The following is a 128,184-nucleotide window of genomic DNA, read 5'->3' as shown; positions in this document are numbered from 1 at the left end:
CCCCTCACTTTGATACCAGATAAGGCAATCTTCTGTTGCATATCCAGCTGGAGCCATGGGTCTCCCCATGTGTACTGTTGGTTGGTAGTTTAGTCCCTGGGTGTTTTGTGGGGGGGGGTCACTGGCTGATCTATATTGTTGTTCTTCCTTTGGGGTTGCAAACTCATTGAGCTCCTTCAGTTCTTTTTCTAACTTCTCCATTGAGGTCACAAAACTCAATCTGATGTTTGGCTGTGTGCATCTGCATCTGTATTGTTCAGATACTGGGAGAGCCTCTCAGGCGGCAGCTATAGCAGGCTCCTGTCAGCACATGCTTGGCATCAGCAATAGTGTTTGGGTTTGGTGTCTGTAGATCAGATGCTGATGTATAAAAATTGAGCTTTGAGTTATCAGGGAAATGCAAATCAAAACATCACTGAGATTCCACCCTACACCATTCAGAATGGCTAAGATAAAAAACTCAAGAGACAGCAGATGCTGGAGAGGATGTGGGGAAAGAGGAACACTTTTCCATTTTTGGTGGGATTGCAAACTTGTAAAACCACTCTGGAAATCAGTTTGGTGGTTCCTCAGAAATTTAGACATAGTACCACCTGAGGAACCAGCTATACCACTCCTGGGCATAAACGCAGAAGATGTTCCAACATATAATAAGGACAAATGTTCCACTATGTTCATAGCTGCCTTATTTATAATAGCCAGGATCTGGAAAGAATCCAGATGTCCTTCAACAGAGGAATGGATACAGAAATTGTAGTATATATACAAATGGATTACTATTCAGCTATTAAAGACAATGAATTCATGAAATTCTTAGGCAAATGAATGGAACTAGAAAGTGTCATCCTGAGTGTGGTAACACAATCACAAAAGAACACACATGGTATGCACTCACTGATAAGTTGATGTTAGGCCAAACACTCAAAATAAACAAGTTACACTTCACAGTAAACAAGAAGCTAAAGAAGAAGGAGGACTGAAGTGGAGATGCTTGGGTTTCTCTGAGAAAGGAACCAAAATACACACATGAGTAATAATGGAGACAAAGTGTGGAGCAGAGACTGAAGGAAAGGCTACCCAGAGACTGCCCTACCTGGGGATTCATCCTATAAACAGTTACCAAACCCTGCCACTATTACGGATGACAAGAAGTGCATACCAAAAGGAGCCTGTTATGATTGTCTCAGGGGTGCCAGAGCCTTACACATACAGACGAAGATATTATCAACCAACCATTGGATAAGCTTTGGGTCACCAATGGAGGAGTTGGAGGGCAGACTGGAGGAACTGAAGGGTTTTACAGTCCCACAGGAAGAACAATGAGGTCAGCAACCCAGATGCCCCAGGACTCCCAGGGTCTAAACCATCAATCAAGGGGTACACATGGTTCCAGCCAAAACTGTGGCAAAGGAATGGCTTGTTGGGCATCAGTGGGAAGAGAGGTTCTTGGTCCTGTGAAGGCTCAATAGATGCCCAAACAAAGGGAAATTGTATGTGTGTGTGAGTGGGTCAGGAGGAGAGGTACATACTTGGAGGCAAGGGGTGGGAGCAGGGGTTGAGGGTTTTTGGGGAGGGGAAACCTGGAAAGGTTTTACCGTTTGAAATGTAAATGGAGATTATATTCAATAAAAAAGAGCTTTGGAGAGGACTCAACAGTTAAGAGCTCTTGCAAAGGACCTGGATTTGGTTCCTAGCACCCACTTCTCTGCTTATAATTCCCTGTAATGCTAATTCCAAGGAATCCCACACACTTTTATGGCCTCTGAAGGTACTAAATGTATGTGGTAAGCATATAGACAAGCAGGCAAACACACACACATACACACATATAAATAAAACAAATTAAAATATCCGTCTTAAACACTTAGCATTTATTTATAGTTGAACACTTAAAATGTTTCTTCTAGTTTTGTAACTATACAGCACATTTGACCACAAAAACACATGAGAATCTCTTATTCATCTGTAATTTATGAACTTTTCCCTCAGCACTCTCCCCTCTATTGTCTTAAAATCCAACTAACTACCCATTAACTCTAAATTTTTATTAATATCAACTTGTAAAAAGAAATAAGCTAGTCTCTTCCATATACTTATGCTAATCTCTGTGGTTGCAACAGAATTTGTATTGCTGACCATTAAAATAGCTCCTGTTTTAATTTTTGAGGACTTTTCAATCTACTTTCCATTTTGACAATACTAATTATCATTACTTTAATAGTGTATCCTCATTCTCCATATCCTCACTGACACTTGTTTGTCATTGTCTTTTAAATAATAGACAACAGTACTATGAGGAGTTGTTATCTCTCTGTGGTTTTGACTAGCATTTTCCTAAAGACTTTCATCACATACTATCTTAGAACTCCATAGTACATATCTTATATCCATATTTGTCGACACCTTTATTGTGTGCCTTTGCTATTTCAATAGTAGAGGATAGTACTAGCACAAGATTATCTAAATCCACAAGTAGTTTGTGGTTTAGTATGTCCAGGAAGTGTATATACAAAGGTTGGGTTTGTCTTCTGGGGTGTGGTACTCCTACACACTTTTTCTATATCCCACAGCTTGTGTCCAGGTACTGTAGGACTCATTGTGTGTTTTGGCATGATAACCATGACGGAATCACTGCAAAGCTTTAATAAAACAACTATTGCCAACTGCTATTTCTTTCTCCAGAAATGATAGTTGTAATAAATTGTGCTTCCTGGCTTTGGGGGCTAAATGCTTGGGGATGTTTTGTGGAGTCTTTGCATACCAAGGCATAGTTAAGACAAATTGTGGTTTTTGTAACTACAAGTACTTATGAAACTGCCAAGGATGCAAGGCATGTCTTTTCTATAGCTATACATATTTCCACTTGGCTTTTTGTTAGTACTCCAGGCTGTCTACAGGCTCCAATGTAGGCACAGGGCACATTTATCCTTGTCTGCTATGTCTTAGTGAATTGTACCAAACACTCAGACCAAAGCAAGATTCTGTGCTACCTTCACCCAACTGGTTAAGTCTAACTCTCTCCTGTCAGATTACAAGGGATGGGGGAGGGTGATGGTGACAATTTGTATCTGGCAGGTTAATGTAGTTCCAGAATGGCAATATGCAGACATACAAAGGGAATGGGGAAATAGAGTGTTAGCACAGTTGATATAGTTCTGGTTTAGAGTCCAAGGCCCTGACATCCCTCTTCTTCCAAATGTATCTACTGCTCATGACTAACCATATGGAAGTAGATATGGCAGAGACAAGCACTGAATCTTATGTTCTTGATTGTAAGCTTTAAAATTATTTTTATTATACTAAGATAAGGCCTTATAGATTCTTACATGATTTCTTAGCTCTTGAACTTGGTCTCAGAACATTTACTCAAATATTTTGTCTGTGGGAATATGATCACTGAGGAACTTTATCCATCGTTCATTGAAAGCTCAAAATATCACAAGAACAACCAATCATTGTAGCACAGATTAATAAACTGATAAAAGTATTAACTAAAAGAAAAAACATTCAACTCATACATTCATATAAAATATTCATTCAAGTCTTTGCATTCCTTCTACTCTTTCTTCTTCTCTTAATTCTTCATATGCTGAATTTAAAGTGCTCTATAGGGTTAAGCAAGCTAGCTGCTGTCAGTACAACTTTTTGTTAATGCTAGTTGTTAGAGCCCACTATATAAAAAATGTACTTCTCTAGAGGGTTCTTCTGAGGAATGATACTTTGCTGAAAGAATGTTTCCATAAAATCTGCCTTATGAACCTCACAGCCTTAAATCCAACCATATACTCTCATTTGGGGAGAAGGTGTCCCTGTTATGTTATACATGCCTTACCTATGTGACTTAGAGGAAGTGAGCAGGAACCTTTCTGGTGCTTCTGGTCCTCACTCATCAGACACAAACCCATTCTTCTCAGAGTGTGAAAACAAACCATAACACATCCTTTGTTACAAGTACTATGTGCAGGTTGCTGGTGCCCCCCAATTCCCACTGATGATCCCCTGTCAGCTGGCCTGAAATTATCACATGGGATTAAAACTCTCTTTTCTCCCTTATTTTCTAATTATTTTATATAGTAAAAATCGCTCTGGTATATGTATATACTTATTTATCTCACTCTACATATTTGGCCCGGGAAAAACTTTATGTTGTCTAATTTAAAAAATAATATTGAGTCCAGAATTGTTAAATAAATATTGGTTCATTTGAAAGAAGAACTTTAATATTGTGAAGATGTTAGAACATTGCAAGCCTAAAACCAAATGACCGTAGTCTATTTTATCCCCTTGTTTGCACTTGCTCCAAACTCTGATGTAAATTATCTTCTTCATGTTTATTAGAGTACCTTTTTGGATATATAATAGACCACTAGTTTCTACCACACAAAATGCTATGAATGTCAGGAAGCATCTGATGCATATCCCTGAGATTTCTCCTCATTTTATATCCACTTTACTTAACTTTATCATCCAATGATAAATTTGACTAAGGTCTTGATTTATGGATTTCTTTTTCCTTTTATTATAATTCTATGATACTTTAATTCTTAATGAAATTGTTCCCACATTTGAACAAGCTATTGGAGGAAATATGATTCCAAATTTCTAGGCTATGGTCCATATATTTGGCTCCAGAATAAACCACTTCTTTTCATTCATTTTTTCATTGGTTAATTTATTTCTTTATTTTATATCCTAATATCATCCTCCCTCTTCTTCCAGTTCCTCCTCACAGAGCTCTGTACCTCATTCATTCTTCTCTTCTCTTCTCTTCTCTTCTCTTCTCTTCTCTTCTCTTCTCTTCTCTTTGAAGAGGAAGCCATCCCCCTGCTAGGAGATCACCTCACCATAGCAAATCAAGTAACTGCAGGACTAGGAATAACCTCATCCACTGAGTTTAAACAAAACAGCACAATTAGGAGAATGGGTTCACAGGCAGGGAACAGGTTTGGGAACAGCCTCTTCTCTAGTTGTTGTGGGACCTACATAAAGACCAAGATGCATGTCTGCTGCATATGTGTAACAGTAGAAATATGGTCAGCCCATGCTTGCTCTTAGGTTGGCAGTTCAGTCTCTGGGAATCCCCAAGGATCCAAGTTAGTTGATTCTGTTGGAGTCCTTATCATCTTGGGACTCCATCCCTATCATCAATACTTTCCCTAACATTTTTACAAGACGTTCCATGCTCTATTCAATGTTCGGCTGTAGGTCTCTGTATCTGTTTCCATTGGCAGCTTGGTAGAGCCTCTCAGAAGACAGTTATGCTAGGCTCTACAAGAGATCATTCATCTTTGATAGAGTTACAGTAATTGCTGGCACCCCATGCATCATCAACAGCTCCTTCCTTAAAATCGAAGCAAAATGTAGACTAGTTGAGCTCAGAGGTCCATCTGTCTTTAATTGTTCTATAATCCTTATATTTTATAAAGAAAAAGATAATCCAAGGCCTCAAAATAACTTATATCTAAATGAAATTGCACTAGAACAAATATCTTTCTAGGCACAAAATGATATCTGAGATTGTTTCATACAAGAGTGATTTGGGGGGATTTTAGAGCAATATGATATGGAAATAACAAACTGCTTCTTTCTCTGCTGTAAAAAATGAGGATAACCATGACATTGGGTCATTGAAGTTCTGAACATTACAAAATGAGTAAACTTTGATTTCTAGGTTAAAACAATGATATAATTATTAACTAGGTTCATGTTTACTGTTAGTGATAGTGGTTATCATCAAATAGTAATATAGTACATAGTCAAGTAATTGTGGATATAATTGTTCTGAATTCTTTTGTGCAGAGAAGGGCACAAAATACAAGAGATGTACTTTAAGCTAAAAATGTCCCCTCTTAACCTCATGCATTTGAACACTAGGTACCCAGTTGATGCTGCTTTTTGGGGAAGCTTAGCTGGTATCAATTATTGTTATTTTCTCTGTACAAACTGTGCTTAACCAGTTTCATATTTGTATTAGTGGAAACTGAAGAATTCTAAGAAAATCAGGGTAGTAAATATGCTCATTAGATAGTCACAGTGGATTTAAAATTCTTCAAATTATAAACTGTTAGACACTGACAATTCTTTTTATTTCACCACTTTTACTAAAAGAAATCTGGTCTCTCTGATGCTTAAGTAAAGATAGGTGACTGATGTGTATATTTTCTTAGTTTTTTATTGGTCAAGCATAAAATAAGGAGCTATAAAGCATGCATTATTGAACAAAATATGTTGGAATGCTAAATATAGAAAATAAATACTTTAAGTGTGCATGATCATTGTGTTACATAAATATATTTCTATCTATTGGGGCAATGCAACAGAAGAATTGTCAATTTGAAGACAACCCATGTTATACAGTATGAATTTGTTAAAAATAAACATGTTTCATAAAGTATGCATATATTCATAAGTTATAAGTGACATAAGTCATAAATGACTACCTGGCTGTTAACCCAAGTATGTAAAGGTTGAGGAGTTTTTTAAATCTCAGAATTAATGTATTACTTCTGGAGAATAACTGCACATAAGAAACATGTTTGTTGGTTTTTTTATGCAGTTCTTAGACACCAATCTGTACTATTAACCAGAAATTCAAATGGGCAACCTATAAAGGTCAAGGTTAAATAACATCTTACTTTATCTCTATCAAAGGGACAAAGTTTACTTGAGAGAGATTAAATATTTCCTAATTCATTAATCAATGATGCTCAAAGTGGATCATATTTTTTCAGTGTTATAAAAGCTCTGTACTGCCTGATTACAACTGTGTCAGTACAGAGGATCTCTATGGATCTGGTAACGTTCTTGGTACTCACTCTCTCTTCTCTCATTCTCCTCTCACTATGGAGACAGAGCCCTCAGAGAGGGAGCCTCCCTCCTGGCCCCAATCCTCTGCCAATTATTGGCAATTTACTCCAGATAGATGTGAAGAAATTCAGCCAATCCTTATCCAATGTAAGTATTCTTTATGCTCCTCTAATAACTTGATAAGGAAGATAAATTAGAAGTTGTTTTAAATGAAAATGAAGTACTAGAGGTATTAAAGTTATAAATAATTATAAAGTCGTACTGCTTGCCAAGTATTGTATACCTTATATCTTTTTCAGCTGGCACTTGTCAGAAATTGAGTAATGAGCAAGGTTTAATTTTGAAGAAATTTAGGTCATTGCATTTATTTCATTGATAAATTTAGTTACTTATTTCCTGACTGTGGCTTCCCCTCTCTTCCAACTTGTTCCCCCTTTCCATTTAACCTATCCCTTTTTCTTTCTAGAAGTGAAGTCCATGCCTGTATATCACCCACCCTTGGCATATCAAGGTCCAGTAGACTAGAAACATCTTTTCCTATTGAGGCTAGGCAAGGTCACTTGGTTAGGGGAAATGTATCCAAAGATAGGCAGCCAAGTCAGAGGCATCCCCCTGCTTCTCCTGTTAGATATACCAATGAAGACAAAACTGTACAACTCTTACATATGTGCTAAGGGCATAGGTCCATCCCAGGCATGTTCTCTGGTTTGTGATTCAGTTTCTGTGAGCCACTTTTCACCCAGGTTATTTGATTTTGTAGGTTTTCAAATGGTGTCCTCAACTTCTCTGTCTCCTTCAAGCCTTCCTCAGTCTCTTCTCCAAGATGCTCTTTGCTCTGCCTAGTTTGTGGCTGTGAGTTTTCAACTCTTTCCATCAGCTGTTTGGGGAAGCCTATCAGATGTGAGTTATGCTAATCTTCTGTCTGCAAGTATAGCAAAATATCATTAATAGTGTCAGGGGTGCTCTCTCTCTCTCTCTCTCTCTCTCTCTCTCTCTCTCTCTCTCTCATAGCATGGATCTCAAGTTGGACCAGGCCTTGTTTGCTCATTTCCTCAAATTTTGCTCCAGTTTCATTTCTGCACATCTTGTAGATATGACAAATTGTGACTTGAAGGTTTAGTTCCTGGGTTGGTGTCCTGTCTGCCCACTGGAATTCTTGCCTGGTCATAGCATGTGGCCAATCCCGTTTCTTTCTTTTTTCTTTTTTTCTTTTCTCATGAAAACTTCTTTTTTTTTACATATGATATATTTTTTATTTACATTTCAAATGATTTCCCCTCTTCTGGCCCCCCACTCAACGAAAATCACATAAGTCCCCTTCCCTCCCCCTATTCTCCCATCCACCCATTCCCACTTCCCTGTTGTGGTTTTGCCCTATACTGCTACAATGAGTCTTTCCAGAACCAGGGACCACTCCTCTGTTCTTCTTGTACCTCGTTTGATGTGTGGATTATGTCTTGGGTATTCCAGTTTTCTAGGCTAATATCCACTTATTAGTGAGTGCATAACATGATTGATCTTTTGAGACTGGGTTACCTCACTTAGTATGAAGTTCTCCAGCTCCATCCATTTGTCTAAGAACTTCATGAATTCATTACTTCTGTTTCATCTTTGATCCTCTGGCCAAGATGGCCTGTCATTGAGTAGAAGATCTTCACCCAAGTTATTGGCTGGATTTCTGTAGATGAGTGTGTCCTCTGGTTGAGTAGAGCATTTCTGCTCAAGTTAGGATCTTGGATAAGGTGGGGGAGAAGTAGAGGTAGTGATTGTAGTTTGAATAGATAGGCACTAAGAAAGTTGGAGCAGATGCTGCTAAGGGGGTAGCCTATCTGGAGCTCTGGTGGCCAGTGTCCTGCTGAATATTGTGCTACAAAAATTCATTGTAATCTTTGTGTAACAACTGCCTGAACCCTGAGCCACTGCATGTCCACTGCAGGCATTAATAACTGGTAATCTCTATAATACAATGTAAATAAACTTCAGAACCATTTAAAGGTGCATTTTCCTAAACAAAAAATTCAAGTACAGAGATTAATATCAACATGAATGAGGTTTATGCTATGTTGATTAAGGTTTCATATATTTGCTAGTATTTGCATTTTCTTTTCTATTGACAGTTCTCAAAAACCTATGGCCCTGTGTTCACTCTGTATTTGGGCTCAAAGCCCACTGTCATATTGTATGGGTATGAAGCGGTGAAGGAAGCTCTGATTGATCATGGGGAGGAGTTTGCTGGTAGAGGAAGCTTTCCAATCGCTGAAAAAATTATTAAAGGTCTTGGTAAGTAAATGTACATAATTCATATGTGTGGTGCATAGTGTTTAAGGTGAGATATAAGATTGAAAAAAGGGATGGGATTCCTTCTTAGATATAGTTGGACCTCTCTATTGCTTCCACTTTCACCTGTTCCTAGCATCTATTTCTAGTATTTTGTCATTCTTTAGGAGTTGTTTTTAGCAATGGAAACAGATGGAAAGAGACAAGAAGATTCACACTCATGACTCTGAGGAATTTGGGCATGGGGAAAAGAAATATTGAGGACCGTGTTCAAGAGGAAGCACAGTGCCTTGTGGAGGAACTGAGGAAAACCAAAGGTAAGTACAAATTTGTACATTTGCATCTTAGTTTTATATATGAATGCTCAAGTCACGTAGATAATGTTCTATCTAAAATGTTCTCATTGTTTTTTTCAGAAAGAATAATATAGGTTTTATGTTAATTTTCTGCTGAGTTGTAGAACTATGCATTCTCATTAGCACAAATGTAGTTTCCCCATTATGGATAATTTCACTAGAGAGTAAATGTTATTGATAAAGATGACAGGATATTTGTTTTCATTTTCTTGAACTCCACACATTCATGGAGTATTCCAGATAATTTTCTGGGTCCATGTTTACAGTTCTGTGTAACAATGATGTGGATCATGGTTTTCATTTCATAGTTTAGGATACAAATTTTCATTAATTATTGTATCTGCTCTATCATGATGTAAACTGTAGTGTTATTTATTTAATTATTACAACTTTGGCAATCTTGTATATGTTTTAATCATGATACCCTATTCTACTATTCACCCAACTTTATGTTCCAAATTCATTTTGTGCTGATATCAATGACATATTAGCCAGATTTTTATCAGTGCTTTCAGAATTTTGTACTTGCTTTAAACATGTTTTAATTAAAATAGAATCATTTCACTTCCCCCCTCCATTTCTTCCCAGATATCTTCTTTAATTCATAGCCCGTGCCTCTCCCATTCTCAAGTTTATAGCCTCTTTTTCTTTATCATTGTGTACATATATGTACATGCACACATACACAGCCTCTTGAATATGTCTTTTTTTGTTGCATACAAAAATTTATGGCTGATCTTTCTCTGCCAAGTGCTGTGCAGGAGGAATGACAAATGACTTTAGAATGTATAAAATGCATCCCATGGGTTATCACAACCATATAGGTGAGCATTGGTGCGGCATGGCCCTGAGGACTATGTGTCCTGAGGACTTTATGCTGTTATGGAGTTCTGCTCTGCTTGCTGCCCTATTAATCTAAGATTTATATGAAAACTTTAAGGGAGCTTCTAGTCCCTCACTGGGAAGTATTGGTGGCATTCACAATATTGGGGTTCGATGTCTTTTGGACATTGCTGCTGGAGCAGGTTATGATTCTATCACAACCTTAGAGAAGAACTTTAGATTTTCAACAATGACTCGAGAAGAACTTTAGATGACAACCACCCTTAGAAAACTTTGGGAAAGATAAATTTCTTAGTTAAGCTTGATTGAGATTTTATTTTTTTACTACTGGCTCTGATGTAAACAAATTTAGTGAACCTTATGAAGTTCAGAAGGGCCCATTCTTATTAGTTAAGCTAGGAACCCTTTATTGTCAGAGAACAAGAACAGTGGGTGTATTGTCTGATGTGACTTTCACTGAGGCTGGATTGGTGATAATTGATTTACTATACCCATTTTGCCTTCAGCTTCCTGATATGATTTATTAAGAATTTTTGATGAGTAGATGTGCAGTTTGAGAATTTAACATGGATATGACTGAATTTTATATAAAACTGTGAATTTGCGATTAAGATTTTTATAAGATTATTTTAAAAGATAAATAATATTGTAATTACTTTTTTCTTTGTAACAGTAAATTGCTGAATAGCAATAAGAGAAACAGGCTGAGAAAACTATCTTGCTTGATTATACTTTGTTAATGTAGAGAAATTCTTTGTTTATGAATGCATGTGGGTTATTTTTAGAATAATTTGTTTACCTGTGCTATGAAATATTATTTTTTGTAAAGATATGGGAAACACACAGTTTCTAAATAATCAATCACTAGAAGAAAACTAACATGTAATCATATTATGATTGTATACTGCATTTGATGGGATGTATAAGCTGTGGAAGACAGAACAATGTATATGGTGTGGCTGGAACATTGTTTTTCCCATCAGTAAACTATGTGTGTGTTCCCATCAGCCAACTATGAATGGTTTGCCTGGGACATAGGCTTTCCCATCTATCAACTGTGTGTGTGTGTGTGTGTGTGTGTAGTTTGTACAAATGGGGGTTGGAAGATTATTCCTTCCATCTACCAGTTCTGTGTATTTATGCATGGAATACATGGCACCTGCTTGCTAGTGCTTTGCTTTAACTATTCTATGGGTGAGTATGTATATGTCTGTCTGTATATCTGTATACGTGTGTGTGTGTGTGTGTACATTTTCTCTTTCCTTCTCTTCTCACTGGCCCCAAAGAGTTAAAAGAGTTTATAGGTTTTTTGTTTGTTTGTTTGTTTTTTGTGGGTTTTTTTTTAAATTTTTTGTGGTTTTTTTTTTTTTTTGCCTTTTTTTGATGGCCACAGAGAATGCCAGTCCCAGTAAATTGAGGTACCTTCACTCAGAAAAAAATTTCTGCTGATCAACCTGCCTAATCTGCATTTAGCAGCAGCCAAAAAAGGTATCTGGATCTTCCCTGATCAGCAACTCTAAGGGCTGACCACAAATGACTGTCTGTCTCAGTTTACTCACTATGTGGGTGTTAAAGCTACTCATTGGCAATTAACCACTTATAAAACCAATAAGTGGCCTCATCATTTGGAGGGAATAATTGTCCTCACCCCAGCAGTCATATGTAACTCCCTGTCTAGGGTTAGGTTTCTGAACTTTTTATCTTTCCACATTAGCACTTCTACTGATTCAGTAGAAGTTGTTTTTATAATCTTTTATTTTTGCAGCCATTTCCAGGACAGAATTTTTCACAATAGATTTCTCTCCCCTTCTTCATATTTCCTAAGTTTTGCACACAGAAGTTATGATTTAGATGTGCTTGTTGAGGCTGATATCCCCACAATCTGTTGGTATCTCCTCTGTATCCGATTGTGACTTTCTGTGATGACACCCCATTTTCTGTAAGAAAATTTAGTACTTCTTTAATAAGGAATGGCAGCTGTATTTACTTTTAGTAAAAATTGACCCTTCCTCTTCCACAAGTTATTAATTGCAAATAATTCCTTCACTAGATGTGGTATATCATACTCAACTTCCATGTTAGAATGCTTTTCTGTCTTTGTCTTACACAGGTCTTGTTCATCCTGTCACATGTGCTGTGAGTTCATATTAGGAGGTGTCATGTTGTGCCTAAAAGACATTGTTTTCTTGTAGTCATCCACCACTTTTCTGATACTTCTCCCTCAATGATCCCTGAATTTTCCAAAGATGAGGGACATAAGCTATATCTAGGGCTGAACATTTTGCAGTCACTTATTTTCTGCAACCTGTCCTTTTGTAGCCTCTGTGTTGATTATCATCTACTGTAAGCAGAAGCTTCTCTGAGAGTGGTTGAGAAATGTCTTGTATATGTGGTGTTCTTCTGTAATATGGTTGGCATATTATAGGCTATACTCTTAAGAAAAACCAAATCATATTGTCTTATGAACTAAGAACTTCCAGTAACTTCTTGAGGATTGGTGGGACTTTGTAGCCATCTCCCCTCTCCAGATTGGTATTAGGTTTGGTTTAAGCTTCTGTGGGTCTCATGAATGTCGTCATAGCCGCTGTAAGTTGGTAAGTGCAGCTACCTTGCTATGTCCAGGAGACACTTTTCTTTGTCTAGGAGACACTGTTTCCTCATAGTCATCCACCTCTGACTACCAGACTCTTTCTCTGTTCTTCCATAATGACTTCTAAGCCTTAAGAAGCCCTGAGATATTAATGTCCCACTTAGTGTGGACTATAGCATAGTTTCTTTGTGATCTGTGTCTTGAGATCCTGAATTTTTCTGTCTTAATTATCATGTACTACAAGTAGAAAGTTCTATGATGTGGGTTTTGATATGCATTAAGAAATGGATATTATGAAAAGGTTTTTGGAGTTGATTAACACTAAGCACACTTAGAGTGATAATATTAGATTCTGTCTCAGGGTCCATGATATGTCTAGCCACAAAGTCTTGGGCCAATAACAATTTCAAATATGTGTTTTATCCCATAGAACAGACCTTAAACCAAAAGAGGAAATTGTAATTTCCATCATCTGCATGTTACTATGACAGTTGATATGCCTTGTCAGGCAAGTTGCTACTATAAGTCACTGTCTTTGTCTGGGTAAACTTGATCATTATATTCTTCTAGTAGCTCACATAGCACCTTCAAGCACTATGATAGTTAGCCTATATCAACAATTTGAAAAATATAAAATTTGTAACTTAATAATGCACCTGAAAACCTTCAAAAATACAAAACAAATTAAATTTTTAAAAAAGTTGACAAACAGAAGGTTTGGTGTGTCTGTACATAGTTTTAAATCTAGCACTCAAGAGTTATTCACAGGTGGATCTATAGAAAGGAAAGGAAAGTAATGGAAAGGAAAAGAGAAAGGGAAGGAGTAAGGAAGGAAGGGAGGAAGAAAATTATAGAATAACATCTCTGAAGATTATAGAAATGTTTTCAATAAAATATTTGTAACAAAGTCCCCAATTGAATCAAATAGAGTATTCTCCATGATCTAGTTAGATTCATTGCAGAGTTTCAAGGATGTTTTAATAAATATAAATCAATAGATACAACCAAGTTAATTATTTCTTCTACTATGGTACTCAGCATTTTGACTTATATTCTAGTAAAACACACATGATGGCACAGATCTTTAAAATGTGCAGAGAAATGTGAGCAAATTTTCTAATGAAATCATTTTTTATATTAAATCTGAAGTATTTCCTCTAACTCTCCTGGCTGTCAGTTCTGCCTATCATTTCTGCATGTTAACTCTTTGTGTGTGTTTGTCTAGAAAAGGACTTTTCTTTTGCTACTACAGTGAATAGTACTACTCAAGAAGTTTCTGTAGTGAAAATTTTATTAGCTACTTTATTTCTAAGGATTTTCAATTATTCTTTTAAATAAAGTTAGAGACTGAAAAATGAAATTTAATCTGTGAGTGGTATATATACACACACAAAAAGTTCCAAATATTTACCCTCCACTCCTCTTTGGTAAATTAAAACATTTCTTGACAGTATATAATACAATTATGTTTTAAAAGCCTGGTATAGCCACAGCTATTTCAAGGAGTTTCTTTTTATTTAAATGTTTACTAATTTATTCAGAACACTGCTAATTTAAGTGATCCATAAGTGAGCTCTACAGATTTAACCTGGAATATAAAGAATGTGTTTTGATTATTTGATATAAGCAAATTCACTGTAGAATGGGCATCAAAAGAAACTTCCCTGAGAGTTGGAGAAATGGCTTATCACTTGAGAAACTATGTTTCTTCAGAGGAGCAGAAATGGTTTCCCAGCAACCATATTAGGTACCTCCATGAAGTATGACATGCTTTCCTGAGCTCCCTAGTTATAGGCATTCAGATAGACAGACCAGACAGACCAGACAGACAGACAGACACACACGCACACACACACACACACACACACACACACACACACACACACACACACATACCTGTGCTTGTAGGCACACAAATAAAAATTTAAAAAAAGAATTTCCTCTTGAGTTTTATACCTGTAAGCTCAGACACATAAATGCGATGCACTATTCTAATCACTTTATCAGCAAAGAAATTTAATAATGGTGATTTTGGAAAATGTTTACAAATCTATGAATATCAGTATTCCCCGGACATTTTTTCGTAGAGTGCAATTGAGCATACTTATTATATAGTTCTTTAAAAAAACATGTTTCTGGTAATGTATGTAGTGCTGATTTTATAAAGACATTTATGTACCAGGTGCTATGAACATGTTCACATACCATCACCTTTCTGAACATTCCATTTCCATCTTTCCTATTCCCTTCTCGCCCAGTATTGTTATACTTAAAAAGATGTGTTTATTTTTATTTTCTTTGTATAAACACCTGCAGATATGAGAAAAGTGTGTCTGACCCCCCTTACTATGCAGTTTTGAAGCTGATTCTCCATTTTTCTAATATCTTTTCCTGGGTTCTCAGATGTCTGATGTGATCTTCCTGTTTATCTTTCAGGAGAACACCCATGACTGAGATAAAGACCTAATAGAGTTCCTTCTCTTGTGTATAACTTGAGTACCATTAGCTAAAATTTTATACCCCTGGACTGTCTTATCTTCTAGCATGTTGTTCTGGAGTTCTTCCTTGAAGTCTTGTAATCTTTGCTCACAGCTCTGTGAAACTTTGCCTTATGGTCCCAAATAGTACCTGTAAGACATGACATTTAGAGGGCATGAGAGATGGCTCAGTGGTTAAGAGCACTGACTTAGTTCTTCCGAAGGTTCTGAGTTCAAATACTAGCAACCACATGGTGGATCACAACCATCTGTAATGAGATCTGACACCCTCTTCTCAGATGGTGTGTCTGAAGATAGCTACAGTGTACTTATATAATAATAATAAATACATCTTTATAAAAAGACATGACACTTAGCAGAATGCATTGCTTTCAATGATAAAATTAAAAAGGGAAGTCTTTAATACTTCCTTCATGTTGGTTTCCACTCCTAGAATAATATGTAAGATAAAACTTTTCATTTTATTTGGTAATATTAACAAATGCATAGAGAACTTGCTGTTCTAGATTTTGCACACTATTCTTGTGTATCAAGGAGGAATTCTCATCATGTTTTTCCCTCTCATATGTAAATTAATTGGCAGTATTGCCCTTTCCTCTTTAGTTGTGGCTCAATAGTTGCTATTATGATTTATTGATTGTGGATACTGAGCTTCCAACATTCACATTTCTATTTCCTTCTAAGTATCATACAGCGAATAGACATTGCAATAAATTATAATTTCTGCTCTGAATATCTAAAATTTTCTTACTATAATTTTTTTGTTTTCTTTCAGTATAGAAGAGAGCTAAAAATGTTTAGGTGGTATAACAGATATGGTCCTTATGGGTTTTAAGCCCATAAGATCATACACACAAATGTGATGTAAAATTTTAAGCATTATATCAGCATAGAAATTTGATAATTATGATTTTAGAAAATATTTGTCAACCTATAAATCTTGGTTTTCCCCAGAAAACCACCTCAAGTTTAATATCAAAGCGATTTGTCAATTTTATGTATAACAAATGCTTAACTATTTGGAAAATTGTAGGTGAGATATGGTTTAAAATTCCTAAAATTCTTTTACCTGTTAACAGAAGCAACATATCTTTTTTGTCTATTTTAATAGTGTTTTTATAAATGTTTTCTCAATCTTCAGGCTCACCCTGTGACCCCACCTTCATCTTGAGCTGTGCTCCATGCAATGTTATCTGCTCCATTATTTTCCAGAATCGTTTTGATTATAAGGATAAGGATTTTCTTATACTCATGGGAAAAATAAATGAGAACGTCAAGATTTTGAGCTCCCCATGGTTACAGGTGAAGTTGAGATGTTTTATTCTTTTGTGAAAACACATATGTTGCTTTATTTTCACAGATCAAATGACATGAAATGTGGATGAAAAAGTGAGGTGACAAGACACCTTGGCTCTGACCAATATATTATGGAAAGAATATCTGGAAGGGGGTTTTAAGCCCTTTGCTATGTCAATAGAAAAACTGAATGACAAAGACTAGGTTGTCTTAATCATTCTAGTTTCCAATTCGTTGCTTTTCCCATTGATGTACACAGAACTGTTGGTATCAAGTACATATATCTAGAAGTATGCCCAATCTATAGGACATTCTTCTATGCTGTATTCTTGTCCTCTCTAAACTACTAAGCAATGTTCATCATATTTCTAGGCAGGATTATCTTAGTTTAGAAAGAATATCCTCTTAATGGAGAAAGAATATTATTGGTAATGAAATCTTCCAGGAAACCCTGAGTATTTTCAATGGTTTGATATTTGAGCCAGAATCCTAGTGATGAAGTGACAGGTAGGACGGAGAATATGAGTAGTTCAACGCTGTGTCAACCATAAATGTCCTTACATAATTGTCATGGGCTGAATTACCATCTCCTGAACTCTGCATAATAATTGTGTGATCATAGAAAACCTGAAAGGGGTATGATATACATTTGCATTCAAGGCTCTTTGGAGTTCCTTCCACTTCTGAATATTTATTCCATGCCGAGTTTGGTTTACAGGAGTTAAATATACCTTTTTGATGTAAATCAAGTCATCCAACTCTTCTCTTCTGCTATCATCTGAAAACTGTAAATGATACTAATTTACATCATATCATATTTCATACTTATAGTGAAGAAATGCTATAAGTCTTTAATGAATTGTCATAAATATGCTTTATACTAAAACAGATTCATTAATGTGGAAACTTATGATATTTGATCTATAGGTCAGGAATTTTTCAAACAATTCTTTCTACTATCACAGAGCATTACATTACTCCATGCGTAAAATGAAACACATTTCTTTATGTTAGGCAACATTTTTATTCATACCTGAATCTATAAACCCAAGTTGGACCATCTATGTATTTTAGACATGTGTATTTCTTCGCAGTTTTCATTTAAAAAGGTTCTTTGGGGTAGATAATGAATATTAATACATGTGAATATTGTAAATTAATAGAGAAGTTGTTTTTCTTTATCTTAGCTAATTGCCCAATAATGACACAGAGGGACCAAGATAATTTCCAAGTTAAAACACAATATCTAGGTATTATAATTCTGTTCTAATTCTCTTATCTAATCTGGCTGCCTACCAGCAAATCCCCAAACACTTGCATTTTTGGATTGGTCTGGCTCTCTGGACTTCTGATGTATACTGCCTTTATGTGTCTCTGGATCCCTTCCTCATGCTGAAACCTCTCTTCCTCTCTTTATCTTTCTTATTCCCTGCCTATTGGAAATCCTGCCCAATTCTTTCTATTACCTAGTTGTTGGCTTTTAAGCTTTTATGGAGAAGTCACAGAATAAATGGTGATCCTTGTTTACACAAATCTCATACAAGGAATTCTTAACATAAGCATTATAATGCTGTCTCAGAGAGTGGAATAGGGAAATCAACATTTCAAAGATAGAAGGATGCATTTTACACAGTACACAATACATTATACCTACAGTAAGGGACTGGAGAGGTACAGAAGTGGTTAAGGGTGTTTTATCTTCTAAAGGACCTGAGTCCAATCTTTAGCACCCAGGTCAGGTGGCTCACAACTGCTAGCTTCAGAGAATCTTACACATCTGGCCTTCAAAGGCACCCATAAATATATCATAAACATCCATGTGTATGTATAGACACACACATAGAGACTCATAAACACAGAAAATGACACACAGAGAAAGATACACACATTCATACACACACATAACTAAAATTAATAAAAACACACCTCAACAAAATAAATTCTTCATTTTATTTTATAGGTCTGCAACAGTTTTCCTTCACTTATTGACTATTGCCCTGGAAGTCATCAAAAAATAATAAAAAATGTTAAGTATATAAAAAGTTATGTGGTGGAGAAAATAAAAGAACACCAGGAATCATTGGATGTTACAAACCCTCGTGACTTTATTGACTATTACCTGATTAAACAAAAACAGGTAAAATGTTAATATAAGATGATTTTATTTTTCAAGCATTTTGTGGTTTGTTGAATACTGAAATTATTGTCAGAGATGACTTAAGTCAGGATCATTTGAAAAACAGTTTAGTATATATTATGTGTTGGAATGTAACACACAGATACTGGAAACATAAAGAGAACTTGTAATCAGCGCACATTGACTTCATTGTAATTATCCAAATGGCAGGTAAGATGGGAAAAATCTTCTAATCAAGTAAAATGTAACCAATTAACATGGAAGTGTGAATATTTGCACCATAAATGCATATATTGTATTGTGAGATTTCCTGCATGTCTAGTGGATTAAACTTGATCTAGTTATACTGTTTATTTTAAAATGATAAATATGAGTTAATTTCTGAAGGCATGAATGGCATAGGGACAGAGGTATGTGGTGGAAAAAGAGGGTGTGTCAAAGAGCGAGGCTTTCCATATAACCTCAAGTTAATTTTCATCAGTAGTGATTAAAGGTTGGTAGCCATTGGTTTTCCTGGCAGCATGGACCACATTGGTACTGTGTAGTTTATTCAAAAGACAGTTATCTATTTAATTTTCTTGGGACTTAGTAAACATCAGTTGATTATAATGTTTGGTGTTGATTATGCACTTTGATTCTGCTCCACTGATCTTGATTATCCGTTGCTAGAAGTTCAAAGCTATGAGTTCTTCACTCCTGCAAGGATAGCAATATGCAAAACCCAGGTGTCTGATTTCTTTGATTTTACTGTAACTTTTATTTCTTTTGACTGACTATTTTGTCCCATCTGTGTCATTTAAATTCGTATTTTTGTAAGATTATAGTACAGAAAGTCATCTGAGTATGTTTATGTGGTACCTCAGGTCAGTAACTGTGTTTCACTTATTTTATGGAGGTATTTTATGTACCTACAAACCACTACCACTTCCAATTTCCTCTAGTTGGAAAGCATCTTATCACTATGAAAAAACATACCATGGCCACTAATGTTCACTGTGGCACTTACATATATTGATGATTTTCTTTCATAAAAGTTCTTACCTACTTTAAGAATTTTATGCTTAGAAGTAAAAATTCAACACAATTATGCATAAAATATTTTCACCAGGAAAACACAATTTATATTAAAATGAGATTTAATGCTAGCACAGTGATTCTGGCAGCTTAAAAAAAAACTACTGTAATGTGATAGATACTGATATAATGTTGATGGAATTATCAATTATTATAGTCATTGTGGGGAACAATCTCAGAGGTCCTCTATAATCTTTCTATATGTTTATCATAGGATACAAGTACTTTACTTCTGAGCCTCTATCCAAAGAATATCAACATGTAGAAATAACACCTACAGATTCAGGTTTCTTTCTCTCCGTGATTCTCAAAGTAGTTGAGATAATCAACCTAGAACTAATCAAAGAATGGATATATAAGAAATGTGGTATGCACAAACAATATGTTACTTTCTAAAAACGAGAGGAAATCTTAGTTATTAATGCACTAAGAAAGAATGTATTTATTTAACTCAAGGGTAAAGATTCTTATTAAGGACCTGACTTAGTTGAGCAAAGAGCTCCAAGGAGTTAGAATCACATGCCTTACACTGTTCTTCACTACAGTGAGAGAATGAGTAATTTTTATGGATGACTCTGCTTATACAAAGATCAGACCTCACTGACATATGATTTTAATAGGAGAAAATTGATAATGAATAAAATGTTTTCCAGGAATGAAACTACAAAAGTATACATACTTATATGCAAATAATCTTATCAATGGAAGAGTCAGGCTAGTAAAAATTTTGGCTGAAATTGAAAATAATAAAAATTTGGACCACAGTCTCTGAAATATTATAATTTGTGCTCTACTCTACATTTCAGAATCTTTGCTAGAAACACCATAAAACTTCAAAAATTTTTATAAGGTTTATTTACAAAGTAACCTTGCAAATTAATAACTATATCATGTGAAAAACTAGACCAAAAGTCGATATAACTCAGTGACTTTCTATACAGTAAGAATAGCCATTTGAAATGTAAGTTATATAGTTTCTCCTTAAATTTTACAATTTTATTTTCACATATTCAACTGTATAACTTGTCCAAATATACAAATGTACAACTGTAGATTCACTGAAATATGATGTACTGGTAAATAATTCATCAAGTTTTTGTATCAAATTATTTATAGGCAAACCACATCGAACAATCAGAGTTTTCACTTGAAAATCTTGCAAGCACTATCAATGATCTCTTTGGAGCAGGGACAGAGACAACAAGCACAACACTGAGATATGCTCTACTGCTCCTGTTGAGGTACCCACATGTCACAGGTGAGAGCATAGTTGGTGAACCACAGTAGTCCTGTAAGATTCTGGAAAGATGATATCAGTGTCCTACATATTGTTATTCTTAGAACAATCTCAGACTTTCATCTTCTGTGCTACTGTATGTAATGAACAGCATGACTGAGATAAATGGACTCTGGCCATATGAAAAGCAATCAAATGCTGGTCAGTGTCTGGGTTCCATAGAAGGAATAATTTGGCAGGTATGGTCAGCATATATTTGCCCTGTAGATCTTTTTTCTATTTTTCATTCGTAAAAGTTTCTTTAAAAATCTGTAGATCAGCTAAAATTATAGATCTTCTGTCCTTATTTTTTTTTCTTGAGTATTTTTTTAATTTTTTTTATTCGATATAATTTATTTACATTTCAAATGATTTCCCCTTTTCTAGCCCCCCACTCCCCGAAAGTCCCATAAGCCCCCTTCTCTTCCCCTGTCCTCCCACCCACCCCTTCCCACTTCCCCATTCTGGTTTTGCCGAATACTGCTTCACTGAGTCTTTCCAGAACAAGGGGCTACTCCTCCTTTCTTCTTGTACCTCATTTGATGTGTGGATTATGTTTTGGGTATTCCAGTTTTCTAGGTTAATATCCACTTATTAGTGAGTGCATACCATGATTCACCTTTTGAGTCTGGGTTACCTCACTTAGTATGATGTTCTCTAGCTCCATCCATTTGCCTAAGAATTTCATGAATTCTGTCCTTATTTTGATGAATCTAATTTTAGGGTAGTGTTGCATGAAATAATTAAAAAAATAGTACCTCAAGTTTCTGTGCTTGTGCCTCTAACTCTCTGCCTCAGTGGCCTGGTCGGACATGCACTGGAGAAAAATGGCCAACCTAGTTTTTATCTTGTGGAGATTCACTCTTTCCCTACCCAGTTCACTAGGTACTCAGTGGAAGGTTGCTACTACACCAACCCCTTGCTTCAAATCCCCCAAGGCCTTTGTTTAGCACCTCAGGCAAACTCACACTTGGCTGCCATACTTTTCTCTTTTGAATACTTTTGAATGCAGAGAAGCCACCACATGAAGGAAAAACACAATACAATTGTAACTCAATCTCTGGGCACAAGAACTGAAACCTAATCTTATAAGCCTTATTAAATAAAATCTTATCCTTCATGTGGTGGATGCACAAGGATCTGCCATGACATTAGGAAACTCTCACAGTTACCTCTTACCCCTCTGCTGTCCTGCTTCCAAAAGAAAGTCCTTCTCTCCCACTTCCTCTCTTCTTCTGTCCAACCTGGAAGTCCCTCCTACTTGTCTAGTAGTTGGCTCTATTCATTAGGGGATTGGTTCACAAGAATGGCACCAGGCCTATCCACAAAATGTACCCTATTCTGTTCTAATAAAAAACAAAACCTTTCTCTCAATATAGAGCACAACTATTACCATTTCATAGTTTATATGTATAGATAAACCTAACACCCAGTCCATCAATTTTGTTCTTAAGGCTGACATTGTCATCTATCCTAAATTAAAAGACTTATCATTCTACTCCTGACTCGTGTCCTGGCTTTAGATTTAAAACCACTTGAAAATCATCCTCTGAAATATATTCTCTCAATGTAAATAGCCTGGGTTGGCTGTAGGAATATATAACCCTATCAGAAATCCAAGAACAATGGATATTAACTGAAAATATATAGGAAGCCTAAAACAGCTTTCAAAACTTAGCCAATTTATGGAGACCAGTGATCACATGGACAATACCTTATTTGAAAACATTGGAGCATTGGTCTTCAGCCTTCTGGCCAGGATCATCTAATAGACCTTAGAGATATTGGAATATTAAAGACTAGTCTATTCTGTCTTGGCTACCAAGCTGCCCTAAACCTGTAATTGTGTCAATTTTCTGCACAGTATAATGTCTGTAGACAAAAAATAGACAATCCTTGACTAGTGGCTGTCTTGACACAACAGGAGTAACACATAGATGCTCAATTTCTTCTTTGAATCCAAAACAGGGAAAACAGTCAGGAATAGGCTAGTCTTAACAGGTGAATAAATAACATTAAATGTTATATTCTCTGGATTTCTGATGTTTTTGAAAACCAAATAATTATGTAAGGTAATCTTGATTGTTGTCTGTTAAATGCTCTCAGGTTGGCCATTGGGTAGAGAAAAGAAAACTTACCTCACTGAAGCATAAGTTGAAAGCCCTAGAATTTACTATGATTGAGATAATGTACACATTAAGAAGTATTCAAAATATTTAGATCATCTAGTGATATGTTTTCATTCATGCAAAATAAAGTAGATAAGTAATTGCATCACACTATAAGTCAATTTCCTTAACCTTGTGTTGGACATTGATTTTTTTCAATTCTACCAATAATGTTTTCTTTTATAGTGTCCTTTAAAACAGATCCAGTGTTTCAGCATAAATGAAACCAGCATTCACTCCTGTGCCCAGTACCTCCTACACAAAAAAGTACAAATGTGATCAAAATTAATATTTTTAATATATGAGGAGATAACAGTAAGGCTTCTCAAATTTACTAAAGAAAGATATGATGTTCAAGAAAAAAAGATTAGAAAAGTTCATATTGAAACTTAAAGCTTAGATGTATTAATAAAAACAAGTTTTGGTTCTATATTTATAGACCCGTAAAGAGTACCGTTCAACAGTAATAAAGGTTTAAGTAGAGAACTGAGTTATATATCACATGCTTATCTTGCTGATGTTTCCTTCCTATGATGATTCCTTCCTACTCCCATTCATTACAGGACTTACTTTCCAAATAAACTGAATTCTTAAATATGAATTCTTTGGTGATGTCTAAGAAACCTTTTACATGGAACATTAATGGTTAACAGAAAATAAGCAGTGAATAGTTATGAAAGGGGAGACTGGCAACATTTGATTCCTACATTCTCCCTCTCTGTACCCCTTCTCTGCTTTGTTCCATGAATGTAAGCATTAGGGTCAATCCTAACACAAAGAGTTAATAGTGCTCCATATTTTACTCCCTTAATAAAAAATAATTTCCAAGTATTCATCACAATGGAGTAAAAAATCCACCGAAGACTCAGACTCACGGTTTCATTTTTTTTTCTTTATGTAGACTCATGAACTAAAGTGTGAAACCCTTCAGAAAGATCACTGAGTCACATGTATATTATTCTCATTGAGATTACACCAGAATTCTCAAGAGCAACTGATTTCTGATAAGTTTATAAATTAAGATGCAGATCAAACCTCCATGTTTGCTTCTTCCATTTTTCAGTTTCTTATGAATCTGTGAGATGTTTTTTATCCTATTATCTAAACTAACATCACAGGTAATTATTATATCCAGGAGTCTGACTAACTCAAGAGAGGATAAGGGTATCAAAGAGGTTCCTGGATCCCAGGTCTTTGAAACCCCAAATTCAGCATTTACATTATCAGTGCTGCAGGAGTGAATGAAAAAAAAGGGATGAGAGACAAACATTCTGGAGCCTAAACTTCCAAACTTGAGTATAATTTCCAGCATCTTAAAACATTTTCCTCAATATTAAGTATAATTCTAACTCAAAAATCAAAAATTACAAATAAAAATGTATTCATTTATCAAAATGTGTTAATGGAAGGTAATCATAATTTATTTTCATGACAATAAATAGTTTATTATCATGAATAATATTTATGTGATTATATTTAGTCTAATAATGAATATTGGTATAACAAAGTATTATAATCCAATTTTCTATTTTTTCCATATTTTGAAAATTATTTTTCCTCACATACTATATTATGATTGTGGTTTCTCCTCTTTCTAGTCTCCCATACTCCTCTTTACCTCCCTCAGCATTACTTCCTTTGTGTCTTTCATTAGAACACAGACTTCTAAGAAATAATAATAATAAAATAATATATACTGAAATGAAATATACTTAGATACAACAAAATGTAAAACATCTGAATTCACCAAAACAAACAAAGGAAATGAGCCCAACAGAAGGCCCAAGAAGCAGAGCCCATTCATTTTCACACTGAGGAATTCCATAAGAACACTAAACTTTATAATACATATCCAAAGGACTTAGCATAGACCTTCACATGCTGTGTCACTCTGTCAGAGTTCATATATCCTTTGGTTATATTGATTTCATTCAGCCTTGTTTTCTTGGTGCTCTCTATCACCTTTAGCTCTTACCTGGGTTGTTCAGAGATTCTCCTCGGACTTCTTTGGCTACTAACTCAATTAGATGTACCCTAGCCCTGGCACTTGAGGTTTCATTTAGTGACAAGAGATTTACAGCTGGATCTCTGCCTCCCCATTATTTGGAGGTTTTATTTAGTTCACCTTCTTATATATGCTTCATGCATATTAAAGAAGTTTTTACTATACCTCAATTCCATATTATTCTTCAAATGGCCCTTAATTTTCACTGTCTCTCTCCATATTCCCTCCCTTATCCCTTTCTTTTCTCCTTACTCGATGCCTCTTTTTCTGTCCTTAACACATCTATAACTGTCTATACTGTCTGTTTATCTCTATTGCTTTAATTTCTAAATAATCTTCGTAGTTCTACAGATTTTAGCTTTGTTATTGTTGATTTAACTGCTAATATCCACATATAGAAGCATGTTTGCCTTTCTAGGTCTGGATTACATGGTGATGCTTTTCTAGTTTCATCCATTTACCACCCATGCTATTTCATGATTTCATTATCTTTTTAATGGCTCAATATTACTCCATTGTGTAAATGTTTCACTTTGTAAAATCTATACTCAGTTTAGGGAATTCTACTTTCTTTCTAGATTCTGATATTATCTATGAAGCAGTAATGACCATATGGGCAGGACATATGGGCAGGACATATGGGCAGGACAAAGCAACCACTATATGTATGCCCAAGAGTAGTAACGCTGAATCTTGAAATAGATAGACTCTCATCTCTTCCACCTTACTAAAGTACTATCATATTGATATCCATAGAGGATTTAGAGGTCTGCATTCCCACTGGCAATGGATAAATGTTTCCCTTGATCCAATCTTAAGCAGCATGGGGTGTCACTTTTTTATTGACCTTCACTGTTCTGTTAGGTGTAAGATGATATCTCAATGTAGTTTTGATTTGCAATGTTGTCCTGATGACTATAGACTTTGAAGATTTTTCTTAAATGCTTCTCTGCCATTTGAATTTCTTCCTTTGAGAATTCTCTGCTTAGATCTGTAAGCCAATTATTACCTGAGAATCATGTTTTCTTGATATCTTTTTTTTTGAAATACATACAAATTCTGGAATGTGCTATTGGTAAAGATCTTTTCCTACTCTGTAGCTTGTTATTTTGTTCTAATGCTGGTGTACTTTGCCATGCAGAAGCTTTTCAGTTTCATGAGGTACCAATATGCTCCATTTATGAAGTGAGGAGGAAAAGGAAATGTGCGTGTGTGTGTGTGTGTGTGTGTGTGTGTGTGTGTGTGTGTGTGTGCATGCACGCATGTGCATGTATGTTTAGCATGAATTTCTTTACAGGTGTTCATATAGATGATGTAAATTTAACTGCAAAGTTTATTTCTCATATCTGAAAGTCATAAATGGTGTGCATATGTGGGCATATGAGAAGCAGTCAGTTTACAAATATAGATCCATTTTAGAAGCAGCTGAAAAAAAGATTGAATATGATTATTACAGAGTTGTGGGAAAACAAAGACCCTTTCAAATTGTGAATGTGAAGCACATGCAGATTAATAAGTACACATCCATTAGAATTTAATCATGAAATAATATTGTATCTGGATACATTTAGTATCTGATTTGTAATTAATAGGCTTTCTCTGATGATGAAATAAGCCAATTCAGGGCGAAGTAAAAGTGTATAAAAGTAGGTGTATTGGGGCCTGCTCTTGGGTGCTCACTGGTATCCAATAGCAAGTCCAGAGAAATCACAGTGTGGAATACAGTGGGGCCAGAGAGGGAGAAAAAGAGAGAAAGAAATGTGCAGAGAAGATGGAGTATGCTTGTTAATATAGGTTGTTGTCAACCTACCATAGGAAAAACCTGCTGTCACAGACTTGGCCTGGTAAACTTTGATAACCAGTACCTAAAATGTACTGCTTTGAGATCACTTTGAGCTTTTTGAAAGAAATGAAAATTGATAAGCTAGATATATGTTTCATATTAGACATATGTACACAATATCCTGTTGTAATTTTCTTTTGTGTAACAATTTTGTTCTATTTTTGAAGTATATTTTATGGTGATTGTTTCTGGAACATTTGTCACTTGTGATTATTACACATTTTTTTCCCTAACTGGAAAAAATGTCTCTAAGAGTATAAAAAGCAGTTAAGAGAAGATATAAGACACTGAAGTTTGTCCTTGTTTCAAGCATTCTCTGTGTGTGTATTCGATTTCCCTAATTGTTAGAGCCCCCATAGATATCTAGATCCATGCACATCAGTTGCTGCCAACACTGACCCCTCATCATCAGCCCCATCAGTTTACCCTCTGGTATCAAAGCTGGTGTTTGGCAAGACAAAGACTGAGAGAGAGAGCGAGGGATAGAGAAAGAGGGGCAAGACAGAGAAAGACATAGACAGAGAAAGGCAGAGTCAGGCAGCCAAACACACACACACACACACACACACACACACACAGAGAGAGAGAGAGAGAGAGAGAGAGAGAGAGAGAGAGAGAGAGAGAGAGAGAGAGAGAGAGAGAGATCTGGAGTGACTGGATGGTCTTTTTTGAAGTCTTTTTATCTCAAACATACACCTGGACCATTTGGAGGTGGCAGGTCCTGATATAGCAGTTGCTAAGTCTTTGAGAGCAGGGCAGATGGAATGGGTCTTGATTTTAAATCCTAACACTAATGACTTTAAACAAGGACTAAAATATGTTGACTGTTTTTACACTTTTATTTGATACGTTTTAGTTACATACACTGTATTTGCTGATATAGCTACTTAATAATAAGTATATGGTGATCTATCATAATATCTATGTAGAAGAAATGTGATTTAAATCATAACACATCATTTGTGTATAAATGTATGTATATATACTTTTATGTGTGAATATAAAATTCACATTTATAATTCTTTTGGAATACCTGTATTGAACTGTGTATGGCCTGACATTATGACAAGCATGTCACTTCTTCCCCATTTACTCACTTTTTACTCTTACCAACCAGCTAAAGTCCAGGAAGAGATTGAAAGTGTGATTGGCAGACACCGCAGCCCCTGCATGCAGGACAGGAGCCACATGCCCTACACTGATGCCATGATCCATGAGGTCCAGAGATTTATTGACCTCATCCCCAACAGCCTGCCACATGCAGTGACCTGTGACATTAAATTCAGGAACTATCTCATCCCCAAGGTAAGTTTCTTTCTTTGCTGCACCTCTGTTCTCTTGATGCTTCCATGTTCACAGTGTGGTGCCACTCCTCTGATATACCTATCTGCACCTGCCTTCATGACCCAGAGGGCAGCTCTACTGGCACAGATATACCTTGTATTGACACTTTCACATTTCCTCAGCTATCCAAATACTGTTTTGCAAAGCTTAGGAATTTCTGTCTTAATGTTCAAAATTTTGTCAATTTTCCAAATGTCTTTTCTCAAATTTTTAGTATTGTGAGGAAAAGACATCTCCAAATTTCAAAAAAAACCCCTGGTATCCTGAAGTTTTCAATTTATCAGTGTCATTTATTTATTGGGGATGTTCATTTCCTCTATTCCATGTTTCTTTTTCATAAAGCAGCCTGTCTATACACATCTTCTTAGAGTTTGCATGAATAGTGAATATCCTTCTGATATTTCTCTAGTGCCTCAGATATGTTTTTTATGTATTTTGCAAAACAGGGTTTCTCTGTGTAGGTCTGGCTGTCCTGGAACTCACTCTCTAGACCAGGATGGCCTCAAGCTCAGAAATCACCTGCCTCTGCCTCTGAAGTACTGGGAATAAAGGTGTGTGCTGTCACTGTCCAGTTTCTCTGACATTCTTTCTATCTGCTTAATGGAGAGATTTATTCATTCTGTTGATTTTATATTTATCTCAATGTAAATTTATTTGCTTCTAATGATATGTATACAATTGTATGTGGAATTTGAAGGTGTTATGTGAGCTACTACTTTTCTGTATACTTTTTTTATCCTGTGTTATTAGCTGACCCTGTTGCAATGGGCATGACTTGTCTCATTTCTCATTGGGATGAAGGATCATAATTCTAGCATCTCTCTATCAAATCTGATGTTTTAGGAATACACAGTCATGTTGATCAGATGAACAGTTTTAGTCTGTTTTACTTAAAGGTATAAGGGACCTTTATTTTGGAACTAATTATATGTGAGTATGACTAGAAAAGCATACTTTTACTTTGAGATGATATGTTTATTCAGAAGTCTGTACATTCTATTAAAAATTGTTCTCTGCACCATTTTAAATGGATCTATGCATTGCTTACTCTTTTTTAACATTGACTACCTATGATAGAAACATGTGTGTACATTGTGTATTTTCTGCCACACATAGTTTCCATGTTAAGAAATTTCTGTCCATATTTTTTCTTCCTCAAACTTGTTAAAATTTGATACTTAAACTTAGCTGTCTGCTTAAAACTAAGTTGATAATGTTCCCTGATGTGATTCTGGCTTTACTTATTTAATATTTGTGGGTACTTAGTCTTACTTTCAAGACACTGAAAAACTTCTGATTGAGTACATGGTAGTACAGATGAAAATGCCAATTATTATAGTGATAAGTTCATTCAGTAGGAATTCAATTCTATCTCCTATTTTTCAAAAGTTGAGGCAAAAAGATTCTGGTAGAGTTCCAGTTACTAACATCATGTAGTGAATGATGGAACTAACTTTGCCAGGTGTCAATGGGTCTGGCTGTGTAATGAAAGTCTTGTTATAAGTGTAAGTATATCTGTTTGCTCTCTTTACCCAAATGATATTCTTGAGATATTATTTTAACTTCTTACAGTTGAGATCTATTACTAATATCCAAAACCTGTTTATGTCCTTTGACCTATCTAATGGTAATTAGAATAAAGGACAAGGTAGGAATGACTTACCTCCTAATAGATTCCTTGAATTTGTAGACTAGTTTGAGGCTAGTGCTGCAGCAGCTAAACTTCCCACCCTTCATACTGCTGGCTCATAATATGATTGGTCTCTTTGGACTCCAGTTGAGTAAAATATTCTATTATTTTCTTTTATGAAATGATCTGGTTTAAAAATAAGAATAACTTCACAGCTGAAAAATAAGGTAAGTGATTTCTGTGATCAAACTCTAGACACTAATATTAGTACAACTAATAGAATAAAAAGGAAGCAGTTATATTTGTTATAATTAGCATCGTAGATTTCAGGTTTTCTTGGCCATGAGGATTGTGCTGACCCTTCAGAAACTTTGTCATAAATAGCAGAGGAGCCACAGATAGTGTGAAAACATGATTATGAATATAATATGTTCTATGCCTATTGAGACCAGAACTTAATTTTCACATAATTTACATATGCCAGAAATATTCTTCTTAGTTTTTAAAATTTAAATATATTTAGTAAAGCTGAATTCTAATATATGTGACAGGCTTGCCAAACCTTTCAAAAGAACATTCCTAGAAAGTTTCCAATGATATGAGACTAATTTATATTTTAGTTGAAGAGAATTTGTCAGTACCAGCTCTCCAAAGTTTTTGTGTATCTTCAGATGTTTTATGATTTAGCTTCCATCATGTCATGACTATTAGAACTTATACTTTGTTTTCTTTTCTTTCATTTTATTTTTTTCTTTTTCTACTCTTTATATTCCTTCCTTTCATTTTCCCAAATATTCCACATCCTACTTTTCAGCACATATTTATATATCTATATCTATCTATATCTATGTCTATGTCTATATTTATATCAATCAATCAATCTATCTATCTATTTATCTACCTATATTTTGTATGTTTGTGTCTGTGCATAAATATAGATTTATAAATTGCATATATGATAGCATACCTCTACTCTGGCACATAGCCCTGCATTTATATTCTTATCATATAAATATGGAGATAGATAGATGAGTAAATAGACTGTGCACATGAGGAAAAATGTAGTTTTTAGTCTTTCCATATACTCCCTAATATGTTAATGATTTAGAACTCTTAATAAATTATTCTTCTTGGCATAGAATTCATGTGAGGTGGATAGAGTAAGATGTGATTATCTAGAACAGTCAATGATAAGAAAAGCAAGATTCCAATCTGTAGGAAAGGGAGAAGATACTCAGAAATTTTAAAGTACTCATATGAAATATCACTGGAAAGCACTTTGACCAAATCAATATGGCTGGCTTAAGACTCTTTCCTACCCCCTCCCCTCTTTGTATATTTAAATGTTTCTGCTGTTCTTTGTACTTATCTACTTTTATGGAGCAGGAAGTGAATTAAGCTATTTTCCTGGCATGCTTTAGCTCAATGATTTCTTTGTAACTTGGTGTCTCTATGTGTTGTTCCAGGGAACAACAGTAGTAACATCACTGTCATCAGTGCTACATGACAGCAAGGAGTTCCCTAACCCAGAGATGTTTGACCCTGGACACTTTCTAGATGGCAATGGAAACTTTAAGAAAAGTGACTACTTCATGCCTTTCTCAACAGGTAATAGAAACTCCATGGTTTCAGTGACATGACGATCTGTGGGAGCTCTGTGGAGCTCCCAGTTGCTGGTAGACTTGAAATTTGTACATGATCAGCAGCATGGTTAGACATGTCTCAGTGTCCATCCTAGAAAACAAACTTCATTTACACTTTATCACTACAGAAATGATGGCATCAGAATTTAAGTTTATGCTTTTTTTGCTGTGTCACTCACTTCCATGCACAGTTAGGTAATTACAAGTCTCAAAAATAGAGAAACTCACCAAAGACCCTCAAGTACACTTGGTAATCACATGAATGAACACTATTTGTTAAAGTACCGCTGGACAAGACAATGAGAATGCCTCCCAGATCTCTGGATTATTGAGAAGATATTAGCAAATTTCTTGCTCAAATTTTAATTTTTATAATGGCAAAATATAGTTGGCTTCCTAGTTGCTTCAGAACATGGGTAATGGGGAATTATAAGAAGAAACTAGATATCAATGAGGAACCATTAGATCAGGACCTTTCTATGCAATTCAAATGCCAGAAACTTCAAGATCATTATGAGATGATGGAGATATTGTATTTGTAGCAAGGCGTCTTGCAGGGATCACTGGGAACCCTGTTCTTCTCCATTCAAGCAGAAAGTAATGGATTTTGTGTCTGAACTTGCAGAGAGTGGACTGCCTTTGGATATACAGCTTCTTTCCCTGGGTTTGATTTTTGGTAGTAAACACAGAATCCATTGTCCTGAGTCTCCCAGGCAGCTTGATTATAAATGTGAACCACCATACCTTGCTTAAAAGTATTTTTGGCAACACAATTCTGAAGATTACATGTTAGATAGATAAAAAAAAAAAATTGTTCTATCTTTGACTATCTAGTTATCCATTTACTCAACCATCCATCTAACCACCTACCTATATACAACAACTTACCACTCAATCATCAATCCTTGTGTCAGTTACAAGTAAAGTACTTCATGCATTTATGAATAAGTGATAGTAATCTTTTTTGACCTTTTTTTTTTGTAGGAAAACGGATTTGTGCTGGAGAGGGCCTGGCCCGCATGGAGCTCTTTCTATTCCTGACAACCATTTTACAGAACTTTAAACTGAAATCTCTGGTTCACCCAAAAGACATTGATACAACCCCAGTGATGAATGGATTTGCCTCTCTGCCACCCCCTTACCAGCTCTGCTTCATTCCTCTCTAAAGACATCAGACTTTCTTGCCCCTGCTGTGTTGCCTTCTGCAATCCCCTTCAGGACTTAACCACTTCCATCCCTATCAGGGATAAGGTAGCCTTCATCCTGGCTCACAGAACCCTCTTCTCCCAAGAGCCAGCGAGCACATGCAGTTTCTGGAGTTATAACACAAATTCACTTGTATTTTCTCTTTTGTATAACAGTTTTCTGATCCCCTGTGCTTATGTATATCCATTCCTGTGTTAAAATAAAGCTTCACTGTAAAATAATAATTATAATTTCTAGTCATTTTTTCTTTTGCATATTTTCAATAATAGTTATATAAGATTTGGGTACCTGTTCTCAGACTTGCTTAAAATTTAGGTAAGAAAGTAGTATTCTGGTCCACATCAAAAGAAGCATAAAAATGCAAGAGGATATTTTAGGAATATGTGTGTGTGTGTGTGTGTGTGTGTGTGTGTGTATGTGTGTTTATGTATTTCACTAAAGTTCTTTTGTCCAAACATGAAAGATGAAGACCTGGATACAATCTCTAACATATATATATATATATATATATATATATAGATATAGATATAGATATAGATATAGATATAGATATAGATATAGATATAGATATAGATATAGATATATATAGATATAGATATAGATATAGATATAGATATAGATATAGATATAGATATAGATATAGATATAGATATAGATATAGATAGATAGATAGATAGATAGATATAGATATAGATATAGATATAGATATAGATATAGATATAGATATAGATGATATAGAGATAGAGATAGATAGAGATAGATAGATATAGATATAGATATAGATATAGATATAGATAGAGATAGAGATAGAGATAGAGATAGAGATAGAGATAGATAGATATGTATATATGTATATATATGCAACCAAGCAGGGTGTTGTATGCTTATTATAGCAGCATTGGAGGGCAGAGAGTCCTGTTGCTTTCCAAACACTCTGACAAGCTAAATTAGTGAGCCTCAGGTTTCAGAGAGACATCCTCTCTCGTAAAACAAGCTTGTAAACTCCTAGTAAACAATGCCCCAATTTTACTTCTTACTTACACTTGTTTGTATATACATGTACATGTATTCTTTCATACCCATGCACCTAATTATGCACACCCATCTATACACCCATATTCATACATGTAAAACAGCATGTGAAGAGGAAGGTGGTATCAAAGCTCTTTGGCTAAGTTCAGTGACATTATAGTCACTGGAAACTTTGAAACCATAAACAATAACAAGGAGCAGCTCCATTCTGTAGAGGACCAATTATAGGAGTAATACATATGTATGGTGGAGGTCAAGTCTTCTTTTCCTATCATTGTCATCAAAAGGTAAAATTTTAAATGTTATTTTGACTATATTCACACATTAGAACTGAGCATACATTTTGATTTTCTATTGCTAGCCATATGCCCTATGTGCCTTTGTTCTTTTCCAGTAAGAATATTAGTCCCAGGATTTCACATTTCTATTATTTCTAGAAGCCCCATTTCTTTCCCACTGTGTTAAAGATAGTCAAATGAGCACTGACATCACTCATTACCCATTCATGTCTCAGTATTAAAGGAAGCAACTGTGTCTCTTATTGTTATGTTCCTACTTAGGAGTTTAGAACAGAGCTTACTTCACAAATGTTAGTGTAGAGTCATACATTCACATCTCTTATGTGATCTATACAAGAATGTGGCACTTAATGTGACTCTTTGTAAAATTTGACTAAATACTTACATTTTGTACAATTATGTATTTTGTCCTAGTAAAAATATGCTACACACTTTACTTCAGTCCTTTACCCTTGGATTCTCAGTCCTAAGACAATGTGAATCGACAGTTTTTCAAACCAAATTTTATCTGTCTGTCAGGCTATCTATCTATCTATCTATCTATCTATCTATCCATCTGTCATCTATCTATATCTTTATTCTTTCCCTTTCCTGTGCCTCTCTATCAATACATGTTTCTACCTATCTGTCATATTTGACAATTAATTTTGAGGAAATGTAAATATTATTTTCCAGATGGCTGAGGATTGAACTCAAGACCTTTAGAAGGGCAGCCAGTCCTCTTCCACACTGAGCCATCTCTCCAGCCTATCTGTCATTTCTGGAAAAGATCTTCACTTACCCTGTATCTGACAGAGGCCTGTATCTGTGTATGTATCCTGTACCCTGTATCGTGTGTGTGTGTGTGTGTGTGTGTGTGTGTGTGTGTGTGTGTGTGTAAGGAAAGAATGCTCAACAGGAGAATCTCAAATGGCTAAAAAGCACTTAAAGAAATGTTCAATATCTTTAGTCTTCAAGGAAATGCAAATCAAAATGACCCTGAGCTTCCACCTTACACCAATAAGAATGACTTAGAAGAGGGAATACAATTCTCACAGAGGTAGAGTGTGGGAGGGACTTTGGAGGAACAGAGGAGGGGGAAGGGAATTGGATGGCAGGATGAGGTATGGGAGGTCATGGGGATAATATACAGAGGATCAGAAATTTGTTGTTTTTTTAAATTTTTTTTATTCGATATACTTTATTTACATTTCAAATGATTTTCCCCTTTTCTAGCCCCCCACTCCCCAGAAGTCCCGTAAGCCCCCTTCTCTTCCCCTGTCCTGCCACCCACCCCTTCCCACTTCCCCGTTCTGGTTTTGCGGAATACTGCTTCACTGAGTCTTTCCAGAACCAGGGGCCACTCCTCCTTTCTTCTTGTACCTTATTTGATGTGTGGATTATGTTTTGGGTATTCCAGTTTTCTAGGTTAATATCCACTTATTAGTGAGTGCATACCATGATTCACCTTTTGAGTCTGGGTTACCTCACTTAGTATGATGTTCTCTAGCTCCATCCATTTGCCTAAGAATTTCATGAATTCATTGTTTCTAATGGTTGAATAGTACTCCATTGTGTAGATATACCACATTTTTTGCATCCACTCTTCTATTGAGGGATACCTGGGTTCTTTCCAGCATCTGGCAATTATAAATAGGGCTGCTATGAACATAGTAGAGCATGTATCCTTATTACATGCTGGGGAATCCTCTGGGTATATGCCCAGGAGTGGTATAGCAGGATCTTCTGGAAGTGAGGTGCCTAGTTTTCGGAGGAACCACCAGACTGATTTCCAGAGTGGTTGTACCAATTTGCAACCCCACCAGCAGTGGAGGAGTGTGAGGATCAGAAATTTGAATACAGGTGTATAGTAATGAGGGATGGGGAATTTGTGGGTAGCCACCAGCAAGTCCCAGATGGCAAGAAATCAATAGGTGCCCATGACACAACAGGGATGAGATTAGCTGAAATAGCAGCCTTATTTATAATAGCCAGAAGCTGGAAAGAACCCAGATGTCCCTCAATGAATCAATATTATTAACCAGAAATTCAAATGGGCACCCTGTGAAGGTCAGAGTAAATAACATCTTGTTTTTATCTCTATCAAATGGACAAAGTACAGGTGAAAGAGAGATTAGAGATTTCCTAATGGATTACTCAATGATGCTCAGGGTGTCTCGTTATAAAAGCTCAATGATGCCTGATCACAACGCAGTGAATAAGGAGATTTTCCATGGATCTTGTCACATTCCTGGTGCTCACTTTCTCCTCTCTCATTCTCTTCTCACTATGGAGACAGAGCTCTGGGAGAGGGAAGCTGCCTCCTGGCCCCACTCCTTTCCCGATTATTGGTAATTTCCTACAGATAGATGTGAAGAACTTCAGCCAATCCTTAACCAGTGTAAGTATTCTTTGTGCTCCACTAATACCTTAATAACAAAGATAATTGAAAGTTGTTTTAAATGAACATGTAGTGCTAGAGGCAGTTATGTTATAAACAATCATAAAGTCATACCTCTTGTCAGGTATTGTGTACTTAATGCCTTTTAGAGCCGACACTTGTCAGGAAGAGAGTAATGAGCAAAGTTTCAGGTCGAAGAAGTTTAGGCCATTGCATTTATTTCATTAATAAATTTACTCACATCCTGACTGAAGCTCTCCCTCCTCCTAGTTTTCCCCCACCCACTTAATTTACTATCCCTTTCTTTTCTGAGAAGGGAAGTCCATGCCTGGATATCACTCAGATTCAGCCTATCAAGTTGCAATAGGAGTGGGAACATCTTTTCCTATTGGGGATATAAATGGCCTCCAATTAGGGGAAATGTTTCCAAAGATAGGCAGCCAAGTCAGAGCCATCCCCTGCTTCAACTGTCAGGTTTCCCAATGAAGACAAAGTTTCATAACTCTTACATTAGTACTATTGGCCTAGGTCTATCCCATGCATGCAGCCTGGTTTGTGGTTCTGTCTCTGCGAGCCATTTTTTGCCCAGGTTATTGGATTATTTTTTAGGTTTTCTTATAGTGTCCTCAACTTCTCTGTCCTTCCTCTCCCACTTCCACCAGATCCTCTGAGCTCTTCCTAATGTTTGCCTGTGTTTCTGTTTCCATCAGCTGATTATTGAAGCTTATCTGATGACATTTTTGCCAGTCTCCTGTCTGCAAGTGTAGCAGAATATAATTAATAGTATCAGGTGTGGGCTCCCTCTCATGGCATTGTCTCAGGTTGGGCTTCTCATTATTTGGCCATTCTTTCAAATTCTGCAGTATCTTTAGCCATGCACATCTTGGAGACATGACAAATTGTGACTAGAAGGTTTGGGGGCTGGTTTGGTGTTCCAATCCATTTACCATGGAAAGTCTTTCCTGGTCATAAGAGATAGCCATTTCAGGTTCTATAAACTGTATTGTGAGTAGTTTTGTCTGGGTTCACCCTCAGATTCTTGGGAGTTTTTATTTTGCTAGCTTTCTAGTTGTCCTAGAAGGATTTTCTTTTCTGTTTCAATTTAATTGGTGTTCTTTTTATATGTTTATAGGCATCTCTTTGCTTCGATTGGGGAAATTTTCTTCTATGATTTTTTTTTTTTGAAAATATTTTCTGGGCCCTGGAGCTGATAATTTAACTCTCTCTTGCTCTCTGATTCTAATGCAGAAAGCTTCTGGTAATTGACTCCTGCTGATAGCAGCAGGGGATAAAGAAAGGAAACTTTATTACTTGGGTTACTTACACTTTGACTAGGGCACATTTTCTTAGAAAGGTGAGAGGCTGGGAGTTCATTAACTCTTCCTGAGCATGAGATAAAGGAAAAGAAAACCAGGCACACACACACAAACACATTAGATGAAGCAGATAAGGGCTACACTGAACCTTTATTTTTGCTTTCAGGTTTTTATATCTTTTTACACTTAAACATTTCCATGCTTTAAAAAAAATCCCTCTTAAAAGGAAGTTACAACAGAATGTCAATTTTAAGTTCAAAACAGTTATTCATTTAACAAACTTATTCTAAGTTCAAAGCAATAGGTTTGCATGGCCCTGCTTTACCATAGTGCACAGTTGTGGCCTCATCCTTGGACCTGACCTAGAATACATGCTTTTCTTCATCATTTCTGTGTTCCAAGCCTGCCTTCTTGCTTTTACAATCACATGCTTATAATGTACAGTGCTCACTCTACTCTTTTCTTTTAGTCATGCAGCTTTTGCCAGTCTCTGACAAGGGGGCATATTTTATTCTTGATTCTAGCTTTAACCTTTCTATCAACTAACCTAATTACTCAAAATTAATTAAGCCAAATCAGGTACTCTGTAAAATCATTAATTCATCTAAACAGCATCGTCTCAAGAATTTTCGCCCTCCTGTTATCCTTCGCAACTTGCCCAACAGATTGGGTTATCACCTACAAAGTAATTATACTAGGCGATTGGCAGTGAGAGTCTTCCAGTTCCCACTCACACTAAGCCAAATAAATGAGTAGTTTGTTAATGACAAACATGAGACAGCAAATGCACATATCTTAGCAGAGCAAGATAGAGAGCTTTCTCCTTGGAGCTCACCATATTATTAGCCTGTGTCTTTTATCAGGAATTTAAATCCATTTATGTTGAGTGATATCAATGACCAATGATTATGAATTCTTGTTATTTTGATGATTGAGGATAGTGTGTGTTTATTTTTCCCCTCTTGTTTTTCCTGGTGAGGAATGCTTTATTTCTTGTGTTTTCTTGGGAATAATTAACTTCCTTAAGTTGAAGTTTTACTTCCAGAATCTTCTGTAAGGCTGGATTTGTGGAAACATATTCTTTTAAATTTGGTTTTGTCATGGATTATCTTGTTTTCTCCTTCTATGGTGATATTGAATTCTGTAGAGTATAATAGTGTATATAGTTCTGTGGTATCATAGATTCTATAAGACAATTGTCTAGACCCATCTAACATTTAGAGTCTCTATTGAAAATTAAATATATCTCTGTTAGGTCTTCTTGTGCATGTTACTTGGTTTTTTTTTTCTTGCATGTTTTAATATTTTTTGTTCTTTAGGTTTTAGGTTTTGATTAACATAGGGCAGGAGGATTTACTTTTCTGGCCCAACTAGTTGGCATTCTGTAAGCTTCTTGTGTGTGTGTAGTCATCTCTTTCTTTAGCTTGGGGAATTTTTCTTCTATGATTTAGTTGATAATAGTTTCTGGGCATAAAGCTGTCAATCTTCTTCTTCTATGCCAATTATTCTTAGGTTTGATCTTTTTATAGTGTCCCAGATTTTCTGGAAATTTGTGTCATAAAATTTTCAGATGTATATTCTTTGAAAGATGTATTGATTTATTCCTCCATACCTTTTTATGTCTGAGGTTTTTTTCTTGGATCCCTCTTGTATTCTATAGCTCTTGTTCACTTATATAGGGTTTTTCAACTCCAGAATTCTTTCTGCTTGTGGGTTTTTTTTTAAATTTGTTTGTGGTTTGCTTTTATTTCCATTTTCAGGTCTTGAACAGTTTTATTCACTTCCTTCATCTGTTTGATCATATTTTCTTATATTTCTTTAATAGATATATTCAGTTCCTCTTTAATGGCCTCTATCTGCTTTATAATATTGAATTTAGGGTGATTTTTTTGTGGTTTAACTATTTTAGTATATCCAGGGCTTACTGTAGTAGGATTTCTAGGCTCTGGTGGTACCATATTGCCCAGGCTTTTGTTGATTGTATTCTTAAGCTGCCTGTTAGCCATGTGGGTGACCCAGGTACTGGTAGGCTACCAGGAATGGAGGTAGAGTTCTGGGCTAGAAAATGGAACACAGAAGACCAGGTGAAGTTTAGGAGTCTTTTGTGTGGGATTTAGAAGGATGTGGTCTGCAGGGAATTTGGGGGGGAGCCTTTTTACCCGACTGTCTATTGTGCCTGCAGCCTCAGAGAAGTGAGGCACAGGGGGAAATGGAGCACAGGGTACAGGGTACAGTTTGCTTTAGCTGGGTGACCCCAGGAGGACTGGCAGGCAAGCAGTCAGGGGCAGAGTCCTACAGTGTTATCCTGGTGCCTGGAGGCCTTCAGAATTGCTGTCAGAGTTGTGGGCCAGAAGATGGAGCTTGAAGACAGGGCATACATAGCTCATCAGTGATGTGCATATACCAAGGTGACATGGAAGGCACAGGTTGAGGGGGAGGGGCCCAACTAGTTGTTCCTAGTGACTCCAGGCCTCCAGGAACGAATCTTAACTATAGATTGGGAACTGGTGCACCAGATCATTGCATTTTCTAAAAAGAGAATACCACCTCCCCATACAGAAATGCACAATATCCTTAGACATCAGGGAAATACAAATCAAAACAACCCTGAGATTCCACATCACACTAGTCAGAATGCTTAAAATCAAAATCTCAGGTGACAGCAGATGCTATCCAGGAAGAACAGAAATAGGAACACTCCTCAATTGCTGATGGGATTGCAAGCTGATACAATTAATCTGGAAATCAGTCTGGCAGAACCTCAGAAAATTGGACATAGTACCACTTGAGGATTCAGTTACACTACTCCTGGGCATATACCCAGAAGATGCTCCAGCATATAACTCGGACACATGCTCCACTTTCTTCACAGCCTTATTTTTTTAATATTTTTATTTTCTATAGTCTTTGTTTACATTCCAAATGATTTCCCCTTTCCCGGATCCCCCCTCCCCATATGTCCTATAAACCTTCTTCTCTCCATCCATTATCCAATCACCTCCCTCCTTTTTCTATGTCCTTATATTCCCCTCCAATGCTAGATCAGTCCTTTCCAGGATCAGGATCCTCTCCATACTTCTACATGGGAGTCATTTGTTATGTGATTTGTGCCTTGGGTATTCAGGGCTTCTGGGCTAATTAATATCCACTTATCAGAGTTGCATTCCATGTGTATTCTTTTGTGATTGGGTTACCTCTCTTAGGATGATATTTTCCAGATCAAACCATTTGCCTAAAAATTTTGTGAATTCATTGTTTCTAATTGCTGAGTAGTACTCCATTGTGTAAATATACCAAATTTTCTGTATCCATTCCTCCATTGAGGGGCATCTGGGTTCTTTCCAGCTTCTGGCTATTATAAATAAGGCCACTATGAACATGATGGAGCATGTGTCTTTATTGCATGCTGGGGAATCCTTTGGGTATATGCCCAGGAGAGGTATAGCAGGGTCCTCCGGAAGTGTCATGTCCACTTTTCTGGGGAACCGCCAGACTGATTTCCACAGTGGTTGTACCATCTTACAGCCCCACCAGCAGTGGAGGAGTGTTTCTCTTTCTCCACATCCTCGCCAACACCTGCTGTCTCCTGAGTTTTTGACCTTAGCCATTCTGACTGGTGTAAGGTGAAACCTCAGGGTTGTTTTGATCTGCATTTCCCTAATGACTAAGGATGTTGAGCACTTCTTAAGGTGCCTCTTGGCCATCCAAATTTCTTCAGGTGAAAATTCTTTGTTTGGATCTGTACCCCTATTTGATTAACAAACTTAGAAATGAAAAGGGAGATATAACAACAGAAACTGAGGAAATTCAAAAAATCATTAGATCCTACTACAAAAGCCTATACTCAATGCAACTGGAGAATCTGGAGGAAATGGACAGTTTCCTAGACAGATATCTGACACCAAAACTAAATCAGGATCAAATAGATCATCTAAACACTCCCATAACACCTGAAGAAATAAAAAGGGTCATAGAAAGTCTCCCAGCCAAAAAAAGCACGGGACCAGATGGCTTCAGTGCAGAATTCTATCAGACCTTCATAGAAGACCTAACACCAATACTCTTCAAACTATTCCACAAAATAGAAACAGAAGGAACTCTACCCAAGTCGTTCTATGAAGCCACAATTACGCTGATACCGAAACCACACAAAGATCCAACAAAGAAAGAGAACTTCAGGCCAATTTCTCTTATGAATATTGATGCAAAAATACTTAATAAAATTCTTGCCAACCGAATCCAAGAACACATCAAAACGATCATCCACCATGATCAAGTAGGCTTCATCCCAGGGATGCAGGGATGGTTCAATATAAGGAAATCCATCAATGCTATCCACTACATAAACAAACTCAAAGAAATTAACCATATGATCATCTCATTAGATGAAGAAAAAGGATTTGACAAAATTCAGCATCCTTTCATGCTAAAAGTCTTGGAAAGAACAGGAATTCAAGGCCCATACCTAAACATCGTTAAAGAAATATACACCAAACCGGTACCCAACATCAAACTAAATGGAGAGAAACTTGAAGCAATCCCACTAAAATCAGGGACTAGACAAGGCTGTCCTCTCTCTCCATATCTTTTCAATATAGTACTTGAAGTTCTAGCTAGAGCAATTAGACAACATAAAGAGGTCGAGGGGATACAAATTGGAAAGGAAGAAGTCAAATTATCACTATTTGCAGATGACATGATAGTCTACTTAAGTGACCCAAAAATCTCCACCAGAGAACTCCTACAGCTGATAAACAACTTCAGCAAAGTGGCTGGTTATAAAATCAACTCAAGCAAATCAGTTGCCTTCCTATACTCAAAGGATAAGCAGGCTGAGAAAGAAGTTAGGGAAATGACACCCTTCACAATAGCCACAAACAATATAAAGTATCTTGGTGTGACTCTAACCAAACAAATGAAAGATCTATATGACAAGAACTTCAGGTCTCTGAAGAAGGAAATCGAAGAAGACCTCAGAAAATGGAAAAATCTGCCATGCTCATGGATCGGCAGGATTAATATAGTTAAAATGGCTATCTTGCCAAAAACAATCTACAAATTCAATGCAATCCCCATCAAAATCCCAACTCAATTCTTCGCTGAGTTAGAAAAAGCAATTCTCAAATTCATCTGGGATAACAAAAAACCCAGGATAGCTAAAACTATTCTCAACAACAAAAGAAATTCTGGGGGAATCAGTATCCTTGACTTCAAGCAATACTACAGAGCAATAGTGTTAAAAACTGCATGGTATTGGCACAATGACAGACAAGTGGACCAATGGAATAGAATTGAAGATCCTGAAATGAATCCACACACCGCCTTATTTGTAATAGTCAGAAGCTAGAAGGAATCTAGATGTCCTTCAACATCAGAATGGATACAGAAAATGTGATACATTTACACAAAAGAGTGCTTACTTAGCTATTAAAACAGAATTTCATGAAACTCTTCATCAAATGGATGGAACTAGAAAATATCATCCTGTGTGAGATAACCCAATCACAAAAGTACACACATGGCATGTACTCACTGATGAGTAGATTTCAGCCCAAAAGCTCAGAATATACAACATACAATTCACAGACCACATAAAGCTCAAGAAGAAGGAAGACCAAAGTGTTGATGCTTCAGTCCTTCTTAGAAGAAGGAGCAAAATACCCATGCAAGGAAATATGGAGACAAAATTTGGAGGAGAGACTGAAGGGAAGGCCACCTGCAGATTGTGCCGCCTGTGGATCCATCCCATATATGGTCACCAAACCAAGACACTATTGTGGATGCCAAGAAGTGCTTGCTGACAGGAGCCTCATATAGCTGTTTCCTGATAGGCTTTGCCGGAACCTGACAAATGCAGAGGCAGATGTTAACAGCCAACTATTGGACAGTGCACTGCATTCATGAGTTAAAGAAAGGGTTGAGAAGGTGAAGGAGTTTGCAACTCCATAGGAAGAACAACAATATCAACCAACCAGCACCCCCACAGAGCATCCAGGGACTAGACCACCAACCAAAGACTACACATGAAGGAACCTGTAGTGGCTATTCCTGGTTGTCAACTTGACTATATCTGGAATGAACTACAATCTAGAATTGGAAGACTCACCTATGATCCTAATCTGGAGGCTCAGAGATATAAGTTTCTGACCTGGATCTTGGCATGGAGATCTTGAAACACAGTGGCTATGAATTTCAGAAGATTAAGACAAGGAGATCGCGAGTTCAAGATCATCTGGGATTAAAGGCATGGAGGCACATGCCTTTAATCTGGGCCACACCCTCTGCTGGAGATCCACAGGCCTGTAATCTGGGCCACAACCTCTGTTGGAGACCTACAGCCTTTAATCTGGGACACACCTTCTGCTGGAGACCTACAGCCTTTAATCTAGGCTACACCCTCTGCTGGAGATATATACGGACATTGGAAAAAGGAAGATTTACTCACTCTTCCTTGCCTGCTTGCCTCGTGGGACTGAGCAACTGCTAGATCCTTGGACTTCCATCCACAACTGCTGCTGACCATTGTTGGGGAGTTGGACTATAGACTGCAAGTCATCGACAAATTCCCTAACTATATAAAGACTATCCATACGTTCTGTGACTCTAGAGAACCCAAACTAATACAGGACCCATGGTTCCAGCCACATATGTAGCAGAGGATGACTTTGTATGGCATCACTGGGAGAGGGGGCCTTGGTCCTGTGAAGGATTGATGTCCCACTGTAGGGGAATACTAGGGTATTAAGGCAGGAGTGGGTGTGGGGGTGGAAGAGTAGCCTTGTAGAAGCAGGGGGAGGAGAGGTGCCCTAAGGGGTTTCTGGAGGGGAAACTGGGAAAGGGTATAAAATTTGAAATGTAAATTAGAAAAATATCCAATAAAAGAAAGGAGGAAAAAAGGAAAATTTGTGAAAATTTCCTATCTTTTAAAATACCAGTTTTCTCATTATCTTTGGTTGAAGGTCAATAGAAAGTAGTATTTTTTTCTTCTTTTTGTAGTTTATTTTATTTTTTGGATGTAACCTGAGGCCTCACATATACCAGGCAAATGCTCTATTTGCAAAGATATTCTTCAAGTCTCATTTTCATTTCTTTAATCTGCACGATTCTTAGGTATTACAAATATGTGTTCATATCTCTGTGAAATCTCATGTTTTTCTATGGAAAGGTGAAATATACTTGAATCTTACCCCATGTGATATACTAGAGAGTACTCTCTATTCTGCTGATATCCAAGGACCCCTGGACAAATCTAGAAGGACTGTAGACAAGTTCAATGTCATCATTAAGCAAGTGGTTTGAAAACTATGGACCGTGGTCATTACGTATGAGAAAATTCAGTATGGTAAGAAGGGCACAGGCATTCTTAACATTTATGTCAGGGAGACTGGGACAATTGCATTCCGTGGGGTTTTTTTGTTTTGTTTTGTTTTGTTTTGTTTTGTTTTGTTTGTTATTTTTATGGTCCCATATGGATATCCTTTCTGTAAATATTATATTGGAAGTTTGATATATAACATTAAATCTGTAAATTAAATTCTATAGCATGAGCATTTTGTTCCTTGACTTCTGGTTCATGTTTGCCTTCTGGTTTCAGTGGCCTGTAGTTGAGTAGAAGGTCTCCACCCAAGTTGTGGTCTGGACTTCTGCAGATAAAGGTGGCCTCTGCTTGCACAGGACATTTTTTTCTTCAAATTATGATGTTGGACAAGATGGGAAGGGTGAGAGGCATGATTTCAGTTCGAGTGGTTAGGCACTGAGAAAGTGAGGACAGTGTGCAGCCAAGTTATAGCCTACCTGAAGTTCTGGTAGCTGGTATCCTGCTGAATGTTTTGATGTAAAAAGTCATTGTAATCTTTGTGTGCCAACTGCTTTAATCCTAAGCCATTACATGGTTGACTGCAGGCAAGTGATAACTGACAATTACCATAATGTTATATAAATAAGCTTCAGAACCATTTGAAGATGAGTTTGCTAAAATAAAAACAATATTCAGACACAGTGTGAATGAGGTTTACACTATATATTAAAACTACATGTTTGGTATTATTTGCTTTTTCTTCTCTATGCCCAGTTCTCAAAAGTCTATGGTCCTGTGTTCACTCTGTATTTGGGCTCACGGCCCACTGTCATATTGCATGGGTATGAAGCAATAAAGGAAGCTCTGATTGATCATGGCGAGGAGTTTGCTGGTAGAGGACACATTCCAGTGGCTGAAAAAATGAATAAGGGCCTTGGTAAGTAAGTGTATATGTTTTTGTGTTCACTGCACAGTGTTTATGGTGAGATATAAAATTGAAAGAATGGTATGGGACTCCTTTTAAGGTACAATGGAAACTCTATGGTTTCTACTCTCACCTGTTCCTAGCATCTATTTCTAGTACCTTCTCATTTCTTTTAGGCATTGTTTTTAGCAATGGAAATAGATGGAAAGAGAGAAGAAGATTCACACTCATGACCCTGCGGAATTTGGGTATGGGGAAAAGGAACATTGAGGACCGTGTTCAAATGGAAGCACAGTGTCTTGTGGAGGAACTGAGGAAAACCGAGGGTAAATACAAATTTATACAGTTGCATCTTAGTTTTGATATATGTGCTTAAGTCATGTTGAAAACATTCTATCTAAAACATTTTGTTTTTAATCAGAAATAATAATACATGTTTCATGTCAATTTTCTGCTGAGTTGTAGAACTATGCATTCTCATAAACACAAATGTAGTTTCCCCATTGTGGATCATTTCAACAGAGAGTAAATGCTATTGATAAAGATGACAGAGGATATTTGTTTACATTTTCTTGAACTACATAGGTTCGCTAATATTCACTGAGCACTATAGAGTGTCTTCTAGGCCCATGTTTACAGCTCTGGGTATCCATGATGTGATCAATGTTTTCCATTTCATCACTGAAGATTTCAGTAATTATTGTGTCTGCTATAGTATGGTATCAAAAATTTGTTGTTACTTATTAAAAATTATTACAATTTTGAGAATCTGGCATGCGGTTTTATGATGATCACCCCTAATTTCCAATCTACCCAGTTTTATGTTCATCAACTCCAGTTTCTGACTGCCATAAATGATATTTTAGACAAATTTTATTAGTGCTTTCAGAGTTTTATAGTTGCTTTTGAAATATTTTAATTGAAATGAAATAATATAATTCATCCCCTTTCCTCCGCCCACATCTTCCCAGATGTTTTTATCTTGTCCCCATTACATGCCTCTCCCATTCACAAGATGATATCCTATCTTCTTCTTCTTCTTCTTCTTCTTCTTCTTCTTCTTCTTCTTCTTCTTCTTCTTCTTCTCTTCTTCTTCTTCTTCTTCTTCTTCTTCTTCTCCTTCTCCTTCTCCTTCTCCTTCTCCTTCTCCTTCTCCTTCTCCTTCTCCTTCTCCTTCTCCTTCTCCTTCTCCTTCTCCTTCTCCTTCTCCTTCTCCTTCTCCTTCTCCTTCTCCTTCTCCTCCTCCTTCTCCTTCTCCTTCTCCTCCTCCTCCTCCTACCTCCTCCTCCTCCTCCTCCTCCTCCTCCTCCTCCTCCTCCTCCTCCTCCTCCTCCTCCTCCTCCTCCCTCCTCCTTCTTCTTCTTCTTCTTCTTCTTCTTCTTCTTCTTCTTCTTCTTCTTCTTCTTCTTCTTCTTCTTCTTCTTCTTCTTTTCTTCTTCTTCTTCATCATCATCATCATCATATCATTGTGTACATGTATGTACATCCATAAAAGACACACGAGTATATCTTTCTTGTTGAATGTGGTCTATATAATTTCATGGCTGACCATTCTCCATTTATAAAACCAATTAGTAGAGTCATCATTTGCAGAGGATAATTGTCATATGTAGCTTCCTTACTAAGGGTAGGCCTCTGAAATGTTTCTTTTCCCACTTGAGCATTTCTACTAATTTGGTCATTTTTCCAATCTTCTTTGTAGCCACTTCTCTGAGAGACTTTTACGATAGATTGCTTGATATCCTCATTCTTAAAAAATTTTGCTTTCTCTTCTGTATGCTCCCTGTGCTGTACATGCAGAAGTTGTTATTTAAATGTATCTGTTGACGCTGTTATCCCCACAATATGATGGTATTTTCATTGTATCCAATTATGGCTCTCTGTGATGGTCACCCATTTGCTGTAAAAAGGGACCTCATTTTTAAGGGTATTTTATTTTATTTTATTTTATTTTATTTTTACTATTATCTTTGTTTAATTTTTACAGTACAGTCATTATCCTATTCCTGGTCCACTATCTGACAGTTTCCCATTCCATTCTTTCTGCCGCATTTCCCAGAGGATGCGTTCCCATCCTCCCTCCCCCCACATTCTGCCAGATATCCACACCCCTTGAGTCCTCAAGTCTCTCCAGGCTTAGGTGCTTCTTCTTTCACTGAGGCAAGATTAGGCAGTCCTCTTCTGTATATATATCGGGGCCTTGGACCAAATAGTATATGCTACCTGGCTGTGGCTCAGTGTTTGAGAGATATCGGGGTTCCAGATTTGTTGAGACCAATGATCTTCTTATGGGGTTTCCCTCCTCCTCAACTTCTTCCATCCTTTCCCTAATTCAACCACAAGGGCCCTTAACATCAAACCATTGGTTGGATGTAAGTATCTGCTTCTTAGTCACCTGATTACTAGACCTCTTGGAGGGTAGCCATGCTATGTTTCTGTCTCTAAGTATATCATAGCTTCAGTAAAAGTGACAGGCCCTAGAGCCTCCCTTGAGATAGGTCCCAATTTTGGCCTGTCACTAGACCTCCTTTCTGTCTCATCTCCATTTTTGTCACTGTAGTTCTTTAGACAGGAACAGTTCTCTTTTATAATTTTGACTGTGGGATGGCAAGCCCATTCCTCCTCTTGATACTGTGACTTTCTATGGAGGTGGATTCTACAAGTTCCCTTTCCCCACTGTTGTGCATTTCATCTAAGGTGCCTCACTTAGAGTCCTGAGGTTCACTGTCCTCCCAGGATTCTAGTACATTCTAGAGAGTTACCCCACCTCCCATCTCCCAAAATTTTGTATTTCCATTAATTCTACTGGCTCTTGGGACTTTATTCCTGATCCTCCCTCAATACCTGACCATGTTTTCCTTTTTATCTGCCTATCCCTCTCCCCTCTACCATCCAATTCCCTTCCCACTTGTGCCCTCTGCTTTCCTATCTCTCCCAAGTGGGTATGAGGCATAATTACTTGGGCCCTTTGGCTTATTCACCTATCGTGGATTGTGTTCTGGGTATTCTGTACATTTTTTTACTAGTATCCACTTATTAGTAAGTACATATTGTGCATGTCCTTTTGTGTCTGAGCTGCCTTACTCAGGCTGATATTTTCTAGTTCCATCCATTTGCCTGCAAAACTTTCTCATTTTAAATTAATTTAATTCCCCGGCATGCAATAAAGACACATGCTCCATTATGTTCATGGCAGCCTTATTTATAATAGCCAGAAGCTGGAAAGAACCCAAATGCCCCTCAAATGAGAAATGGATACAGAAAATGTGGCATATTTACACAATGGAATACTACTCAGCAATTAGAAACAATGAATTCACAAAATTTTTAGGCAAATGGTTTGATCTGGAAAATTTCATCCTAAGTGAGGTAACCCAATCACAAAAGAATACACATGGAATACAATCTCTGATAAGTGGATATTAATTAGCCCAGAAGCCCTGAATATCCAAGGCACAAATCGCATAACAAATGACTACCATGAGGAAGTATGGAGAAGGTCCTGATCCTGGAAAGGACTGATCTAGCATTGGAGGGGAATATAAGGACAGAGAAAAAAAGGAGGGAGGTGATTGGAGAATGAATGGAGAGAAGAAGGTTTATGGGACATATGGGGAGGGGGGAATCCAGGAAAGGAGAAATCATTTGGAATGTAAACAAAGAATATAGAAAATAAAAATATTAAAAAAAAAAAAGAATCTCAGGGTCGTTTTGATTTGCATTTCCCTGATCACTAAGAACATTAATCGTTTCTTTAAGTGCTTCTTGGCCATTCAAGATTCATCTGTTATAAATTCTTTGTTTAGCTTTATATCCCATTTTTGATTGCATTGTTTGTGTTTTTGGAGGTTAGCTTCTTGAGTTCTTTATATATTTTGTGTATTAGCCCTCTGTCTGATGTCGGGTTAGTGAATATCTTTTTCCCAATCTGTAGGTTGCTGGTTTGTCCTATTGACTATGCCCTTTGCTTCACAGAAGCTTTCAAGTTTCATGAGGTCCCAATTTTCAACTCTTTATCTTGGAGTTCTACTTAGCAAATTTTCCCCAGTGCCCATTCATTCAAGGCTCTTCCCCACTTTCTCTTCTATTAGATTCAGTATATCTGGTTTTATGTTGAGGTCCTTGATCCACATGGACTTGAGCTTTTTGTAAGGTAACAAATAAAGATCTACTCCATTTTTCTACATAACAACTGTCGTTTAGACAAGCACCATTTATTAACGATGCTTTCTTTTTTCCTTTGTATATTTTTGCTTGTTAGTCAAAGATCAAGTGTCCACAGGTGTTTTTATTTCTTGGTCTTTGATTCTGTTCCATTGATTGGCCTGTCTATCTGTACCAATACCATGCTATTTTTATCACTATTGCTCTGTAGTATAGCTTGAGGTAAGGGATATAGAGTCACCCAGAAGTTCTTTTATTGATAAGAATTGTTTTCACTATCTTGGGTTTTTGTTTGTTTTGTTTTGTTTTGTTTTGTTTTTCCAAATGGAATTAAGAATAGCTCTTTCCATGTCTTTGAAGAATTGTGTTGGAATTTTGATGAAGATTGCATTGAATTTGTGGATCGGTTTGTGTAGGATGGCCATTTTTACTATGTTAATTCTGTCAATTTATGAGCATGGGAGATCTCTCTGTTCTGAGGTCTTCTTTGATTTCCTTCTTGGGAAACTTGAAGTTCTTGTAATACATATCTTTCGTTTGCTTTGTTAGAGTTACCACAATGTATTTTATATTATTTGTGACTATTGTGAAGGGTATTGTTTCTCTACTTGCTTTCTCAGCCTGCTTATCATTTGTATAAAGGAAGGCCACTGCTTTGTTTGAGTTAATTTTATATCTGTCTACTTTGCTGAAGTTGTTTATCAGATGTAGAAGTTCTCTGGTAGAATTTTGGGGGTTGGATATGAATGCTATCATATCATTTGCAAATAGTGATTCCTTGACTTCTTCCTTTCCAGTTTCTATTCCTTTGTCCTCCTTTTGTTGTCTTAATGGTCTAGCTATTACTTTGAGTAATATATTGAATAGAAAGGGGGAGAGTGCACATCCTTATTTTGTCCCCAATATTACTGGGTTTGCTTCAAGTATCTCTCTATTTAATTTGTTTTAATTTGGCTGTTGGATGTGTAAGTATGGGGCTTGGTTTTCTGATCTCTCCAACAGTTTTACTATGAAGGGGTGTGGGTGTTGTATGTGATCAAATGCCCTCTCAGCATCTAATGAGATGGTTGTGTGATTTTTTTTAAAAATAATTGGAGTCTATTTATATAGTGGATTACCTTAATGGTTTTTGGTATATTTAATCAACATTGCATTCCTGGAATGAAGCCTACCTGATCATGATGAATGATCATTTTGATGTGTTCTTGAATTCAGTTTCCTAGAACTTTGTTGAATATTTTTGTATTGATATTCATAAGTGAAATTGGTCTGGAGTTCTGTTTCTTTGTTGGGTCTTTGTGTGGTTTAGGTATCAGAGTAATTGTGACACCATAAAATGAATTAGGTTGTGTTTCTACTGTTTCATTTTATGGAATATTTAGAGGAGTGTTGGTATTATCTATTCTTTGAAGGTCTGTTAGAATTCGGCACTAAGGCCACCTGGTCCTGGAATTTTTTTGGTTAGAAGGTTTTTAATGACTTCCTTTAGTTCCTTAGGGGATATGGGCCTGTTTAGATAGTTTTCCTGCTCTTGATTTCACTTTGGTACATGACATCTATCTAGAAAAATGACTCATTTTATCTAGATGTTCTAGGGTGTTTTTTTTTTTTTTTTTGAGTATAGGCTTTTGTAGTAGAATCTGATGGTATTTTGAATTTCCTCAGTATCTGTTGTTATGTCTCCCATTTCATTTCTGAGTTTTGTTTTGTTTTCTTTTTAAATTTGGATGATACTGTCATTGGGTACATTAGTTTGTTTGGTTCTGAGTTTTTGCATATTGTTGATTTTCAGAAAAAAAACAGCTTTTGTTTATTCTTTGAATCATTCTCTTTACTTCTATTTGGTTTATTTCTATCCTGAATTTGACTATTTTCTGCCTTCTACTCCTCTTGGGTATGTTTTCTTATTTTTGTTCTAGGGCTTTCAGGTGTGCTGTTAGTTTTTTAGTGTAGGATTTCTCCAATTTTTTTTATAAGAGCACTTAGTGCCATGATTTTCCTCTTAGCACTGCTTTTATTTTGTCCTATAAGTTTGGTATGTTGCACCTTTATTTTCATTGAAATAAAAATAATCCTCAATTTCTTTCTTTCTTTCTTCCCTGACAAAGTTATCATTGAGTAGAGAGTTTTTCAGTTTCCATGGGTATATGGGTTTTTTGTTGTCTGGGTTGTTACTGAAGTCTAGTGTTAGTCCCTGGTCATCTGATAGGATTCATAAGATTATTTCAATCTTCTTGTATCTGTTAAGCTTGTTTTGTGACCAGTTATATGGTCAGTTTTGCGAAAGCTACCATGAGGTGTTGAGAAGAAGGTATATATTTTTTTGTTTTAGGGTGAAATATTCTGTAGATACTTGTAAATTTATTTGGTTCTTAACCTCTATTAGTTCCACTGTGTCTCTGTTTAGTTTCTGTTTCCCACTATTATTTCTTGTGTTTCAATGTGTGTTTTGAGCTTTAGTAATATTTCTTTTATGAATGTGGGTACACTTGCAAAGGTGTTCAAATTGAGGCTTTCTCTTGGTTGAGTTTTCCTTTGATGAATATGAAGTGTTCATTCTCATATTCTTGATAACATTTGGTTGGAATTCAATTTTATTTGATATTAAGATGGTAACTCCTGCTTTTTCTTGGGACTGTTTGCTTGGAATAGTTTTTTTCCAGCTTTTAACTCTGAAGACTTTAAGTCTTTGTCATTGAGGTGTGTTTTTTTGTATGCAGCAAAATATTGAATCCTGATTTCATATCCAGTCTCTTATCTTAAGTCTTTTTATCGGGGTCTTGAATCCATTGATATTGAGAGGTAGTAGAGATGGAGATTATTCATTTCTGTTAGGTTTATTGTTGTAGCTGGCATTATTTGTATGTGACCTCATTTTAGTTTTGTTTTGAGATGATTAATATCTTCCCCCCCCTTTGTGTAGGTACCCTCCTTGTGTTGGAGTTTTTCTTCTAGAATCCTCTGTAGGGTTGTATTGGTAGATAGATATTGTTTAAATTTGGATTTGTCATAGAACAGTTTGTTTTCTCTGTGTATGGTGATTGAGAGTTTTGCAGAATATTTAGCCTTTATTGACATTTGTCTTCTCTCAGTGTCCACATGATCCTGCCCAGTGTTTTCTGTCTTTTAATGTCTGTGTTAAGAAGACTGATGTAAGTTTGATAGGTCTGCCTTCATATATTACTTGTTTTTATCCCCTTACAGCCTTTAATTTTCTTTCTTTGTTCTGTGCATTTAGTGTTTTGATTCTCATGTGATGAGAGGATTTTCTTCTCTGATCAAATCTACTTGGTGTTCTATTGTCTTCTCGGATATTTATAGCCATCTCTTTAGGTTGGAGGATGTTTTCTTCTCTGATTTTGTTAAAGATGTTTTTGTGTCTTTTGAGCTGGGAATCTTCATTCTCTTCTGTTCCTATTATTCTTAGATTTGGTATTTTCAGTGGGTCCTGGATTTCCTGGATGTTATGAAATAGGAGTTTTTGCTGTTTTCATTTTCTTTGGACTGTTTGTTGATATTTTCTAAGGTATTTTCTATGCCTGATATTCTCTCTTCTATTTCTTGTATTCTGTTGTCGATATTTGCATCTGTAGTTTCTGACCTCTTTTTCTAGGCTTTCCATTTCCAGGGTTGCCTCCATTTGTGTTTTCTTCATTGATTCTACTTCTGTTTTTTGGTCTTGCACCACTTTGTTGAATTCCTGCATCTGTTTGATATTTGTTTTCATGTATTTCTTTAAGGGATTCATTTGTTTCAACTTTAAGGGTTTCTGTCTGTTTACCCGTGTTTTCCTGTTTTTCTTTCCGTGAGTTACTAATATCCTCCTTAAAGGACTCTATTATCTTCATGAGATAGGACTTTAGGTCAGCATCTTGGTTTTAAGGAGTTTTGGTGTGTCTGGAGCTTGCTGTGGTGGAAGAACTGGGTTCTGATTGTGCCAGAATATATTGGCTTCTATTACTTATGGTATTGCATTTGTCTCTCACCATCTAGTTATCTCTGGTGATAACTGGTTTGGGTGTCTCTGTCCAGATCTTGCCTCCTGTGTCCCTGGGTTGCTTCAGGTTTCCTGGGAGGCCTATGGTCCTGGCTGTAGCAGACATTCTGTGAAGTTTTCTGACTGTGGTGTCTGTAACTCTGTGTTTAGCAGATCTCCTGGGGGGCTTTCAGACTGTTGGGTCTCCACACTTATGGTCTGTGTAGGTGGAAGGTACAGACAGGATTGTGGGCAGAGTTTGCACAGGGGATGCTTTATCTGTGGTCCTAGCTGTAGCATACCCTTGGCATGCCTTCACAATGTGGGGTCTTCAGAGGAGCAGAGAAACTGATGATCTACACAGTCAGGATTGTGGGCATAGTTCACCAAGACCTCTTTAATAAGGGCTGCCAGCTACAATTCTTTTTAAAGCAATGTGACCCTCTTCTATAATTAAATTATTACAAATAATTCCTTCACTAGATATGCAACAACATGTCCAACTACTGTGTTAGCATTTTTTCTGGCTTTGGCTTGTACAGGTCTTATTCATCCTTCCACATTTGCTGTGACTTCATATAAGTAGCTGTCCTGCAGTGTCCAGAAAACACTGATTTCTTTTCTTTCTTTTTTACTGGATATTTTATTTATTTACATTTTGAATGCTATCCCCTTTCCCAGTTTCCCTCCAGAAAGCTTCTATCCCATCCTCCTCCCTCTGCTTCTATGCGGGTGCTCCTCTATCCACCCAACCACCCACTCCAACCTCACTGCCATGGCATTCCCTTACAGTGAGGCATCGAGCCTTCACAGGACCAAGAGCCTCTGACACTGTTTTCTTGTAGTCATCCACCATGTTTCTGTTCCCTCTTCTTCAATGATCCATGAATATTTCAAGGAATTTTGATAGCACATAAATTATATTTAGAACTAAACATTTGCACTCTCTTAATCTGTGATGCTTTACCTTTTGTTGATTTTGAAGTGGTCATCATTACTATAAGCATAAACTTCATTGACAGTGGTTAAGATATGTCTTGTAGGTGTGTCTTTCTTCCATAGTATGGTTAACATATACTCTTAAATAAAAGTGAATCATTCTGTCTTAAGAGTTAAGAAGTGCCTGTAACTTCTTTACTGTTGGTGGAAAGTTGTGGCCATCTCTACTCTTTATATATGGATTATGTCTGGTTGAAGCTTGTGTGGGTCTCATGAATGTCACTGTAAATTCCTGAGTACAGCTACCTTGCTGTGTCCAGAAGACACTGTTTCCTTCTAGTTAGAAAAGTGTTTCTGATCCCATCAACTATGCAGTTTTGAAGTTGTTCCCCAATTCTATCCATTGTCTTTTTTGGGCTCACAGTTGTCTGATGTGATCTTTTTGTTGACCTCTCAGGAGCATATCCACAACTTAGATAAAAGCCTAACAGTGATGCTTCATTTTTCTGTAACTTAGAACCCAGTTCTTGAACATTTGTACCCCTGAACTGTCTTGTCCTCTAGCATATTATTTTCTGGAGTTCCTCACTGAAGTTTCTTAATCTCTGTGCCCAGAACTGTGAACTGTGGTGTGCGGGCCCAACTTGGGCAATGAGACTCGGCATTCAAAAAAAAATCCATTGCTTTTACCAACAAAATGATAAAAGGTAGTATATATCACTTCCTCTAGGTTGGTTTCCCCTCCTTGAATTTAACTGGAAAATTCTTTTTTTTCTTTTTTCTTTTTTCTTTTTTCCTTGTGTAGCCCTGGCTGTTCTGGAACTCACTCTATAGACAAGGCTGACCTTGAACTTAGAAATCTGCCTGCCTCTGCCTCCCAGAATACTGGTATTACAGGTGTGCACCACCACTGCCCAGCTTAACTGGAAAATTCAACTGTTTATTTTATTTAGTAATGTTAACAAACCCACAGAGAACTAGCTGTTCTTCAGGTTGTACAATCTTCTTGTGCAACATGGGTAAGAATTCTGATCATGTTTTTTCTTTTCATATATAAAATCACATGTAAATCAAATGTTTCCATTTGCTCTTTCCTTGGATTGACACTTGCTTTTTTGATTTACTCATCGTCAATACAGGCATTCCATGTGTACACTACTCTAGTTCCTTCTGAGTATTCTATAACATATAAGTATTGCCGTAAGATATAATTCTGCTCTGAATACATGAAATTTTATGATTATATTCTTTTCTTTTCTTTCAATATAGAAGAGAGCTGTTTGTTGAAATTGGTGTTTCAGATATGCTTTGCTTGTATTTAACTGATGTGGTTAAGGCCCTTTCAAGTTTAAGATCAAAGTGATATATCAATTTTATATATAACAGATGCTGAGCTGTTAGGAAAATTGTAGGCCAGATATGGTTTAAAATTCCTAAAGAATTTTTTACCTATTAACAGAAGCAACATATCTACTTTGTCTATTTTAATGTTATTATTCTAATTATTTTCCCATTCTCTAGGCTCACCCTGTGACCCCACCTTCATCCTGAGCTGTGCTCCATGCAATGTTATCTGCTCCATTATTTTTCAGAATCGTTTTGATTATAAGGATAAGGATTTTCTTATCCTCATGGAAAAAATACACGAGAATGCAAAGATTCTGAGCTCTCCATGGGTGCAGGTGAAGTCAAGGTTTTTTTCTCTCTTGTGAGAACACATATGGTGCTTTACTGTCACAGATCAAATCCAATATGGACCAAAAAGTGAGGTGACAAGACACCTTGCTTCTGACCAATATATTATGGAAAGAATATCTGGGAGGGAGTCCTCAGCCCTTTGCTATGCTAATATAAAAGCTAAAAGAGAAGACTAGGTTTACTCAAACTTACTAGCTCCTAATCCATTAATTTTCCCACAAAAGTACATTGAACTGTTGGTATCAAGTACAGCATTTACATCTAGAGGTATGCACAATCACTCACAAGACATACTTTTACACAAAATTGTCCTCTTTAAACTACTATTGTTCTTCCCATGGGGCTGTAAACCCCTTCAGCTCCTCCAGACAACTCTCCAGCTCCTCCATTGGGACCCCATGCCCAGTCCAATAGTTGGTTGCTAGCTTTATGCCTTGATGTCCCTCTGGACCCCTTCCTCATGCTGAATACTTCCTCTCTTTCTCTCCCTCATTTCTCAGCTTATAGATGTCCTGTCCTATTATTTCTGTTGCATAGTTATTGGCTTTTTCAGCTTTTATGGGCAATTCAGAGAATAAATGTTGATACAGGAGATTCTTCACATAAGTTTTGTAATGCTGTATTAGACTGAAACCAGATACTGGGATAGAGAATTCAGCATTTACATGACAGAAGAATAAATATTATACAGTACACAATACCATCATACCTATGATCAGGGGCTGGAGAGATACATCAATGGTTAAGGGTGTGTAGTACCTTTCAATGGCCCAGAGTCCAATGTGCATCACAGTCTCAGGTGGCTCTAAACCACTGGCTTCAGAGGAACTGAAACATCTGGCCTTCAAAGGCAACAATACATATGCCTAACAATGCAAGCATTGTATGCACAGAAAAACAGACATGGAAAAATAGAAACAGATACACACATGCACACACATAACTAAAATTAAAGCAATACATCTTAACAAAGATAAATTCTTCATCTGATTTTACAGGTCTGCAATAATTTTCCTTTACTCATTGACTATTTACCTGGAAGTCATCATAAAGTACTAAAAAATGCTAATTATATAAAAAGTTTCATGTCGGAGAAAATAAAAGAACACCAAGAATCATTGGATGTTTCCAACCTTTGTGATTTTATTGATTATTACCTGATTAAACAAAAACAGGTAAATTATTAATATAAAATTATTTTATTGTTAAAGCATTTCTGGTTTGTTGAACATTGAAATGTTTGTCAGAGATGATTCAAGTCACTATACTCTGAAAAGAATTTCTGCATATGTTATATGTTGGAAAAATACCATACAGATATTGGTAACATAAAGGAAATTTATTAACCAGATCACATTGATGTCATTGTAGCTGAGGATAAAACAACCCAAAAAGCAGGTAAGTTGGGAAAAACTTTGAATCAAGTAAAAATGAACCAACTATCATCTAAGTGTGAATATTGGCACCATAATTGCACATACTGTATGTCTAGATTTCCTGCATGTCTAGTGGAGTAAACTAGACATATTATATTTTTTATAAATGATAGGTATAAAAGGTATTTTCTGAAGGACTGAATGGTGTGTGGAGAGGTATGTAGTGTGAAAAGAGTTGGTGTATCAAAGAGTGAGAGTTTCAGTATAAGGTCAAGCTAATTTTTACAGGAAGTGATTAAGGAGTGGTAACCATTGGTTATCCTGGCGGTATGGACCATGTTGGAATTGTGTAGTTTATTCAAAAGACAATTTCCAATTTAATTTTCTTGGGACTCAGTATCTGTTGCCTGGTTTTAAATATTTGTGGTTGGTTGTGCACATTGATTCCACTCCACAGATCTTTATTACCCTTTGCTATTGGTTCACTACCATGAGTTCTTCCTCCTGCAACTTTATGACAATACTTAAAACTCAGGTGCCTTAATTCTTTGATTTTGTTGTAATTTTGATTTTTGTTGTAATACACTGTCTCATATGTGGCCTTCAGGTTGGCCTTGAACTCCAGATCCTCCTGCCTTGACCTCCTTCAGCAAATACTATTGGCTTGTGTCACCAGAACCACCATCATTTGTGCCCTTCAAATTTGGTTCCTTGTAAGACTATAGTCCAGAAAGTCATCCCAGTATGTTTATGTGGTACCTCAGAGCAGTAACTATGTTTTATTTATTTTATGGTAGTATTTTATGTGTTTACAAATCACTGCAACTTGCAATTTCCTCTTGATTTCTTCAAGTTGGAAGGCATACTATCATTATAAGAAAACACACACATACACACACACACACACACACACACACACCACAGCCACTACTAATCATTGCTTCCCTGTAGCTTTTATTTTTATGTTTTTCCTTACTTTCCTACTTCACTTGTAGGCTCTTCTCCTAACTGTCTCTTGGCAATATCTTCTCTGACAGAGCTCAGCTTCACCTAACTGATTTGTCTACAATACTCTTCTCTTCTATTCTCTGACCTTACCCTTCTGTCTCTTCAATCTTTCTTCTTCCTACTCCCCAATCCTACTAACCAACTCTCAGCCTCTGCTGGCATTTTATATCCTTTCCTCTTCCCAATATTCCAGGAGGCAACTGACAGTCAAGGTCATAAGGTGAAGCACTTTTAAAGGATAATAATTTCAGAAGAGTCAGTGGTCAGGGATTTCAGAAGACCTCCCATGCTTAACTGAGCTTTATTAGTTGTGCCAGTATTCTCTGAGTTTTATTAGTTTTGATAATATTAATAACTTTTTGTGTGTAGAAATATAAACAAACCCATGCCTTCAACGCAAAACTTTCTCTGACTTCCATTCTGATATATTATATGTTTGAATTCCTCTTTTTCCTCAGTGTCTCTCAGTTTCTATTTTTCCTTTTTCATTAATGTTCAGAAAGTTAAATGTTAACTGAGGACTATTCAATCCCCTTGTTGGGGTCTTTATTTTTCCTGTTTGTTTCATATGCATTTATTCTAAAGTGTGATTACATCTTTCTACTACTCTTTGTCCTGTAGGATTGTGTGGTATACCTCTAATTTGTTTTATATTATACTATGAAAAGAAACCTTTTCAGAAATCAAAGAAAGCAGTTGCCCATGGAAACCCTGAATATGTGTCAATGTTGCTGTGTAAAAACCTTAGTTTTCCAAATTCTGCAAAATAAAACAAATTCATCTGCTAGATTTTATTTTATTTTATTTTATTTTATTTTATTTTATTTTATTTTATTTTATTTTATTTTATTTTATTTTATTGGTACCCTTAAGCTTGTTTGCAGACATTAATGGAGTCTGCTTATAGAAAGGACAAATGTGACATTTTACAACAATTTCATTGTCGTTGCCAGATGATAGAAAAGTTTATCTTTGAAGAAACTTTTACTGTTAACATAGCATTGAATATGAAAATTTGAGACTTTTCTCACATTTTATGCTATTAATTGATTAATTTTTTCATTTCCTGTGCCAGTGAACATGATCAGCCTGTATGAAATAGAATATGGATGGTATGTGATAGATAGCTTCTATTTTTAATTGCTTTTAATTTTAATACACAAAAAATCCAAGCATAATTCTGAATTTTTATCCAGAATAAATTCAGCAATTTTATATGCAAAACTTTCTGCATTGTCAAAGAGCTTATAGCAACTATTTGGAAGAAATTAAATTATTCCAAATGAATTTGAAAATTGTTCTTTCTAACTCTATAAAGAATTGAGTTTTAATTTTGATGGGGATTGCATTAAATCTGTAGATTGCTTTTGGTAAGATGGCTGCTTTTACTACATCCTGCCAGTCACTGAATATTATAGGTTTTCCATCTTCTGAGGTTTTTTGGATTTCTTTTTTCAGGGACTTGAAGTTCTGGCCAAACAGAGGCTTTACTTGCTTAGAGTCACACCAAAGTATTCTATATTATTTATGATTATTGTGAATGGTGTTGTTTCCCTAATTCCTTTCTCAGCCTGTTTATACTTTGAGTAGAGGAAGGCTATTCATTTTCTATAGCTTATTTTATAAACACCCACTTTCCTGAAGTTGTTACCTGTATGAGTTCCCTGATGGAATTTTTTGAGTCAATTATACTATAGTGTCATCTGTAAATAGTGGTATTTTGACTTCTTCCTTTCTAATTTGTGTTCATTTGACCTCCTTTCATTGTCTAATTGCTCTGGGTAGGACTTTGACTACCATATTGAATAGGTAGGGGGAGACTGGGCAGTGTTGTCTAGTCCCTGATTTTAGTGGGATTACTTCAAGTTTCTCTCCATTTAGTTAGATGTTGGCTACTGGTTTGCTGTATATTGCTTTTACTATGTTTAGATATGAGCCCTGAATTCCTAATAGTTCCAAGACTTTAATTCTGAAAGGGTGTTGAATTTTGCCAAATGTTCTCTTAGTATCTATTTAAATGATCCTGTGTTCTTTTTTCTTTGAGTTTGTTTACATTGTGGATTGCTTTAATGGATTTTTATATATTGAACTATCCCTGTATTCCTGGGATGAAGCCTATGTGATAATGATGGACAATTGTTTTGATGTGTTCTTGAATTCAGTTCTTGAGAATTTTATCGAGTATTTTTGTATATACATTCACAATCAAAATTGGTTTGAAGTTCTCTTCCTTTGTTGGGTCTTTGTGTGGTTTAGGTATAAGCATACTTGTGGCTTCATAGAACAAATTGGGTAGTGTATTTTCTGTTTCTATTTTTGAAATAGTTTGAAGAGTATTGGTATTAGGTCTTCATTGAAGGTCTAATAGAATTCTGCTCTAAACCCATCTGGTCTTGGCTTTTTTTGTTTGGTTGGTTGGTTTGGAGACTTTTATTGACTGCTTCTATATTTTTAGGGGTTATGGGACAGTTTAATCAGATCCTGATTTAATTTTGGTTACCTGTTATCTGTCTAGAAAATTGTCCATTTCATCAGTATTTTCCAGTTTTGTTGAATATAAGCTTCTGTACAGTAGGATTTAATGATTTTTTTTAATTTATTCAGTTTCTGTAGTTATGAATCCCTCTACATTTCTGATGTTTTTTTTTTTTAATTTGGATACTGTCTCTGTGTTCTCTGGTTAGTCTGGCTAAGACTTATTTATAGTGCTGATTTTCTCAAAGAACCATCTTCTAGTTTTGCTGATTCTATATATAGGTCATAGAATTTTACTTGGTTGATGGATGTTTGCCTCTTAGCACTGCTATCATTGTGTCCCATAAGTTTGGATATGTTATATCTTCATTTTCACTAATTTGTAAAATGTCTTTAATTTCTTTCATTATTTCTTCCTTGGTCAAGTTATTGTTGAGTACAGCATTGTTCAGCTTCCATGTATATGTGGAACTTTCTCTTGTTTTTGTTGTTATTGAAGACTAGCTTTAGTCAATGCTGATCTGATAGGGTGCATCAGATTATTTCAGTCTTCTTGTAGCTGTTCAGGCCATTTTGTGACTAATTATATGGTTAATTTTGGAGAAGGTACCATGAGGTGGTGAGAAGAAGGTATGTTCTTTTGTTTTAGCATGAAATATTCTATAGATATTTGTTAAGCCTATTTGGTTCTTAACTTCTCTTAGTTCCACTGAATTTCTGTTTAATTTCTGTTGTCCTGATCTGTCCATTGATGAGAGTAGTGTGTTGAATTCTCCCACTCTTATTGTGTGGGATGCAATGTGTGCTTTGACCTTTAGTAAAGTTTCTTTTATTAATGTGAGTGCTATTGCACCTGAAGCATAGATGTTTAGAATTGAGAATTCATCTTGATAGATTATTGCTTTGACAAGTACAAAGTGTACTTCCTTATCTTTTTTTTTTTGATAACTTTTGGTTGAAAGTCCATTTTATTTGATATTAGAACAGCTACTCCAGCTTGTTTTGGGAGACTATTTGCTTCGAAACAAATTTCCAGCCTTTTTCTCTGAGGTAGTATTTGTTGTTGTCACTGAGGTGCATTTCCAGTATGCAGCAAAATACTGAGTCCTGCTTTCATATCCATTATGTTAGTCTACAACTTTTTGTTGGGGAATTGACTCCATTGATCATAAGAAATATAAAGAAAAATTGATTGTTGGTTCCTGTTTTTTTTTTTTTTTTTGTTAGAGATGAAATTACGTCTGTGTAGCTATCTTTTAGGTTTTTTGGAAGAACACTGCTTTCTTGATTTTTCTAGGGTGTAATATCCCTCCTTGTGTTGGAGTTTTCCATGTATTAATCTTTGTTGGGCTGGATTTGTGGAAAGATACTGTATATATTTGTTTTTGTCATGGAATATTTGGTTTCTCCATCTATGGTAATTGAGAGTTTTGCTGTGTATAGTAGCCTGGGATGGCTTTTGTGTTCTTTTAATGTCTGCATGACATCTGCTCAGGATCTTCTGGCTTGTATAAACTTTGGCAAGAAGTCATGTGTAAGTCTGATAGGTCTGCCTTTATAAGTTACTTGACCTTTTCTCCTTACTGTTTTTTAATACCTTTTCTTTGTTTTGTGCATTTGGTGTTTTTATTATTACCTGACAGATAGAATTTCTTTTCTAGTCCAATCTATTTGGAATTCTGTAGGTTTCTTGTATGTTCATGGAACCTCTTTCTTTAGGTTAGATAAGTTTTCTTCTGTAATTTTGTTGAAGATATTTTCTGGCCCTTTAAGGTGGAAATCTTCACTATCTTCTATACCTATTACCCTTATGTTTGGTCTTCTAATTGTCCTGTATTTTCTGGATGTTTTGGGTGAGAAGCTTTTTGCATTTTGCATTTTCTTTGACTGTCATATCAATATTTTCTATGGTATCTTCTGCACCTGATATTCTGTCTTCTATTTGAAATTAATACTTACCCTTATTGAGGCACTGTGCCTATGCAACTCATTTAAGCATACAAAGTATTGACACAGTCCTTCTAATAGCTACTACAACAAACTATTTAAGATGATTAAGTAGCACAAGTTAAGGGTCAAATAGTAATCTCATGGTTATGTTAGATTCTAATTTAATTATTAAAAAGTGCTTTCAACTTATTCAAATAGAATGGCTAAGAGTAGCTAAGGTTTAATAGTTCAAATGTACTTTACATAGTCTTCAGAACATCAGAAATCCACAGAATGTGATTGGACAGGGAAAAGTAAGGTGGTGTGATGAGTTTGAGAGGTGGATGGAAGAGAAGAACAGGGGAAGGGTAGCAGGAAAATGGAGAGTGAACAGTACTGTTCAGATTCTGCTTGGTTTTAAATAACCACAGTTAGCTATAATATCATGTATGGCTAGATAACTTGTCTAATCTGGGTGGGCAGCTTGTATCATCAATTGGCTCTAAAATTATTGTGTGGGCATCTTGTGAACTGAGAATTTAATAATCTCTAAATCTTACTAATTAATTACAAGCTTGTAGAATTTTGATTTACTGGGTTACTGTAATTTGGGACTGATGACCACAGGAGGTAAATATCTGAGAAGGTTGGAGCATCTCTGAGGTAGGCGAACCAGAGCTGAGAAGACTACTGCACAGAGGCTAGCCTAGTTGCAGTGGGACCATGGGCAGAGAATACCTGGGTGTAGTATAGGGACTTACTATTTATTTTTAAAATTTCCCACAACAGAGTACAACTACAACAATTATGTAAATCACAGAGTAAGATATACAATTAACATCTACTCCATCATATTTGTCAAATAGAAAAAGTACTCTACCTTCATTTCCTCTTTCTTTCTTTCTTTCTTTCTTTCTTTCTTTCTTTCTTTCTTTCTTTCTTTCTTTCTTTCTTTTTTTTTTTGAGACAGGGTTTCTCTGTGTAGCTCTGGCTGTCCTGGAACTCACTCTGTAGACCAGGCTGGCCTCAAACTCAGAGATATGCCTGCCTCTGCTTCCCAGAGTGCTGGGATTACAGGCGTGTGCCACCACTGCCCGGCCTCTACCTTCATTTGTAATTTAAAGAGTTTTGGATTATATACCTGAATTGTATTTTGATTTTAGCCTGTATACCATCTGAATGACATGTTTTCAACTCTATATCATATCTCTCAACGCTAAACAACTAAAGTTTGTTTATGAGACCATAACTAGTCTTCAACCCCATTAGAAATCTTAGAACAAATTAAACATTATGTAAGTATATAGGAAGCATCAAACAAAGCTTCTAAAACTTAAAACAACTTTAGAGACAGCTGATTACCTGCACAACTCACGTTTCTTATAATATTGGAATATTTGTCTCCAGCCTTCTGACTCAGGACCATCTGAAAGACATTGAAATGTAGCAGGAACTATGAATGGCTAGTTTGTTCTGTCTTGACAGAACTAAATTATCAACTTTCCCTCATAGTGTGTCCTTTCTTGGCTAGTATTTTTTATAGGTAGATGAATAGAGCAATTTCTGCCCCATAGCTACTTTGACATGGTAATCAGCCTCACTTGTAGGTAAAGATGCTCAATTCTTTTTTGAAGGAGAATGGAGAAACTTTCAGTAGCAGATATGTCTCTTTGTCAAATGATTTTTAATAATGAAATAACATTAAATGTCACATTCTGTGGATTTATATTATGATTAAATTAGAATCTAACATAACCATGAGATTACTATCTGGCCCTTAACTTGTGTTACTTAATCATCTTAAATAGTTTGTTATAGCAGCTATTAGAAGTACTGTGTCAATGCTTTGTACTCTTGAATGAGTTTCATAGGCACAGTGCCTAGCTAAGAGTAACAATATTAATCTCAAATTTTGTATCAATACTCAGATTTATACCCATGTCTGGTTATGGCTACAAATTGCTTTGTTAAAGAATAAAATTTAGTAAATTATCCTATTTATTTCCCCCTGTTTAAAATTAGGACCATTATCCTATAAAACGATTGTCTATAATTTGGAAAATAATGATGACAAGGCACCAAAACCAAGAGTGCTGGGCCTACAACTCTCCTTGGCTTCTTCCTGAAAATCATGACTCAGCTTGGCAGGCTGAGAAACCAAATCTCCCCTCCTCCCAAACTTATCTCATAGTGCATGTGTATTGTCTCTTTCATTCAAACATCTCTAATTATTTTAATAGTGAGTTCTCCCACCACATTGCACCATCTGTAGCAGTGAGTTTGGGCTATACCACGATGGTTCCTGGCAGATCTCATGCAAGTGCACAAACAGGAGCTATCTGTATTCACAAATTGAAGACAAACATATGAAACTTAATTTTTAAATACCTTGGCTACCTCAAAGTCTATGCACTCCTACAACGTCCCCTGCTACCCTAAGCCCAATGTGGGAAGTGGCCAGTGGCTATTTACCCAAATTCTTACATGGCTCATTGGCTTTATCTTCTGCTGCTCCCTAGATCCATCAATTTTTTTTTATTATTCGATATAATTTATTTACATTTCAAATGATTTCCCCTTTTCCAGCCCCCCCACTCCCCGAAAGTCCCGCAAGCCCCCTTCTCTTCCCCAGTCCTCCCACCCACCCCTTCCCACTTCCCCGTTCTGGATTTGCTGAATACTGTTTCACTGAGTCTTTCCAGAACCAGGGGCCACTCCTCCTTTATTCTTGTACCTCATTTGATGTGTGGATTATGTTTTGGGTATTCCAGTTTTCTAGGTTAATATCCACTTATTAGTGAGTGCATACCATGATTCACCTTTTGAGTCTGGGTTACCTCACTTAGTATGATATTCTCTAGCTCCATCCATTTGCCTAAGAATTTCATGAATTCATTGTTTCTAATGGCTGAATAGTACTCCATTGTGTAGATATACCACATTTTTTGCATCCACTCTTCTGTTGAGGGATACCTGGGTTCTTTCCAGCATCAGGCAATTACAAATAGGGCTGCTATGAACATAGTAGAACATGTATTCTTATTACATGGTGGGGAGTCTTCTGGGTATATGCCCAGGAGTGGTATAGCAGGATCTTCTGGAAGTGAGGTGCCCAGTTTTCGGAGGAACCGCCAGACTGATTTCCAGAGTGGTTGTACCAATTTGCAACCCCACCAGCAGTGGAGGAGTGTTCCTCTTTCTCCACACCCTCTCCAACACCTGCTGTCTCCTGAATTTTTAATCTTAGCCATTCTGACTGGTGTAAGATGAAATCTTAGGGTTGTTTTGATTTGCATTTCCCTAATGACTAATGAAGTTGAGCATTTTTTAAGATGCTTCTCCGCCATCCGAAGTTCTTCAGGTGAGAATTCTTTGTTTAACTCTGTACCCCATTTTTTAATAGGGTTGTTTGGTTTTCTGGAGTCTAACTTCTTGAGTTCTTTATATATATTGGATATTAGCCCTCTATCTGATGTAGGATTGGTGAAGATCTTTTCCCAATTTGTTGGTTGCCGATTTGTCCTCTTGATGGTGTCCTTTGCCTTACAGAAACTCTGTAACCTTATGAGGTCCCATTTGTCAATTCTTGCTCTTAGAGCATACGCTATTGGTGTTCTGTTCAGAAACTTTCTCGCTGTACCGATGTCCTCAAGGGTCTTCCCCAGTTTCTTTTCTATTAGCTTCAAAGTGTCTGGCTTTATGTGGAGGTCCTTGATCCATTTGGATTTGAGCTTAGTACAAGGAGACAAGTTTGTTAATTTGGATACTTTCTCTGTGCCCTTTGGTCAGTCTGGCTAAGGGTTTATCTATCTTGTTGATTTTCTCAAAGAACCAGCTCCTGGTATTGTTGATTTTTTGTATGGTTCTCTTTGTTTCTACTTGATTGATTTCGGCCCTGAGTTTGATGATTTCCTGCCTTCTACTCCTCCTGGGCGAAATAGCTTCTTTTTGTTCTAGGGCTTTCAGGTGTGTCATTAAGCTGGTAATGTATGCTCTCTCCATTTTCTTTTTGGAGGCACTCAGGGCTATGAGTTTTCCTCTTAGCACTGCTTTCATTGTGTCCCATAGATTTGGGTATGTTGTGTTTTCATTTTCATTGTGTTCTAAAAAGTCTTTAATTTCTTTCTTTATTTCTTCCTTTACCAAGGTATCATTGAGTAGAGTATTGTTCAGTTTCCACGTGTATGTGGGTTTTCTGTTGTTTCTGTTGCTATTGAAGACCACTTTTACTCCATAGTGATCAGTAGGAGGCATGGGATTAGTTCGATCTTCTTATATTTGTTGAGGTCTGTCTTGTGACCAATTATATGGTCGATTTTGGAGAAGGTACCATGAGGTGCTGAGAAAAAGGTGTATTCTTTTGTTTTAAGATAGAATGTTCTATATATATCTGTTAAATCTAATTGGTCCAAAGCTTCAATTAGTTTCATTGTGTCCCTGTTCAGTTTCTGTTTTCCTGATCAGTCCATTGAGGAAAGTGCAGTGTTGAAGTCACCCACAATTATTGTGTTAGGTGCAATGTGTGCTTTTAGTTTTAATAAAGTTTCTTTTATGAAAGAGGTTGCCCTTGCCTTTGGGGCATAGATGTTCAGGATTGACAGTTCTTCTTTTTGTATTTTTCCTTTGACCAGCAAGAAGTGTCCCTCAGGGTCTCTTTATATCCATCCATTTATATTCCACTGCTTCATGGTGATTTCTACTTCTCCTACCAACTGCCTTTTAGCCTGAGAAACTCTAAGAATCTTGTCCAGTCTCCTTTTGCCCAGTGATTGGTTGCTGGCATCTTTAATGATCAGTCAGAAATCCAGTGGGAGCAAGGGCCTTTAGTGTTTTGACAAGTAGATTCCTAATTGTATCAAAGCATTAGGACCAATCACCAACGTATTTGCATCAGAATCAGCTAACAAAACATCATCGTTTTAACAATAAATAATGGATTGAGCAACTTGCCTATGAATTCTTTCATGTGGTTGTTGAATAAAATATTGACATAGAGTTGGACTATTTGACATTCCTTGTGGAAGAACTTTCCATTGATATCTTTTTACAGGTTGAACATTTTATAAGTAGGCACTGCAAAGGCCAATTTTTCCTTATCCCGATCTTGCAAGGGAATAGTAAAAAAGCAGTCCTTTAAAACAATTACTATCATAGGCCTTGTCTTAGGCACTAAAAAAGGTAAATGTTTTACAGATTGTAATGGACCTATTCATTTAAATCTGTTAACATTCTCCATTTCTACAATTTTTTTTCTATAACAAATACATGGCAATTTCAAGGACTGGTATACTCTTTTATATGTTGAGACTCCAGTTGCTCTTTTACCAGCTGCTCAGTTGCCTATAATTTTTCCTTAGTTAATGGTACACTGCTCTACCCACATAGGCTTGTTCGTCAACCATTTTATGGATAGAAGCATTGATAAAATTTTAGCAGTGGCCCTCCCCTTACACAATGGAAAGCTCAATCCCTCTTGTGTCCTGTTTTGGAATAACTGCAGTCTGTGGTTGTTCTAGTGGCAGTTTTCATTACTTTCCTTAGGAGTATGTTCCATTTCACCCTTTATTTTAGGGACTGTATTTGGTATTGAGGGAATATATATCTGAGTTCCTTACTGCTATAATAAATCTCATCCTTATATATTTAAGGCTATGTCAGGCATATTAATCCTTAATTTCTGGTCACAACTTTGATTTATGTGAGATGACTTTCCAATATCTAAAATCTTTGAAGTGGTCATTCTGAATTCTAATGTTTTTTAAAGTACTAGTTCCAATAACTCCTGTATTCATCAAATCTTCTATTTCAATGTCATTCACTTGCATCGTTAATTTTGGCCATTGATCATTAACAACTGATTGCCAGAAAAAGTATTTTCTAGTACTTCTTAACTCTTGTCTTTTGCCAAGAGCAGATTTGTCTTTGATATAGAAAAACAGTAACAACTGAGCAATCCCATCACCTTTGTTAAATTGCAAATCTTTTTTTAAACATAGGCTAATATTTTAATTTCTTTATTGAAATATTCATCTATACATCATGGATACACAACATATCTTTGAGAAATAAAACTGTACTTTCCCCAAACCATTCTTACTGTCCTTGATGGCAAAGGACTACATATTCCAGTAGATATTTTGCAACACTGAATTTATGGGGATAGTGTAAGATGTTTATCTATGGCCAACTCTGGAGCAGCACTTCCTGTGTTAGCATGCATTAGATCTGCAATACTTAGCTAAGTATTTTCTGCCTGCTTGTTATTTCCTGGATGACAAGGGGCAGACAGCTTCTACTTTTTCCTGTGAGACCTTGAGTTCAGATACCCATTTCATTTTCTGAATCCAAGAAATTACCCTGGATATTTCTCTTGTATCTATTTTCACTCATCCAGTGGTAACTTTTGCTCCATTGCATGCAGAACCTAGAAGCCTAGGCATTCTTTCTGATTTACAAGTAAAAAATAACTATTGCCCTTAGAGATGCCTTGTTTACAGTATTTGTTTTAAATGTTCATATGTTCCATAATTATAACACAGTGAGTTTTGATATTTGAGACCTCAATTTAATGTATGGTATACTTTAGAATGCATATTTGTATTCCTTATCCATTCATCTGTGGGTACTCCCACTGTCTTTTGTGGTGTAATAATGTATGTACATTCTGAATTCCAAGTATTGAATGCTAGAGGCTCCGCCCACACCTGTCTTGATTAAAGGATGATATGGTTTTATTTACTTCTAGGATTAATTGCTTTTCTTGATGCTTTTCTTTTTGCTTCCCTAGCTTCTCTATTTCCACCTGTACTTTTTCCAGTTACTCAGGTTGTCTTTTCTTTAATTCCATGAAATTTATTTCAGTTACTTAGCCAGTGTTTTATAACAAAAATAGGCCCAAATGATGGAGACTGCTGCTAAAAATCATGTGAAGCTTGTCCAACAAAAGCCTCAGCCAACAACCTATTTCATTTCAGATTGCTATTTTCTGATGAATAATGCCATATCTAGATTCATTTATTACACTAAAATTTTACTATGATCATTTACTAGCTTTTATTGATTCTTTTCCTGTCTGGACGGGATGTGCTTTCTACATATTTAATCCAGTTTTCTACATAAATGTCATTGTACTTTATCCCTTCTTATTTGGATTATCTTATATCATTTTATTGTCTATTTTATTCATTTGCATTTCAAATGTTATCCTCCTTCCTGGTTTTCCCTATGTAAGCCCTCTATCCCACTCCACATCCCCCTGCTTCTGTGAGGGTGCTCTCCTACCCACCCAACCACTTCTGCCTCACTGCCTTAGAATTATCCTATGTTGGGGCATAGAGCTTTCTCAGGGACAAGGGCATCACTCTCATTGATGCCAGATAAGACTGTACTCTGCTACAGTCATATCTTATGCAGTTGGAGCCACAGGTCTCTCCACGTGTACACTTTGGTTGGTAGCTTAGTCCTTAAGAGCTTTGGGGATTCTGGTTGGTTAATATTGTGGTTCTTTCTATGGGGTTGCAAACCCCATCAGCTCCTTAAGTTTTTACCCTATCTCCTCCATTGTGGTCCCCATGCTCAATCTGATGGATGGCTACAAGCATCCACATTTGTATTAGTAAGGCTCTGGCAGAGCATCTCAGGAGGCAGCTATCTCAGGCTTCTGTCAGGAAGCAATTGGTGATATCAGCAATAGTGTCCGTTTTGATAGCTGCATATGGGATGGATCCCCAGGTGGGACATTCTCTGGATTGTCTTTTTTTCCAGTCTCTGCTCTATTCTTTGTCCCTGTACTTTTTTGGACAAGAACAATTTTGGGTTAATATTTTGAGATGGGTGGGTTGCCCCATCTCTCAACCAGGGGCCATGCCTAATCTCTGGACATAGTCTATTCAGGTTCTCTATGTACTTGGTTGTGTATTTTAGCTAATGTTATCTCCATTGGGTCCTAGGAACCTCTTGTTTCCAGGCATTGGGACTTTTTGCTGGCTATTCCCAGTTCCCCATCCCCCACTGTTACACCACTCTTTTCAGTTTCCTGACCCTCTGTAGAGTTCTTCCCACACCTGACCCTCCCACCCCCCACTTTGTGCCTTCCCTGTCTCCCTTTCAGGTCCCTCCCTCCCTTTACCTCTCACAATTATCTTGTTCCCCCCTTCTACATAGGAGTGAAGTATCCACACTTTGGTATTCCTTCTTCTTGAGCTTCATATGGTCTGTGAGGTGCATTGTGTGTATTCAAAGGGTTTGGGTTAATATGCACTGATATTAACCCAAACATGCCATGTTTGTTCTTTAGTGACTGTGTTGACTAACTTTTATTTTGTATTTTTTTTATTTAACTGCTCAGATTAAAATTTCTAGCATTATCTTAACTAGTTGAAAGCGCATGTTCTTTGATTTTATTTGAATTATAAATTTAGAATAAACCTTTTGTCTTTTGTAATAGTATACTGTGGATTTGTACTTTTCCTAGATGGTCTTCCTTGTGGCATATACATTCTCTTCTATCCATATGTTCTATGCATTTATACTAGGAAAGTTTTTATAAACAATTTCAACTGTTTTTCTTTGTCATATACAATGATCATGTGATGTTCTTTCATTTTATGCTGATAATGTGTTATATTGTGGTGACTAATTTCTGTTTTAAGTAATCATTGAAATTGAGGATAACTCCATTTTGCATGTAGTTTTTAACTTTTAACATATTTTATGTAGTGTCACTTAAACATATATTTGCTATTTTTTAATAAGTTTTCACACACCTAATTTTGGATTTCTACCCTTGAAAGTATAAATTCAACACAACTATGGATAAATTGTTTTCACCAGGAAGCACAAATGATATTACAGTGAGATTTAATGCTACCACTTCAATTATGGCAGTTTTTCAAAGAAAAAATCTCTTAGTCATAATGTAATAGGATAAATAGAATGTTAGAGGTCGTCTAGAATCTTTCTACGTGTCTATCACAGGACACACATATTTTACTTCTGAGCTTCAATCCAGAAAATATCAGCGTATGGAAATCACACCTGCAGATTCATGCTTCTTTCTTACTGTATCTCTCACTGTAGTTGAGACATCTTAGAACTAATCAATGCCTGTACAGATAATAAATATGGCATACACATATATGATGATAAGTTATTTTTTAAAAAAATGAGGAAATCCTATTAAGGCAATAAGAAAGAAAGGATTTATTTAACTCAAAGGCAAAGAATCTTATTGCAGACCTGACTTACTATAGCATAGAAGCTCCAGGGAGTTAGAGTCACACACCTTAAATTGTTCTTCAGTATATTGATAGAACAAGTAATTTGGATGAATCTGCATATCCAAAGATGAGACCTAGCATACATTCTTCTTATGAATTTGATATGAAAAAATAGATAATGAATAAAATGTTTCATTTAGTTGTGCTTCAGGCATTCAAGTACAAAAATATACTTATATGCAGATAATGAGATCAATGGAAGAATCAGGTTAATAAGAATTTAGTGTAAAATTGAAAATTATAAAAATCTTGGGCATAGTCTTTGAAGCGATACTTTAATTTCTCCTCTACATTCTAGGATATTTGTTACCAACATAATAAAACTTTAAAAAAATGTACAATGTTTACTACAAAGTAACCTTGTAAGTTAATAAATACATCATGGGAAAAACTAAACCCAAAGTCTATTCAACTCAGTGAATTTCTAAACAGAATATCCATTTGAAATGGAAGCAAAGTATATTCTCCTTATATTTTGCAATTTTGATTTCAAATATTCATCTATACAACTTGTACAAATATACAAATGTACAACTGTAGAGCCACTGTAATAAGATATTCTGGTAAATAATTTGTCAGAATTTTATATCAAATTACAGGAAAACCATATTGAACAAGAAGAATTTACACTTGAAAATCTGGAAACCACTATCAATAATATATTTGGGGCAGGGACAGAGACAATAAGCACGACGATGAGATATGCTCTCCTGCTCCTGCTGAAGCACCCACATGTCACAGGTGAGGGCACAGTTGGTGAACCACAGTGGTCCTGTAAGATTCTCAAAAGATTATATCAAAACCCTGCATATTGTTATTCTTAGAACAGTCTCAGACCTTCACCTTCTGTGCTACTGTCTGTAATGAACAGCATGACTTAGATAAATGGATTCTGGCTGTAGGAAAAGCAATCAAATTCTGGTCTGTGTCTAGGTTCCCTGAGAGAAATATTGTGCTAGGTGTGGTCAGCATATATTACCCTGTGAACCCATATTCTTTGGTTTTTAAAAGTTAGGTTTACCTCACTTAGGATGTTATTTTCCAGTTCCAACCATTTGCCTAAAAGTTTCATGAAATCATTGTTTTTAACTGCTGAGTAGTATTCCATTATGTAAATATACACACACAAGAGAGTCAAGAATGTCAAAAGCACTAATAAGAAATACTGTGTTATTTAAAGTGCTAGAGATGATAACAAAAGTCATAAGTCATTAATGTAAATGGTGAAAACAATTTACCTGTGATTGTAACACAAATTCTTCATGTAAGATGCAATTATTTTGGGCAAAGATCACAAAGATATTGTGAAATATAAGTACATCTCTATATCAAAAAATGGTAATCCTAAAAAAATGTTAGGTTCATAGATTAGATATTAGGTTTGTTAATATCTTATGGTCTCCAGCTCTTATTTTGATGAATCTAATAAAGTGGTCTCCACTTTAGGGTAGAGAAAAGAAAACTTACCTGACTGAATCATCAGATGAAAGCCAAGAATTTACTATAGCTAGGAAGTATTCAACATATGTAGGTTATTTATCAATATTCTTCATTCGTGTAAAAATTTAAATTAGTAATTTTTCACACTATAAGTCCATTTTCTTAAACTTCTGTTGAACAATGATTTTTTTCAACTCTACCAATAATGCTTTCTCCTGCAATGTATAAACTGATCAAGTGGGTTAGCACATATGAAACCACCTTCACTGCTGTGTTCAATATCTACTATATGAGAAAATCACAAAATGACTAAAATTAATATTTTGTTGATATAAGGAGATAACAGTAAACAGCCTAAAAGGTTCTCAAACTTATTGAATCAAAATATGAGGTTCAAAAAAACCAAAGAACAGGACAGATTATATTGAAACATAAGTGTGATGAACACACATGCACTAAGAAAAACAAATTATGGATCTATTTCTGCAGACATATAAAGACTAGTATTCAACTATAATAAAATTTTAAGTAGGGAACAAGGTGCATCACCTTGCTTGATCACCTTGCTGACATATCCTATCTACTCCCATTCATCCGGGGACTTACCTTAAAGACAACCTGAAATCTCAAATAAAAATGGCGGTGTCTAAGAAGCCTTTTACCTGGGATATCAATGGTTTAAGAGAATGAGAAATGAATAGCTGTGAAATGGGATACTGGCAACATTTGATTCCTGAATTCTTCTTCTCTGCACCCCTTCTCTGCTTTGCTCTATAAATGTAAGCAATAGAGTCAATCCTCCAGATACCAAGAGGTAATAGCGTTCCATATTTTACTACTAGAAAATACCATAATCAGTACCATATTCCTCATTTATTTGGTTTGGTATGAATGAACACCAGGAGGCCCCAACTGTCTACATTTTTGTGTAAATATTCTCTGGGGGAATGGCTGTCCTGTTGGGTAGGTTTTAGTGCAGATAATTGTGGAAATGAATTTTTTCAGAAAATGTTGTCTATATGGATTAATGACTTTATGGAATTTCTGACTGTAGTAATTGTTAAAAGGGGTTAGTTTGATTTAACTAATTTTAGAAAGTTAGTGTAGTTGATAGAAAACATGAAGTTAGGAAATTAAGACTGTTGATAGAAAGTTTTAAGTTGGAGTTAAGAATAGAGCGTTCCCTTTACTGATAAAATTGTAAAATATGCTTGAGGTAGAGAAAGGATTATGGTGAGTATTAATGGATTGAAAGCATGTAATTATAGTGGTAGTAAGAATAGGCTTAGGGCAATCTAACCATCAAAGTAACACTCCAAGTTGGGCCTGAGTTTCTTGATCTTGTGATCTAGGGATATAGTAACAGGTTTTTAGTGTGTACCAGGGTATAGTAAAGATATAATAAAGAGTAAATAATTCCAGTATGAAAATAAGAACAGAAAGAATGGCTATCCACCTTAGTGGATCAGAACCTCAAAAATAAGATGTAAGAAAGACAATTTGCTTCTTAGTAACTACAGGTTGTTTTCAAACATGCACAGGAAACAATTACTACCATAGACTTGGCTTTGTAAACTTTGTAAATCAATGACTAAAATGTACTGCTTTGAGGACACTTTGAAGTTTTAGAAAGACAGATGAGACTTGTTTAGTTAGATGTAATTTACATATTAGAAATACATAACGAATATCCTGTTGTAATTTTATTTTATGTAATAATTTTGATCTGTTTTTGAAGAATGTTTTTATGGTGATTGTCTCTGGAAAAGTATGACTTGTGGATATGATTTAACTTTCTTCCTATTAGAAATAAAATGGTCTCGAAGGGTATAAAAAGAGAAGAAATAAATCACTGAAAATAGTCCTTGCTTGAAGCATTCTCTCTCTTTCTGTCTCTCTGTCTCTGTCTCTGTCTCTCTGTCTGTCTGTCTATCTGTCTCTCTCTCTCTCTCTGTGTGTGTGTGTGTGTGTGCATGTCTGTGTGTGTGTGTGTGTGTGTGTTTTAGTTTGATTTCCTTAACCACTCTAGAACTTGTAGATATCTGGATTCATCCACATCAGTTGCAGCCATTGATCCCTTATTGGCTGCTTCTCACAGTTTATCCTCTGGTGTCAAAGTTGCTGTTTGGTAAGACAGGGACAGAGACACAGAAGGACTGACACAGAGAGACAAAAAAGAGAGACCGAGATAGAGAGAAGCAGAGACAGAGGCAAAGACAGAGAGAGACAGATCTGGAGTGGCTGAATGGTAATTTTATCTGAAACATTTATCTGGTGTACCTGTGGGTGGCATGTGCTGGCATAGCAATTTCTCATTCTTTGAGAACATGGTAAATGGAATGGGTGTTGAGTTTAAAATATAACACTAATGCCCTTAACTAAGGACTAAAATATGTTGTCTAATTATACTGTTTTCCTTTGATATTTTTAATTAGCAATAATTTATTTGCTATTATGGTTATTAAATAATAAGTACATGGTAATCCATCATAATCTCTATGTAGAAGGAATGTGATTTAATCCATAACACAAAATTTATGTATAAATGTTTGTATATATACTCTCATGTATGAATATAAAATTCACATTTATAATTCTATTGGAAAACATATATTGAGCTGTGTGTGTGGCCTGACATTTTTTCTGTTTCCTTGTTTTTCACTATGACCAAACAGTTAAAGTCCAGGAAGAGATTGACTGTGTGGTTGGCAGACACCGCAGCCCCTGCATGCAGGACAAAAGCCGCATGCCCTACACAGATGCCGTGATTCATGAGGTCCAGAGATTTATTAACATCGTCCCCAACAACCTGCCCCATGCAGTGACCTGTGACATTAAATTCAGGAACTATCTCATCCCCAAGGTGAGCATGTCTTACTGCTGCATCTCTGTGCTTTGATGCTCCCAGGTTCATAGTGTGGTTCCAGTCTTCTGATATACATTGTTATACAGGTGGTTTATGCTGCCTCCTGATCCAGAAGTCAGCTCTACTACAGGCACAGATATATCTTGTATTGACATTTTCATATTTGCTCACCCTTCTAAATGCTATATAGCAAAGATTAGGTATTTCTGTGTGAATGTTTCAATATTTTATCAATTTTCCAAATGTCTTTTCTGAAATTTTTATTATTGTGAGAGTCAAAGTTTCCAAATAGGAAAAAAATTGATATCTTGATTTCTTTATCTTGTTAATAAGGTTATGTCATTCATTCATTTATTGGGGATTTTTATTTTCTCTATGCAATATTCCTTTTTAATAATTAAGCCCACAAATATCTTCTTAGAGTTTTCCTGAATGGTGAATGACTTTTGTTATTATTTCTCTATTGCCTATGAAATTCTTTCTATCTTTTTAATAGAAATAATTATTTATCCATTCTGATTTTATTATTATCTCAAGTTTGTTGCTTCTAATCTTCAAACTTGTTAGAATTTTGATACTAAAACTGAGCTGTCTGCTTAAAACAAAGTTGAAAATATTCCCTGATGTGATTCAGTATTTACTTATTTGATTTTTGTGGTTACTTAGTGTTACTTACAAGACACTGAAAACCTTCTGATTGAGTGATGCCTTCACTCAGAAGGAGTTCAATGCTATCTCCCGGGAAGTCTTATATTTTCAGAAGTGGTAGCAAAAAAAAAAATACTTGGTATAGTGTTAGGATACCAGTTTTCTCTCTTTAACTGAATGATATTCTTGAGATAATACATTTGCTTCTTACAGATGAAGTCTATCACTAATATTCAAAACTTGTGTATATTTATGTCCTTAGACCCAACTAAATGGTAAATAAAATGAAGAACAAAATAAGAATGACATATCTCTTCATAAAATCCTTGTGTTTATAAGCCAAGTTTGAGACTATATTACATTTCAAATGTTATGTTATCCCCTTTCCTAATTTTCTCCCAGAAATTCCCTATCCCATCTTCCCTCTTCCTGCTGCTATGAGGGTGCACCCCACCCCACCCACCACTCCCGTCTCTCAGCCCGCGCATTCCCCTCATTGGGATATTGAACTTTGATATGACTAAGGGTCTCCCTTCCCATTGATGCCTGACAAGGTCATCCTCTGTTATTTATGAGGCTAGAGCCATGGGTCCCTCCTTGATTTGGGTGTTAATAATGTTAGGAGTGGGCTCTCTTTCATGGCACAGGATTCTAGCTGGGCTGGTCCTTCTTTGGATATTCTCTCACTTTCTGCTCCATCTTTGGACCCTGCACATGTTGTAGGTAGGACAAATTTTGAGTCTAAGGTTTTGTGGCTGTGTTTGTGACTCAGCCCCTCCTTTCCTTGGAAGTCTTTTCTAGTTGAAGAGGTGGCTGTTTCAGGTTCCATATCCACTGCTAGGATTCATACATAGAGTCAATCTCATAGATTCCTGAGAGTTTCCATTGTGCAAGATTTCTAGCTTTTCCCAGAGTTATTCCTCCGAACCAGTTGTCTCTCCTACTACTCTCTCCTGTTCTCCCTTCAACATGTACCTCCTGTTGCCATCCCTAAACTGCCCCCACAAAGTCCTCTCCTCTCATTCAAACTTTTACATGAAGTAGACTCCAAGGAATTAGGGTTAAATTTTTAAATTACTTCTCAACTCACAGGAATCTATAGAAACATTCATACCAAAATCTTCAATCACTTTTAATATTTAGAAAACATTTTTCCTAATTTAATTTGATATAAAGTTTCTATGAGTATAAAATAATCCTGGTAAAGTGAATATTGTAGAAGATACTCATGTGTGAGAATTCAGGGCCCCAGAATACACTCTGGTAGGAACATTCATGAAGGTTAGGTTTTAGGGGTTGTATCAGGAGAAGAGGAGAAATCATAATATATTTCTCATAAGAAACTCTGGAAATCATAATATATTATTATTCCTAATAAAACCTATTATAATAGAAATCACCCTCAGGCTCAAAGCAAGTTAACAAAGTTGAAAGTTTTGAAATGAGTAGATGGTGAACAAGGACTATTTACCCTAAGTGTCAAGTCCCCTTTTACAGAATATCCCTCAAGTTCAAAGCAGCAATGTTTTGCCCCACATAGATATCCCTCTTTTGTATTAGACTTAGTTTTCTTACTGTTTTTGCTTATATTAAATTTTTCAGTGACTGTCTTTATGTCTCCTTTACTACCTCCAGAAATATGTTTATCCTATAGGATGCCTTTGTCACAGAAGAATAAAATATATTTTCATATAATATCACACAAGGGCAACTGATATCACAGAAAACATGACAACTGTGACTTTCATGTGTTTTCACTTGTAGTTTATTCTCAGGGAAACAACACTTTCCTTTCTAAAAGATCAAGTAACCATTTGTATGTGGGTGCATTTCTCGTCTTCAATTCTATTCCATTGATCTTCCTGTCTCTCTCTGCTACCCTTTCTGTTCCTTCCTTTCCTTTTCCCAAATAGTCCTCATCCTGTACACACAGACACACACACAGACACACACACACACATACACACACACACACATACATATATACATATATACATATACATATATACATATACACAATATACACATATACACATACACATATATACATATATATACATATATACTCTTTTTCTCCATTTAGTTTTTTTATTTGATATATTTTTATTTACATTTCAAATGATTTCCCCTTTTCTAGCCCCCCACTCCCCGAAAATCCCATAAGCCCCCTTCCCTCCCCCTGTTCTCCCACCCACCCCTTCCTACTTCCCTGTTCTGATTTTGCCCTATACTGCTTCACTGAGTCTTTCCAGAACAAGGCGCCACTCCTCGGTTCTTCTTGTACCTCATTTGATGTGTGGATTATGTTTTGGGTATTCCAGTTTTCTAGGTTAATATCCACTTATTAGTGAGTGCATACCATGATTGATCTTTTGAGACTGGGTTACCTCACTTAGTGTGATGTTCTCCAGCTCCATCCATTTGCCTAAGAATTTCATTAATTCATTGTTTCTAATGGCTGAATATATATATATATATATATATATATATATACACTCCATTGTGTATATATATGATATTTTTTGCATCCACTCTTCTGTTGAGGGATACCTGGGTTCTTTCCAGCTTCTGGCAATTATAAATAGGGCTGCTATGAACATAGAGGAGCATGTATCCTTATTACTTGCTGGGGAATCCTCTGGGTATATGCCCAGGAGTGGTATAGCAGGATTTTCCAGAAGTGAGGTGCCCAGTTTTCTGAGGAAGCACCAGCAGACTGATTTCCAGAGTGGTTGTACCAATTTGCAACCCCAACATATATACTCTTATATATATATTTCTGTATTTAGACATATATTTCTCTATATGTGTATGTGTGCATCCATATAGACATATAGATTACGTATATGGCATCACACCTCTACTCTCCCACATACCCCTTCATTTACATTCTTATAAAGACAGAGATAGATGGAGGAATAGACAGATTTTCTACATGAGAAAATAGTGGTATTTTTCTTCATGGATACTCCTTATTGTGCTTAACGAATGTTCTATTTCATTTAAAATTCTTGAAGAATTTTTCCATTTGGAGACTGATTAATCTGAAGTGTATTATTCAGATGTGATGAACTAGAACAGTCAGTGTTAAGGGTCTGAAATATTAATTTGGTAACTAATTTATTCAAGAATTATGAACTACAAACCACTTAGTGTCCAAGGCCTTGTTCTGTGTGCCTGGGAACCATCGTTAAGCAGAGCTCGCAACGTCCATCTTACGGAGCCTCTGTGGTGGCAAAAGCACCAGCTAAGACTTGGGATTTTACAAGGGTGCTCTTGAATGTTCTACACCTGTTATGTTCACGAATGTATCTCCTTCATTATAGCCCATGTGTTAACTACTTTACTGCTCTCTGATTTACGACTGAGAACTTGAGACACAGAGAGGTTAAGTGTTGAGTCCGAGTTAACACAGTTGTGCCTGCTGGGTGCCATTATAAACCAGCAGCATCCCTGCCCCCTTCATGTTCCAGGACTGTGTGTATCTAAAGAATGAAGAGCACTGCAATTGTATGAAAGAAAACAGTGGGATGTTGGGATGGTGGCAGTAATGACTGGGCTAGCTTGAACATTTTTATGAAGTCAATAACATGCTACTATGGCCTATCATAAAAGCACATCTGTTTCCCTGAGTGACTTGTCTGACCGACTTAAGGACAATTGTTGAGTTTGCTTTTTGATAAGATTGGTGTTTGAAATCCTAATTTTCTTCCTTTCTGTTCATTTTAACCACACTCCCCCAGATCCTATCAAGGGTCTGCTGAACATATAAGGGCAAAATGGATATGTTCTAGCACATTAAACCTCGGGTTTAAACAGTGTATCTAATTTATATGTAATGTTCTGAGGATTTCATATCTCTTGTGAGTCTGTCTCCATCTAAATTATTTATACATTTTAATATTTCAATAATGTCGGTAGGATTTGTGATCCAAAAAAAAAAAAATGAAAAAACAAAAGAAAAAAAAAAGAAAAACAAGAATCCTGAATTTTGTCAAATGCTTTTTCAGCATCTAATAAAATGACCATGTGGTTTTTTTCTTTGAGTTTGTTTATGTAGTGGATTGTTTATGTAGTACATTCATGGATTTCCATATATTGAACCATCTGTGCATTTCTGGGATGAAGCCTACTTGATCATAGTGAATGATTGTTGTGATGTGATCTTGGATTTGGTTGGCAAGAATTTTATTGAGTATTGTTGTATCGATATTCACAAGGGAAATTGGTCTAAAATTTTCTATCTTTGTTGGATCTTTGTGTGGTTCTGGTATCAGAGAAATTGTGGCTTCATAGAATGAGTTGGATAGGGTTCCTTCTGTTTCCATTTTGTGGAATAGTTTGAAGAGTATTGTTAGGTGTTCTTTGAAGGTTTGCTAGAATTCTGCACTAAGACCATCTGGACATGTGCTTTTATTTGGTTGGGAGACTGTCAATGACTGCTTCTATTGCTTTAGGGGTTATAGGATCATTCAGATGGTCTATCCGATCCTCATTTATCTTTGGTATTTGGTATGTCTAGGAAATTGTCCATTTCATCCAGATTTTTCGGTTGTGTTGAGTATAGTCTTTTGTAGTAGGATCTGATGATTTTTTTTATTCGATATAATTTATTTACATTTCAAATGATTTCCCCTTTTCTAGCCCCCCACTCCCCGAAAGTCCCGTAAGCCCCCTTCTCTTCCCCTGTCCTCCCTCCCACCCCTTCCCACTTCCCCGTTCTGGTTTTGCCGAATACTGTTTCACTGAGTCTTTCCAGAACCAGGAGCCACTCCTCCTTTCTTCTTGTATCTCATTTGATGTGTGGATTATGTTTTGGGTATTCCAGTTTTCTAGGTTAATAACCACTTATTAGTGAGTGCATACCATGATTCACCTTTTGAGTCTGGGTTACCTCACTTAGTATGATGTTCTCTAGCTCCATCCATTTGCCTAAGAATTTCATGAATTCATTGTTTCTAATGGCTGAATAGTACTCCATTGTGTAGATATACCACATTTTTTGCATCCACTCTTCTGTTGAGGGATACCTGGGTTCTTTCCAGCATCTGGCAATTATAAATAGGGCTGCTATGAACATAGTAGAGCATGTATCCTTATTACATGGTGGGGAATCCTCTGGATATATGCCCAGGAGTGGTATAGCAGGATCTTCTGGAAGTGAGGTGCCCAGTTTTCGGAGGATCCGCCAGACTGATTTCCAGAGTGGTTGTACCAATTTGCAACCCCACCAGCAGTGGAGGAGTGTTCCTCTTTCTCCACATCCTCTCCAACACCTGCTGTCTCCTGAATTTTTAATCTTAGCCATTCTGACTGGTGTAAGATGAAATCTTAGGGTTGTTTTGATTTGCATTTCCCTAATGACTAATGAAGTTGAGCATTTTTTAAGATGCTTCTCTGCCATCCGAAGTTCTTCAGGTGAGAATTCTTTGTTTAACTGTGTACCCCATTTTTAATAGGGTTGTTCAGTTTTCTGGAGTCTAACTTCTTGAGTTCTTTATATATATTGGATATTAGCCCTCTATCTGATGTAGGATTGGTGAAGATCTTTTCCCAATTTGTTGGTTGCCGATCTGTCCTCTTGATGGTGTCCTTTGCCTTACAGAAACTCTGTAACCTTATGAGGTCCCATTTGTCAATTCTTGCTCTTAGAGCATACGCTATTGGTGTTCTGTTCAGAAACTTTCTCCCTGTACCGATGTCCAAAATCGACCATATAATTAGTCACAAGACAGAACTCAACAAATATAAGAAGATAGAACTAATCCCATGCCTCCTATCTGATCACTATGGAGTAAAAGTGATCTTCAATTGCAACAGAAACAACAGAAAACCCACATACACGTGGAAACTGAACAATACTCTACTCAATGATACCTTGGTCAAGGAAGAAATAAAGAAAGAAATTAAAGACTTTTTAGAACATAATGAAAATGAAAACACAACATACCCAAATCTATGGGACACAATGAAAGCAGTGCTAAGAGGAAAACTCATAGCCCTGAGTGCCTCCAAAAAGAAAATGGAGAGAGCATACATTAACAGCTTAATGACACACCTGAAAGCCCTAGAACAAAAAGAAGCTATTTCACCCAGGAGGAGTAGAAGGCAGGAAATCATCAAACTCAGGGCCGAAATCAATCAAGTAGAAACAAAGAGAACCATACAAAAAATCAACAAAACCAGGAGCTGGTTCTTTGAGAAAATCAACAAGATAGATAAACCCTTAGCCAGACTGACCAAAGGGCACAGAGAAAGTATCCAAATTAACAAACTTAGAAATGAAAAGGGAGATATAACAACGGAAACTGAGGAAATCCAAAGAATCATCAGATCCTACTACAAGAGCCTGTACTCAACACAACTGGAGAATCTGGAGGAAATGGACAATTTCCTTGACAGATACCAAATACCAAAATTAAATCAGGACCAACTAGACCATCTAAACAGTCCCATAATGCCTAAAGAAATAGAAGGAGTCATAGAAAGTCTTCCAACCAAAAAAAGCGCAGGACCAGATGGCTTCAGTGCAGAGTTCTACCAGACCTTCAAAGAAGAGTTAACACCAATACTCTTCAAACTATTCCACAAAATAGAAACAGAAGGAACACTACCCAATTCCTTCTACGAAGCCACAATTACGCTGATACCAAAGCCACACAAAGATCCAACAAAGAAAGAGAACTTCAGACCAATTTCCCTTATGAACATCGATGCAAAAATACTCAATAAAATTCTTGCCAACCGAATCCAAGAACACATCAAAACGATCATCCACCATGATCAAGTAGGCTTTATCCCGGGAATGCAGGGTTGGTTCAATATACGGAAATCCATCAATACAATCCACTACATAAACAAACTCAAAGAACAAAACCACATGGTCATTTCATTGGATGCTGAAAAAGCATTTGACAAAATTCAGCATCCCTTCATGCTTAAAGTCTTGGAGAGAACAGGAATTCAAGGCACATACCTAAACATAGTAAAAGCAATATACAGCAAACCGGTAGCCAGCATCAAACTAAATGGAGGGAAACTTGAAGCAATCCCACTGAAATCAGGGACCAGACAAGGCTGCCCCCTTTCTCCTTATCTTTTCAATATTGTACTTGAGGTACTAGCTCGGGCAATTCGACAACATAAGGAGGTCAAAGGGATACAAATTGGAAAGGAAGAAGTCAAACTATCATTATTTGCAGACGACATGATCGTCTACCTAAGTGACCCAAAGAACTCCACTAGAGAGCTCCTACAGCTGATAAACAACTTCAGCAAAGTGGCAGGTTATAAAATCAACTCCAGCAAATCAGTGGCCTTCCTATACTCAAAGGATAAGCAGGCTGAGAAAGAAATTAGGGAAATGACCCCCTTCACAATAGCCACAAACAGTATAAAGTATCTTGGGGTGACTCTTACCAAACATGTGAAAGATCTGTATGATCTGATGATTTTTTTAATTTCCTCAGTGTCTGTTGTTATTTCTCCCTTTTCATTTCTGATTTTGTTAATTTGGATACTGTCTCTGTGCCATCTTGTTAGACTGGCTAAATGTTTATCTATCTTGTAGATTTTCTCAAAGAATCAGCTCCTAGATCTGTGGATTCATTGTATAGGTTTTTTCTTGTTTGTTTGTTTCTACATGGTTGATTTCAGCCCTGAGTTTCATGATTTCCTGCCTTCTATTCCTCTTCACTGTATTAGCTTCTTTCTGTTGGAATGCTTTCAGATGTGCTGTTAAACTGCAGGTGTATGCTCTCTCCAGCTTCTCTTTGGAGGCTGATCAGAGCTATGAGTTTTCCTCTTAGCACTGCTTTCATTGTGTCCCATCGATTTTGGTATGTTGTGCATTCATTTGCATTAAATTCTAAATAGTGTTTGATTTCTTTCCTTATTTCTCCCTTGACCAAGGTATCATTAAGTAGAGAATTGTTCAGCTTCCATGTGTATGTGGGCTCTCTATTGTTTTTGTTTCTATTGAAGATCATCTCTACTCCATAGCAATCTAATAAGAGGCATGAGATTAGTTCAATCTTCTTATATCTGTTGAGGTCTGTTATATGGTCAGTTTTGGAGAAGGTCCCATGAGGTGCTGAGAAGAATGCATATTGTTTTGATTTAAGATAAAATGCTCTAGATATCTATTAAATCCATTTGATCCAAAACTTCTGTTAGTTTCACTGTGTCTCTGTTAAGTTTGTGTTTCCCTGATCTGTTCATGGAGGAGAGTCAGGGGTTGAAGTCACCCAAAATTATTGTTGGGGGTGCGATATGTGCTTTAAGCTTTAGTAAAGTTTCTCTTACAAATGAGGGTGTCCTTGTATTTGGAGCATACATGTTCAGAATTGAGAGTTCCTTTTACTAGATTATTCCTTTGATGAATACAAAGTGTCCTTCTGTGTCTTTTTTGATGGCTTTTGGCTGAAAGTCTATTGTATTGGATATTAGAATGCCTACTCCAGCTTGTTTCCTGGGACCATTTGCTTGGAAAACTGTTTTCCAGCCTTTTATTCTGAGGTAGTATTTGTCTTTGACACTGAGATATGTTTCCTCTATGCAGCAAATGTTGGGTCCTGCTTACATATCCAGTCTCTTGGTTTATGTCTTTTTACTGTGGAATTGAGTCCATTGATGTTAAGAGATATTAAGGAATAGTGATTGTTGCTTCCTCTTTTTTTTTTTATATAATTTTTATGTTTGTGTGGTTATCTTCTTTAGGGTTTGTTACAAGAAGATTAATTTCTTGCTTTTTCTAGTGTGCCGTTTCCCTCCTTTTGTTGATGTTTTCCATTCATTATCCTTTGAAGGTCTGGATTTGTGAAAAGAAACTGTGTAAATTTGTTTTTGGCATGGGATACCTTGGTTTCTTCATCTATGGTAATTGAGAGATTTGCTGGATATAGCAGTCTGGGTTGGCATTCGTGTTTTCTTAGGGTCTTTATGGCATCTGCCCAGGATCTTCTGGCTTTCATAGTCTCTGGTGATAAGACTGGTGTAATTCTGATAGCTCTACCTTTATATGTTACTTGATATTTTTCCCTTACTGCTTTTAATACTCTTTCTTTGTTTAGTGAATTTGGTGTTTTTATTATTGTGTGATGTGAGGAATTTCTTTTCTGGTCCAATGTATTTGGAGTTCTCAGGTCTTCTTGTATGTTCATGTGTGTCTTTTTCTTTAGGTTAGGGAAATTTTTTTCTATAATTTTGTTGAAGACATTTACTGGTCCTTTTAGTTGGAAATCTTCACTCTCTTTTATACCTATAATCCTTAGATTTGATCTTCTCATTTTGTGCTGGATTTCCTGGAAGTTTGGGGTTGGGAGATTTTTGCATTTTTCATTTTCTTTGACTGTTGTATCAATGCTTTCTAATCTTCTGCGTCTGAGATTCTCTCTTCTATCTTTTGTATTTTGTTGTTGATGCTTGAATTCATGACTCGTGACTTCTTTCCTAGGTTTTTTGTCTAGAGTTATTTCCCTTTGTGATTGATTTATTGTTTATACCACCAGTTTTAGATCCTGGACTTATTTGTTCAATTTTTTCACCTGTTTTGTTGTGTGTTTTCCTGTAGTTCTTTAAGTGATTCTCCCTGTTTACTTGTGTTCTCCTCTACTTCTTTAAGGGAGTTATTTATGCCCTTCTTGAAGCCCTGCATCAGCATCATGAGCTGTAATTTTAAATCCAAATCTTACTTTTCTCTTGTATTGGGGTATCTGGGACTTGCTGTTGTGGGAGAATTTGGTTCGTTTGTTGCCATATTGCCTTGATTTCTGTTAGGAACATTCCTACTTTTGCCTTTGCCATCTGGTTATCTCTGGTGTTAGTTGGTCCTGCTGTCACTGGCTGGTTCTTGCTCCCCCCGCCCCCCACCCCGTGTACCTACAAGCCTATCTCAGCACCCCTGCGTGACTGGCTTTCCCCTGTCACAGATTGCTATGGGGCTGCCCAGCTCCTGGGTGCAGGTGGCGCCCTGGTAGACTGAGTCCCAAGTGATCTTATACTCGGCTGTTCTCTGTGTTCCTGGTTGTAACAGCCTGCTCAGTCACAGGAGTGAAGATGGTGGCTTCACCTCTAATTGCCGGTCTTCTGTCAGAGCAGATATCTCCTAGCAGACTAGGTGCACAGAAGGCTGTGCCATGCCACCCAGCTCCTGGGAGCAGGTGTGGCCCTGGCAGTCTGTGTCCCATATGATCTTATACTCTGGTGATCTCTGTGTACCTGGCTGTACCTGTCTGCTCAGTCATAGGAGTAAAGATGGTAGCAGCCTCACCACTAAATGGTGCTAGACCCCCTCTAACTATGGGACTCCCTGCAGGGCTGAGAAGCTCCTAAAGAAATGTTCAACTCCTTAGTCATCAGGGAAATGCAAATCAAAACAACCCTGAGATTTCACCTCACACCAGTCAGAATGGCTAAGATCAAAAACTCAGGAGACAGCAGGTGCTGGCAAGGATGTGGAGAAAGAGGAACACTCCTCCACTGCTGGTGAGATTGCAAGTTGGTAAAACCATTCTGGAAATTAGTCTGGAAATTCTTCAGAAAACCGGGCATGATATTACCAGAGGGTCCCGTTATACCACTCCTGGGCATAAACCCAGAGGATTCTCCAGCATGTAATAAGGACAAATGCTCCACCATGTTCATAGCAGCCCTATTTATAATAGCCAGAAGCTGGGCAAAACCCAGATGTCCCTCAACGGAGGAATGGATACAGAAAATGTGGTATATTTGCACTATGGAATACTACTCAGCTATAAAAAACAATGAATTCATGAAATTCTTAGGCAAGTGGGTGGAACTGGAAAATACCATCCTAAGTGAAGTAACCCAATCACAAAAGAACACACATGGTATGCACTCACTGAAAAGTGGATATTAACCCTGAAGCTCGGAATACCCAAGACACAATTCACATATCAAATGATGCTCAAGAAGAAGGAAGGAGAGGCCTTTGGTCCTGGCAAGTCTCAATGCAGCAGTGTAGGGGAATCCCAGGACAGGGAAGCAGGAAGCAGTTGATTGGGGAACAGGGGAAGGGGGGAGCTTATGGGACTTTTGTGGAGGGGGGACCAGGAAAGGGGAAATCCTTTGAAATATAAATAAAGAATATATTTTTTAAAAAAAGAAAAGAAAAAAGGAAAAAGGAAAAGCAAGATTCCAATTTGTAGGAAAGGGAGAAGAGACTCAGAAATTTTAAACTACTCATATGAAATGTCACTGGAAGGCACTTTGGATACATCAATATGGGTGGCCTCAGGCTCATTCCTACCCCCTCCCCACTTTGTGAATTTAAATGTTTCTGCTGTTTTTTGTGCTTATCCACTTCTATGGAGCAGAAGGTGAATTAAGTTATTTTCGTGGCATACTTCATCTCTATAATTTCTTTGTAACTTGGTGTCTCTATGTGTTGTTCCAGGGAACAACAGTAGTAACATCACTGACATCAGTGCTGCATGATAGCAAGGAGTTCCCCAACCCAGAGATGTTTGACCCTGGACACTTTCTAGATGAGAGTGGAAACTTTAAGAAAAGTGACTACTTCATGCCTTTCTCAGCAGGTAATAGAAACTCCATGGTTTCTGTTGTGACTATTGCATGGTACCAGAAAGACCACACCAGGCCAAACAGTTGCACCTGAGATTTATTGGGAGAGGAAATGGAAAAGTGGTGGCAGAAAGAGAAAGTGGGGGAGAAGAGAGAGAGAGAGAGAGAGAGAGAGAGAGAGAGAGAGAGAGAGAGAGAGAGAGAGAGAGAGAGAGAGAGATCAGAGGATCCTTTATATGTGGATGGTGACATAGGACATAGTCACAGTTCAAAGTGGGAAGTTAACCAAGTGGATTATGGGAATATGGTGGCTGTTGTCTTGGCAACAGGTATGCAAGTTGCAGTGTTGCCTATGTAATGTCAGAGGCTTCAGAGGTCCTGATACCAACAGTTTCAGTGACATGAAAAACTGTGGAGACTTACACAGTGACTTTCAATTGCTGGTAGACTTGCAATTTGTGCAAAATCAGCAACATACTTATCTATGTCTCAGTGTTCTTCCTAGCAAGCAAACTTCATTTATACTTTACATTATCACTACAGAACTCAAAGCATCATAATTTAAATTGATGCTTCTTTTGCTGTGCCATTCACCTCCATGTTCAGTTAGGAAATTACAAGTCTCAACATATATAGAAAATCACCAGAGAGCCTCAAGTACATTTGGTGATCACATGAATGGACACTATTTGTTAACCTTCGCTGAACATGGCTATGAGAAAGTCTTCCAGATCTTTGAGTTATTGAGAAGATATTATTAAATTCATTTTCAAACCTTATATTTAAAATTCTGAAGTAAAGCAACAAGGTAATAAATTATTTCCTAGCTGCCTCAGGACATGAGTAATAGAGAATTATAAGAAGAAACCACGTATCAATAAGGAACCATTGGATCAAGACATTTCTATGCAGTTCAAATTCCCAAAACTTCAACATCATCATGAGATGATGGAGTCATTGTATTTGTGACAGAGCATCCTGCAGTGATCACTGGGAACATGGCTTCTCCCTGTTCAAGATGAGAATAATAGATTTTGAGTGTACACTTGCTGTTTCTATACTGCCTTTGAATATGTAGTTTCTTTCCTTTGTTTTATTGTTTTGGTAGTGAACACAGAATCTTTATTCCTCATTCTCCCATACAGTTTGATTACAGGTGGTAACACCCATAGCTGGATAAAGAGCACTTTTTTTTGAACAATGTATTACTTAAAATTATATGTTAATTTGAAAACAATTTTGTTCCATCTCTGTCTGGTTGTCTGGTTGTCCTTTCAGCCATTCATCCATCTAACCACCTATCTAAAGTCTCACCACTCATTCATAATCTCTTGTGTCAGTTACAAGTACAGTGTTTCACACATTTATGAATAAGAGATAGTAATCTTTGACCACTTTTTTTAGGAAAACGTGCTTGTGTTGGAGAGGGCCTGGCCCGCATGGAGCTGTTTCTATTCCTGACAACCATTTTACAGAACTTTAAACTTAAATCCCTGGTTCACCCAAAAGACATTGATATGACCCCAGTGGTAAATGGATTAGTCTCTCTGCCACCCCCTTACCAGCTCTGCTTCATTCCTCTCTAAAGACATCAGACTTTCTGACCCCTTCTGTGTTACCTTCTACAATCCCCCCTCGTGTCTTTATCCACTTCCTTCCATATCAGGGATAAAGCATCTTTCATCCTGGCTCACAGAAATCCTTTTCTCAAGACCCAGCAAACACATGAAGTTTCTGAAATTATAATACAAATGCACTTGTATTTTCTCTTTTATATAACAGTTTTATGATTCCTTGTGCTTATGTGAATCCATTCCTGAGTCAAAATAAAACCTCACTGGTAAATAGTAATTATTATAAGGTAATTCCTAGTCTTTTTTCATTGGCATGGTTTCAATAATTGTTATATTTGATTTGTGTACCTGTTCTCAGAATTACTTACAATTTAGCTAAGAAAATATTATCCTAACACATCATTCTGGTCCACATAATAAAAGGTGTAGAGAATGCAAGAGAAAGTGCTAGTGAGATATATTATTCATTAAAGTGCTTTCATCCAAACATGAAGACGTGAATACAATCTCTAGCATATAATCTAAAAGACCAGGTATGGTATTATGTATTTATTATAGTAACATTGGAGAGGCAGATAAAAGGGAGCCCTGGTGTTTTCTCAATACCCAGACAAACTTGGTTAGTGAGCCTCATGTTCCAGAGTTATCCTGTCCCAATAAAACTAGCTTGCAAGCTCCCAATAAACAATACCCAAATTTCACCTCTGACTTATACATATGTGTATATAAATGTACATGTGTTCTTTCATGCACATGCACCTGATTATGTATACCCATCCACACACCCACATTTATACAAGCAAAACAATGTGAAAAGGAAGTTGGTATCAAAGTTCTTTGGCTAGTGACATTAGAGTCATTGGAAATTTTGAAACACATAAACAATAACTAGGAGCATCCCCATTCTTTAGAGGGTCAATTATAAGGAGCAATGCACATGCAGGGTGGAAGTCAAATCTTGCTTTACTGATTCTGTCAACTAAAGATAAAATTACCTTTGACTTGAAGTTCACAACTTAGAATAGCATGCAGTTTGCTTTCCTATTGCTAACCATATGTTCTTTGTACTTCTGTTCTTTCCCAACTAGAATAATGGTCCCAGTAATTTACATTTCTGTTATTTCTAGATGCTCCATGTCATTCTCAATACATTAAAGATTATTAAGTTGGCACTGTTATCACTCAATATTCTTTCATGTCTCACTCATAAAAGAAGGCCCTGTGTGTCTGTTATTGCTAAGTGCCTACCTCGAAGCTTATTGCAGAGATATGTCTGCACAAATGTTAGTGCAAAGTCATTTATCCATACACTCTGTGTGATTTATATACAGATGGATGTAGTACTAAATACAACACTTTGTAAAGTTGGAATTAAAACAGTTACAGTTTGTAAAATTGTGTATTTTTCCTAGTAAAGATGTGCTTCACACTTTACTTCATTTCACTCAGGCCTTTACACTTGGATTCTCATTTCCATGAAAATGCAAACCACTTATTTTTTTCTTTCTTTTTTTCCACTACAATTTGCAAGAGGTATTATTGTTCCAGTGTACACTGGGGTCCCTCAGCACTCAGGCAAGGGGAGACCCTGAGCTCACAAAGCATACCCTTTTTTATGAACATTTTGCCAGGGAGTTTAGCCATCGCCTGAGTTACCCTGAGCAACATTTAAAATTATTGGTCAACTCAAATAGGGAGGTTGTCTCTGCCATTTGGCTCTGTCCTGCCTACCTTGAAGTATTTGTGGTACTTCCTGGCTTTTTTTGGTTGTTGTTGTTGTTGTTGTTGTTGAGTCACTTCCCTCTCTGGTCTCACCCTAGGCAGGGTGGTTCTGTTTAGGCCTTATCCTCTGCCAGGCAGTCCTGGGCAGAATGCAAAGTTTCAGTCCAGCTTTGAGCCCCCATCCTGGGTCGTGGGGAGCTGGCCTGCTGTTTCTAACAGGGTTCTCACATTCCCCCCTTTTTTCTTATGACCATTTCAATCTTGAAATGAGGTCTCATATTGTCCTATATTGCCACAGCATTAGCACCTGAATGGTACTGATACATTCTCTTAAAAAGCAGCTATTAGGAGAACGCACTCTGAGAAAGTGTTCTTCCAGGACACCATCTGTGCACTCTCTCGACACTTATGCCCCTGTTGTGATTGATATGGAGGAAGGGAATTTAAACCAGTCTGTGTCTGTGTCTACTCTTTCTCCTCATGATCTTTCCAAAGAACTATGCAGCAAGATAAGTTACCCACCTTTACAAACTCTGAAATCGGGTCATGGTCCTGAGGATGTCCCCCTAGGGGAGGGAGCCAATTTAGAGGATGATACCAATTTAGAGGAGGAAGCAGTGATATCTGACCCAAACCCTCCTAAGGTTGTTGCTCATACCACTACCATTGCCTTTGCATCAACACCCTCTGTACCAGAGGTAGTTCCACCTTTCGTCCCTCCAACCGTGCATGCCCTTTGATGAGATATTTACTGCTCCTACACTTCTGGCTGCCTGCAGGAGAGTCACTGAGGAGATTTCTTCTCTCTGACAAATGGTAGAGAGCTGCAAGGAGCAAGTGGCACTCTTAAAGGCGCTACATGATTTAGAAGGGCAGATGGTAACTTTAACTTAGGGATTTGTCTCAAAGACAGAAACCCGGAGAAAGCCAGAGCAAAGATCTTTGCAAAAAGGTCCAGTTCTGGCTTTCCCACTCTCTTTGCACAGTGGAGCCACTGTCCCTCGCAAGGCTCCAGCCAAGGCTGAGGAGGAGAATCCAGATGAATTAGAGGGAGATGAGGAGGGAGAAATAGGAGAGCAGTCTCCAGGTAGTCCACCCCCAGATTCCCCCCCCCCCCCCACACTCCAACCCCGGATGAAGGCAGGATGGTAATGTATCAAATTACTCTTACAAGCCCCTTGACTTTAAAATTTTAGAAAAATTAAAGTCTGCAGTCACTGCCTATGGGCCAAATTCTCTCTTCACTTTGGAGTTGTTAGAGTCTTCCACCAAGGGCTGGCTCATACCTAAGGAATTTATCCAGCTTGTCAGATCCGCACTCTCTGCGGGAGAACTTGTTCTTTGGAAGTCAGAGGCAGCTGAAGCGGCTAAAGAAATTAAAAGTAAAAACGACTCACAGGCAGAGTGTAAGTCCTGGACTGCTAAGAAACTCCTAGGTGATTCCCCTTTTAATTCATTGGAAGCCTAAATGAAGTGCCCTCCAGGATTCCTAGCTCAAGTTAGACAAATCTATCTTACTGCCTGGAAAAGACTACCCCCAAGACAGGGTCATCTGCTACTCTGACTAAAGTTTTTCAAGGTCCAGACGGACACTATAACTCATTCATTAGACATCCCACTGAAACTGCGGAGCTTATCTTTGGACCCCAAGATCCTGATAGTCCATTTCTCAAACAGCTTGCCTTTGAGAATGCAAATCCATCCTGCCGGGATGTGCTTAAACATCAGCATACTAAATCTTTGGCAGAATACATTCACTTATGTGCAGACTTGGGGACCAGTCATGCTATGGGGCTAATGATAGGAGTTGCACTTCAGAAAACAGGCATTCAGACACAATCAAAGGCTTGCTTTAATTGCAAACATCTCAGACACTTCCAACATGATTGGCCTCATCCCAGAGCTGCCAGGAATTCTTTGTCCCAAACTTCAGCTCCTCAATCTACAGGTCCACCTGCCCTAAGGCAAAAACCTCCAACTACCCTTTGTCCTCACTGCCATAAAGTTATCATTGGCTAGGGGACTATCATTCCAAGAGAGATAATCTTGGCTGTCCTCTCTCTTCCTGGCCTTCGGGGAAATGCCCTGCAGGGACAGCCACCTGCCCCCTACCCACTAACCAACCCTGGGTGTTAGGGTTTGTCCCACAACAACAACAGCAATCAGTGGTCCTTCAGGCCAACAGTACAGTTCAATCTTCCAGCTGCGACGAGCCACCCCAGGCAGCGCAGGCCTGGACTTGTGCGCCACCACTAGTTCAATATTAAAGCCTGAGGATGGTGTGCAGGTATTTCCAACCGGAGTTTATGGTCCCCTACCACCTGGGACATTTGGCTTAGTCACAGGAAGGGCTTGTTTGTCTAAGGGAGGATTTCAAGTTATTCCAGCTCCTGTAGATTCACCATATGAGGGTGAAATTGTAGTCCTAGCCAGAGTTCTGGAAGGACTTATGTCCATCTCTCCAGGACAGCCTATAGCCCAATTACTCTTTCTTCCACAAGTTGCCCTCCACAACCCTGTTAATAAGGAACAAAAGGACCAGGGGGAAATGGGAATAGCAAATGCTTTCTGGACACACAAGATTTCTCCTTTCTGCCCCATGCTTACTTTAAAATTAGATGGCAAGACTTTTACAGGTCTCCTCGACTCAGGAGCAGATGCTACTGCCATTTCTTCGAAACATTGGCCTAGTAGCTGGCCATTGACAGCCTCTATAACCCATCTGCGAGGTATAGGCCACACCAATAACCCATAAATCAGTGCCAAGATACTTACTTGGACAGATCAGGAAGGCAATTCGGGGACTGTCACTCCTTTTGTCATCAGGGATCTCCCTGTTAATCTTTGGGGCTGAGACACTCTTTCTCAAATGAATATTATCATGTGCAGCCCTAATGAGATTGTTACCAAACAAGTGCTGGCACAAGGGCTCCTTCCAGGACATGGTCTGGGTGAGGAAGCTCAAGGCATTTGATGCCCAATACAAGTCCAACAGAAGACAGATAGACAAGGGCTAGGCTTCCAGATTTGGGTTTTCCCTAATGGCCACTGTCATGTTTGCACCCCCACTCATGCAGATAAGATCTGCTGGAGGGATTCCCCCCCCCCCCCCGTGTGGGTTGATCAGTGGCCCCTAACTCAAGAAAAATTAAAAACGGCCTGAGAGCTAGTGCAGGAGCAACTCGTCGCAGGTCATATAGAACCTTCTTCTTCCCCTTGGAATACGCCTATCTTTGTAATTAAGAAAAAAATCCAGTAGATGGAGACTTCTACAAGATTTTAGGGCTGTTAATAAAGTTATGATTCCTATGGGAGCTTTTCAGCCTGGTCTGCCTACCCCAGTAGCTATTCCCAAGGACCTTTTCAAAATTGTTATTGACTTAAAGAATTGTTTCTTCACCATTACCCTACACCCTGATGACTGCCCTTATTTTGCTTTCAGACTCCCACAAATTAATTTTCAGGGACCCATGAATAGTTTCCAGTGGTGAGTACTTTCCCAGGGCATGGCTAATATAATACCTGGTCCAGAAGTTTGTTGCTCAAGCCATCTACCCCATTCGTGAAGCATGGCCACAAATTCATCTTCTTCATTACATGGATGATGTTTTTCTTGGAATTCCTACTGAAGCTCAAGCCTTACAATACTTCCAGCAACTCCAGACAGCTTTGTCTGGTCAAGGCTTGAAAATTGCCCCTGATAAGATTCAATTTCAAGCCCCTTACTCTTACTTAGGCTTCCAACTTTCACAAGACCGTATATTTACCCCAAAGATAGAACTCCATTTAGCTTCTCTAAAAACTTTACATGACGTTCAACGACTTTTGGGTAATTTGCAGTTTCTTCCACCTTATTTTAAAATCTCACCAGATGTTTTGCTTCCCCTTTATGATCTATTAAAAGGTGATACCCATCCACTTTCACCTTGCTTACTTAACCCTCAGGCTTCAAAGGCTCTTGCACAAATTGGACAGGCTATATCTTCACAGACCACTTTTCAGTTTAACCCTAAGTTACCCCAATATTTTATTGTGTGTGCTACTTCTCATTCTCCTTTGGGTGTTTTTTGGCAAATGGGTTCAGGAACTTCTTTGGGGTGCCCCCTAATGTGGGTTCCCCTCCATTCTAAGCCTAGCAAGATTTTAGCCACTTATTATTCCTTATCTGCCAATTTAATTTTGAAAGACAGGAAACTGGCCAGACAATATTTTGGCAAGGACCCTGACATTCTTACAGTTCCTTATACTTCAGAGAAGGTTGACTGGCTTTTTCAGACAGACAATGATTGGGCCATCATGCTTGCTGCCTTTGCAGGCACTATTGACAATCATTTCCCCAATGATCCTCTTATACATTTTGCTAGAATTCACCCATTTGTGTTCCCCAGAGTTACCTCCAAGCAACCACTCAAAGAAGAAGCTACTGTTTTCACTGATGGTTCTTCAAATGGGCGTGCTGCTTATGTGCTAGGTGACGAGGTTTTTGTGTCCCATTCTCCATATTCCTCAGCACGATGGTTGAGTTATTTGCTGTACAACAGGTTTTTGAAAGATTATGTTCCTCCCTGTTTAACTTGTACACAGACAGTGCCTATGTAACTAACTCCATTCCACTCCTTAAGATGGTCCCATACATACAGACCACCTCTACTGCTTCCCATCTGTTTGCTAAAATTCAACAGCTTATCCTTACAAGAACCACTCTCTTCTTTGTGGGTCATCTAAGAGCACATACAGGCCTAAAGGGCCCCCTCTCTGAAGGTAGTGCTAAAGGTCGATGAAGCCACCCACCTTGTTTCCACTGTTCTGTCTACCCCTTTAATAAAGGCTCAACAAGAACATGCTCTCCATCACCTCAATGCCTCTACGTTGAGACAGATGTTTAAAATTTCTAGGGAACAAGCTTGATCTATAGTCAAAACTTGCCCAGATTGTCTTTCTTTATTCCTCACTCCTCATCTAGGAGTTAATCCAAGAGGTCTGCTTCCATGCTAGTGTTGGCAAATGGACGTGACTCACTTCCTTTCATTTGGAAGGTCCAAATACATTCATGTCACAATTGATACTTTTAGTGGGTTTCTCTTTACTTTTCCCCTTTTGGGTGAGGCCTCTCAGGATATTATTTCTCATGTTATTCAATGTATGATAGTTATGGGAAAACCTCAAGTCATTAAGACTGACAATGGGCCAGGATACACAGGTACCAAGTTCCAGAAGTTTTACTCACTCTTTGGTATTAAACACATCACGGGTATTCCTTACAACCCTCAAGGTCAAGGAATTGTTGAAAGAGCACATCAGACTTTAAAAAATATGCTTCAATGTCTTTCCACCTCCACAGAGACCTTCATGACTTCTTCACCTCAAAATAAATTTGCTCATGCCTTGTTTGTGCTTAATTTCTTGAGATTGGATAATGATGGACGTTCAGCTGCTGATCATAATTGGCATTCTGGTTCCAAACATTCTCATGCCACAGTGCTTTGGAGGGACCCCCTTACCAGTTAGTGGAAGGGATCTGATCTTGTGCATATTTGGGGTCGTGGTTCAGCATGCATTTATGATCAAAAGAACTCTGAGCCCAGATGGCTCCCAGAATGCCTTGTAAAACAAATTAATCCTATGTCCAGAGTGGAGAATTCGTCTCCCTCTGAGACTCATTCTCCTTCTCTTACAGATGCTGCTACCTCACCTGATCCAGATGCACTGGCGACGACAATTCAACTACCCCATAAGCCCTCTTCAGGAGTGTCCTCTAGGCACTTGGTTTGGAATTTTACATGAATGATCCTCTCAGATAAAAAGGACCCTGTCTGGTCTATCTCCAAATTATCTAATCAAGTTTGGTGGCCAGACACTCTGACCACTGACCTTTGCAAGATCGCTTAGTACAGGAACACCTTGGGGAATCGAGCATCCTTTAGATATCTCCATCACCCCAGAATTCCCTGCATGTGTCCGCAACCCTAAGCCTGGTTGTAGCAACTTGGTTTGACGTACTCTATTAAAGAGAACTGGGTTTTATGTCTGTCCTGGGTACCATCGTGGCAGTTCTGAAGATAAAACATGTGGAGGCAAAACAGACTTTTTCTGTGCCTCCTGGGCTTGTGTAACCACTGGAGATGCATCTTGGAAGCCCACTTCCTCATGGGATTACATCCAAGTAAAACATAACATTACACCCTCAGCTAGTTCTCAAAAATATGATGAGTCCTGCCTGGCCTCTAATCCTTCTACAAAGGGATGGTGCATACCTTTACAAATTACATTCACCACCCATGCAAAATCTCCCAATCTACATTGGCAAATAGGCTATGAATGGGGAACTTCGCCTCTATGTACTTGTCTTTGATGCAGGTATTATTTTCTCCATTAAGCTCCTTAAAGAGCCTTTATAATCATGCCCAGCCAGTCACAATGGGACCTAATTCTGTGTTGGTACCTTATCCTGCTCCTCCTAAAGGAATTGATCAGGACACCACCCGTACTCCTTCTATTAAAGACACTTCCCTACCTTCTGTATTTCCCCTCCAGCCACCAGCTAAGCCATCAGCCACTACAGCCAGCTCCCACTAAAATCTTGTACTTTCTTTAGTTAATCAGACTTTTCTCACTTTAAATGAAACTTTCCCTGAACTTGTTGAAGATTGCTGGTTGTGCTACCATTCCCAACCACCCTTTTATGAAGGAAATGCTGTTCGTGGTGATTCCCCCCCCCCCAACCCCCGTGCTGATGATCCACGGGGCTACTGTTGGCAAAAGGGTGCTTGGCCAGGTCTTCCATTAACCCAAATATCTGGCCTGGGACTTTGTGTGATCTCTAGTGGAACAAATGTCCCCTCACCTTGTTTCTGGCATTCTGTCCACTCCTTTAATAAAGGCTCAACATGAACATGCTCTCCATCACCTCAATGCCTTTATGTTGAGACAGATGTTTAAAATTTCTAGGGAACAAGCTTGATCTATAGTCAAAAACTGCCCAGCTTGTGTCTCTTTACTCCCCACTCCTCATCTGGGAGTTAATCCAAGAGGTCTGCTTCCATGCTAGTGTTGGCAAATGGACGTGATTCACTTCCCTTCATTTGGAAGGTCCAAATACATTCATGTCACAATTGATACGTTTTGTGGGTTTCTCTTTGCTTCTCCCCTTTCGGGTGAGGCCTCTAGGGATGTTATTTCTCATGTTATTCAATGTATGATGACTATGGGCAAACCTCAAGTCATTAAAACTGACAATGAGCCAGGATAAACAGATACCAAGTTCCAAAAATTCTGCTCACTCTTTGGTATTAAACACATCACTGGTATTCCTTATAACCCTCAAGTTCAAGGAATTGTTGAGAGAGCACATCAGACTTTAAAAAATATGCTTCACCATCTTTCCACCTCCACAGAGATCTTGATGACCCACGAACTTGCTCATGCCTTGCTCATGATGACCCATGCCTTGTTTGTGCTTAATTTCTTGAGATTAGATAATGATGAATGTTCAGCTGCTGATCATCATTGGCATTCTGGTTCCAAACATTCTCATGCCACGGTGATTTGGAGGGACCCCCTTACCAATTAGTGGAAGGGACCTGATCCTGTGCTTATTTGGGGTTGTGGCTCAGCATGTATTTATGATCAAAAGAACTCTGAGCCCAGATGGCTCCCAGAATGCCTTGTAAAACAAGTTAATCTTATGTCCAGAATGGAGCACTTGCCTCCCCCTGGGACTCATTCTCCTTCTTTTGCAGATGCTATCTCACCTGATCCAGATGCTTCTGATGGCCCTACCATGGCAAGATGCACTGGTGACGGCAATCAGACTGCCCCATAAGCCCTCTTCAGGAGTGTCCTCTAGGCATTTGGTTTGGAATTTTACATGGATGGTCCTCTAAGAAAGGAAAGACCCTATCTTGTCTATCTCCAAATTGTCTAGTTAAGTTTGGTGGCCAGAAGCTCTGACTTCTGATCTTTGCAAGTTTGCACTTAGTATAGGAGCACCTTGGGGAGCTGAACATTCTTTAGATATCTCCATCGTCCCAGAAATCTCTACAAGCTGCAACTCTAAGCCTGGGTGTGGCAACTCAGTTTGACGTACTCTATTGAAGAGAACTGAGTTTTATGTCTGCCCTGATTACCATCGTGGCAGTTCCATAGATAATAAGTGTGGGGGAAAAACAGGTTTTTTTCTGTGCCTCTCAGGGCTGAGTAACCACTGGAGATGCATTTTGGAAACCCACCTCATCATGGGATTACATCCAAGTAAAGCACAATGTTACACCCCCAGCTAGTTTTTGAACAAATGATGAAACCTGCAAAGACTCTAATTCCTCTACAAAGGGATAGTGCACACCTATGCAAAATCTCCTAATCTATATTGGCAAAAAGTTATGAATGGGGTCTTTGCCTCTATGTACTTGGCTTTGATGCAGGTATTATTTTCTCTATTAAGCTCCTTAAAGAGCCTTTACATCATACCCAGCCAGTCCCACTGGGACCTTATCCTGTGTTGGTACCTCGTCCTGTTCCTCTTCAAGGAATTGACCAGGACACCACCCTACCTTCTGTATTTGCCCTCCAGCCACTAGCTAGGCCACTAGCCACTATTCTCCCTGTACCACCTCCACAGCCAGCTTTCACTAAGAATCTTGTGCTTTCTTTAGTTAATCATACTTTTCTTACCTTAAATGAAACTTCCCCTGAACTTGTTGAAGATTGCTAGTTGTGCTACTATTCCCAACGACCCTTTTATGAAGGTCTTGGTGACCCTCTCCATGCTGATGATCCACTGCACTGCCATTGGCAAAAGGGTGCTTGTCCAGGTCTTTCATTAACCCAAATACATGGCCTGCGACATTGTGTGATCTCTAGTGGAACAAATGTCCTCTCAGTTTACATTCACTTGTGTAATGAAACCTATTTTCCCCCTTCTGGCAATTTTTTTATTCTTCCCCCAGAGGGAACCTGGTGGGTGTCCCTTGATGGCCTTACACCTTGCCTCTCTGCCTCAGTTTTTCAAAATCGAAAGAATTGAGAGAGCCCTGAGGTTTGCATCCTTATTAAGATGGTTCCTTGTTTAGTATATTATCACTCTGAAGAATTTTTTTTCACCTGTGGAATCAATCCACATCCACTGGAGACTCTACTTCTTTGAGCTGCTACTGCAGAGAACCTATCTCTGCCATTACTATCTCTGTCCTACTTGACCTCGGAGTTGTGGGAGCATGGACAGGTATTTCTTCCCTTCTTCTTTCTAGATCTAGGTACACAGAGTTAAGTGCCACCATGGATCAAGATGTCCAACACTTTCAGCAGGGGATAATTAATCTTTCCAACTCCATTGACTCCCTAGCTGATGTTGTCCTCCAAAATAGGCAAGGATTTGATCTCCTGTTCCTCAAACAGGGCAGACTTTGTGCAGCTTTAAAGGAAGAATGCTGTTTCTATACTAGTAAAATAGGAGTTGTAAGAGATAGCATGAAAAAAGTCAGAGAAGGACTAGAAAAACATAAGAGAGAAAGAGAATAGAAAGAAAGTTGGTATAAAAACTGGTTTTCCACCTCTCCATGGCTCACTACACTTTTACCCAGTATCCTAGGACCCTTTGTAAGTCTATTATTGTTATTTTTTTTTGGACCATGGGCTTTTACATGCCTCACTGCCCTAATTAAAAAGCAGGTAGATGACTTGGCAGCCAAGCCCATTCAGGTACATTACCATCGTTTGTCTATGGAGCATTGAGAGATGACTACCCAGCCCCCCAGGGCAGTTACAGAACAGTCCAAAGGGCACAGTTGAGTGCACTGGCAGAAAGAGCATTTCTGTCACAGCCATTCCAGCCAGGACTTCAGAAGGAGCCCACAAGCTCAAGGCACCAATAAACAATAAATTTTCTGAGTAGTTGCCAATGACAGACACCTTCCCAGAGCCACACTCACCTAAGACAGGGGTCTCTGGAGTCTAGCAGAGACACACTGGCATGGGAGGGTGATGCAGCACCCTCAGCAAGGGTGATGCTTCAGCAAGGGTGATGGATGATGACTGGGTCTATTTCTAAGACAGGCTCTGCTCCATTCTCTTGGTGCCTCATCTGCTTTGACAATCAATGCTTTGACATTGATAACAGACATCAATGGCTGGCTGACCTCTGCTCTCTTTAATACAGAGAAGGGAGAGATGCCAGGAGCCATTTTCACATAGATCTCAAAATCCCCTCCTTTCAGCCATTTCTAGCCTGCTTTCTCTAGCCTGCTTTTAGAAGGAAATGTACTAGCTTAAAGATTAGCCAAGTAAGCTAGATGGTCAGTGCATGCAGAGCTCACCTGAGTGGGCTAGAACAAATGAAGCTCACCTGTGGTTAGGTTACCATAGCAACTCCTTTCCACTTCACCTCCTCATGATCAATTTATCATACCAAGTTTCTGCAGCAATAGCCAGCTTTTCCCTGAGATTCTGAGAGACAATTCTGAGAAACTGTTCCCAAGAATCAATGCCAGCCCCCTGAGATTGTTCCCCAAATACAATGACTTTCCCCCTTTCCCCCTCCCTATATCTTGCTTGATTCCCTTTAAATTGCCTTGTGTAAAAAATAAAATTTGACAGCTTGATCAGAATACTGTCTTGTTGTCCATCTCTCACGTCTCTTGTCTCTCACCTTCTCCTAGGTGATCCGGGGACCCTGTTTACTGTCTTATGCGTCAGGACAGGAGAAGGTCTTAGGAGTCAATGTGGGAGACCTTAGCTGATATTAATAACAGTGGGAAACTGAAACCTGAAGTGACTATCTCCTGTACCCAGGCAGAACCTCCATTCGAGGAATAAGGACATCAACTCCACCAGAAAATTTTGATGCAAATTGTGTCCTATCAAAAACAAATATAGGGACAAAGATGGAGCAATGAATGAAGGAATGGCCAACCAATAACGAGCTCAAATTGAGACTCATCCCAAGGCAAGAACAAACCTCTAATAGTGTTAATGAGAATGTTATGCCTATAGTTAGAAGCCTAGCATTACTTTTTTCTTAGATACTTCCTTTACATTTCAAATGTTATTTTCCTGATTTCCCATCCAAACATACACTATCCCATTTTCCTCTCCCTCTGTTCATTAACCCACCCACTCCTGCTTCCCTGTCCTGGCATTCCCCTATACTGGAGCATCAGGCCTTCTCAGGACTATGGGCCTCTTCTCCCATGTCCAACAAGTCCATACTCTGCTATATATGCATCTGGAACTATGGGTCCCTCCATGTGTACTTTTTGGCTGGTGATTTAGTCCCTGGGAGCTCTTGGGATACTGGTTGGTTCATATTCTTATTCCTCCTATGGGGTTGCAAGCTGCTCTTGCTCCTGGGGCCTTTCTCTATGTCCTCCATTGGGGACTGTGTGCTCAGTCCAATGATTGGCTGAGAGCACCCACCTCTGTATTTGTCAGGTACTGCCAGAACTTCTCAGAAGACAGCTACATCAGGCTCCTGTCAGCAAGTGCTTGTTGGCATCCACAATGGTACCTGGGTTTGGTGATTCTATATGGGATGGATCCCCAGGTTGGGCAGCCTCTGGATGGTCTTTTCTTCTGTCTGTGCTCTACACTTTGTCTCGATATCTCTTCCCATGGGTATTTTGTTCCCCCTTCTAAGAAGGACCCAAGTATGCATACTTTTGTCTTCCTTCTTCTTGAGCTTTGTTTAGTCTGTGAATTGTATCTTGGGTCTTCCAAGCTTCTGAAGCCCAGCATTACTTTGTCTTAGAAGCTCTACCTAGAGGCTGACAGAAACAGATGCAGATACCCACATCCAAACTATGAATGGAGGTCAGGGACCCTAATGTAAAAGCTGAGGGAAGGATTGAAGGCCCTGAAGGGGTTACAAAATCCACAGTAAGACCTACTGGGCCAACTGACCTGGAACCCTGGGAACTCTCAGAAATTGAGCTACCAGCCAAAGAGCATACATAGGCTGGACTGAAACCTGAGACACATACATATCAGAGGGCAGCCTTGTTCTTCCTCTGTGGGAGAGAATGAGCATAATCCTAGAGAGACTTGAAGCAACAAGATGGGTGTACACATGGTATTCCACCCCCTCAGAGGCAAAGGGAAGGAGCACTGGCTAGAATGATTCTGTGAGAAGAGACCAGTAGGGTAGTATCTGGAATGAATTAAATAAATAAAATAAAAAAAGGGGATCTATAGACAACTAAGAAGTGCTGAGAGTGGGATAAAGAACATTCCCCAGGGAAGAGTTGAGAAACTGGTTAGCAAATATTAAATGATTAACCCAGAAACATACAGAAAACTCTATATTATCAAAATTAGCAGATGATAATAGCTCTTAAGTACACACACACACACACACAACACACACACACACACATACAGTTAAGAACCATTAATGAAGAAATAGAAATACACAAAAAATAGAAATGAAATAGAATACACACAAAAAAAATCACCAATATTATCTATCTGTGAGTCTGAAAGCTACAGTGAAAACCAGCCTGACAAAATAAGACCACTGCTATAACAACAACCTGAATATTCTGGAAGTCACAAACCATTTTCTGAGTGCATTAACGGATCACTGTACAACATGAAACTCATGTGTGGAATTATTACTAGGCCCCCAAACCCTTAGATACTGTAAGAGAGCCAACTACTATTAGTTTGAAAAACACAGTACTTAACAGACTCCTTAAGAAGGATGCTGGTTTTGTTTTTATTTTTTTAAAAAAATGAATGACTGTTACCACAATGAACCAAAATTGTTCAGAATGAAGAGACTTAAGGTATTACAGAGTATTTAGTCCTGAGTGGGACACCTTTTTTTTTTTAACAATCTAATCTTCCAATAGATAGTAATCAATACAAATCTAGGGTCTAAAAGATTGTAAGAGCCAAAGGTAAGAAAGGTGGGGAACAGCATATATGAACTCAAACAGTTGTAAAAACAAATACAGGACATCTGGACATTCAAGCCAGACAAAATGCCAGCAAGTATGTGTTGGTTGGGGGTGATCCCACTGGTTTTCTTTAAAAGTGTGTTTCCTATTAAGTAAATCACCACATACCCAAAAATATGTACTGGGCATGATGGGATAAAAAAATGAGAATGCTAAATTGGTGGTTTGGGGATGAAGGACAGAGCTGTGAGAAAGTAGAGCAGAGATGAATGAGACCACAATGTGATGTGTGAAATTTAAGGAATTAACAAAGATAGGTTGGAAAGGATCCCCTCTCTATAAGGAATTTATTTCTTATATTAAAGGAATGGAACAGCCATCAGATAAAAAGGATTAACTGACAATAAACAACCATTTTTCCAAGTGTAAAATGATGCTGCTGTTAAATAAATATACAGAACTTCCTTATCCAAAATAAGGTGTGTGAATTTGAGGGGATATAAGGCAATGTGAATCACCACAAATTACTGCTTACTGTGTTGTAGACTGCCAAGAGTCCATATCACAAAGTTCAACAAATTATAAAAGCAAACTTTTCTGAACTCCATGCAATAAAAACAGATAACATTATTGATCAGATCTTTGCTTATTTTGTATGGTGTGATTAGTGAAGATTTTGAAACAGGGCAAAGTCAATAAATGTGGATACAAGCGAATGGAATGTTTCTGTGCAGGGAAAGAGGTGAAGCTCAAGTCTTTCTGTACCATATTCAGTCTCTGGTTGCATCAAGGTTATGAATTTACAAAACCCAGTTTCTTATTCACAAATGGAAATAATTTTTCCTTGGAAAAGAAAGATGAACACACATAAAAGAGTGAAAATTGACAGAACTGCCTCAGGAATGTGGTAACAACTTTACAGAAGGAATCTTTGAAGGAGCAATGTCATTACCACTGAAATAATATACATAATTCTTCTAATAATAAAGTTCCTTTGATAAATTTCCCCAGGATTCAACTCTGCACACCTTGGACCCTTTATAGGAAATGGTTTTTTTACTTATCTCTGGAGATGTTTCAAAGTCTAGAAAGTACACTTCTCTTAAATGTTTTATACATTCTCTTCTGTTCAGACACAGTAATCCAGGCTCAGTTCTGAAATACTGGGACATTGAATCCTAAGTTTGTCCAGCTACAAGCTGTTAGAAACTGGCAGTCCTTCTGTTAAACAGTTGCAGATAGAAAAATACAATAATTTTAATCTTCCACCTTTAGCCATACAACTTTCTCTATGTAACAACACCATAGGTTTCCCACTTAAAAAATTATGACTAATATATGAGAGTTTTTGCTTTAATTATATAGCTCCAAACATTATTTAGTTGTAAGGAATCATTATGCAGAATGTATGTCCAAATGCTTGTTTTGCTGAAGCCACTTTAAATAAACAGTTAAAGATACAAAGTGTAATGTGTGCATATACTGCTATTCATGGAAGAAAACAGATTAAGAACATTGATTTTTAGTCCAACCTGAACAGCATATGGGGACAAACAAAATATCAATAAAACATGAATCCCCGCATAAACACAAACCTGATAATAAAGATTAAAGTCTTTCAAAGATTTTTCATTTATTTGAAATTTAACTTATGTGAGTGTGTCTCCTAGGAAAGTTAGATACTATATCCTTTGTTTCAACAGAACTACTCTCTAAACTTAATGTAGAGGACAACAGCAATAGACACACTTGCATGGAAAGTAAAAGGTTCAGGAAACCTCAGCCTTACACAAAGCAATACAGGAAACTATGGAAACCTGACAGCTGCAGAAACAGTTTTCTCCAAGATAGAGCACAATTGGTTATCCAGTTTCAAATGATCGGCCCTAAAAACATACAAAAAATCATCATTGTACAGATTTAGCATGCTATACTTATATTTGAGAAATATATATGTACATACAAATATATGCACAAATATATTTAGAAATATATATGTAACAACCATTAAAGAGAAAAGGGTCATGCATTGGGAAAAAACAAGGAATTATAAATAGGAGAGTTTGGGGATGAGGAAATGAAGGAAAAGAAACATAATAGTACTTTAAATATCAAAAAAATAAAATAATTTTTAAAGATTAAAATATTTGCCAGAAATATTGATTTGTAAACATTTCTTTTATTGCTCATATTTATCAACAATATTGATCAAACAAAACTCAAGAAGTTTAAGACAAAAAAAAAATCTCTTATGGGCACCACACAAAGAACAAGGTAAAAGAAGTTCTTGTTTTATTATTGTAGCAAAGTCTAGTTAGAAAAGAGATTAAGCAATGTTTGATTAGTCAATAAAGTTCCAAAGTGCAATCTGTTGGTCTTTAGCTGTACTACAAAAAACTGCCCCTAATCACTGATGTGTCAGTAAGAAGAATCTCCATGGATCCATTCCTGGTCCTGGTGCTCAGTTTCTCCTGTCTCTTTCTCCTCTCACTCTGGAGTCAGAGATCCTCCGGGAGAGGGAAGCTCCCTCCTGGCCCCACTCCTCTTCCATTTATTGGCAATTTACTCCAGATAGATGTGAAGGATTTTCACAAATCCTTCACTAATGTAAGTATGCCTTATGCTCCTCCAGTATTTTACACGGGGAGATATAAGTCATGCTGCTTTCAATGGAATTCTATTACTGAAGACAATATTATTTTAAAATGTTCATTAAGTAGAAAAACTATATAATGTGTCTTTTCTGTCTTTTGCCTCTGATCCTGGTAAGGAACAGTTATGCCATTGCATTTTACAACATGATCACTGAATTTCAAAGTTATGTTTATTCAAATACTTATTTTCTGAACATTTTCTATTATTTTGGCTTGAGGTAAAGACTGTTTGATATTTCATTCAATGAGTCAGAAGCTTAGACATTCATTGTTCTTATGTTAGTATGTGGTGCTTAACTCTGAAGAATTAATTCATACCTGATATGAAGTAAAACCTGTGAACATGGGCTCACATAGGAAATGAAAGCAGCAGTGGACCATAGTATATATGGGAGCTTCCCAATCTATTTTTATAACTTACAAGAACTGTCTCTTGGGCCCAGAACTCTTCATGATGATAATGTGTTTTGTCCACAAGTTCTGCATTCTGTGGCGCAGTTGCTATGATGCCTGCTTTCTATAGTTTTGTAACAATTGTCAAGAAATAAACACTTTCATTACTGATGACCAAAGATTTTAGGTTTCATTGTCACAGGGTTCTGCAGTTTACACAGGAGAAGTTTCACATCTGATCCTGTAGCAGTCATGTGACTACTGATGTCTATTTCTATGTAAAGTAAGCGTGATCATCTAATAGTGAATAAGAGGAGTTCTAATTTAATTCTTTACTTCTTTGCAATATTGCCATGGGAATGAAAGTAGAATTGCCTTTCTTCAGTTTCTTTGTGAAATAGGAGGAAGAGAACTGCCTAGTACCATACTGTGATACTTTACTGTCATCAGTGTGTCAGCTGTCTGTGTAGTTTCTTGCCACACTATACATTATCCACATATGATATATACTCAAAATTCAAGGTATATGCACATAAAACTGAGTTTTCCTAGATAAAAATGTTGTACCACAGGAATATTACCACTCTAAAAGTGATTTAAACCATTGAGAATGAAGAGACATTTTCCTAATATTTCCATTTTCTTTCTATTTCTAGTTATCAAAAGTTTATGGCCCTGTGTATACTCTATACATGGGCAGGAAGCCCACTGTGGTATTGTATGGCTATGAGGCAGTGAAGGAAGCTTTTGTTGATCATGGGGAGGCATTTGCTGGAAGAGGAAGGGTCCCAGTGTTTGAGAAAGCTAATAAAGGAATGGGTAAGTGTAGCTGTATTGCTGTACAATATTTATAGTGAGCTAGAGTATGAAAAGCAGAGGCCATGCTTGCTCCTGAGGCACAGTTTGGGATTCTATGGCTGCCATCAGGCATCTTCTTTGTCTTCTGTCTCTGGTGTATACTCTCTACTGTATGTTCTTATTTTTTTAGGCATTGTATTTAGCAGTGGAAATATATGGAAAGACACAAGGCGTTTCTCACTCATGACTCTGCGGAATTTAGGCATGGGTAAAAGGAGCATTGAGGACCGTGTACAAGAGGAAGCACGGTGCCTTGTAGAGGAACTGATGAAAACCAATGGTAAGTGCAGGTTTAGAATCTGACATTTACTTCTTGATCTAGGTATGGCTTTATGAGTGATGTTGATCCTATCCTATTTAAAGTATTTTTCTAATGAGAGGTATAGATCTCAAGTTAATGTTCCAATGCATTGTCAAGCCATGCATTCCCCTTAGCATAAATGTGGCATAAAACTTCTAAAGCATCTTAGTATGTTAACAAGGCAAGGTGACTTCTATGTATATTTTTATGAATTTTATTCTTGTTTCCTATTCTACAGGCTCACCGTGTGATCCCAGATTCATCCTGGGCTGTGCTCCCTGCAATGTCATCTCTTCCATTGTTTTCCAGGGTCGTTTTGATTATAAAGATCAGGATTTTCTTAACTTGATGGAAAAAATGGATGAAATGACCAAGATTCTGAGTACCCCCTGGCTGCAGGTGAAGCAATTATACTCTCCTTCTGAGAACACATTTATGTTCTTTCTTACTTACAGGTCGAATTCAGCAAGTACCGAACTGTGAAGTAACCAGACATCACAGTTCTGAATAATGTATTGTGAAAAGAATATTTGGAAGGAAGTTCTAAACCTTTTGCTATAGAAATGGAAAAACAGACGGGCCAATGCCAGAATTGCTTTCACCTGCTAGCTTCCTATCCATTGATTTCACTATTAATTTCTATAGGAATCTTTTGATTAAGTACTGTATTCACTTCTAGAAAGCTGGCAAGTCACTCATAGGACATTCTTGTACTATGTGAATTTATTGACCCCTTTTCAAAACTTAACACACGTCTTCATCTTATTACCAGGAAAGAATATCTTAATACAGAAAGATTATTCTCTTAAAGGAAAAAGAATATGTGTGCCAAAGAAAGCTGCCAAGAAGCAGTGGTTTAATGCATCATCTAAAATTCTAGTTGTCAGGGATAGAGGAAGACATAACAAGGTGCATGATTTTATTCTATGTGGATTATAAACATCCTCCCAGAATTGTCTTAGGTTGAACTGGCCTTTCATGCAAACTGCATAAAGAATGTAATGTGGGAAAATCCACAAGGGTTTAGATATATAATTTATTTTAAGTCATACACTCCTTTGTGTAAAAAGATGCTTGGTAAAAGAAAAAACTTCAGGTACTAAATTTCTTCCCTAAATCAAGTCATCCAGCCATCTTAACTTCTTCTCTAGAGTATGAGTATAAGTAATTTACATATGTGGTATTTCAAACATGAGATTAGAGTTTATTGGAGCTACTGAAGAACTGACATGAAAATATTATGCACTAAAAAGATACATGAGTTAGCATTTTTTACTACAATCGTTGGTCATTTTGGCTGTGATTCCTCCCTCAAATCTCTCTATTAAAATAGAAAATTAGAAAAAAATAGAGAATTATTATGTATGGGAAAACTACCTGCTTAAGACATATTCTGTGCATATTTTGATCTATCAATGTAAATCAGTCATGTGATATGATATAAATATACCTTCATTACTTCATTATGATGTATTCATTTAGTAAATTTTGTATTTCCCTACAGGTTTGCAATGCCTTTCCTGCTCTGATTGATTATTGTCCAGGAAGTCATAACCTTTTTTTAAAAAACTATGCTAGTATTAAAAGTTATATTTTGGAGAAAATAAAAGAACATGAAGAATCACTGGATGTTACAATTCCTCGGGACTTTATTGATTATTTCCTAATTAAAGGAGGGCAGGTGATGAGTTTATATACATTTATACAATTACTAAATTGATCAAGTTCTCTATAGTTCACTTTATACTCACTAATTTCCACTGATGTTAAAATCTTAACAATATCATATGAAAAACAATTTAGTATTTATTATTTTGTTTAAGTATGCCTGGGAGAAATAGATGAATATGTTAATTGATCCTGATTTTTAAATTACAAACAAATCTGAAACAAACTTGGGAGTAGAAAAATATATACAAAAGGCAAATGGGATAAAATAAATTCCAATTTGGTCATACATCATAAACTGTCCTGTCTTAACATCAGCTTGGATATAATCATCCCAGAGACAAGGATCACTAGCATATTTATTGGTTAAAATTCATCATGACATACTTGTACTAACCTACAGGGGATCTTGAAAGGACTGAATGGTGTAGGGAGAGGTAGGTGTAGCTTGAGAAGAGTGGGTAGATGAAAGAGTACAGCTTTGAGAATAATTTCCAAAGAATTTGCCCCAGTGGAGTTAGAGATAGGAATTATTTGGGTATATTATCACGATTAACTGTTGGTATTGTGTAATTTAGGAAAAACACAATTTCCCTACAGTTTATGAGGTACTCTCACTTAAAAAAGCGATCAATGATAAATATCCATGACTATTGGGAAGAATACATTCTGCTCTCTTTATCTTTCTTTGTGTCCTTTTCTATCAGTACATTTTTCACATACATTCATTTCTAAAACATTTTAACACTGTTTAAAATGTGATTTCCTCATTAAAGTGTGCTTTTGCTAGACTGCTTGGCCATTCTGGATCCTTTTCATTTCCATTTGAATTTTAAGATATATGAATATCTATAAATACCCATTGACCTTATAGATAAATTGCACTTAATCACTCAATCATTTTAAAGGATTGTTCCATTTTCAAAACAGATAAAATTAACATATGATGCTAATAAATGTATTTTGAATGCACTGTAATATTGTTTAGTGCATTTACAAACACTGCATCTACCAATTATCTAGTTTTAAAATGCTGTATCATTCTGCAAGACTTAACCATCACAGTTATTAACAACCACTCCACAAACTCCGTGACATTATTAGTAACTGTTAGAGTGATCTCTATCTTTATAAACTTTCCTCTGTCTCTGTGACTGAGTAAACTGACATCTAAACTAGCTCTTCGTGTATAAGACATTACTTTCTGTCTTCTTGCACTTACAGAAAATATTAGCTGTTCCTTTAAGTATAGTTTTCTTCCATATTTCCTACTTCACTTACAGTAAATTTCATTTACAGGGATGAGCAGCACAATGGAAATATTCATCAAATATTTATCTTTGTGTTTTTTCTACATCCAACTTGCCTAAATAATTTATCTGGGAATATCTGTGCACATGATTTTGGCAGCATGTTTTCATTTTATGGGTGCACACCTCCAATAAATGGGATTTCTGATACAAATGGTAATTTCATATTTATCGTTTTAAAGAACAGCTGAAATTTTCACCAGACATTATATAATTTAATAGATGAAATAACCTTTATTTTTAAGTGTTATTTCATGTTTGAGGCAGTTTCTGCTGCACTTGAGTCTGCACATCTAGACATCTGAGTGCTTTGAGTCTTTATGCTGGACTGTGGGTCAATACAACAATGCTTTCGTTTTTATAGTCCTTAGTAGTTTTCCACATTGGGGGAATTTTCTCCACTTTCATTTGAATTTGTGCATTATATTTCCCATGTTAACTTTATTACAGATGGAAGTGAATAATTAGATTACTTAAAGGAATATTTCCATTATTTTAAAACAATTCCAATTCGTATACTTGTGCATGAGCAATTTTCCATCTACTAATATAGTTTTTGTTTCTTAATATCAGAAATAGTTTGAAGTGCATGCATCATTCATGTCTTTGATTACGAAATTTTAAGTCTTTTCCCCAATACTATAAGTGTGATTATTTCTTTGATTTCAATTTAGTTCACAAATTTCCATGGTAAAGAGGCATACCTAAGTTTAATTTTTAACCTTGACATTATGCTGAAACAATTTACTAATTTTATGGGTTTTTTCCTCTTGTGCTTTACATGGGATTTTATATTTATGCTTTCTATGACATTGATGCAGTTAATTTTATTGAAATTAGGCAAAGCTAATATTCGTCTTTCCTAAAGAATATTTATTTCTGTGTCAAATGGAGTGTTCTGTTCATGTGTTTTAGGTTTAGATAATTTCTAGTGCATAAAATACATTTATTTCCCAATCAACTCATTTCTTTCTAGACACTCTGTATATAATTGAATATTAACTATGTTGAATTTTATACCTTTATTGTAAAAGGGTTCATTAGTCTTTGGAATGTCTTCTTGGTGTTTATTGAAGGTCACTTATTTGATGCACACACATTAACATTTCTATTATTTTAATTAATTTAGCACATTTTTAAGGTCAACTTTATATCTTTGTTTTTAAAACTATTTTAATTAATTCTTTGAGACGTCCACAACTGTTTTGACTACATTCACTTCTACCCTATCTCTCCTTTTATTCATTCCTGATCCATATCCACATTTTTTGCCCAAATTTTTGTCTTATTTTATACTTTTGTTTAATGCCACATGAATTTTGATTTTTGCTGTCAGTTATTCTGGGTGTGGGTCCCTCAACTGGAAAGTGGTCTACCTACCAAAAGCTTCAGTCTTTAAGAAAATGAACTCTCCTACCTTTAGAAGGCATCAAGTGACCTTCAGTTCAGTGTTGGGATTTAGATACCCCTTCCTTCTCCAGACTGGGTTGTTCTTAAGCACGTCTTGTGGAGGTAAGCACAAGTGCTATGAGTTCTTGAGGCCACTGGTTCTCTCAAATACAGAAGACACAATAGTAGGAAATAGTGTTAAGGTGATGAAATTATCACATGATTATTATCCTTGGATCTCTTTAAAGGATAGATTGCATGTGTTTTAGGTCCCTTTCATCTCTGAAATAAAACCGACTTGATCATGGTGGATGATCACATTGAGGTGATCTTAAATTCAACGTGAAAATATTTTATTCAAAATTTTTGCAAGTTTGTTATTCACAGAGATTAGTTTATAATTTTCTCTTTTTTCCTTTGGTCTTTCTCTGCTTGGGGTTATCAGGGCAATATTAGGTCCCTACAAACAACTTAAAAATTGTCCTTCCTTGCCATTTTGTGAAGTAAAATGAAGCAGTGATGTTATTTTTAAAAATCCTGGTAGAATTCTGCACTAAAACTGGCACTAGACTTTTTGACATTGGAAAAATTTTGATTACTGTTTCTTTCATCGATTGTTATACATCTGTTGACTTTATTCCTTTCATTTTTGTCTAACATTGATATGGCATTGCATCTAAAATTCATCATTTTTTATGTTTTCCAGTTTAGTGGAATATACTTTTAGGGTATATCTTTATGAATCTCCATATTTTTATAGTGTCTCCTTTTTTCCTCAGATTTTATTAATTTGGACTTCTTTCTTACTTCTGGATATGTTAGCTAAATGTTTGTCAATCTTGTTTATTGTTTCCTTTTCAATTTAATTTTGGTTTTAAATTATAATTCATGACATTACTCCCAAGCTGTTACTCTCATCAAAACCTCACATACATTCTACTATGCTCCTGTTTAGATTCATGGTAATATAATCAAATAAGCAACTCCTTTTTTAATTGATCTTCTGTATAGCTTTATTTCTTTTTTCACTGCTATTTTATTAATTTAAGCCCTGATATTAATTATCTCTTAATACCTACTATTTGTAGGTGATGGTTGTTTTTGTGTCCAAGTCTTCAACTGCCTCGTTAAGTTATTAATTTATATCACTTAATTTTTATATAGGCATTTACAGCTATAATAAATCCTTTTATTTAATATAACTATATTTCTTCCTCTTACCCTTTCTATCTACCAACATTTCCCATGGCCCTTATGTTCATTGATATTAATGGTCTCATATTTTTTAATTATCATTTGTATGTGCATGTGTCTGTGTATCTGTGTGTTTGTGTGTGAATGTGTATGTTACATTGAATTCCCATGCCATCTTTCTCATCGACATCATCATTTCCACTGATGTTATCATTGCTCATATTATTTTCAGCAATAATGTTTCAAGGTCATAGATTCCCTCTCTCTCTTTTTTCTTTTATATATATATATATATTTTTTATTTTCTATATTCTTTGTTTACATTCCAAATGATTTCCCCTTTCCCGGATCCCCCCTCCCCATATGTCCCATAAACCTTCTTCTCTCCATCCATTCTCCAATCACCTCCATCCGTTTTTTCTCTGTCCTTATATTCCCCTCCAATGCTAGATCAATCCTTTCCAGGATCAGGACTTTCTCCATACTTCTTCATGGGAGTCATTTGTTAGGCGATTTGTGCCTTGGAGAAGCAATCTTGTAGCAGATAGCCTATTCCTCTGGTTCTTATAATCTTCCTTTCCTTTCTTCCAAGATATGCTCAAGTTTTGAATATAAGAGGTGTGTTGTAACTGTTATAATTTGGGAGAGGAAAACCCATAGTCGGTTGGTCTCTGCAACTTAACTAGGTGATTATTTCTCCATTTGCTCCACAAAGAAGCTTTACTGATGAAATGTGAAAGCTGTACTAGTCTATTTGTAGTAAGAGAATTATTTATAATACAGATAAGAATTTTACCAGTTTAAGAACTTCAATGGAATGATTGGTTAAGTTTCCAGTAGCAGCATGACTCCCCCATTGTTGAGTAATCCTTACAAACATGAAGACAGCTGCTTGGCATTGTTAAGATATAACTTCTACAATTGTACCATTTTGTATTCAAATGCATTCTGACATATGGAAATAAAATTACCATTTCAACATATGGACATAAAATTATTAGTTCTTTAGTGTAAACCTACATACATATTTGAGGATAATTTTGATGCAATCAATGCTATATTTATGGGTATAAAATCACTTGGAGCAGCCGGGCAGTGGTGGTGCACGCCTGTAATACCAGCACTCTGGGAGGCAGAGGCAGGTGGATTTCTAAGTTCGAGGCCAGCCTGGTCAACAGAGTGAGTTCCAGGACAGCCAGGGCTACACAGAGAAACCCTGTCTCGAAAAAACAAAAACAAAAACAAAAACAAAACAAAAAGTCACTTGGAGCTGCATTACAAAGAGAGAAGAGTGTTTTGCATGGCAGATCTAGTGTTGGTTATACAATACTAAATGCACCAGAAGCCATCTAGAGAGTATGAAAACATAATCAATTTGATATTTTAAAAAGGATAATGATGTTTTAACTATAATCTACTGTCTGACCATTTGACTCTGTAGCCTTGTTGATAATTTTGTAGCACATTATTTTCTCAGCTTCATGAAATGCATTTCTCCTAGTGTCTCTGTTATCCCTTAAGGGTCATGAGGAGTTCTCTCTCTTTCTTTATGACCTATGTCTCCTCAGATCAGGTAGTTCATCCACCCCTCCCTAATTCCCAGACTATGTTGCCAGTTGGTAACACATGTGATGGATGCAGGTCATCTTCACTGTATCAATATAATCTTGCTAGCTTTGCTTCTTTATCTTTTTTACACAATTTGAACTTTATAGCAAGTCTACAACAATTTGAGTCCATGATTACCTTTTAAATTGTTAATAGCAAATTATTCATAAAAATTTTGCCACACCTCTAATGCCAGGTCTGTAATTTTCCACTTTCTATTAATTTAAATTATGTTTCCTCACAAATGAAAATAAACCGAGTTAGGAGTGCTCTATCAAGAATCTATTAAACTCATGTACAAAGAGACTTCTTGTAACCCTGTGTTGAAATAGTAGATTAGAGTCAAGTGTCTGCCAATGTTTTTATTATGCTTATTGTATAAACTACTATTAAAACAGATTTTAATAAAAGAAAATAGATATAAATAAACAAAATAATCCTTTTTTTTTACAAATTTTCTATAGAATTTTATGCATTGTACACACAAAAACACACACCTGGGAAAATAATCTTTGGAATGCAATTTTAGAAAAACAAGAAACATAAATATAAAAAATGAAATTTAGACCATCTATACCACACTCTCTGAAATATCACATTAGTTTCCATCACTGCTGTACATTTAGGGAGTCTATGTGGGTCACAAAATAAAGTTGTCCAATATTGCAGATTTGTTGTAGTTTTGGTTCAATAAAGTAAATAAATCAATCAAATAATTGTATCAAACCATTCTTAGGAAGACTTCAATCAACCCTTGAAAAATATGCTCGAACACATGGCAGTAACAGTGACTGATCTATTTACTGCTGGGACAGAGACAACAAGCACAACGCTGAGATATGCTCTCCTACTCCTGCTGAAGTACCCACATGTAACAGGTGAGGATGATGTAGGTGATGAACCGCTGCATTCCTGTAAAATACTGATAAGATGCTGGCTAGTGGCCTCCATGTTGTTATTTAACATCTCAGTATTTCATTTTCTTTTCCATTGGCTGTAAAGAGAGTGACTGAGGAAAATTGATACCATTTGTTCTCAGTTGATAGGCAGGCACTGTGTGATGGTGGTTGAATATTGTTTTATTCTCCAAATTGAGGATTTTGGAACATTCAAATAATTGTTACTTGAATCTTGTTACTGTTGCATAATGAGAAAATAGTTGGAGAAAATAATTTCAAAGTACATATGCATGCACATAAATTGAAAATATTTAATTTTAACAAATAACTGATTTCAAATGTCTTTCATCAATGACTATCATAACAGATAACAGTATTTAAATTTATTGTTTAAAATATTTAATTACTTACATTTTATTATGATTCTAAATAATAAATATATGCTAAAGAGTAATAATCCTCATTTTATAGGACAATATCATAAATCTATGTCATAGCAGTTCTGTATACCTAAATATATTCTTGATCATGAAATGTATGTTTATAATGCTGCTGAGGCAGTCTCCATGCCCTGGATAACCTTGCATTAATGTAACAAGCATGACACATTTCCCAGAGCCCATTTTAAAATGTCTGACACGGTGGCACATATTTGTCATCTTAGAACTGGAGATATTGAAGACAAGAGAACTAAGGTATTCACTGGGTAGATGGTCTAGCCTAATCACTGAAGATTCTTAGAATCTGAGAAGAAACAAGAAGAATGACTCCTGAAGAATAAGATTGTCATCCTGCCTCCAGTGCCTAAGTAAATGAGCACAAATGCTTATCTATAAATGTGTATTTATAGACACACACACACACACACACACAGAGAGAGAGAGAGAGAGAGAGAGAGAGAGAGAGAGAGAGAGAGAGAGAGAGAGAGAGAGGAGAGAGGGAGAGGGAGAGGGAGAGGGAGAGGGAGAGGGAGAGGGAGAGGGAGAGGGAGAGGGAGAGAGAGAGAGAGAGAGAGAGAGAGAGAGAGAGAGAGAGAGAGAGAGAGAGAGATGCTTTACACACAAGTAGAAACTGATTAGTAGGTGAGTGGCATGGATGCAATTGCAGCGGGTATATGGTCTGTGTGATATGGTCTCTCTCTCTCTCTCTCTCTCTCTCTGTGTGTGTGTGTGTGTGTGTGTGTGTGTGTGTGTGTGATGCACACATGAATACACGTGTGCACATGTGTGTGTACTGATCAGAGGTCTTTTCAAATTTTCTATTAATAAATAACACTTTAAGGCACCTTCATTATGCCCTAGATAGACCTGTATTGTTGTGAAAAACATGTCAGTTCTCTCTTTTTCCAACACTTCACACCATGACCAATTAGCTAAAGTCCAGGAAGAGATTGAGCATGTGATCGGCAGACACCGAAGCCCCTGCATGCAGGACAAAAGCCACATGCCCTATACAGATGCCATGATTCATGAGATCCAGAGATTCATTGACCTTGCCCCCACTGCCCTGCCTCATGAAGTGACCTGTGACATTAAATTCAGGAACTATTTCATACCCAAGGTAAGGTTAGGTTTTTGCATCTCTATGCTTTTTATGCTCATAGTTTCACAATGTGATTCCAGTCCACAGAGTCATATTATGCTATGAATGCCTTATGCTGATCCATGATTGGGATGGCAGCTCTACAGCAGATAGGGACAGAGTTATGACACTTTCACATTTGCTCTGCTTTGCAAATATTTTACTAAAATTTCGATGCTTACATTTCCATGATTATTTTCCAGATTTTATTGATTTCCCCAAAAACGCCTCTGGAAATATTTAGAATTTTTAAAAATACCAATTAGAAAGAGTTTATATTCTGAATTCTTCAATTCATCCATAAGTTTGTGCCATTGTTTTATTTGGGCTGTTCATTTTTTTAATGTAATACTTTCTTTTCAATGAGGTAGCTTGTTTTCTTAGACTTTTACTGAGATATTTTCTCAGACATTTACTGAATATTTAATGCTCTCTTATTATCATTTTTCTAATGCCTTTGCATTTCTTTTTATATGGTTTGCAGAAACAATTATTTCATTATTTTTCTTACTTTAATTACCCTTGCAAAATTAACTATTTGTTTCTAATTATTTATCTGTATGAGTGTGTGCAATTTCAATGTGTTTCCTGAGTTGTTCTTAATTTCTGCTTGTTATCCTTGTATCAATCAATAAATTACAGAGAGCAATTAACAGACTGCTTTATAATTTCTACACTCACTAAAATTCAGTGATAATGATATATAATGGAATAGAAAGAAGTAAAAAAAAATCAAATTAATAATTCAAGCTATTCATTCATGTAACCCTCCCAGAAAACTGCTGATGTTTATATAAATGCTATAATATAGAAATGATTGAATGAAGAGATTCAACTAATCTAATGGAAAAACAGATCAACAAGGAGTATATCTAGAAAGTTCAAGCTTGTATTCATGGTTGATGTCTTAAGAATTTTAGTTGTTATCAGAATAAGAAAATGGGATGTAATCTCTTTTTTGACATGAATTTTATTTATACAATGTTGACATTCTTTCCAAGTTTTCTTTCTGCACCCATGGCTACAATCAATACTTCAGCTAATGTTTTATCACTAAGTATAACTACTGTAAGCTCATGAATTCATTTGAATTTGATCTAATACGCATTGTGTTTGACTAATATACTGTATTTTAAGAGATTTGAGCCAATTATTGTTTTCCTTAAAACTTAATAAATGAGAATTTTGATGCTGAAACAAAGTTGATTGTTTTTAAAAGAAGTGTTGCATTATATGGATGGATCTATTTCCATCTTCTTCCATTTTATGTCTGGCTGTGGAATAGATGAGATGCAGAATAATTCCTGATTGAGTATCAGACACTACACATAAAATATGCAGAATATGGTGACATCTTAATCCAGAAAGGTTTCATTCTTCTCCCTTGGGATTTCATTAATGTAGCATCTCTGGCCCTGATCTAGAATTGTATATGACTTGAAAAATATCATATAAAACTATACATATATATGCATTTGTATTATAAATAAAATAAATGTAAGTAAAATATAAATATATACTTTAAACTAATTATCAGAGAGTCTACTAAGTATAGAATGATGTTTGGTTAGCATCTTTCAGATACTCTCAAATTCATACCTATTTAGCCAGATATTTTAGTTAACTATCTAAAGACTTTCTATTGTAAAACAATATATAATTATTTTTATCATTTTAAAATAATATGTGTAAAGATTCTATTTTGTGGAAAACATTAATACCCATAATAAGATCAGAGTTACTAATTTCATTCTGTGGCAAAGGTTGAATTAGTTTTACAAAGTTCTACTGGCTCTTATCCTGTGATCCAATTTGGTAGAAAGCTCATTCTTCTCTTTTTTGTTAAAGCACCTAGCTGGGATAACACTTTTATTTTTCAGTGGTTAATTATAACGTAACTTTTTAATGGCTTTATACCTAACTAAATACTAAATAAAGTAAAGAATAAGACATGAATGTCCTACCTCCCTGGTCCCCTCCTCAGGTTTATTGTCTTATTTAGAGTGTTACATCTGCTGAGCTCAAAGCCCTTCACCCCTTTTCTAGCTGTTCCCGATTTGATTGTTCTCTTTTGGGTCTAGTGAGCTAGATTAATCCATTTTTTTCATAAAACTTATCGTACATAAATAAACATCTCTGTGCAGCTGTGATCACAGTCATTGACAATTGCAGTGCTGTCACAAATATGTGGCTTGCTCTTTCTGCTTGGAGCCAAAGATCTCAAGAGAAATACTAGACAAAGATAAGAACCAATTAACTTTACCTATGGCTTTCCCAATGTAATAGGGCATGGAAATGCTTCTAATCCTTTGAGTTCTGTCATTGTAGGAGAGAACAGTCACAGGTTCTGTGCAAATAATTGAGGATGTCTGTAGATAATGCTTATGGAGTCTGAACTGCAATTTTCATATGCTTTCCACAAACCAAAAATAATGTTTCATTTTTCTTTTTATTTGAAACACATTTAGTTAAATTGCCATGCTCAGAGGCAGTTGGAGAGAGACAGAGACAGAGATAGACAGACAGGCAGACAGACAGACAGACAGACAGACAGACAGAAGAGAGATGATTACAGCTTGTGAAAGCATTGTAGAGAACATTCCCATCTGTTAGAAATTTGAGGATTATGTAAGATCACTTTTATTTTATTATGTGAAGAGAAGATGCCAGTACCAGCTCCAACCATTTACATGCATCTCCAGAAGCTTTTTCTTATTTAGCTGTAATTGCACTGAAAACATGACCATCACCTCTTTTTTTAATTTTATTTTATTTATTTTTATTTTTCACTTTATATCATCTCACTGAAGCCCCATCCCAGTCACCTCCTCCCACAATCCTTCCCCCATAACCTCTTCCCTTCTCTTCTGAGCAGGTGCCCACCCCACACCAACCCCCCCACCCCCACATAGCCCCACTTCAAGTCTCTGTAAGGCTAAGTGCTTCCTCCCCTTCTGAGGCCAGACAAGGCTGCCCAGCTAGAACAGCTCCCATGTATAGGGAAAAGCTTTTTGGGATAACCCTGCTCCAGGTGCTCTTTACCCACATGAAGACCAGGCTGCATATCTGTTCCATAAATGCTGTGAGGCCTGAATCAGGCAGGAGTACCTTCTTTGATTGTTGGATTAGACTCTGAGAACCCTGAGGGTCTAGGTTATTTGACATTTTTGGTCTTCCTGTAGACTTCCTGTCCCCTTCAGGTCCAGCAATCCTCTGTCCTATTCTTCCATAAGAGTCCTTAAGTTCCACCCACATTTGGCTGTGAGTGTCTATATCAGTCTGAGCCTCCTGCTGGGTAGAGCCTCTCAGAGGACAACTTGCTCCTGTCTCCAAGCATAAGAAACTATCATTAATAGTGTTAGGTATTGATGCTTGCTGATGGAATAGGTCTCTATGGGGGCTGATCATTGGATGGCCATTCTTTCAGCCCTATCACAAGTGCCAAGTATCCTTTCTTGTAGATAGGATAGATTTGGGGTTGAACATTTTAAGGGAAGGTTGGTGTCTCTATTGTTCCACTATAGCTCCTGCCTGGCTACAGAATGTTTTCAACTTCAATATCACAAATGTAGTGAGTCAAAACTAAGGTCACCACAGTTGGTTCTTGGGCATGTACTGTGTCGCAGTTCTCTGTCTCATCCTAGAGATGCCTCACACCTCTTTATGCTATAGATTGCAGATTTCCATTCATTTTTATCACCATCTAGCCATCTCTTCGGCACTTGCACACCTAATCCTGAACCCTTCAATTCCCTCCTGATCCCTTCTCCCTTCCTCTTCCCTCCCTCCATCTGCCTCTTATGTCTATTTGATTCTCCATTCTAAGTGAGATTCAAACTTCTTGCTCCGGCCTTCCTTCTTGTTTAGCTTCTTTGGGTCTGAGGACTGTAGCATGGTACCTGCATTTTATGGCTAATATCCACTTACAAGTGAATAAATACTATGCATGTCCTTTTGGAATTGGGTTAGGGATTGATACTTGCCTGTGGGAGGGATTCCCAGTTGGAACAGTCACTGGACCAACATTCCTTTAGTCTCTGTTCCATTTTTATAAGATATTTGCTTTATTTACATTTCAAATGTTATCCCCTTTCCTTGTTTACTCCAGAAAATCCCTATCACAAAAACCCTTACCCTGCTCACCAACCCATCCAGTCCCACTTTCCTTTCCTGGCACACCCATACACTGGAAACCATACACTTGAAACCCATCAAGCCTTCACAGGACAAATGGAATCTCCTCTCATTGATGTCTGAAAAGACCACTCTCTGCTACATGTGCAACTAGAGTCATGGGTCCCTCCATGTGTACTCTTTGGTTGGTGGTTTAGTCCCAGGGAGCTCTGAGGTTACTGGTTGTTTCATATTGCTATTCCCCCGATAGGGCTGAAAAACCCTTCATCTCTTTGGTTCCTTTCTCTAGCTCCTCCATGGGAGACCCTGTGCTCAGGCTATTTGTTGGCTGTGAGCATCCACTTCTGTATTTCTCAGGAAATGTCTCCTCTCAGGGGACAGCTATATCAGGCTCCTGTCAGCATGTACTTCTTGGCATCCACAATAGTGTCTGGATTTGTTAACTGTATATTGGATGGATCCTTAGGAGGGACAGTCTCTAAATAGCCTTTCCTTCAGTCACTACTCCAGACTTTGTCTCTGTATTTCCTCCCATGGATATTTTGAGCCCCCTTCTAAGAAGGACCGAAGTGTCCACATTTTTGTCTTTCTTCTTCTTGAGCTTAATACAGCCTGTAAATTATATCTTGGGTATTCCTAGTTTGGGGCTAATATCCATTTATAAGTGAGTGCATACCATATGTGTTCTTTTGTGATTGGCTTACTTCACTCAGAATAATATTTTCTATTTCTATCCATTTGCCTAAGAATTTCATGAATTCATTGTTTCTCTTTGTGATTTTTTTTATTGTTTCTGCATCCATTTTTAGATTCTGGATAGTTTTGTTCAATTCTTTCAACTTTTTGTTTGTGTTTTTCTGTAATTTTTTAAGGGACTTTTTGTGTTTCCTCTTCCAGGGCCTCTACCGGTTTACCTGTGTTCTCTTGTATTTCTTTAATGGAGTTATTTATGACCTTCTTGTTGTCCTCTATCAGCATCATGAGATGTGATTTTAAATCCAAATATTGCTTTTCCAGTGTGTTGGGGTATCCAAAATTTGCTGTTGTGGGAGAAATGGGTTCGGATGATGCCATGTCACATTGGTTTCTGATGGGAACATTCTTGTGTTTGCCTTTCACCATCTAGTTATCTCTGGTATTAGTTTGTCCTGCTGTCTCTGACAAGAGATTTTCCCTCCTGTGGGCCTGCAAGCATGTCTCAGCACCCCTGGGAGACCAGCTCTCCTCTGGTAGAGATGACTGTTGTCTCTGTATTTCCTCTGCTCCTGGATACAGATGGAGACCAGAAGGACCCTGTCCAAGTTCCTCTGCCACTTCTGTGCCCTGTGTGCTCCTGGCTGGACTGGCCTCGAACAATCACCAGAGAGAAAAACTTCTGTTCCACATATGTCCCTACATTACTTTTAGAAAGGAACAATTCTGGGTTATAATTTTTGAACATGGGTTGGTGAGCCCATCCCTCCACCAGTAGTCTTGTCCATCTACTGGAGGCAGTCTTTTCAGATTCTGTCTCATCATTGATGGGCATTTTGGCCAAGATCATCCAAATTGAATCCTGGAAGCCTCTCACATCCCAGGCCTCTGGGACTTTCTAGACGTCTCCACATCCCCAATTCCACTTGGCTGTTTATTTACATTCATTCTCCCAGCCCACTAGGCTTCTCTCATCTCTCTTCCCATACCTGATCCTGTCCCACTTTCCAGTACTCTTCATCTGTCCCAGACAGATGCTGCCTTCCCTCTGCCTCCAGTGATTCTAAGCAGGATTGAAGTGTCCACAATTGAGCTTTTCTTCTTGTTAAGCATCATTTGGTCTGTGAGTTATATCATGGGTGTTCTGAACGTTTGTGCTTATATCCACTTTTCAGTGAGTAAATACCATCCATGTCTTTTGGGGTCTGAGAACCTCATTCAGGATTATATTTTCTATTTTTCTTTTTTTTTGAGAATGATATTTTCTAGTTCCATTCATCTGACCAAAAATTCATAATGCCTTTGTTTTAATAGTAGAATAGGATGTATAATAGAATAGAATATGGAATATGGAATATATATATACCATATAAGAGAGTAGACTCATCTCTCTATCACAGGATTATTTTTGTATATATGAGTTGTGCAAAAGAGCAAAAACAAGTGATAATTGTCCTTTTAAATTTTGTATTCTTTGCTTAAGTAATCTTTTCATTACTAACCACACAAAACACAGTGTTCCATTTAAAACCATAATATATGTGACTTGTGAAGACTACATGATGACCTAGACATGCAAGTAGTGAGACTCTCATGTCCAAACCTGAGGCTAAGTAGAACAGAATCAGCAGTATTGGCACCAGATTTCAAAGCTCTCAATTTAAATGTCATTGATGGCATGTTACCCACATCTCTGGGACTGATCTCAGATTCAACCTGGCTTCTTACCTATTTTGTGTGTTGAAATATCACTGTTCTCCTTTATATTGATGCCTTCTTTGTTCTGGGTCTTCTATTCTACACCATTGGTCAACCTGTCTGTACTAATACAACACAAGTTTTATCACTATTGTTATGCAGTACACCTTGAAGTCAGGGATGGTGATTCCTCCAGAGGCTCTTTGGTTGTTCAAAATTATTTTGTCTATACTGGATTTTTTTGTTTTTTTTGTTTTTCCATATGAAGTTGACAATTGCTCTTTCAATGCTACAACACGAAATTTTATTGAAATTTTGATTGGAATTGTCCTAAATTTGTAGATTGCTTTTGCAAGATGTCCATTTTCACTATTAATCCTACCTTTCCATGAACATGAGAAATCTTTACACCTTTCTGAAGTGTCCTTTGACTTCTTTCTTCAGTGACTTCAAGTTCTTCTCTTAGAGGTTTTTACTTGCTTGGTTAAAGTTACACCAAAATATTTTATATTATTTGTGGCTATTGTGAGAGGTATTGCTTCTCTAATTTCTTTCTGAACCCAATTATCATCTGTACAAAGGACAATCACTATTACATTTGAGTTAATTTTATATCCAGACTCTTTGCCGAAGTTGTTTAGACCTGTAGGCGTTCTCTGGTAGAACTGGGGTCATTTATGTATACCATCATATCATCTACAAATAGTGATAACTTGACTTCTTTTCCAATTTGTTTCTCCTTGATCTCCTTTTGTTGTTTATTGCTCTAGCTAAAATTTCAAAGTCCTATATTGAATAGATAGGGAGAGAGAAGGCAGCCTTGTCCTGTCCCTGGTTTTAGTGGGATTGCTTCAAGTTGGCTATAGGCTTGCTTGTTTATTATGTTTAGGTGTGTATATTGATTTCCTCATCTTTCAAGACATCTAACATGAAGGGTCATTGGATTGTGTTGAAGGCTTTTCCAGCATCTAATGAAATGATTTTTTGATTTTTTTTTCACTTTGAGTTTGCTTATATACTGTATTATGTGAAAATAAAACCATGTCAGGAAGCAGAGCAGGCAGAGCAGGTTGAGATCTGGGAGACCCAGTGTTCACACACATTAGACTTGGGCAACTCCTAGTTCCATGACAGACTGAAAGCCTGGAACAGATGCCATGCTCCTTACATAAAAGAAACTTGTCTTATGGTCACATAGGACCAAAACACAATTCTCCATGCTAAAGACATACCTATAGGCACTGAGGTCTTAGGCAATGAGCTTCCTTTCCCAGATATGCCTCCCTACAAAAGGTATTTATTCTCAGGTCAAACCATGAGAAAAGGGTTATGGGCCAATTTTCCACCAAGAAGAGCTAACACATTGTATGATAAAACAAGGACTGTCATTTTTATCAAGACCCATTATGAAGAACCTAGAGAAGGCCTTTCTCTACAGTCTGGCAGTATATTCTCCTGTACATGGGCTCTCTGCACTTCCAGCTTGCCTCCACCAAGCTAAGGACAATCACCCATTTCTGGCACAAACCCGAGCTCCCTTTCCCTTGGCTCCAGGCTAGACATTATCCCCAGCCCAAGGGCCCTGATTCCATTCTCAGCTCTTCTTTGATTCCCAGCAGCTTCTGGATATCCAAGAGTCTGAGAGCCCTATGGCCCCAACCTCTACACATGCCTATGGACACCTGAATCAGTTCCTGCATTCCCACATCTCAAACTGTGCTTTCCTACCCCTGGAGTGGTGTCTTGGTGCTTCTCAATAGATGCATGGGAGAAGCTCAGTCAAACTCCATGCATTCTGTCTCCCCAAGCGGCCATGTCCAGCAGTAAGACATACACAGCTCACAACAGAATACATTGACAGATATTCATATATTGAATCATCCATGCATCATTTGGATAAAGCCTACTTTCTCATGGTGAATGATGTTTTTAATGTGTTCAAGGTTTCTAAGTATAGGTTAGAAACCCTCTTTCCTTTGCTCATTCCTCAATCAACCCCCCCCCCCACTTCTCTGTCATGGTAATCCCCTACATT

The 128,184-nt window shown here is 37.1% G+C and overlaps 3 protein-coding genes across 14 annotated transcripts in view; all 3 read left to right on the top strand.

Annotated features, from left to right (window-relative positions):
- Positions 1-6,786: 6,786 nt before the first annotated feature.
- Positions 6,787-33,086, top strand: LOC127677077 (cytochrome P450 2C29). 4 transcript variants are annotated; one of them, XM_052172340.1, is made up of 9 exons: positions 6,787-6,954; positions 8,925-9,087; positions 9,252-9,401; positions 16,513-16,673; positions 18,628-18,804; positions 20,995-21,136; positions 28,288-28,475; positions 31,611-31,752; positions 32,772-33,086. In XM_052172340.1, the coding sequence occupies exons 1-9, from the start codon at positions 6,787-6,789 to the stop codon at positions 32,951-32,953; spliced, it is 1,473 nt and encodes a 490-aa protein (XP_052028300.1). In that variant the 3' UTR covers positions 32,954-33,086. The 4 variants fall into 4 exon arrangements, with proteins under 4 accessions (XP_052028300.1, XP_052028303.1, XP_052028301.1 ...); XM_052172343.1 differs by lacking the exon at positions 18,628-18,804 and adding an exon at positions 18,880-18,888 and having other exon boundaries at positions 16,513-16,686; positions 21,017-21,136; XM_052172341.1 differs by lacking the exon at positions 9,252-9,401.
- A 3,450-nt stretch (positions 33,087-36,536) lies between these two features.
- Positions 36,537-91,169, top strand: LOC127677021 (cytochrome P450 2C38-like). 5 transcript variants are annotated; one of them, XM_052172336.1, is made up of 11 exons: positions 36,537-36,704; positions 46,092-46,254; positions 46,419-46,568; positions 56,843-57,003; positions 58,018-58,194; positions 64,183-64,193; positions 67,840-67,850; positions 73,707-73,826; positions 77,201-77,388; positions 89,456-89,597; positions 90,988-91,169. In XM_052172336.1, the coding sequence occupies exons 1-11, from the start codon at positions 36,537-36,539 to the stop codon at positions 91,167-91,169; spliced, it is 1,473 nt and encodes a 490-aa protein (XP_052028296.1). The 5 variants fall into 5 exon arrangements, with proteins under 5 accessions (XP_052028296.1, XP_052028299.1, XP_052028295.1 ...); XM_052172339.1 differs by lacking the exon at positions 58,018-58,194; XM_052172335.1 differs by lacking the exons at positions 64,183-64,193; positions 67,840-67,850 and having other exon boundaries at positions 73,685-73,826.
- A 17,036-nt stretch (positions 91,170-108,205) lies between these two features.
- Positions 108,206-128,184, top strand: part of LOC127676964 (cytochrome P450 2C37) — a 24,387-nt gene continuing 4,408 nt past the window's right edge. Inside the window, exons 1-8 of one of the 5 annotated variants that reach the window (XM_052172330.1) lie at positions 108,206-108,376; positions 109,473-109,635; positions 109,805-109,954; positions 110,214-110,374; positions 111,480-111,656; positions 112,222-112,242; positions 117,881-118,022; positions 119,416-119,603. In XM_052172330.1, the coding sequence (XP_052028290.1) occupies positions 108,206-108,376; positions 109,473-109,635; positions 109,805-109,954; positions 110,214-110,374; positions 111,480-111,656; positions 112,222-112,242; positions 117,881-118,022; positions 119,416-119,603 (1,173 nt within the window). Of the gene's footprint in view, positions 108,377-109,472; positions 109,636-109,804; positions 109,955-110,213; positions 110,375-111,479; positions 111,664-112,221; positions 112,243-117,880; positions 118,023-119,415; positions 119,604-128,184 lie in introns of all 5 variants that reach the window. The other 4 variants (XM_052172332.1, XM_052172331.1, XM_052172333.1 and 1 more) reach the window with 4 other exon arrangements.

Source organism: Apodemus sylvaticus, chromosome 1 (genome assembly GCF_947179515.1).
Source record: "Apodemus sylvaticus chromosome 1, mApoSyl1.1, whole genome shotgun sequence".
Taxonomy (NCBI): Eukaryota; Metazoa; Chordata; class Mammalia; order Rodentia; family Muridae; genus Apodemus; species Apodemus sylvaticus.
The sequence above is the reverse complement of the archived record's forward strand: the minus strand, read 5'-3'. Positions and strand labels throughout refer to the sequence as shown.

Excerpts from the sequence above, each read along its gene's own strand:
- LOC127677021 (XM_052172335.1), top strand. The coding sequence starts at position 36,537 with ATGGATCTTGTCACATTCCTGGTGCTCACTTTCTCCTCTCTCATTCTC. Across the intron at positions 36,705-46,091 it reads TCAGCCAATCCTTAACCAGT|TTCTCAAAAGTCTATGGTCC; the intron begins GTAAGTATTCTT and ends CTCTATGCCCAG. Across the intron at positions 73,827-77,200 it reads GAAGCACCCACATGTCACAG|TTAAAGTCCAGGAAGAGATT; the intron begins GTGAGGGCACAG and ends ATGACCAAACAG.
- LOC127677077 (XM_052172340.1), top strand. The coding sequence starts at position 6,787 with ATGGATCTGGTAACGTTCTTGGTACTCACTCTCTCTTCTCTCATTCTC. Across the intron at positions 6,955-8,924 it reads TCAGCCAATCCTTATCCAAT|TTCTCAAAAACCTATGGCCC; the intron begins GTAAGTATTCTT and ends TTCTATTGACAG. Across the intron at positions 28,476-31,610 it reads GGAACTATCTCATCCCCAAG|GGAACAACAGTAGTAACATC; the intron begins GTAAGTTTCTTT and ends GTGTTGTTCCAG.